The following is a 144179-nucleotide window of genomic DNA, read 5'->3' as shown; positions in this document are numbered from 1 at the left end:
GAGAGAAAATGTGCGAGGGGATGATAAGAGTATTTATTAAGTAACAGTGATTAATTTATTGACTTTGTAGAGTCATATATTCGGACAACTTATTTAAAAATTGGGGTGTCACGTAATAACCACGCGCAAGAGCGAAAGAAAGAGGCACACCTGCCTAATATCGTGTAGGGCCATCGCGAACACGCAGAAGTGCCGCAACACGATTTGTAACGGACTCGAATAATGTCTGAAGTAGTGCTGGAGGGAACTGACACATGAATCCTTCAGGGCTGTCCGTAAATCCATAAGAGCACGAGGAGTGGAGATCTCTTCTGAACAGCGCATTGCAATGTATCCCAGATATGCTCCACAATGTTCATGTCTGGGGAGTTTGGTGACCAGCAGAAGTGTTTAAACTCAGAAGAGTGTTCCTGGAGGCACTCTGCATCAGTTCTATACGTTTGGGGTGTCGCATTGTCCTGCTGGAATTTTTCCAAGTTCGTCGGAATGAGCAATGAACATGAATAGATGCATGTGATCAGAATGGATGCTTACGTTCGTGTCACCTGTCAGAGTGGTATCTACACGTATCAGGGGTCCAGTATCACTACATCTTCATATGCCCCACACCATTACAGAGCCTCCACCGGCTTGAACACTCCCCTGCATACAGCGTCCATGGACTCATGAGGTTGTCTTCCTACCCGTATACGACCATCCGCTCGATACAATTTAAAACGAGACTCGTGCGACAGGGCAACATGTTTCCAGTCATCAACAGTCAAATTTCGGTGTTTACGGGTACAGGCGACGCTTAAAGCTTTGTGTCGTGCAGTCATCAAGGGCACACGAGTGGGCCTTCGGCTTCGAAAGCTCACACTGACAATTGTTGAAGACCCAGCACTGCAATTTGTAACAATTTGTGCAAGGGAGGCACTTTTGTAATGTTAAAGGTTTCTCTTCATTCGTCGTTGGTTCCATTCTTTCACCAGCCTCAGCGATGTCGGAGATTTGATGTTTTACTGTATTCCTGGTATTCACTGTACATTCGAGAAATACTCATACGGGAAAATCCCTAGTCCATCGCTACCTCGAACACGCTATGTCCCATCGCTCGTGTGCTGACTATAACACCGGGTTGAAACTCACTTAACCTTTGGTAGCCCGCCTTTGTAACAGCAGTGGCTGATCCTCAGTCTTAGTATAAACACAGCAGGAAATATATACACAACACTCTTACAAGGAAAACGTATTGAGCACAATGCTGTAGACTAGGATATGTCGTGGAAACTTACTAAACTGTTATCACGTCGCACTGACAACGTCGCCGGCAGCGTGAACGCGTTACAGTCTTCTTTGAACGCAGAGCAACCGGAGATATTTCCTCCTCCTCTATCATCAATCAGTTAATAACATCTCTTATTGATGCAGTTCATCAGTGTCTATTATAAATGAGAAAAAATACGCTTACATGGATTCTCCATCTCTTCGGCCGACATCGGAAACATTACAGTGCTAGAGCAAGCACTGGAGGTATGAAGTATTTTTAATATTTTCTGTTGAAAACCAGTGTAATACCGATTTTTAAGTGATTATCTGTATTGTTTCCTTTCTGGAAAGGAAATAATGGACGCTCTTACTTCTAGCCATATGCGCCCTTTAAAGAGGAAAGGATGAAAAAGAGTCATCAGCAGACTGTCACCTGAGCATGACCGCTGTCGTCAAGCTGGAGATAAAACCCGGCCAGGCCACGAGGCCGTTCCAAACGCTTCGAATTAAGCTCCACTTATACCGTACTTTCATGGATTGTCGTTATATGGATTATTGACGCATTTGCCCGATCCTGGGCTATCTGGATCACTCTCTGCAGTACCGGCAGCTATTCGGTCGGCCACACTTTCAAATGTGCCTCCTTTTCACAACGAGTGAATAGTTTCCGATTGCTTAAATAGCCGTGCGACCGGCAACTTCCTTGAAAAATTGATCGACGTGCGAGTAAATCTACAACACATGGAAGGAACTTACGGCCCTTATCCGACCACGTTGACCGAGGCTCCGTTCTGAAGGCCATCCATGAACTGGTCATGGTAAAACGCGCCGACATTGTGTGTCTTGAGCTGAAATCTTATGCCGACGCCGAGTATTCGGTCTGACAATATCTAACCGCGTGTCATAACTATTGCTTCCACCATGGCAAGAGGAGCGTTCCATCTTCGTAGTATTTATATCCAGCTCAGCTGCTCATGGGCGTAATTATTAAACAACAACAACGAACCCATTCGGATGACATTGCCATTGCTGCTGATGTAACACAGCCCGACGTTATAAGAAAAATATGTCCGACAGCTGGATGCAGTTACATAAACTTCCCTTCGTGGTGGTAGAGGGCGGAAACGCCGCTATGAGATGAGTGGAAATTATAAAAAAAATTGCATCTAGCTGTAAACACTGTATATAGTTTCTCAATTACATTATCGCAATCAGCGCCATCTTAAAGAATATATGAGTTAATCGGCTGATACGTTTTCTACTGCTGATATATATATATATATATATATATATATATATATATATATATATATATATATATATATATATGGTGGTCCAATGATAGTGACCGGGCCAAATAAGTCACGAAATAAGCATAAAACGAAAAAACTGCAAAGAAACGGATATTTTTATTGCATATTCGTGTAGTACGTAAAGAAATATGAATGTTTTAGTTCGGACACTTTTTTCGCTTTGTGGTAGATGACGCTGTAATAGTCACAAATGTGTAAGTACGTGGTATCACGTAACATTCGCCATTGCGGATGGTATTTGCTTCGTGATACATTACCCGTGTTAAAATGGACCGTTTACCAATTGCGGAAAAGATCGGTATCGTGTTCATGTATGCCTATTGTGATCAAAATGCCCAACGGATGTGTGGTATGTATGCTGCTCGGTATCCTGGACGAGATCATCCAAGTGCCCGGGCCGTTCGCTGGATAGTTACGTTAATTAAGGAAACAGGAAGAATTTAGCCACATGTGAAACGTCGACCACGACCTGCAACAAATGATGATGCCCAAGTAGGTGTTTTAGCTGCTGTCGCGGCTAATCCGTACATCAGTAGCAGACAAATTGCGAGAGAACCGGGAATCTCAATAACGTTGGTGTTGAGATTGCTACATCAACATCGATTGCACCCGTACCATATTTCTATGCACCAGGAATTGCATGGCGACGACTTTGAACGTCAAGTACAGTTCTGCTATTTTGCACAAGAGAATGACGGGACGATGACAGATTTTTTGCACGCGTTCTATTTAGCGACGAAGCGCCATTCATCAACATCAACATAGGTAAATCGGCATAATATGCACTATTGGGCAACGGAAAATCCACGATGTCTGAGACAAGCGGAGCATCAGCGACTTTGCCGGTTAATGTATGTTGCGGCATTATGCGAGGAAGGATACTTGGACCCCATTTTATCGATGACAATCTAAATAGTACAATGTATGCTGATTTCCTACGTAATGTTCTACCGATGTTTCTACAAGAAGTTTCACTGCATGACAGAATGGCTTTGTACTTCCAACATGATGGATGTCCGGCACATAGCTCGCGTGCGCGTTGAAGAGGTATTGAATAGCATATTTCAAGATAGGTTGATCGGTCGTCGAAGCACCATACCATGGACCGCACGTTCACCGGATCTGACGTCCTCGAATTTCTTTCTGTGGGGATAGTTGAAGGATATTTGCTGTCGTGATCCTGACAACATACGGAAGGAGAACTATTCACTGTTGAGAGGAATGTCGTTACTCATATTGCCGAATGCATTGAGGTTGACGAACAACATTTTGAGCATTTATTGCATTAATGTGTTATTTACAGGTAATCACGCTGTAACAGCATGCGTTCTCAGAAATGATAAGTTCACAAAGGTACATGTATCACACTGGAACAACCGAAATAAAATGATCAAACGTACCTACATTCTGTATTTTAATTTAAAATACCTACCTGTTACCAACTGTTCGTCTAAAATTGTGAGCCATGTGTTTGTGACTATTACAGCGCCATCTATCACAAAGCCAAAAAAGTCGTCCAACTAAAACATTCATATTTCTTTACGTATTATACGAATATGTAATAAAAATGGGGGGTTCCTATGTAAAAAAAACGCAGTTGATAACACAAGTTTCGTTCTTTGTAGTTTTTCGTGTTGACGCTTATTTCGTGAGATATTTGGCCCGGTCACGATCAATGGACCACCCTGTATATATATCTGTGACGCAAAATTAACGCCTCAGCTCTCAGCAGTATACAACGTATCAGTCGATTAACTGATTAAAAGTGTCTAATTCTGTGATGAGGTAATACACACAGTCAAACAATAAATATTTATTTTGTTTTATGTGCAGTTCTGTCCTTCGGAGGCTGCTCACATGACATAATTTTGTATTTATTTACTCTGCTTTAACTGAGCGTCGTATTTTAGTGAATAATTTACTGTTTCCAAAGTGTAACTATGTTGCGGTAATGTGGCACGAGCAGATACGTTAGCTACAGCGATGAGTGAGGCCCACCTGCGGTTGCTACGTTTGAAGCGACACCGTTAATTAGGCAGGGAGGAGGGGAGTGGGGTGGGGGGTGGGGGGAGATTGACGAGCACAAGCGCGAGGAACACGCGCGAAATATACTGTGGCAGTGTTAATGATTTAAAATGTAACTGACTTTGTCACAGGTGGAAGGGGTACGTACCTTGATGTACTAATTTACGTATTTTACAGTTCATCTGAAGTTACTTTAAGTAAATAAAAGAGCATCTCAGCGCTTATGAACTGCTATTATGTGCAAGGCAGCCCAGTGGTTAATACTGCTGCACGACAGTAATGTCAGTTAGAGGGAATTTCAAGATGGGTCATAGGAGGGTTTAGACGTCTAACAGCATATAATGTATTTTTCATAGTCAGAATGGTTGATTATTCCAGCAGAGTGCTCGCATTATATTTGCTATATTGAAAATTGGGAGCAGTTCCCATAACCCAAGCTGTCTGTTAAAAGTGCCACACTAAAAAGCGTGGTGACTAACAAAATTTCACTTCATGTGCCCATACATTGCAGTAATTTCTAGGTTAGTAGCAATTACATAGGGTACGAAATTTACTACACAAAGCCGTTGCCTCGGACTGTAATACACCACTGAATCAAACTGAACTCAGAGGATAGAGACAAGTGAGTCATTTCAATCTGTTTCTACTCTTGCTAGGCTTCTTCAGTCGTAGTGACTGCCGAGTAGTGGCGTGCTAAGGTCTCGGGTACTCAAAGCGATGTTTTCAATGGGCGAGATATCTTGTGAACTTACTGGGCTAGGCAATAGCCAGTAGGACAGGGCAACACAAGCGGTCTTGCGTTATTTTACTGAAAGCGCATGTCACAGAGACAGGGCACAGCCACGTCAGAAATGCAACGGCTGTTGTCCGCAACAGCCGGCTATGCGAAGCAGAGATGACACTGGTATGGACCAAAAGGCACCCCATGAACATCAAGCCTGGTCCTTATTAAGACGGCGAATGAAATCTGTGCATGTTCTTTGTCCTCCGAGCACAACCAGGTACGTTGAGATGCCGGCCCTCATTTGTTAATGGGCACCTCATTGTCAGCGCGTCTTGTGACTTTCCGCAGAGGTTGGTGGTCGCCTTTGTGCCTCTCTGGTGGAATAGCTGTTTGTGTAAAAATTTTTTGACAGGGAGCCTGTTGGTGCGAGTGTGGTCCACGTGGCTCGGGCAGCGATGGAGTCTTCAGTTATCATCGGTACGAGGAAGGTGACGAGCCGTGGCCTGTACTGGGAGCAGTCCACGTATGTGCCATAAAACGGCCGCACCTGGAGTGATATCGCGGAATAGTAGTAGCTCAGAGCCGTTGCTTGGGAAATTGTAATTTGGAAAGGAGCTCCCTTTTTCAATGCAAGAGCGCTTCATTTGTATAATACTCTTGTTGCCTGAAGCAGATAGGCAGTTAAAACAAAGTTTGGGGGTCTGTACAGCCCTCACTATACTATCGCTGCGCCTTGGTTGCATTTATATGTGAGAACTGGAGTAACTGAGTAACTTTGCTATCGAGTACTTGACCGTCTGTGTGTTTCAGTTGTTCGTCTTGCAAAATTGTAACTGAGTCTGCCCTTGGGGCGGGGGGGGGGGGGGGGGGGGGGGCGCAATTAGTTCCACTGTTTCGAGACCGGTCAAGAGTTTTATTTATTTATTTATTTTTTGCGAAGTTGTCGTTGACTTTGCCCTGGTGGTACACATTATTTCCATACATGTGTGGTACCAGTGGCAATTGATTTATCACGCTAATTTAGTGACGTGTGTAATGCATTGCCGTGTGCAAGACTGACGCGTAAAATGAAATGCCAAGATTACGTCTCTGTCAACCCACTGAGGTAGCAGCGGATGAATTCTAATGCTGCAGATTCGATCTTTAGTTAAGTAATCATTGTCTGGAATAGAAAAATTGACGCCTTTTCATTTAGTGTTCATCTGAAGAAATCTGCACCTAAAATTGTTACAAATTGTTCGGTACGGCCGTACAGTGACTCAGCAAATTTTAAACTGTAGTACAAAAAAAGGCGTGAACAAAACTTGTGATAAGGGAGTGCCGGTGTAATTTGTTGCGTATTTCAAGTACTTTTGATAAATTGGATTTATGTGAATAATGTTTCTAGATTTTATTTGCTGTCAGTTTATTATTATAAGCTTGTTTAAAGGTTAGTACATGCGTTTTGAAATAGCTCTGGGATTTTACGCTATTTATCATAAATAGTTTTCGAGCTTGAGTTGAAACTTTTAATTGATGTTATAATTGCTTTGGGCTCAAAGGCAATGTTCTCTAATAACTGTTGAGGAGGAAATGTTAATAAATTTGTTTGAAAGATGTCTGAATTTAAGATGTCTGACTTCGTGTTGCCACTACTTAATACCTCCTATCACAACGGTCAGCACTCCTCACTCTGCTGCCACGTGATAGGAAGCCGCAACTGTGTTCGCTGTGCTGACAGTCCATGCTGCTCAAAAGTTGTGGCATTGTCCGTGTGGACGTCTTGCTGCAAAATAATTCACTTCTAGACTCAATGTAATTGTAACATCGGACGCGTCGGTAAGCGAGTCGCATTGAATCGTCATCTAATTCGGTGTACTGAAAAGCAATATGTCTGATTTTTTATGTGAAAACTGCTAAAGCTTCTGGAATAAAACAAATTGCATTGACATTCAACATTTTTATTTAATAAATAAAGGGTTAAAAACAATGTCAACCGCAATAAAATATTTATTTGCAACGTTTATCGGTTTCAGTCAGAAAGCGACCATCTTCAGGTTCAAAAATGGTTTAAATGGCTCTGAGAACTATGGGACTTAAACTACTGAGGTCATCAGTACCTTAGAACGTAGAGCTACTTAAACCTAACTAACCTAAGGAAATAACAAACATCCATGCCCGAGGCAGGATTCGAACCTGCGACAGTAGCAGTCGTGCGGTTTCGGACTGCGCCCCTAGAACCGCTAGACCTCCGCGGCCGGCTCATCTTCAGGCCACCTAAACTATGATGCTAGGCTGTGGCGGTGAACGGTGCAGATGTTATGACTCCACGAACGTTCTGCCGATACTGTGAGAAGTTGTTCAATGCCACCGCTTAATATCGTAGTATAGATGGTCTGAAGAAGGACACATTCTCACCGAAACTGGTAACCACCGTAAATGAACGTTATATTGCAGTCGCGGTTGTTTGTAATCGACTTTTAAAATACTTTGAGCCCGAGCGCTGTTTCTCCATGAAAGACGTTCTAAGAAATTAGTCTTTTTTCTCACGTCTATATTTATTTCTCAACGGAGGCAGCCCGGCGACTAACACATTTCTCCCAACGAGAGTTTATTGATACCGTCACTGTAGAATGTTAGACTTCGTTGACGGTGCCAGAGCGTCACCAATGTTTGCACCACCTCATCATTAACAAAGTAAAGTCCTAGGAGGTATTTATTAAGTTTAGGAAACAGATGAAAACCGGATGGGGACAAGCCAGTAGTGCATGGACGATGAATCCAAGGTCACGGATTGTTGCAGATGTCGCAGTGATTGTGCGTGCACTCTTACTGCCATTGTTAAGGAGAGGGCGATCTGTGTGTGGACAGCTATAGACTCGATCACAGCACTGTTTCTTACTCACCGGCGTAGTTCCATTACGCACCGTCATGTTGCATCCTACAATTTGGAGTCCTCTAGTGGCAGAGGGCTTGAGCGAAGTGGAAATATCGATCGCATGCTATGTATGAGATGCAGTACTTCAACCGACGTTGAGAACAGAAAAAAATCGCAGGAATTACTTTTCAGTACGCCCTCGTACTTGCAGCGACCTTGACACGCATCTCGAATGCCTCGAGATTCACCAGACATGCGGGTTCTGTCTGTCGCAGTCGACGTTCACATAGCATTTAGTTCCACATTTGTTATTTTGCGCTTTTCGTTGATTACCGAGAACTGCATAAAATACTTAAGTAACTGGAGCAGATTATTATGCGCTTTTCATTGATTACCGAATATTCTACGAAATACTTAAGTAATCGATGCTGAGGAATACTGTAATTTATTTATGAGATCCTGTAAATCCAATCCACTTTGCCTTTAAGTGTATGTGGGAGGTACAATTGGGAGGAACAAGCGAGTTACCGAAGATGCGTCCAAATGAAGGTCTTGTTCTAGGCCCATGAGTATTATGGCCTTGTAAGAATCAGAGGAAGTCGGATGTTACGAGGAGTAACTTTTGTTGCCTAAAGAAATGTTTCAGCGAATTTCTAAACCGAGAACCGTTTTTCTGAATAGCTGGCATTGTATCGTCCCAGAAGGAAAATTTATGAAGTCCCGTCATGAGAGGATCGCTACTTTGCCATTTCAATCTCAATGTGAATCAAATCCAGATGACAAAAAGTGGTTGTATTACAAAGCGGTTAAGACAGTACTGTATTGCGTTTTGTTGATTTATGAAACTTGGAAAGTGGTGCAGAGGGTAGATTACGCAACTATGTTTTCAGATAGACAAATCTTCAGTAGCATAATGTAATGGGAAATGCTGTATTAACTAAATTTGAGGAGATTGACGAAAATGAGTCATTATATACAAGAAATTTAAATCCTCATCAGAGTCATGTAATTATTTAGGTTCCCAGTTTGTCACTACATTTTAATTGCTTTAGTATGTAATTGCCGGAAAATGAGCGTATCTGGCTCTAATGTGTATATTTTTGGAATGTGTATATTTTTGGAATAATATGTACTGTTACCTTTCCTAACTTATGACGTTTTCTCTGGATGTACGATGTATATTACTACTTATCCACAACTTGCATTTTAGATTAATTGTTGTGGCCTACTGTGGATATATGGGTATTTTCCAAATCAGCTTTTATGTTATAAGGGGTCCCAGTGGTGCTATAAGACATGTAATAAAATTATCTCCTTCATATTAGTATCCAAAACAGTTTGCTTCACAGTTTTTATTTCTGTTGTATCAACTGTAAATGTATGTATCATGGGTTCTGACCCAGTGCCTGTGCGAATGTACATAGCCAGAGTGCTATGCATTTTTTTGGGACAGATCTTTTTTTGTACTTTAAAGAGAACATTGTTTCCTTATACCTAAGTTTTGTTTGTAACATGTGGGAAAATTTTTCTGTAAATAATAGGTGTGATATTGGAGGTTTCTACTAGGCGAGCGTATTTCGTACACATGTGTCTCTGGCCAACAAATCATTAATTCTTTGCAATTTTTAACAGCATTTTCTACTCACGACTGCGCTAATCGATCTCTACATCCACAATGTGCTTTTAAATCATTCTTGTTTCATAATTACGATGATGTTTTGTAATTAAGCTTCAGAAATAGTTATAATGAGTTAACATGTCCCAACGGGACGAATGAGATGTGTGTATCATCACATTGTTAAATACGATAAAAAATTGTTCGTCTGCACCCTAAAATTTTTTTTATAACACGTTGTGTTTCATGACATTTTGACCTGTTTAATCGTGACATATATTGTACAATTACCACTATTTATGTACTTGACTTCTTGGTTTCAACGTAATATTTTACGTAAATTGGTGATACAAAGATAGGAACAGTCTTTGGGATAGCCTTTGGGCTAGGAAACATTTGTACATCCAACAGAAGGATCATCCTACTGTAATTATCCTACAGTACGGGTTCAAAGCTGGAATATGTCATACTTTCTCTAACTTTGGCAAATGGAGGAAATCGGCTGATTCTTTTTGCGTTATAATGAGTCGCGTGAGATTCAGATTCAAAAAACGTGATTTTCGGTTTTTGTAATGTATGTCCTCATGTTAATCAGCTCCATGTTGTGTCAAAACGGCATATCTCTATCCTTCTTCTTGCGAGAACAAGGCGCTGCGTATTACCAAGTTGCGAGCTTATTTTATTGACTGATAGACGTATTGGCACTTACGTTCTTCTGTCTCGAGTAAGCGCATCTCAATTTTGGGATTAGCAAAACATATGTGCACTTACGTTTTTATGACTACTTACGTCATAAAAATTCGTTTCAACCCAGCAGAAACTATTATTTGCTTATTTTGCATAATATAATTTTTCTGAATTTGCACGCTGGTTACCTGTGTGCTGAAAGAGAACTGTATGTTGTATGGCAGCTAATAACCATGCTTCCAAAGCCAAATAGAAACGTCGCATCACGTCTCTCTGCTGTTGCGAAGAGCAACAGGTTAGTGCTGAAAAATATTGGCTGTACAGAGAAATATTCAATACACCGTTTAACTTAGGCTTTAATGTACCAAGAAAAGATATATGCGACAACTGTTATCACTTTCGAAATCTCTCCGCAGAAAATCAAGAGACAGAGAAAGACCAGCATTCAGAAGACCTAAAGAGAAAAGAGGCAGGTAGAAAACTAAAAAACGAAGCGAAGGAGCGCGTCCAAGCAGAAGGATGTCATTTACTGTAATTTGACCTAGAAGCTATAACAGACTGTCCACACATAGCAGCTAAAGCCATTTTTTACTAAAGAAAACTGGTTGTATACAATCTCACAGTATTCAATACCGTTACGAGGAACGATAGAAATTACGTGTGGCATGAAGGTGTGGTTAAACTCGGATCAAATGAAGTAGCCTCATGTATATTTCAAGAACTCCAGGAGACTACAAATGACTGTCCAGCAGTTTTGTCCTCCGACACCTGCGGAAGACAGTATCGAAACGCCACCATGAGCACCATGTTTCTTCATGCTGTACAAACACTGAAAATTCCTATGACACAACATTACTTTTTTGAGAATGGCCACTCTTTAATGGAGTGTGATTTAGTCCATACCAGTGTGCGTTATACTGTTGTTCAGACTACTACAGAACAAGGAATGTACGAAGTCGTTGAAGTGGACCAGAAAGACTTTCTGGATTTTGGTGCTGTGCAGAAGGAAAAGTTGAAAAATACTAAAACTGACAGCGAAGGAAATCAAGTACAATGGTTTAAAGTGATACAACTTCAGTGCCACAAAAATATGTTAATCACATCTTTCTCAAACATCCCCAGCATCAACAGTTCAATAGTTTGTCAGTTTCCAGATCATACCGAAATTCCGATACGATCTTCCAGTTGGGACTGAAATACCATGGAGCAATAATACTCCAGGAAGACAAGGTAAAAGACCTCCTAGATCTGTGCCGCACGGCCATTAACAAGGAACACTATCACACATTGCACAACAGTGAACAAGAAGAGAGAGCTAGAGATTCAGGCTGTGGTGGCAACGGTTGTGATGAAGTTATCTAGGTAGCGAAAATTTATTGGTGAGGTTGGTACAAAACTCCAATAATCTGTTTTTATTTGAACAGGAAATGATTTGTTTTTAATGAGCAAATGAACTTTTTATATTACATTTTGGCAAACCAAATGCGTATCTCCAAAGTGTAAAACCTCTATGTAGATGCATTCACTTAAAATCATCGTGACCTATCTCCTTAACACTACGTGATCATAAGTTTCCCGACTTCTGGATGAAAATGACAAGTTCGTGGGGCCCTCCATCGGTAGTGTTGGAAATCAGTATGGTGATGGCTCATCCTTAGCCATGATGACAGCTTCCATTCCCACAGGCATACGTTCAGTCAGGTGCTGGAAGCTTTCTTCGGGAATGGCAGCCCATTCTTCACGTAGTACTGCACTGAGGAGAGGTATTGATGTCGGTCAGTGAACCCTGGCTCGAAGTTGAACATCTAAAAGGTGTTCTAAAGGGTTCAGGTCAGGACTCTGTGCAGGCCAGTCCATTACAGGGTTGGTATTGTCGTGTAACCACTTAGCCAGAGGCCGTGCATTATGAACAGGTGCTTGATAGTGTTGAAAGATGCAATCCACGTCTCCGAATTGATCTCAGACAGTGGAAAGCAAGAAGGTGTGAAAAATATCACTGTTGGCCTGTGGTGTGATAGTGCCACGCGAAACGACAACGAGTGCAGGCCCCTTCCATGAAAAACACGGCCACACCATAACACCAGCGCCTCGTGTTGGCACTACACACCCTGGCAGATGCCGTTCACCTGGTATTCGCCACACCTACAGCTTGCTATCGAGTCGCCACATTGTGTACATTGATTCGTCATTACTCATGACGTTTTTACACTTCTCAATCGTCCAATGTTGACGCTACTTACACAAAGCAAGGTGCCGTTTGACATTTACCGGCGTGATGTGTGGCTTATGAACAGCCGCTAGACCATGAAATCCAAGTTTTCTCATCTCCCGCCTGTCGTAGTTTTTGTAGTGGATCGTAATGCAGTTTGGAATTCCTATGTGATGGTCTGGATAGATGCCTGCCTATTACGCTTTATGACCCTCTTAAACTGTCGGCGGTCTCTGTCAGTCAACAGAAGAGGTCGACCTGTACGCTTTTGTGCTGTACGTGTGCCTTCACGCTTCCACTTCACTATCACATCGGAAACAAGGCACCTAGGGATGTTTAGGAGTTTGGAAATCTCGAATACAGACGTATGACATTAGTGACACCCAATCACCTGATCACGTTCGAAGTTCGTGATCTGCGGAGCGACCGATTCTACTCTCTCACGATATCTAATGACTACTGAGGTCGCTGATATGGAGTATCTGGCAGTAGGTGGCAGCACAATGCAGCTAATATGAAAAACGTATGTTTTTGGGGGTGTCCGGATACTTTTGATCACATAGTGTATAATGGGAAGCCAGTAAGGACTATTTTTAAAGGTATGTTACCATCTGACAGCTCTTTAAGGGTATTCTTGGGTGGTGTACTAATTTTTCAGTACAGTTTGTACTACGTCACTGAAACATGAAATGTACATCTTCAAATACTTTTTCTCATCTCTCCTGTAAAGTAGGTAAAATGGAGATACATTCTTCTGCTCCTCACACAACGAGATGTGGTCTGCAGTTCGCCATAAGGAGCTTATAGAGAAACCATTTATTTAACGGGCGGTTCCTGAGAAATTCCAAAAAACATATTTTCCCGATATCTTAATCCGTTTTCGAGATACAGAGGTCCCCAGTAACCCACATGTTTGCATACAATACGCATGTAACATCCAGTGTGAAGCAAAATCATAATTTATAAAGTGTCGTAGCACGGAGAAATTACTGTGATGTGTATCTGTTATCATCAAATGAAGACTGAAGCACATGAACACTGTCTGCACGTATAATCCCCCTGAGATGTAAAATTAGTATTGCATTAATTCAGTTTTACGTAAGTTAACTATCAATATTTAACTGACCCATGAAGCTCTTTTCATATGAGAGACAAGCCTTGCCGCAGCAGTTATATATATATATATATATATATATATATATATATATATATATATATATATATATATATATATATATATATATATATATATATATATAGTGCTCCTGTCAAGGCACAAAATAGGTTAATATGTCTTCAGCACCATTAAAAAATTATTAGGTAAATCTGGCACGCGAAATATTCGAGCTTTTATGTTGGCAGAGAAGCGGACAGTACCGGTGGGAGAGAAAAAAAAGAGAAGTCGAAAGTGGAAGTGGGTGAAGGCCAGTAGTAATTACAGGCAGTTTATGACAGAGACAATGGAGAAGGAAGAGACAGTGACAGTGAAAAGAGACACTAGCAGTGGCCAAATGATAGGAAAGTAGTAAATGCTGGAAGAACAGGAACAGTGGTATAGGAAGAGAGAAGGAGATGATGATCGGGTGAATGAAATAGAGGGACATAGTGGCAGTGGAACATAGTTTACAGTGACACAACAGTGCTAGGAAAAGAGTGAAGGAGACAGTACCGGTGTGAGGAAAATAAAGAGAAGGAGAAAGTGGAAGTGGGTGAAGGCCACTGGTAATTACAGGCAGTCTAATGACAGTGACAGTGAGGAAGGAAGATATAGTGACAGTGTTAGGAGACACTAGCAGTGGGATGGTTGAATGAGATGTGAGATGGTAGCAGTAATAGGGAGGAGGAGGGAGACAGTGGCAATGCCAGGAGATGGTGGTAAGTCAGAACAACAGGAGACTGTAGCTGTGAGAGAGGGGGTAGTGACAGTGCCAATCGGAGTGCTACTAAGGGTTAATGACATTGAGTTAGGCGGAATGAGTTAGTGAGAATGGATAAGTGGGGTGGGTGGGTCTGAGCGAGTTACAGCTATGGACTAGTGATTGTGAGGGGATTACAGGAAAGTCCACTGGACCTGACGGGATACCAATTCGGTGCTACATCGATTACGCGAAAGTCCCCCTTCTAACAGCTGTGTACCGCAAGTCTCTAGAGGAACGGAAGGTTCCAAATGATTGGAAAAGAGAACAGGTAGTCCCAGTCTTCAAGAAAGGACGTCGAGCAGATGCGCAAAACTGTAGACTATATCTCCGACGTCGATGTGTTGTAGAATTTTAGAACGTGTTTTTTGCTCGCGTATCATGTCGCTTCTGGAAACCCAGATTCTACTCTGTAGGAATCAACATGGATTTCGGAAACAGCGATCGTATGAGACCCAACTCGCTTTATTTGTTCATGAGACCCAGGAAATATTAGATACAGGCTCCCAGGTAGATGTCATTTTCCTTGACTTCTGGAAGGCGTTCGATACACTTCCGCACTGTCGCCTGATAAACAAAGTAAAATCCAACGGAATACCAGACCAGCTGTGTGGCAGGATTGAAGAGTTTTTAGCAAACAGAACACGGCATGTTGTTCTCAGTGGAGAGACGTCTGCAGACGTTAAAGTAACTTCTGGCGTGCACAGGGGAGTGTTACGGGACCATTGCTTTTCACAATCTATATAAATGACCTAGTGGATAGTGTCGGAAGTTCCATGCGACCTTTCGCGGATGATGCTTTAGTATACAGAGAAGTTGTAGCATTAGAAAATTGCAGCGAAGTGCAGGAAGACCTGGAGCGGATAGGCACTTGGTGCAGGGAGTGGCAACTGACCCGTAACATAGACAAATGTAATGTATTGCGAATAAATTGAAAGAAGGAAACTTTATTGTATCATTATATGATAGCGGAACAAACACTGGTAGCAGTTACTTCTGTAAAATATCTGGGAGTATGCGTAAGGAACGATTTGAAGTGGAATGATCATATAAAATTAATTGTTGGTAAGGCGGATGCCAGGTTGAGATTCATTGGGCGAGTCCTTAGGAAATGTAGTCCACCAACAATGGAGGTGGCTTACAAAACGCCCGTTCGACCTATACATGAGTATTGCTCATCAGTGTGGGATTCGTACCAGGTCGGTTTGACAGAGGAGATAGAGATGATCCAAAGAATAGCGGCGCGTTTCGTCACAGGGTTATTTGGTAAGCGTGACAGCTTTATGGAAATGTTTAGCAAACTCAAGTGGCAGACTCTGCAAAAGAGGCGCTCTGCATCACGGTGTAGCTTGCTGTCCAGGTTTTGAGAGATTGTGTTTCTGGATGAGGTATCGAAGATATTGCTTCCCCCTACTTATACCTCCCGAGGAGATCACGAATGTAAAATTAGAGAGATTCGAGCGCGCACGGAGGCTTTCCGGCAGTCGTTCTTCCCGCGAACCATACGCGACTGGAACAGGAGAGGGAGGTAATGACAGTGGCACGTTAAGTGCCCTCCGCCACGCTCTGTTGGGTGGCTTGCGCATTATAGATGTAGATGTTGGCGAGTATGTTCGCGCGCCAAAGTATCTGGGAAAAGGGTTAAATGTGCTGAGGAAGGTAGAGTCAGAGCCTTTTAACACTGGATAAAATTATCTTTTTTTATGCTCCAATAGACCAACTTTTGCACTGCGATCTAGAACACTCGATTTAGAATGTTGCTTCATTGCAATGTGTGACACATATGTGACACTCTGTGGGCGAGTGTCATTACTTAACGCTGCGTGGTCACAATTGGCTGCTCGAATGCACGTCCGTGTTTACAGTTGTTAGTTCATGCCTCGCTGAATTCGCTTATGCGCCAGGAATAAAATCAGTCTCGCAACATTTTGGACGGACCGCGTATGTACAGACGGATTTTCGTAACTTACGGCAGCGTGCAGAGTTTACCTTGCCTGTTGCGCATATGACTGATGTGAAAACAACAGAGAACGGAACGCACTGCTAACGGGTGAACGACGCTCGCGCGCAGCCTTCTGGCTTGCTTATGCTGAGGTTTGTACATTCTGCGGCCGCCGGGGACGGATTTAGCCCCTGGGGTTGTGCTGGCCAGCGACGGCCGTCGCCTCGCACAACTCTGCCAACTGTGGCCCGCCAGTGACAGCCGGCGACAGCGGGCCCTGCTGGCGCGTGCTGCCAAGGCAGCCGCCCGGCGACGCCGGTTGTTGTGGTTTGCAAGCCGATCCGCGCCGCGCCACTCTGCGCGGCAGAGTTCGTTCATTGGGATCTGCTCTGGAGAGCAAACGGTCGTACTCGTACTGATATTGTGTCCACAGGCACTTTTACATGCGGTATAGCAATTGGAGACTGGCGAAAATACCACTCTGCAATGTTGCCCAGCAACACAAAATACAGCCAAGCTCAGCCTCCTGGCAATGCTTGCAGCAAGGCATTGCCCTGGCAGAAGTGTTTACACAGGCCCTAGTGTTAGCGCGAAACGCACAAAACAGAGACTCTGGAAGTGAGTGCGTCACTACTGCTTTAGCATTTCACAAGGAAAAAGTCAACAGGAATAAGACAAATCGGGCATTGCGACTATGTTCTTCTGTAAATAAGTGAACTACTTCAGAAACTTAGTGACGATGCTAGATACATGCATTTTCCGTAATATTGAAATAGCTGTAACATTGATATTGACTTTAGATGCCATCTGTCATAGTATTTTTTCAGTGTAGCTAGGTCCTCATTTAGTGTGACAGAAACAGTAAGCACAATCATGCATCTAAACAACAAGGAAGCGAGAAGGGAACTGCGCCTGGTTATGAATGGTAAAGCTGTCAGCCACGACAATTTTTCAAAATATCTTGGTATTGAGCTAGATCGCAGTATGACTTTCAGACAACACCTAACTGATACTGCCCAAAAGCTAAAGACGAGAAATAACCTGCTCAGCAGACTGACAGGCACCAATTGGGGCTGTGATGCTGCCACTCTACGAACTGCTGGACTGGTACTGATGCATAGCGCTGCAGAATACTGTGCCCCAGTCTGAAGCATAAGCCCGCACGACAAAAAAAAGTGGATGTACAACTAAATGCCACTCTGAGAACCGCCACCGGCACTCTCAGGCCAACCCCCGTTGAGTGGCTTCCGGTGCTGGCAAACATCGCTCCTGCTTCCATACGTAGAGAGAAAGCAACCCAGGACATAGTAGAAAAAATTGAAGCAAACCCAAGGCTACCCGTACATGCCGACATGGGAGGACCCACTAGACTCAAGTTCAGGAAACCTATCGTCTGGAGCAGAACATTAGGCGCAGAGGGTCTCGATGCTGAATGGAAGAATGCATGGCAGGGTCTGAGAAGAGGCGTCGTGGAAAACCATCACCTAATCCACGATCCAACCAAAAGGGTTGAAGGCATCAATCTCAACAGGAATCACTGGTCGGCTTTAAACAGGTTTCGAACGGGAGTTGGACGATGCAGACAGCAAACAACCAAATAGGGCTACACAGACGATTCGTGTTGTGACTGTGGCGAAATATAAACAATGGAAAATCTTCTGGTTTATAACATTTATGGTTTCAGTGACGGCTCTCTGATGTCGCTGCACAAGTTAACGGACAATGCCAGGAAATGGCTCCATAACCTCCATGTTACTGTGTAATTAAATGTCTTCAATTTATGTGATTTTTGTTCCTTTTAATGTAATAATGTAGTTTACCTGACATAATTGTAATGTAATAACTGATACAATTTATTTCCACATTGTAAGTTCCATTCATTTATTGTGATCTGTATTAATCTTATCTGTTCATTGTCAAATGTGTCTGGCAGATAGAACGAGAAGTTATAAATAACTGTAACAGTCCCCTTATGTTAAAGCCAGTTTTTATTACCTTATTTTTCTGTTTTACAGTTATGTGCCGCGTCTGCAGCCATCACGTAGCACTCAGTGAGTAAAGCGGTACTGCAGACCGCACACAGCAGGGAGTAGATAACAGTTACTACGCTGGCTTAAGGAGCTTCTTGACCATATGGCGTTGCCGGTGAACGTTGGTGTCAGGAGCTGTTGCTAAACATGAGAACGGCTGTTAAATCGGCAACGAGGTACGTAGGGGAAGATCAGATGTTCAAGCGCGAATAAAATAATCTTCCTCAAAAAATACACTCCTGGAAATGGAAAACAGAACACATTGACACCGGTGTGCCAGACCCACCATACTTGCTCCGGACACTGCGAGAGGGCTGTACAAGCAATGATCACACGCACGGCACAGCGGACAAACCAGGAATCGTGGTGTTGGCCGTCGAATGGCGCTAGCTGCGCAGCATTTGTGCACCGCCGCCGTCAGTGTCAGCCAGTTTGCCGTGGCATACGGAGCTCCATCGCAGTCTTTAACACTGGTAGCATGCCGCGACAGCGTGGACGTGAACCGTATGTGCAGTTGACGGACTTTGAGCGAGGGCGTATAGTGGGCATGCGGGAGGCCGGGTGGACGTACCGCCGAATTTCTCAACACGTGGGGCGTGAGGTCTCCACAGTACATCGATGTTGTCGCCAGTGGTCGGCGGAAGGTGCACGTGCCCTTCGACCTGGGACCGGACCGCAGCGACCCACGGATGGACGCCAAGACCGTAGGATCCTACGCAGTGCAGTAGGGGATTTCTAGCAGCCCTCGTCTTTGTGCCTACTTTATCCTCTGCTGCCTTCACTACTACATCCCTCAGAGCTACCCATTCTTCTTCTACTGTATTTCTTTCCCCTATTCCTGTCAATTGTTCCCTTATGCTCTGAAACTCTGTACAACCTCTGGTTCTTTCAGTTTATCCAGGTCCCATCTCCTTAATTTCCCACATTTTTGCACCGCCACTTCCCAGCAAATTAGGGACACTGTTGCTCCTGGGGTATCGGCGAGGACCATTCGCAACCGTCTCCATGAAGCTGGGCTACGGTCCCGCACACCGTTAGGCCGTCTTCCGCTCACGCCCCAACATTGTGCAGTCCGCCTCCTGTGGTGTCGCGACAGACGTGAATGGTGGGACGAATGGAGACGTGCCGTCTCCAGCGATGAGAGTCGCTTCTGCCTTGGTGCTAATGATGGTCGTATGCGTGTTTGGCGCCGTGCAGGTGAGCGCCACAATCAGGACTGCATAAGACCGAGGCACACAGGGCAAACACCCGGCATCATGGTGTGGGGAGCGATCTCCTACACTGGCCGTACACCTCTGGTGATCGTCGAGGGGACACTGAATAGTGCACGGTACATCCAAACCGTCATCGAACCCATCGTTCTACCATTCCTAGACCGGCAAGGGAACTTGCTGTTCCAACAGGACAATGCACGTCCGCATGTATCCCGTGCCACCCAACGTGCTCTAGAAGGTGTAAGTCAACTACCCTGGCCAACAAGATCTCCGGATCTGTCCCCCATTGAGCATGTTTGGGACTGGATGAAGCGTCGTCTCACGCGGTCTGCACGTCCAGCACGAACGCTGGTCCAACTGAGGCGCCAGGTGGAAATGGCATGGCAAGGCGTTCCACAGGACTACATCCAGCATCTCTACGATCGTCTCCATGGGAGAATAGCAGCCTGCATTGCTGCGAAAGGTGGATTTACACTGTACTAGTGCCGACATTGTGCATGCTCTGTTGCCTGTGTCTATGTGCCTGTGGTTCAGTCAGTGTGATCATGTGATGTATCTGACCCCGGGAATGTGTCAATAAAGTTTCCCATTCCTGGAACAATGAATTCACGGTGTTCTTATTTCAATTTCCAGGAGTGTATTTGCTAATAAAAGTAGCTTTCTCCAATACAGGCCGTAAGTGCTTTTTAACAACATCACAACGCCAAAATCGATAATATCAATAAATAATTGAATAATGTTTAAGCTAAAGGAGATGTACGAACGGCTACGGAATACAGCGAGCGAAAGTATGAGGTACAGATTGCACGCCTTATTCGTCAGTCGCCGATAGAATACCTTTTGATCTTGATCTGCCGCGTAAGGTGGTCCTCTCGGGATACGGTCAGTTTTCAGTTAATTCATTATTTACTGTCTCGATACTATCGGTTTATGGTGTCTGGTAAATCAAAACGTCATAATGCCAATAGTTTTCAACGTTATTCCGGATAATATAGCTTCATCTCTTATAATCACACGAAGTAGAATTGCACTTTGCAGAGAAGCCTACGACGCCAATAGGTATAAACTTCGAAAGCTTCTCGGCAAAACAGGTAGAATCCTGTACGACGACTCACTAACGTAGTGCAAGGACGGATTGTCTTAATATACCCAACACTGGGATGAAAAGCACAGCCAGTCAAACTGTACGCCTCTTACACTCTCCTCTACCAACTCACTGGCGAAAACGTGACATTTCTGAAGGTTTGGGGTTACTTACAGACTTACATCAGCATACGTATGGTCAAACGAAAAACAATCGAAAGCAAAACTGGGAAAGTTGGAAACATTTACAAAACCGAATGAAACTCTAGACACAGAAAGCGGAGTGAAAGTGCGGCAGTTTAAAAGAAAAGCAGGTTCTGCATGCTGCACACTTTTTCTTTTTGGCACTCAGACGCATGTCGCTCTAGTTACAATGCATTTTCAGTGGGTGTCTTGAAATATTATATGATTTTCTCGTTTCCATATATAGGTTGCAAGGTTAAAACAGTTCATACAAATTTCTATAATGAAATGGAAAGGCAAGCACAGATCAGCGTCTAATTCACTATCTGTAAGACAAACAGTTTTCTCTCGTGTGGAAAACCTTGAATGCTCACAGTTTTTCTTGTGATCACTCTGTTTTTCAAAGATAGCATAGTAAGTACCAGTTCTTGTGTCTAGTTGCATTCGTTTTTGGAAGTAGTACCACCTTTCCCAGTTTTGCTTTCGATTGTTTTCCGCTTGACGAAACGTATGCTGATGTAATTTTGTGTGTGCGTGTGTGTGTGTGTGTGTGTATGTGTGTGTGTGTGTGTGTGTGTGTGTGTGAGTGTGCGCGCGCGTGTGTGTGTCTACTGTTTCTACCTTTTACTTATTTCATTTTTGTTATCAGTATTTTTTATTTTTATTCCATTTCTTTATTTTATTTACAATTAGGAGAGGAATGGGATTTGTGATCATCTATTGGTGTTCATATCATCAACCAGCATAAACAGTGTGTGATTAGTTATATTATTTGGTCGTTGAATATTGAGTCCGTTTCAGCCTTTCTTTTATACGTGCGACAATTGTGACAATTTCTAATAAGGTTAGCAGGTGTGTTTCATTATTTATTCTGTTTTTACGTCTTTCTCGTTCTGCAAAAGTTGAGTGGCCTGTCCCATATTTTCATGCTCCGATATAATCCTTGAAAAAAAAATGAATCCAAAATTAGTTAAAAATAGTAAATCTACACACATACACACACACACACACACATATATATATATATATATATATATATATATATATATATATATATATATATATATATATACGCTCACAAATTGTACATCAACGCTCAAACAAACAAAAAATAAACATAGGCTAATCTGTGAAAGTGGGCAACACTTACAACAAAGTTCTATACACAGAAAACCGCAGTTACTTTTCTTTGTTTCGGAAACAACCAGCTTTCTATATGAGAGAAACCTGCTTCGATTACAGATAACTAATTATACACTGTCCTGGAAGTACCTTTCCACTTTGTCACAAAAATCTCCATTAAATATTTTAAATCTTTTTCTTATATGTGCAAACGAAAAATCATGTAATATATCAGGACAACCACTGAAGATGACTTTTAACTAACGAGAAACACCTTTGTGAGCACAAGCAAAATAAAAATAAAAAATAAAAAAAAATTATCTTCAACACACAAAGGACGTTTCTCTTGTGACCTACCACAATTTATATACAGCTGCTGTGAAAATGGCCTCTACAACAAACAATTTGAGAAATACTAGAAAAACAAAGTAATAATCAGAATTGCGATCACCACCTATTTTGTCACTTTTTGATTCACTTATATATACATATCTCTTTAAACTGCACTTCGCAGTGACACGCCTCTTGGTGCCAGACATTTACAACGCTTTGGTTGAAGGGTTCCAGAAATCATCGAAATAACAATCAAATGTTTACGTTAATGTCTCCCTGTCGTACACCAGTTAGAGACGCTGAACTACGTAAATGCTATGTATCCGAAGTTATGGGACGAGAAGAGTCATGTGTACAAATACCGTAACACAGAAAGACAGTTCGAAGCTTACTATCCATGAACACTGTGTCGTTGAACAAAGTAGCTTAGACATGCTGTACACATCCAGTGAATTGTATGACGAGACTCGATTATTGCTTCATTATGACGGAAGAGGACTTGTAGATGCTTCTAGTGCTGCTTATGCATTTTAAATGTTCGTCGAAGTTATATCTGTCGAAGGATAAGGACACAGGACGTATGGAAGCATCTTCCGTGCAACGTGGTCATATATTCGTCGGTGAAAGCTAACATGAGAGGAATGAACTCGGCTGACCTTTCCATAAGTCATATTCATTATATCAAGGCCACGGACGACCACTGTCCCGGCTCATATAGCATACCTATATATACTGTGTATACGTGTTTTTTTTTAATCTACTTATTTTCATTTTATTTTGATGATAAATCTATTACTGTAATCTGATTCCATGATGAAGACATAAATTAATGAATGAATATCGACATGTTCGCAGACTCTGGTTAATATTCGCCATTCACTGTTGCTCATTATTGATGTAACATATTTTTGGTTTAAATGATTTCATCTGTTATAATTTTTCATGATGCTGCCAACATTACAGTCAATAACGAGATGTGAGTTCGTGTAGATAAGAATTATATTCCGTGTAAGGGCTGTTATGGCCTTTATACATCTTTTCCTCTTTTACCTCCTAGGAATACTGAATGCTGACTGTTGGAAAGATAAACTTCTAAGTTTGCAGCACTCAGTCAGACGGTATGACCAGAGACAAACAACAATAGTTAAAATAGAATGACTTTGCTGCTCTTCGGCGGAGTGTATGCCATTCTGAAAGTCAACGATAGATTAAAACTTTGTGGCGTACAGGGAGTCGAATCCGTAATGTCAGCTTTCGTGGGCAAATATCTTACTAGCTGAGCTAACGTCGCGGCCCGCCATCTCAATTTCACTTCTGATGGTGTATCTCTCCTGTAGGCCGGTCGGTGTTGCCGTGCGGTTCTGGGTGCTTCAGTCTGCAACCGCGTGACCGCTACGGTCGCAGTTTCGAATCCTGCCTCGGGCATGGATGTGTGTGATGTCCTTAGGTTAGTTAGGTTTAAGTAGTTCTAAGTTCTAGGGGACTGACGACTTCAGATGTTAAGTCCCATAGTGCTCAGAGCCATTTGAACCATGTCTCCTGTATTTCACACTAAACAAACTTGTTCCTGCACATTTTTCGGGACCTGCACTGCTGGCAGTAACAGATGGTTCCTGGTTCGAGTCTCAGTCTGGTATATCGTATAAGATCGACTGAAATGAAGCCTTTCAATCTTCACTTAAAAGCCCACATCTCGTGGTCTTGCGGTAGCGTTCTCGCTTCCCACGCCCGGGTTCCAGGATTCGATTCCCGGCGGGATCAGGGATTTTCTCTGACTCGTGATGGCTGGGTGTTGTGTGATGTCCTCAGGTTAGTTAGATTTAAGTAGTTCTAAGTTCTAAGGGACTGATGACCATAGATGTTAAGTCCCATAGTGCTCAGAGCCATTTTTTCACTTAATATCCACATTTCCCACCATTTTTCTGTAAGTTGGTAGTAATGTTACGAATGAGGCACTACTGGCGTCAGTATACTACAGACCACATGCGAGATCCACCAAGGAAGAACAGCAAACTGGCATATGTTTTCTGAATAGTGGCCGAGCGGTTCTAGGCGCTTTAGCCTGGAACCGCGCGAGTGCTACGGTCGCAGGTTCAAATCCTGCCTCGGACACTGGTGTGTGTGATGACCTTAGGTTAGTTAGGTTTAAGTGGTTCTATGTTCTAGGGGATTGATGACCTCAGACGTTAAGTCCATAGTGCTCAAAGCCATTGTAACCATTTTTTTCTGAACAGTGAAGGGACGAAACCTATTGGAATCCGACGGCAAATGAAGGTCTAATGTGATGTGCATGTCCATCACTGCAGAAAGTGTATGAGTGGAGTGGAACGGACAGAGCGTTTCTACGGTAGACCCTCAGCGCTCGAGCCAGGCACACAGACATGTGGCACGGGTGTCTACTGCAGCAGTTGAAGCTATCATAACGGAAAAGCGCCGTGTGACAACAGTCGTGGCTCAGCACATCATATCACTCAAGAAGTCCTTAAGTGTCTGCAACACGGGTAACACACCAGCTCATCCCGGAACAGAAAGAGCTACGCGTTGACATCTGTGGCACTTTGTAGCAGAAGGCGACGGCTTCTACTCGTTCCAGGAGACGAAATATCGGTACACTACCATCAGTCTCAAACAAAGAGCGCCAACGTTCAATAGCGCCACTCAGAATCAGCAAACCTCAGTTCCAGACGCAGATCTGAAGCGAACAACTGTGATGAATGAGGTCTTATCTTAGAACACTACATAACTATGCGAAACACAATCACCAGTACGTCAAATTCCAATATGTTAAAAAAGTAGCTTCGACCTCCAAGGTCAAACGACATGGACTTCTGACTACAAGTGTGATTTTGCAATATGTCATTGTTCGTCCTCATACTGCCGTGCAGCATAGCGACATGGACATATACAAACGGGTAATATGGCGTACACAAGATACATTACGGCTCTGCATTGACAGAGCTGTTGTTTGTACTAATCTTATTCATGTGAAAAGGTTTTTGACGTGTTTATGGCCGCACGACGTGAATTAATAGGCTTTGAATGCGCATGGTAGTAGTGGGCAGATACATTGGACATTCCATTCCACAATTCGTTAGGAAATTCATTATTCTGAAACCTACAATGTCAAGGATGTGTCTAGAATACGAAATTCCAGGCATTATCTCTCACCGTGGAAAAGGTAGTGGCCGACGGCCTTCACTTACCGACCTGAAGCAGCAGCGTTTGCGTGCTGTTGTCAGGGCTAACAGACAAGCGACACTGCGGGATATAACCGCAGAAATCAATGAGGGACGTACGAAAAACGTATCCTTTAGGACTGTAAGACGAAATCTGGATTGGTGACGTTTTCTGTTTGACCCTATACGACTCTGGAAACCGTGTTTTGGTCACTTGAGTCCCGAATTCAGTTGGTAAGAAATGATGGTAGGCTTGGACTGTGGTGCACGCTCACGAAGTCGTGGGCCCAGGTAGTCAACAAGGCAATGTGCAAGCTGGCGGTATCTCTGTAATTGTGTTGGCTGTTTTTACGCGGAATGGACTAGATCCTCTGCTTCAAATGAACTGATAATTGTCCGGAAATGGTTCGGCTACTTCTAGACCATTTGCTGCCATTCATGGACATCACGTTCCCAAACAACGGTGTCTTGCCACCGGATCACAATATTTCGCGACTGGCTTGAAGAACGTTATGGACAATACGAGCGAATGATTTGACCATCCACATCGCCCGACATGAATCCTGTCGATCATTTGTGGGACGTAATACACAGATCACTGCGGGCAAAAAATCCTGCACCGTCAACACTTTCGAAATTATGGACGTCTATAGAGCCACCATGGCTCAGTATTTCTGCAGAGAACTTCCAGTGACCTTTTGAGTCCATGTCACGCCGGGCATAAGGCCTGACTAAAAAATTAGGAGGTATCCCATGACATTACATATTTTGTAACCGCCACATGGGATTAGCCGAGCGGTCTAAGGCAGTGCAGTCACGGTCTGTGCGGCTGGTCCCGGCGGAGGTTCGAGTCCTCCCTGGGGCATGGATGTGTGTGTTTGTCCTTAGGATGATTGTTAATTAGTGTGTAAGCTCAGGGACTGATGACCTTAGCAGTTAAGTCATTTTTTTTTTTATTTTGTTACTTCAGTATATGTTATGATGAGTGACTCTGTGAGTGCCAAAAATGTGTGTAGCACTTATTACTTCGTGCGAATAAAGAGCCAACTGTGCTTCGCAAGAACGATGCGAACCTCTATGTCGGAGACTGTTGGGTATTTCATTCCGTGGAGGCCGGCTGTGCTGCGGGCAGGCACACGGTGTTTGTCTGTGGGGAGGTCGTTGCCTGGTGACCTGTCGCAGGTCACGCTCGCTGCCCGAGAGCGACAATGGGGCGTCCGCACCCGCTAATTACCCGGCCTCATTACCTTCCAGCGCCGGAGCGACGCGCCCTCCCGACCGTCTCCGCAGACGGCCCGTTTCTCTGCTCTTCTATTTGGATAGTGGCGAGATACGATGGCGATGGTGTACGTCACGAGCGCCTTTCTTGTCTCAGTCGACTATCGGTGGCAAGTGAGTCAGCCGCTTTGCCGTTTTATTCTTGTCCTAAGTTTCGCCTGTCAGCAGTCATTGTTTTAGTTTACACGCAGTCCCACACCTGTAATGTTGTGAGAGCTGTCTACTGCGCAGTTTGGCAACTGAACGATAGTAGTGATGTTGGAGGAACCAACATTTTTACAAAAAGATTTAAATGTTGTAACAGGATGTATGAAAAACTATCGATAACGGAGCTTTTTGTTGACCACAGTTAAATACATAATGGATGTTCTCTACACTCGTCTGAAATTAAAGAACACATATCAGCTACAGAAAACGCACAAGATGATTCATCTCACCTACTAATAGGTGTTATGCAGCCCGCTGCTCCTTCAGATACCAGGCACTAGTTTTCATATTCTCTCGCTCGCTACGGGTGAACTATTATCCCAATGGAAAAGTTAGAGAATTTAATGTAGTTATGTTTTGTACTAGGATACGTTTTCTGTGGGGCAATGGTTCTCTAGTTATCCAAGAAAAACGAGTTTCAAGGTAACTTTTGTACTTGTTTCTTGAATAAGTCTAAAACTATGGCCTCTAGCGGAACCGTATCCCAGCACAAAATTTACCTACAATAATTTTCTACAGAAAGAACCTGTTCATTTTATCAGTAGGGCATCAGTTTGCTCGGGTAGCATAAATCCCTTACATGGGGCAGCTGAGTGACTCTGTATACTTATAAACAGGTTAGAGAATACTTAGAAATCTGTGAACAGCTTTCATTTGTATCTTGCTTACTTTCTAAGTGCTAAAAAGTATTGAATGTTATATTTCTCCTTAGATAATTGTTTCTTTTTTCAATGTTGAAACAGTTTTCGTGAATAAAGTTTATCTGTTCACGTTCTGATTTATGCATAGCGTAGACTTTTCGTTTGAGCAGGTGCTGTAAAATGTTACTACGTTTCTGCTTTCAAATATTTCACCTCTCTTGTGTGGAGGAAATTTAGTAGGCAATATATCAGGTCCTCCTGCAACTTCTGCAATAGTCACGAAAACAATACAAACAGCAAAATAAAGATTAAGAACAGACAAAAGCACAAATGCCGTTTCTACTATAGGAAGACGTCAGTGAGAAGGTGACGCCATAGTCAGCTCCTTCTGAAAATGAAGTCGAGAGACACAGAACTAAATGACGTAATATACTGAAAAGTATGGATTATTCTGAATTCTGAGGAACTTTTTTTAGCTAAAAGAAGGAAAACGTACTAACACTGACAAACTGAATGGTAGATTAAGGGTTCACGTACACGTTTGGAAGCGAAAATAATATTGCAAGACGGTAACTTGTAGTTAATACTATTGAAGATTGTAAGCTAATATTAACAACAAAAGCAGAGATAAATGATGATGGCACATGCACATCACAGTACCGTATAATTGACTTGTCTTCTTTGAATTGTTATTGGTATTTAAAACAAATAGTTCTAATACATTGCAAATAGTTTCATTTAGTTGATGAGTGTGAGATCTGACTTTTGTTTATGTTCATCTGAGTAACTGATATCCATTAATGTTATAATTATATGTTTAACAAAGTGCCTGTAAACGAAATGTAGGGGCATCCAAGCACTTCGTTGTAACTAAAAACTGTACCGTAGATATACATTCCAAGTAGTAGGTCTATTAATTAAACAGCAGTGTAAGAATCATGACTGTTATTGTTGCAGAGTTAAGAGATAAAAAGCAATAGTGTTATGTTTCACAGAACAGATTACAGAACTGTGAAGCATTTAAATCATAAACAAAAAGTAATACATGGTGTTGTGTCGCACTGACTGTCGTGGTCGTGTTACACAACTCCTTTCACACTTGTGATGAACTGCTGGATAACGCCACAGACCTCTCAGTTGCAAAAGGCACACGTCAAATCAGTTATCAAAGCAGATTTCAGGAATGTTGTGCTAGTACAGTCTCAACGTTCGACACGTAGGCTACTTAGAAACGATTGCTTCGACGTGCTGAGGTCGTACACAAACTACACGTGCTCTTCAAACAACCTCGCAAGACAATCTGAAAGGAGGTTCGTCTTAACATAAAATAAGATCGAATAGATTGATTTTCCAGGCATAGATGGCAACACAGATACAGGAACCGAAAGCAAGTCTTCCAGTTAAAAGAATGTATGGGGCATCAATGTTTAGCGATCATTTTTGCCTTCGTTAACAAATAAGCACTAAAACAGCCCGCTGTATTGTTACAGGTGGTTTCGGAGTAATTCTCAAAGAGAAGGGAATGTGAAAAATTTCTTAAAATCTCGATTAAAAAGGCTAGTAGTAATACACTATCCGATGGAAAAATATCCTGACATCCCCATGTATGGTGGAATTGGCCACTAGATCGTTAATACAGGGTGGGACAAATAAAAGGGCCCGGAGAAGAGAGTTCAACAGGATACAAAGAAACACCGTAAAGGAAAGGAAATGCAGTACTAGAATGAGATTTTCACTCTGCACCGGAGTGTGCGGTGATATGAAACTTCGTGGCAGATTAAAATTCGTTTGTGTCTCAGTCCGGCAAACACTCCGCTGGAGAGTGAAAATCTCATTCTGGAAACATCCCCCAGGCTGCGACTAAGCAACGTCTTCGCAATACTCTTTCTTCCAGGAGTGTTATTTCTACAAGGTTCGCAGAAAAGCTTCTGTGAAGTCTGGAAGGTGCGAGACGAGGTACTGGCAGTGGCTGTGAGGACGGATCGTGAGTAGCTTAGTTGGTAGAGCACTTGCCTGCTAAAGACAAAGGCAATCGTAGGAAATCAGCGGAATGAATTACACATAAGTTCGAAAATACTACAGCAGTCCATTTAGCACAGTGAGATTAAGAGAGTTGGAAATATGGGGTACAATTAACGAGAAGCTCCTCATAAGCCACACATTTCTGTAGGCAGTGTTAAGCGACGCCTAAGATTGTGTAAAGAGTTATTCCACTGGACAGCGAACTGACCCTGTAGCGTGTGGTGTCTTGGTGTTTGCCTGGAGAACGTTACCTCACATAATGTACATAGCATCAACACCTACCAATGGAGGAGGTGGTGTTATGTTATGGGATAGTTTTTCGTGTTTAGGGAGTTGTCTCCCCATTGCACTTAAGAAAAAGCTAAATGCGGAAGGAGACGAACATTTTTTTTTTTTGTTGAAATTTGTGGTATGTTCCTGTAGGACCAAACTGCTGAGGTCATCGGCCCCTAGGGTTAAACATTACTTAACCTAACTTAAAGTAACTTATACTAAGGACGACACACACAACAATGCCCGAGGGAGGACTCGAACCTCCGACGGGGGCAGCCGCGCGAACCGTTGCAAGAAGCCGAAGACCGCGCGGCGATACCGCTGAACATATGTGAAAGCACTGTGTGTTCCGTACATTAGAGGAACAGTTCGGAGACGAAGATTTTACCCATATGACAATGCATCCTGTCATAAAGCAGCATATGTGAATCAATGGTTTGTTAACAACAACATTCCTCAAATGGGCTGGCCTGCACAAAGTCCCAACTTGAAGGCAACGGTTCAGGAATTAGTTACAACGCCGACACTTTTTTGCTCTTATTATTCCCACTCTGAGGGGGTGGGCGGACTGTTTGAGAGCGTGTATTTTGCTCTATTCAGCCATAGTGTTTAGGGTTATGCTGTTTTGATTCTGTTTATTTATTTTGTTCGCCGGGGGTGGATGGGGGAGGGGGTGGTATTCTACAATGGGGAATTTATATGCATGTGTTTGTTGGGGACAATTCCGGTATTCACCGTAGCGACCAAGGAAAACCTGCAAAATCCGGCCAGAACTGTTTATGATTTGTCTCTTTTATTTTCCGTCCTGCCAGTGTTGGCGCTGGTGTTAAAGCGGGCAAGAGCGGCTTTGCGCCTCCTCGTACGTTCCTCTTCTTGCCTTCTTTCTCCCTCTTCACTTTCTCTTCTAAGTTGTTGTTCGCTAGCTTCTGCCTTTCACCTTATGAGCTGCCGACTCTATAGGGAGCTCATTTGGTGTTCATCTCGCTCGGCCACGTTCGGGATCGTACGATCCAAGATCTCGCTGTTTACCATGTAGTCGCTGTAGTTGACGAACTCCTTAGTTCTGGACCTCTACGTCCTTAGGCGTTGTGGGCGTTGCACTGGCTGCCAACGCGCCCTCCGTGGCTCGGCTTGTTATCATCTTCTTCGGCATGCCGTTCGGGTGGCTTAGTCTTGGCTTGGGTGGGCTTCCTTCGTGGCGGGCCCGTCGTCCTTCCGCTGCTCGCAGGCCTGTACTGTCCGCGTCTCCGTGTCTGGAGAAGACTGAGGCAGGCGGCCTGCATCTCCGCATGGAGTACCATGCGGAATATGGTTTACGCCTCCCTGAGGGCTGTGTCGACGTCGGGACCAGCTGTCGCCGTCTGCCCCACGTGAGCGGGAGCATTGCCGCGGTTCGCGCGGCTCCCCCCGTCTGAGCTTCGAGTTCTCCGTCAGCCATTAAAATTGCTACATCAATAGGAAATGCAGATGATAACGGGTATTCATTGGACAAATCTATTATACTAGAACTGACATGTGATTACATTTTCACGCAATTTGGGTGCATAGATCCTGAGAAATCAGTACCCAGAATAACCATCTCTCGCCGTAATAACGGCCTTTATACGCCTGAGAATTGAGTTAAACAGAGCTTGGATGCCGTGCACAGGTACGGCTGTCCACGTAGATTCAACACGATATCACAGTTCATCAAGTGTAGTGACAGGCGCATTGTGACGAACCAGTTGCTCGGTCACCACTGAACAAACGTTTTCAGTTGGTGAGAGATCTGGAGAATGTGCTGCCCAGGACAGCAGTCGAACATTTTCTGTATCCAGAAAGGCCCGTTCAGAACCTGCAACATGCGGTCGTGCATTATCCTGCTAAAATGTAGGGCTTCTCAGGGATCGAATGTAGGGTAGAGCCACGGGTCGTAACACATCTGAAATGTAACGTGCACTGTTCAAAGTGCCGTCAATGCGAACAAGAGGTGACAGAGACGTGTAGACAGTGGCATCCCATACCATCACGCCGGGTCATACGGTAGTACGGCGATGACGAATACACGCTTCCAATGTGCGTTCCCCACGATGTCGCCAAACACGAATGCCACTATCGTGATGCTGTAAACAGAACCTGGATTCATCCGAAAAATGACGTTTTGCCATTCGTGCACCCTGGTTCGTCGTTGAGTACTCCATCGCAGGCGCTCCTGTCTGTGATGCAACGTCAAGGATAACCGCAGCCATGGTCTCCGGGCTGATAGTCCATGCTGCTGCAAACGTCGTCGAATTGTTCGTGCAGATGGTTGTCTTTCAAACGTCCCCATCTGTTGACTGAAGGATCGATACGTGGCTGCAGGATCCGTTACAGCCATGTGGATAAGATGCCTGTCATCTCGACTGCTAGTGATACGAGGCAGTTGGGATCCAGCACGGCGTTCCGTATTACCCTCCTGAACCCAGCGATTCCATCTTCTGCCAACAGTCATTGGATCTCGACCAACTCGAGCAGCAATGTCGTGATACGATAAACTGCAATCGCGATAGGCTACAACCCGACCTTTATCAAAGTCGGAAACGTGATGGTACGCATTTCTCCTCCTTACAGGAGGCAACGCAACAAGGTTTCACCAGGCAACGGCGAACAGCTGCTGTTTGTGTATGAGAAATCGGTTGGAGATCCCTCATGTCAGCAAGTTGTAGGTGTCGCCACCAGCTCCAACCTTGTGTGAATGCTATGAAAAGCTAATAATTTGCATATCACAGCATCTTCTTCCTTTCGGTTAAATTTCGCGTCAGTAGCACGTCATCGTCATGGTATAGCAATTTTAATGGCCAGTAGTATTTAAGTAGTGTGTAAGTCGATGAGCTCATCGGTCTGGTGCCGGCCGCGGTGGTCTAGCGGTTCTATTCGCGCAGTCCGGAACCGCGCGACTGCTACGGACGCAGGTTCGAATCCTGCCTCGGGCACGGATGTGGGTGATGTCCTTAGGTTAGTTCAGTTTAAGTAGTTCTAAGTTCTAGGGGAGTGATGACCACAGATGTTAAACTCCATAGCGCTCAGAGCCATTTGAACCATCATCAGTCTGGTCCCACAAGAACATACTACAAATTTCCAAATAGAACGTCGACTTCGCTCAGATTCCAGCGTCCGTTCAATATCACTACCTCTTCTGGTTTCGGATTATGAGGAAGACTGGGCTGCCGTTGCCGCAAAAACATTGACTTCTCAATGAAAGTTTCCCCATTATAGTTCAAGCTGTGATAAAAGCGAAGGGTTGAGAGCATAGTATAGTAAACAGTTCATCTGAAGACATCTCTACAAACGGCAATCACATAGGTGCCACGAAGCTAACTCCGAAGAAAACTTGGATGAGAAATACTTTAATAGGTAGATGAAAAGTGGGAGTGGAAAATTGTTCAGGGAAAGACAGGAATACATGTACATGAATCACTTAGTAATGAAGTAAATAGGAAATAGAGGACAGTCAAGGCGGAATAACGGCAGGAAAAATCTGAAGAACCCGAAAAAGAAATGTTCGTCAGAAGGACTAACTCAGCATATAGAAAAATGAAAACAACCTTCGGTGAAATTAATATCACGGGTGTTAACAGTAAGAGTGCAACGGGAATTCCGCTGTGAAATGCAGAGTAGAGAGCGTTGGGTGGAAACATTGCCCTGGAGGCCCCTATATGGGGGAGGACTTGTCTGACGATATAAGTCGATAAGGAAGACATAGGGGTCAGTATTTAAAAGGGTTTCGGGAGAAATGAGATGAACGCAGAAGGATTAGATAAAAACCCGTCGGAATTTGTAAAATAGTTGGGGAAAGTAGCCAGAAAACAACTGTTCAAGATGGTGTCCGAACGTCTCATTAGACTTTCGGAAAAATATCATCCAAATACTTCCGAAGATACCAAGGGCCGAAAGATGAGAGACAATCTGCTTAGCGAATCAAGCGTCCAAGCTGCTGGTAAGAGTAATTTACAGGCTAATGGAAAAGAAAATTGAGGATGTGTTACATGACGATCAGTTTTGCTTTAGGAAAGGTAACGGCACCAGAGAGGCAATCCTGACTTTGCGGTTGACAATAGAAGCAAGAATAAAGAAGAAGCAAGACAAGTTCGTTGTATTTGTAGACCTGCAAAAAAGTGTTCGACGTTATCTAATGGTCCAAGATTATGACAAAAATAGATGTAAGCTATAGGGAAAGATAATTTACAATACGTACAAGAACCAAGAAGGAACAGTAAGAATGGAAGATCAAGAACGATGTGCTCCGATTAAAAAGGGAGTAAAAGTAGAAAGGAGCCTTTTGCCCCTGCTGATCAGTCTACACATCGAAAAAGCAGTGAAGGAATTGAAAGAAAGAATAAAAATTCTGGGCGAAAGAATATCAATGGTAAAATTATGACATTATTATTGTATGTGAATGTGCAGAAGAATAACAGGATCTATTTATAGAATCAACAGTTCAGTGAGTACAGAATGAGGACTGAGAGTAAACTGGAAAATGACCTACGTCATGAGAAACAGCATAAATTAGAGTAGCGAGAAGCTTAACATCAAAACTGATGATCACGAAGTAGACGAAGGTAAGGGATTCTTATACCTTGAAAGCGGAATAAACCCCTGGCGGACGAAACCAGAAAGACATAAAAGGCGGACTAGCACAGGCAAAGAAGATAATCCTGGACAAGAGAGGTCTACTGCTATTAAACGCTGCGCAGGATTAGCCGAGCGGTCAAAGCGCTGCAGTCATGGACTGTGCGGCTGTTCCCGGCAGAGGTTCGAGTCCTCCCTCGGGCATGGCTGTATGTCTTTGTCCTTAAAATAGTTTAGGTTAAGTAGTGTGTAAGCTTAGGACTGATGACCTTAGCGGTTAAGTCCCATAAGATTTCACACACTTTTGAACATTTTTTTGGCTATTAAACATAGACCTCAATTTGAAGAAGAAATTTCAGAAAATGTACATTTGGAACACAGAATTGTGTAGTGGAGAATCATGGACAGTGGGAAAACCAGAGGAGAAGAGAAACGAAGTGTTTGAGACGTGGTGCTATATATGAATGTTGAAAACAAGAGGTACTGATAAGGTAAGGAATGGGGTGATTCTCCCCAGAATTGGTAAACAAAAGAATATACGGGAAACACTAACAACAAGAACGGATAGCGCATGGATTAAGACATCAGGGAATACCCCCCATAATGCTAGAGGGAATAGTAGAGGGCAAAACTGTAGGTGGAGACAGAGATTGTAATACATCCCACAAATGACTGAGGATGAAGGTGCAAAAGCTACTCTCAAATGAAGTGGTTGGTATTGGCGAGGAATTCATGACAGGTCCCATCATACCAAGATTGATGACCCAAAAAGAAACAGAAAGTTCTGTCCACATGCAAGCATCATGGACTCGCTCTGTGAACTCAAATGGGAGCCCCTGGGGGGAAAATGATGTTCTGTTCGGGGAATACTGTGAAGAACCAACATTTGCGACCGACTGCACATTGCTGCTACTACTATCAATAAACACCCCGATTAATGACCGCGAAGATAAGAGAAATCAGGGTTCGTGCGAATGCATGCAGACAGTCGCTTTTCCCGCAGTCAGTTTGCGAGTGAAACAGGAAACGGAATGACTAGCAGTATACGGTCTCCTCCTCCATCCACCGAATGGTGGCTTGAGAATATATAAACGTAGATGTACCAACCACTCGGTGCTTGCTTAATTTGTTCAGCTTTAGTAATATCTTACAAAGGATGTGACATTAAATGTCAAGAGACATCATAGTGTAAGGTGATCGTGAACGTTGACTGGAATTAAGGAAACCCAATAGAAATATTTTACACAGGAAAATAATCTCTCAAACAATGTAAATTCATAGCTGTTTGATGGATTCCTTTCTTCTAGAAAGAGAAGAATATATCTTTCGACCCAACCAAGGCTTCTTCCACGTGGAATTGTATGAGAATCAGCAGAAATGCCAAGGAACTGCGTCACTCTAGCAGCCTCTGCTTCCTCGGGTTCCTTAAACAATTGCCATTTATTAGAAACATCTACAGTTTTACAGACATTATGGTCGCCTCTGTCAAACAGTGATCAGCGTCCAGAGACTTCCCTGTTATCAAGTCTGCTAAGGGTCAACTGAGTCTTTTGAGACCAAATTACCAGCAATTTGAATTAATAAATAGCTAAAGTTATACATAAGTAGCCGAAGTGTAGCGTAATCTGAAAGCTTCATGTCGCTAAGAATTAGTGAAATTAGTGTAGACTAAACTACAGGTCGGAGAAACCCTGACATTTGTAATGTAATAAGTCTATTTACACTTTTGGTTTGTATAGGTGACAGAAAGATGAAGTTCCATATCAGGGATTTACACATAGTTCAAGCGACGGTTACAGGAGTATAGAAACATAAGTAACTTCGAAATTTGAGAATTTTAAATTGGATGAATATATGGGCCAAGAGATGTATATCACAATGAAATGAATGTCCATTTCACACGGAAATGAAAACCATTTCTTATAGCTGGAAATGGAGAACAGAGAATACAAGTAATTTACTTGCAACTAAAATGTATTGCTAAATACAATCAGAACATGCGCATTTTCCAGCATTTTCCAATCAGTGTAATTGTCACATATTCTATTTTTGCTTTTCAATAGACCGCAGTTCTTTCTACTTGTTAATGGGAAGCCGTTCAGTCTTGGACGAAACATAATGAACAAAAAACCTACGTACTTAATTTAATACTGAGAAGTAGTGAATATCGATTAGAATTTCACTTTTATTTGTAAACAGTTGAAGTAAAAAAAAAAGAATATAGACGATCAACATGCAAAACATGTTTAATGGGTTGACATAAGACATGTATTCATACGTCTTGGTTTTACATCCTAAGCTCAGAAATTACTGTCTCTGTCAATGACCAACAGAGGGCTGACCACATCTTTCATCGTGATGTGTTGATCCCCTATCCACTATCCTGCTGCACTTTCTCGTGTAGATGATGTCTCGGATCAATGCGTCGAAGTTGACTATACAAGCTTTTTTTGTCTCTCTCTCATAGAATAAACAATGCTCCCATCCTAAAAAAAACCAGTTATCTCCAATAAATAACTGTCGAAAATCGATGACAGCGTCGCTGATAAGCATGTAGCAGTTACGTGTGGCACTACTGTATCATTGCACAATGTCTCTTGAGTTATTGTTATTTATCGCCTATTTAAGAAAATGACTAAACTATTAAAAGTTTTATTTGTATCTCGTATGTGAGACCGAAGTTACATCATGAAATGTAAAATCTACGTCGTGATTATTGTGGCTATAAATTGTATCTGTGGCTTTCACTACTTATCAGTAAGTAGGCTGTGTAAATGCTAAAACAAACCAGCTCAGCAATACGCCGCATCCTTCAGTCTGAAATTTACTTCGCCGTAAACACGTGAGTGTGATTTACGCCTGTCATTCCAGTGAAGGTTAATTACTAGGAGTCGTTTTTATTCTCTTGTTGTGCTGTCTGATGCAGTAAATGGTACTAAGAGTAATTTTATGTGGAAATCAACTGGCTTAAACATACGCTGGGCACATCATTCCTTTTCCTGAAAAAAATATGAAAAATGGTTAACCCAAGAAGTAAACTTTGTTAACGCAGCAGTGGGATATAAGTAATGACTAATTTTCAGGTAGAGTGCTTTTGTAGCAATACTCGGGGAAGATAAACCAAAATCATGTGGATAGAAGGAAGACACTGTGATTTTTATTAATATCGTAGGTAGTTATTAAAGCAAATGAATAACAGTTCAATGAACGACGAAAAGTAGGCGAAAAATGTAGTCTTTGTGGTTCACTATTGGGGACGTCCGGCCCTGGTAGCTAAGTAGGGTTCCGGGTTCGATTCCCGGCTGGGTCGGAGATTTTCTCCGCTCAGGGACTGGGTGTTGTGTTGTCCTAATCATCATCATTTCATCCCCATCGACACGCAGGTCGCCGAAGTGGCGTCAAATCGAAAGACTTGCAGCAGGCGAACGGTCTACCCGACGGGAGGCCCTAGCCACACGATATTTCATTTTTTCATTATTGGAGACCACTTGAACGGTAATGAGATAAGTACTGAGCATCAATATGGTTAAGGAGGAGAACAGAGAGACTATACAACGTAGCCCTTATTGATAAAAAGATGATAATCGTGTAATACATAAAACACCGAAGTGACTCATGGAGAAATGGAAATAAATTGAGGACGTGTTAAAAATATCCGAAAGTTTGGTGGCATACTAGAGAAAGGTCACCGTGCGTTTGTAGTGGAGAGCTGAATACTCATTTCTGCTTACCTCGATATTTAGCCTACATTCGCTCCTAATGCAAACTTCTGAAACTATATGGACTCTATTAAACAATATCAGTGTGTGTTCCTGTTAGCTATTCGTCTAGAAGTGAGCATAAAGCATCTAAAATCTAATGAAATGCACGTAGGGTCTTAGGTCACCAATTGCTGATTTACTTCCGAGCTATTTGATGTGAAACTGACGGCCGATGTGGCCGAGCGGTTCAAGGCACTTCAGTCCGGAACTGCGCTGATGCTATGGTCGCAGATTCGAATCCTGCCTCGGGAATGGATGTGTGTGATGTCCTTAGGTTAGTCAGGTTTAACTAGTTGTAAGTTCTAGGGGACTGATGTCCTCCGATGTTAAGTCCCATAGTGCTCAGAGCCATTTGAACCATTTTTCAAAGTGAAAAACGTTTCAGGAAAATTATTGTTTGTCACGGACATTGGAGAGAGTGCAAAAGACAATGTCTGACGGTTAGTGCGGTAAAAATTTCTTTTCAATTATTACTGAATAAAGGATAGTGGTCGCCGTGCATAGCTGACTAGGGCAAGGCGCGTATGTCAGGATCTCGCCACACCAGTACAAGCCCCCATTGGCTGTGTAACTGACGTTTAAATGTGTAATCTGCTGTTTGAGTTGAGAGGGAAAAAGGAAATAACGGTGCGGAAACGCGTAAATGTTTGCCATAGTGTTCGAAAGAGGAAACGAATTAAACGGCTGAAACAATGGCCGCCCACGCCTGCAAACACCGCACACGCCACGCTCGTGTCACCGCCATCTGTCATTTCCGCAGGGCTCGGCTTTATGTCGATTCTGCCGGGATTCACGGCCCATCCGGCAGCTGCAAGGGGTGGCGCCAAATCCCCTGCCTGCGACGTAACTGACCCGCATTTCCGAAAACGTGCGTACTGCCCATTCCAACGGGATTCTGGCTGGTGTTCGGCGGACATCGCCTGTGTGCGTTAATGAGATAACTGCCGTAATTTCAACTTTTACCGTATGCTATCAAATAAATCATGTGACAGGCAACCAATGCGACACACTGAACTGACTCTCAGACACTTACAAATCAGAACCCTTTATGAAGCTATAGATTTGCCCGAACGCCTGCCTATGCGCACGTTTAGAGGAAACTTCTTTATTGTCAAGACAGCTGTCCGTGATTCACATGATTTTCGTACACCGTATTAAGGATGTTAATGTTGCATCTTTGGTGTTTCCACACATTTTCCCACCACTAGTACATGATAAACGTGAAAACAAAATATAAAAAACACACAAGCAAGAAGATGAACTTCCATTGGAAATAAAACTTCGGACTTTATGTCACGTGGAAGCAGTAACGGTATAGACGGCTGTACGTTCAAAATACAAACGCTCAGGTAATAAAACAGTGAACACTGCTCAATTTACAGTGTCTTGCTGTAGATCATTCTAGTCTCATCTCTAAATGCTAGAACATTTTGTGTAGTACTCTAAATCAGTGCTTTTTCTCTTTATGTTGAAGGATTGTGTAACAACTGAGAGCCTAAGGAAATAAAATAAAAAATCTGCAAATAAGTACCATAAGTTTACTGCAACAAAGAGTACACCATACATTTTTACTGAATATTCTGCTAAATTAATAGTGGGCAGGGCACACCGTAGTCGAATATACCCAACACAGTAGAATGCCTACTTCAACATTTACTTAGTTATAACAGATATATGCCTAACAAGCCCTCAACATATCTCCTGATTACATAAATGAGTACGAAATTGAAGCTATGTAAACTTGTCAGAAAAGGATTCGTGACACAATTTGAAATACTTAATCTAACATACCTTTTCATCTACTCAATCAAAGATCTCCACAATGCTTTAAGACGTGCCCGGAAATAATATTTTTGTGTTGCAATGAACGAGCAAAAATAGGGCGAATGGTTTAGGCATAAAGCCTGCAGTTTGTATGTATCATGTATGTATCATCAGATTTGACGGTGAGACATGGGCTTTGAATGCAAAAGCCTCTGAAAGTTGGAGGAGTGATCAGTGAGCTAGAGAGAGAGAGAGAGACGGATGCGAAAATAACTAGCGGGGACAGGAAACGGAGCAAATCGTCCGGGGCCCAGACTCGAATGGATGACGTAATTATGACCGCAATAAAAATGAAATGTGATGCTTGACATGTACATACATGTGATTCATTTATTGTAAATTATGAATCTCTTAATCCGTGTTTGCAATAATCAAATTTTTGGACGTATTAGGGCATCATATTTCTACGAAGGAGGTATTGATATCTACTCAAACAATTGTAAGCTTCTGAAGATGACTGATTTATGTATCAAAACCTGGGAGACCGGTGTGGCCAAGCGGTTCTAGGCGCTTCAGTGTGGAACCTCGCGACCGCTAAAGGCGCAGGATCGAATCCTGCCTCGGGCATGAATGTGTGCGATGTCTTTAGGTTAGTTAGCTTTAAGTAGTTCTAAGTTCTAGGGGACTGATGACCTCAGATGTCAAGTCCCATAGTGCTCAGAGCCATTTGCACCATTATCAAAACCAGTAAAGCGAAATAAAAGTGTCTATGAAACTGGCGATTGACTGTCATTCTAAAATATATGCTAAAGTTCCTGAAAAAAGCTATGAATAAAATGATTATTCTAATTCATTCAATTTGTTATATTAGTTTCCTTTGTATCCGTGCGGATACTGTCGCATCAATGAAAAACACTGTAATGCGCTATCACCAAAACGTACAACGTTTCAGGTATTTCGTAGAAAGCTCTGTACTGATGCAAAAGGAGTGTGATGTGGTTGTCGTCACTGCGGGAACAGCTCAATACAGATATCGTTGTGTTGTTCCTCCACTGCATTTAATGAAGCCATACACGATGAGATCGGTCAACTCTTCATCAGTAAATCTATCCATACTGCTCTACACCACAATTTACGGTTAACACTGTCGGAGCCGTGCGGGATTAGCCGAGCAGTCTAGGGCATTGCAGTCATGGACTGTACGGCTGATCCCGGCGGAGGTTCAAGTCCTCCCTCGGGCATGGGTGTGTGTGTTTCTCCTTAGGATAATTAAGGTTAACTAGTGTATAAGCTTAGGCACAGATGACCTTAGCAATTAAATCCCATAAGATTTCACACACATTAGAACATTTTTGAACACTGTCGTAAAAACTAAACAGAGACAGAACTGTGCAGCACTGAATGCAAGCTTCAGGATGCACATTAAAGTGGCATTCTTGATGTCAGATACAAATACAGAGAGTGAATGGAACAATATTTGTTTCCAAACAAGACTCACAGAACATACCGGTAACATCTGCCCTGTTGCGCTCTGTTGTCAGTGCAATATAGGTACAAATTTAAATGGTACAGGAAAGGAAACACAATACGATGACTTTGTAACGCGCCGCCGGTGACCGTGGATCCCTTATACCAAGTACCCAAAGGTATCTCTGTACAACCTCTGAAAGTTTGTTGGTGGAGTTCTGGTTTATCCTGTATATTTTACGAACTGCCGTAAAGTGCTGCGCACTGGACCCTCTAAATTATTTCATCACCTTACGTACCAGCCTCAGCTTACACATGACCGCACGTTTCGTAAGCCCACTCATTGCCTGAAGAGTTGCGGGACGCGTTCTTCTCACCGTGTAACGAAAGCGCAAGCTGTTGAACTTGATGGCGAGGCCGTCAGTGCTGGCGTGTTGAAAGCGCGCACGTCGGACGTCGGCTCGGGTCGGATGGCAGCGCACGTAGCATGCAGAACCAGTTTTACACGGCCGGGCGGCGCGGCTAATTGCTCGATCGATATGCGAGTTCCCATTGAGGGGAAACTCCAGGTGCGTGGCTGCACCAGACGCGGATTTGCGCCTCTATTGGGAGAGCCGTTCGTAAATTGCGTTCTGTTGTGACTATTTCTGTACCGGAGGCGTGCCTCTGGAACCGGTATCGCGGCAATTTACTCGTGCACTTGTTCTACAAGGCCAGCAGGTCCCGTCGCGTTGGAATACAGCTTTGTGAGTGTACCGCGCCGCTTATGGAACGACAGAAAGTGTCCCTTTCGTAACATCTGTATCTCCATCGGCAGAGGTTAATAAACTTTAACTGCTTCGTGTGCCCGAACTGGATGTACCTGTTACTAGATAATTTACGATAGACTTCTCAACAGAACTTAGATGCTACATTTATTGGAGGGCAAATACACGACGCAGAGAGGGATAATTAAAATTCTCACTTTCTTTACCGACAGCCGTTAGTAATGATGCATCAAAACTGCCAAGTTACTGTTCAACCTTGACAGGCGCAAGAGTTGATGTATCCCAGATAAAATATGGAATTATTCTAGTTTTTCTCGAAGGAACCATTTTAGATGTTCTGTTTAGTAAGGAAACAGCTCAAATCTGAAATCTGGATCGAGGAAGGGGAATTGAACCTAGTTCTCCTGGACGTGAGACCACGCGTTTACGTGTCTGAATATTGTAGGCCTGGTTAGCCGACATAATACTGTGTAAACATTGTAATGTTATCCAATTATCAGTGTCCTAAACCAGATGTTTTACAGAGTTTCAGGGAATGCATAAGGGAACAATTGAGAAGAATGGGGGAAAGAAATACAGTAGAAGAAGTATAGGTAGCTTTGAGGAATGAAATAGTAAGGCAGCAGAGGATCAAGTAGGTAAAAAGACGAGGGCTAGTAGAAATCCTTGGGTAACAGAAGAGATACTGAATTTTATTGAGGAAAAGAGAAAATACAAAAATACAGCAAGTGAAGCAGGCAAAAAGGAATACAGACGTCTCAAAAATGAGATCGACAGGAAGTGCAAAATGGCTAAGCAGGGATGGCTAGAGGACAAATGTAAGGATGTAGAGGCTTATCTCACTAGGGGTAAGATAGATACTGCCTACAGGAAAATTAAAGAGAACTTTGGAGATAAGAGAACCACTTGCATGAATATCAAGAGCTCAGATGGAAACCCAGTTCTAAGCAATGAAAGGAAACCAGAAAGGTGGAAGGAATATATAGAGGGTCTATACAGGGGCGAAGTCCTTGAGGAGAATATTATGGAAATGGAAGAGGAAGTAGATGAAGATGAATTGGAAGATAAGGTACTTCGTGAAGAGTTTGACAGAGCACTGAAAGACCTGAGTTGAAACAAGGCCGCGGGAGTAGACAACATTCCATTAGAACTACTGACAGCCTTGGGAGAGCCAGTCATGACAATACCATCTGGTGAGCAAGAGGTATGAGACAGGTGAAATTCCCTCAGACTTCAAGAAGAATATAATAATTCCAATCCCAAAGAAAGCAGGTGTTGACAGATGTGAAAATTACCGAACTAGCAGTTTAATAAGTCACAGCTGCTAAATATTAACGCGAATTCTTTACAGACGAATGGAAAAACTGGTAGAAGCCAACCTCGGGGAAGATTAGTTTGCATTCTGTAGAAATGTTGACCTTACGCCTTATCTTAGAAGAAAGATTAAGGACAGGCAAACCTACGTTTCTAGCATTTGTAGACATAGAGAAAGCTTTTGGCAATGCTGACTGGAATACTCTCCTTAAAATTCTAAGGAGGCAGGGGTAAAATACAGGGAGCGAAAGGCTATTTACAATTTCTACAGAAAGCAGATGCCAGTTTTAAGAGTCGAGAAACATGAAAGGGAAGCAGTGGTTCGGAAGAGAATGAGACAGGGTTGTAGGCTCTCCCCGTTGCTATTCAATCTGTATATAGAGCAAGCAGTAAAGGAAACGAGAGAAAAGTTCGGAATAGGTATTAAAATCCATGGAGAACAAGAAAAAACTTTGAGGTTCGCCGATGACATTGTAATTCTGTCAGAGGCAGCAAAGGACTTGGAAGAGCAGTTGAAGGGAATGGACAGTGTCTTGAAAGGAGGATACAAGATGAACATAAACAAAAGCAAGACGAGGATAATGGAATGTAGTCGAATTAAGTCGGGTGATGCTGCGGGAATTAGATTAGGAAATCAGACCCTTAAAGTCGTAAAGGAATTTTGCTATTTGGGAAGCAAAATAACTGATGATGGTCGAAGTAGAGAGGATATAAAATGTATACTGACAATGGCAAGGAAAGAGTTTCTGAAAAAGAGGAATTTGTTAACATCGAGTATAGATTTAAATGTCAGGAAGTCGTTCCTGAAAGTATTTGTATGGAGTGTAGCCATGTATGGAAAAGAAACATGGACGATAAATAGTTTAGACAAGAAGAGAGAAGAGAACAGAAGCTTTCGAAATGTGGTGCTACAGAAGAATGCTGAAGATTAGATGGGTAGATCACATAACTAATGAGGAGCTATTGTATGGATTTTGGGAGAAGAGAAGTATGTGGCACAACTTGACTGGAAGAAGGGATCGATTGGTAGGACATGTTCTGAGGCATCAAAGGATCACCAATTTAGTACTGGAGGGCAGCGTGGAGGGTAAAAATCGTAGAGGGAGACCAAGAGAAGAATACACTAAGCACATTCAGAAGACTATAGGGTGCAGTAGGTACTGGGAGATGAAGAGGCTTGCACCGGATAGAGTAGCATGGAGAGCTGCGTCAAACCAGTCTCAGGACTGAAGACCACAACAACAACAACAATTACTTTGCTAAAAAATCAAGAAAGTATGTGTGTACTGGCCCTCACCTGATGGCGCTGAAACAGACTACGTCACCGGAGTCACTCTTCTAGACGAAGTCTTCCATATAATTCCGACCTCATGAAACGTGTCGTTCGTTACCTTCAGAGTGAATAGTGAGCACATGAAAGAAGCATTCCGATGTATTAATGTTAATTTGAGATGTCTGTGCAATCATTATCATTATCGCTGATGCCATTATTTTATGTGCTAAATGTATTTCGAATGTCTGTACATCCAGCCTAATACAAACTGTGCGTGTTCCTACGGCATTTGGTAAGGTACGCCACCACAGATATGCAATAAAAAGTTCAAATGGCTCTGAGCACTATAGGACTTAACATCTATGGACATCGGTCCCCTGGAACTTAGAGCTACTTAAACCTAATTAACCTAAAGACAGCACACAACACCCAGTCATCAGCAATAAACAGTACCTGAAGATGTGAGGGATAGATCTGGGCAAGTACAGAGACGTTACAACACTTTTTTGAGCTCGATGACGGAGGATAATGTTTGATAAAATCAATGAAAGGGGCTTTACTTGCTAATGATATGTCAGTAACGTCTTTTAATGTTAAATGCTGAACTGAATCAAATTATACCAGAAACCACCTGCTCAGTTGCTGTTTGACTTTGGGATGCCTGGTTACCTAACGGAGATTGCTATAATTTGAGGTAATTAAGATTTGAGATTCGAATAATCTATGCTGAACTCTGGAATTGCTGTTTTCGGGAAAACATGAGGTGAAAATTATATGCAAGTCGTTATCTAGAGTGGTGGCCCCGTTGTCGCAGTCTCGCTGTTATTCCGTCTCCTGGTGAGGGTCATTACAAGGGTGACTTCTTAGTTCTTTCACAATGTTAATGTTGTTGACTCATTTGTGGCTACATGTTTATAGTACCTTTTTCTTTAGATGATGCGAGAGTACTTTATTCTAGACTCTGAGTACTTAACGAAGGAGAATTGGCAATGCCTGAGGAAGTATGTAATTAGAAAGATCAGTTAAGACTGATGTTCGTGTAACTTCAATGATCCAGTGGATAACAATTAAACCTCAAACTGTTGGATATGCCATTGATATTGGACCGAATTTAATTTAGAATTACGATATAGTGTCGTCTCAACAAACAAATGGTGAGTGCATTTCACATTTGCACCCGGGAATCACTGAGAGAAAGGAGAAAGGAGTGTCGACTGCGATAGGGTGTGCCTTATCAGCGTGATATGCCACGCAATTGTATTGGTCGGCAAGTCTGTGTTTTGGGGCAGCTCGGAGATCCAAGTTTCGTTATTTATATCAAGGGAAAGGTCCCTGAAGTAAAGTGGTTAAACTGCTTGAGCCGCTGAGTTTTGAAGTGTGCAAACATCAAATAAGTGGGCCGTGAGTGTATGTTGCTGAGGGATGTGTTAAGAGGCGTTTCACTCTCTACATGATTGTGGAACTTAAACAGCCGTTAATCGAAAAGTATGTGGATGAGCTCCGTGTGAGCTGGCGAAATGTTGGCTTCGCAGTGAATTCTTAGTTATAACTGTACTGGGTGTTCTCTAATTGATTATTAAGGGTATTAAGTGATTGAAAACTTCACCTACGTGATATTACTATTAGCGGTGAACCATCCTCAAATGGTTTCAGTTTAAAGGTCAGTGAGTACTGTGGACGGAATATTTTGTAGACTGATGCACGTATGTCTGATGCAAGGTTTCTGCCCATTATCTCTGTGTGTATTTCAGAGACTTGCAATTGTTCTGTGTTTGTCAAATGCTGCTGTAAGTGCCAACGCCTTGGCTGGGAGTGAGGTGCCACCTGCAGCCTTGGTCCTGCTGTGTTTACGTAACTCTGCCACGGCTCGATTGCTTTGGGCGAAGACCCCATACCAAAAGTTTAGTACATCTTTCCTTTCCGTCAAGGCAGGTAAAACGCGTTTTGTAATTTGATTATGATTTTCTGATGTTAAAACAAATGTTTTTTTGGGGTTACATAAATAAAGACCTGCAACTAAGTAAACGTTAGCAAACATAGCAGATGTAATGTAATTAAATTCCCTGTATCGCTTTTATGTAATTTTGGGCTAATTGCAGTGATCTGTTTCTGTAGTAATCGACAGTACATAGCGCTTGTTGAGTCGATGTCACGTCTCTATTTAAGTTACTGTGTGTAATCACGTAAAGTTTAATCTGGGTTTGTTTCATGGCAATCTTGTTACATATCCACGTTCTATTGTTTGGGCCGTGTTGGGCCATGTAGTAATCAAAAGCAATTTTATATGGGTGGCCCACTCTTATAGGAACTGTACTGTTGTAAGCTTTTGTTAAGTGTGGCGAAGCTACGGCAATACAGAGTTTGATAGTTGTTTCTTAACTGATTTCATATACATTTTTATGGTTATACTTCTGATAACTGTCTTGTTTCAATAAGAACTTACACTAATAACTGCTGAAGATTGTGGGGAATTATCCAAACCAACCTTATGTTAATAAATTAAGTATCTGTAAATCAAAGTATGACTATCAGCCATGATTCGCCGTCCCGTTTCCCGTCTTGATAATAGTGGTGGTATGGATTGTGCAAGGCCGTATTAAAGGGCCACGTACCAGCACCCTGCGCTGATAGCGCTACAACTTCCGTCTCTAAGTGGTTATTGCACGTTGACATCAAACATGGGTGGTGGTCACATTAATGTGACAGGTTTAACAAGTTTACTGAATTTTGATGAAACACGACGAGATCGTGTGATACCTGAATATTTCAAAGCAGTCGAGTATCTGAGAAACGGTATTTTTATAGCTTCTTGTGATTCAAGTGCCCTTATATGTGGATGGACCACTGATACACGTGCAGTTATTGTCACTATAGATTGTGTATGCTGTAGTGATCCGCCGGAAGTGTGATAACAGGAACATAAGCGGAGACAAATGTCAAAAGCCAATTTTAGCGGAACTGGAAACGGAAGCGGATGCGGAAGTGTTTATGTTAAGCTAAAAGTAATTTCTTTTTATCAAACGCTATCTTATCATATTAATACCGAAAATTTACCAATAGCAGATTATAAATACCGAAAAATAATTTTACCGCGTTTTTCGCCCTGAAATCTGTGTCGACGTTCTTCGTATATGAGGCCAGCTCCACTAAATAATTGTTCACTGGCTACGCTACCAGGAGGAGCTGACACTCGAAAGCTAGTGGCAGTAGATAGTGGTACTTGCGACCATTTGATTTCCACCTCATTAGTGGATCATCTTTTGTACTGCAGTAGGTTTGATTGTAACATCAAAATCAGACTGTCGTTTTCGTTACACGTAGTCGGTCGGGTCTGGCTGATCTTCGTTCATATTTAATATGAATTCTAACGTTTGCGACGATGTTGAGATTCTGTGATTAAACCACAATTTGTTGAAGGCTCATTTTCAATTTCAAATCGGCATCTTTTAGAGCTAGTAGGTATGCAGTCATCTTCAGATGAGTTTGGATCTTTGGCTTTCATCGTCATCAGATTAAGTATCTATGACTCAACTTGCTGCATGACGATGACACCGAACGATTTTGACATCTCGGGGTTTTAATTGCGTCGCAATTATGTACTGATCGTTTTTGGTCAGTTCTCCTAATCACGTGCATGAATACAGTTCATCACGTTATTTTCTTGTAAAATTTTGGAATTGTTTTGAATTATCAATTTTTGTTTACTCTTGCTTAAAGTGGACACAAGAACTTGAACAAATGGTATGACTGGTACAATGCTCGTTTGAGAACAGCTTAAGTTGATAGTAGTTTCTTTGAATGGTTTCATTACTTCTATAAGCGTTTATCCAGTCTTCAGTGGACATGGCGATTGGAATCAGCGGATCTTTGAGCTTTGAAAGTGTTTCCATCGTAGAGAAAGTGCTATTATAGCTGGAAATAGAAGAAATTAAATTAACATATAGGAGTTTCATAAAATCAAAACACATTGCGGTGTCACAGACTGTTACATGCTGATATCGTAAAGTGCTGACAATAACTAAAAGCATTATCTATCGACTTGTAGCAACACGACGAGAGTAGAACTACGGGGTGCGGGGGGAGGGGGAGGGGAGACGTTCAAAATGTTATCATGATGTAGTGAATCATTCAGATAAACAACCTTCGCACAAGCAGTGCACAGACTCACTCTATAATAACGGAACTATGTTATTGGTACTAACTACATTATTATATGAATATTGACAAACCTTTTGTTTTTTCGCTTCCACTGAAAGTGTTGTAGTTTCATCTAATTTCTCAGACATGTAATGATTTAAGATGACTCTTCAGTGCGGTGATGGTGCACTCTTTTCGCGAATGTACTTTGTCATGGATTTTTCATTTCGCACTTAGATCATTAATCTCAGGGAAACAGTTCCAATTTAAAACTTGTTTTTGGCTTTCTTATTGTACTCTTAACTGATGTTACACTGCATAAACTATTGACTAAAAAACACTGTGCCATATAGCGATGTTATATAGTAACACAAAGTAGAATCACTATAAGAGAACGCTATACTTTCGCGGCGATGGACAGAGATCACTGCTTAATATTCCAATAATCGCAACAGTCGCTACTGTCACGTTTCGGATTACTACGAGTCCCACCCAACGAACCGGATTTGGAAGCGGATGTGAAAAAAGGGGGGAATTTCCGCAGATCGGAAGCGGAAGCCAACCTTTATCGCATCACCAGTATGTTTTCTATGTTCTCTGTCCTTCTTCGATTCCAGCATTAGTCGTAGTGGCGTCTGAGTGTCCTTTCCTTTTGTATAACCTCAATGGGGGGAAGTATTTATGTTGGACGGTAGACATTTATTCGAGTAAGACGTCCTGAGTGCTTACCGTTTGCGCCTCCTCAAGAGATCTTTTACTACTGCGGGGCGTGGGCTTATTTTTCTGAACTTTTGTGTTATTATTCCAGGTATTAATGCACGTGAACGCCTGGTTTATTTTGTCTTATGCATGCATGTCCATTGGTAAATTTATAGTTCAACCGTTAATAAAATTAATTTGCAGGTGGTTAAGTATCCACGCTACCACGAATCATAGACAAACTCCGCTCCCATAGAAATGAAGCACCTCGAGACTACACACATCCATTACAGTAGTCTGCCGGCGACACAACTGACACACGCCGCGAGGAAAGCGGCCGTTGCGCGCTTAGGAAGAAGACACTGCAGGATTTGGCGTCTGGACATTTGGGTCTCAAACACAACGTTGCCATATAACGTTTTATTAGGAATAACACGTTTTCAGATGACTGTCAGTTTCAGCATCTATGTTTAAAGGTGTATGCTTACCTACTACATGTAATAGGTGTATGCATGAACAAAGTGTACTTTTCTTTGCTAACATATGACACACAGTTCTGGGATATAGTCATCTAAAATATGTTTAACGGTAGCGAGGAGATGTTGTTACCGGTTTTCGGGCTAGACTGAAGACTTGCGGCTCTTAATCGACCAGTCATATAAAGATGACATGGTGTAAACAAGGTGAACGGCACTGCAATCACACGAGAACTTCATTAAGACGATAAACTTTGAATGGAATATGTTAAGTGTCCCCAACTTCCTGTCACACAAATATAAAATAATATTTGGTATTAAGTTGTCGTGTAGGAGCTTGCAATCTCCAAAATTCAATGCTGCTACAAAAGTTGTGTATTAAATCTAATGTACGCTTGTGTAATATAAAACACGTGAAAATTTTTAGCATTATTCAGTTGTGTAACACAATGCTACTATCGAGATTTATGACACATCAGGCAAACGTTTAGTAGTTGCAGTTTCCCCTAGTGGCCTAATTACAGCGAAACACTTACACTCCTGGAAATGGAAAAAAGAACACATTGACACCGGTGTGTCAGACCCACCATACTTGCTCCGGACACTGCGAGAGGGCTGTACAAGCAATGATCACACGCACGGCACAGCGGACACACAAGGAACCGCGATGTTGGCCGTCGAATGGCGCTAGCTGCGCAGCATTTGTGCACCGCCGCCGTCAGTGTCAGCCAGTTTGCCGTGGCATACGGAGCTCCATCGCAATCCTTAACACTGGTAGCATGCCGCGACAGAGTGGACGTGAACCATATGTGCAGTTGACGGACTTTGAGCGATGGCTTATAGTGGGCATGCGGGAGGCCGGGTGGACGTACCGCCGAATTGCTCAACACGTGGGGCGTGAGGTCTCCACAGTACATCGATGTTGTCGCCAGTGGTCGGCGGAAGGTGCACGTGCCCGTCGACCTGGGACCGGACCGCAGCGACGCACGGATGCACACCAACACCGTAGGATCCTACTCAGTGCCGAAAGGGACCGCACCGCCACTTCCCAGCAAATTAGGGACACTGTTGCTCCTGGGGTATCGGCGAGGACCATTCGCAACCGTCTCCATGAAGCTGGGCTACGGTCCCGCACACCGTTAGGCCGTCTTCCGCTCACGCCCCAACATCGTGCAGCCCGCCTCCAGTGGTGTCGCGACAGGCGTGAATGGAGGGACGAATGGAGACGTGTCGTCTTCAGCGATGAGAGTCGCTTCTGCCTTGGTGCCAATGATGGTCGTATGCGTGTTTGGCGCCGTGCAGGTGAGCGCCACAATCAGGACTGCATACGACCGAGGCACACAGGGCCAACACGCGGCATCATGGTGTGGGGAGCGATTTCCTACACTGGCCGTACACCTCTGGTGATCGTCGAGGGGACACTGAATAGTGCACGGTACATCCAAACCGTCATCGAACCCATCGTTCTACCATTCCTAGACCGGCAAGGGAACTTGCTGTTCCAATAGGACAATGCACGTCCGCATGTATCCCGTGCCACCCAACGTGCTCTAGAAGGTGTAAGTCAACTACCCTGGCCAGCAAGATCTCCGGATCTGTCCCCCATTGAGCATGTTTGGGACTGGATGAAGCGTCGTCTCACGCGGTCTGCACGTCCAGCATGAACGATGGTCCAACTGAGGCGCCAGGTGGAAATGGCATGGCAAGCCGTTCCACAGGACTACATCCAGCATCTCTACGATCGTTTGCATGGGAGAATAGCAGCCTGCATTGCTGCGAAAGGTGGATATACACTGTACTAGTGCCGACATTGTGCATGCTCTGTTGCCTGTGTCTATGTGCCTGTGGTTCTGTCAGTGTGATCATGTGATGTATCTGACCCCAGGAATGTGTCAATAATGTTTCCCCTTCCTGGGACAATGAATTCACGGTGTTCTTATTTCAATTTCCAGGAGTGTATTACGAAATACGACACGTGCACTGTTTCAAATTATAAAAGTTTCAGAGGTATCAGAAACGAGGAAGCAGCATACCACAGATTATTAAACAGTATAAAAACACCCAGTAATGTAGTCTTCAACGGCCACCTGTCAAATCGATGATATACTTTTCGCAGATTATCGTTTTATCTATAATAGAGCAGTGCCAGAAAAAAGTTGCATAAATTTTCAACGAGATCATCATAAGATTTCAATCTGGTGAAAAGATTGGTAACTTACCTGAAATCCCTAAAAGTGAACCACTGTGCACTTTATAATACAAAAGAACATAATATCCTACGACTATAGTAACAATGAATCACACTCTATCAACTGATACAAATGCCTAGCTGTAATACTTTGTAGCGATATGACATGTAACGATTACAAAGACTCAGTCGTGGATAAAGCAGATGGGAGACATCGGTTTGTTAGTAGGATAATACGTGCCATCAGTCTACAAAATTACTTAAAAATCACTCTAGCGATCCATCCCAAAATACTGTCAAGTGTGTGGGACCCGTACCAAATACGACGAACAATAGACAATGAACGTATTGGGAGGAAGAGAAAACGAATGGTCACAGGTTTATCTTCACTATGGAGAAGTGTCACAGAGATGCTAAAGAAACTGAAATGGCAGGCTCTTGAAGATAGACGCAGACTGTTCTTAGGGGCAATACCAAGTGGGCTGAGCCATGAATGGGAGTTAAGTTGTGGAGAGAGGCGTGCTAGGGTAGTCTACGCAGTTGTGCAAAGCGTTTATGCCAGGGTGCTGTAATGTTAAGCGCATCGGCCTAGTGCGCGGGAAACCCGAGTTCAAATCCTGACCTTGGTACTAATTTTCATTCTTCGCCTCAGTCTTATGTATAAACACATATATAAGACTGAAGCGTCTCGGGTCTCCTGCTCACTAGGCAAACTCGCTAAGCATTACAGCAACCTGGCACTAAGCCTTTGCACAGCTGCGGAGATTACCCCAGCACGCCTTCATTCACAACTAAATTCAGTAGTACAATCTGGCTTCAGAAAGGGTCGTTCATGAAATGATAATACATTTATAACATCACAGTTTATTGTAAGACGTCGGGAATTCGATTTGGAATGTAATGACAACTTAGTTATGACGTGAAAAGAGAAATATACTTAGGAATTAAAATAGGCTTTAGGGTACCACTAAATAGTGTGTTACATGCTGATGACAAGATAACTATGCAGGAAACAGAAAATAATTTAGAAGGCAGCACACAGATCAAGCCGAAACCCAATGGATAGGGTCCCAAAAAAATGTATCCACTGTTTAAAAGTCCATAACTTACAAACTAACTGACGGAGTTGTCTCATTTTTGGTGAAAGTGTAGCTCAACGTCTAACTTAAAGATACACCTTAGGTGTTCGAAATTGTCACCATTAACATCCACACACAAACGATGCCGGCGAACTACAGCACGAACTAGTGACTGCAACGTGTTCAGACGAATATTTTCACATGAATGTACGATGGATTATCGAAGTTCACCCAATGTGCGTGGCTTTTGTCGATAAACAACATGCTTTAGGGTTCCCAACAGGTAAAAGTCCAGAGGAGTTAGGTCTGGGGAACGTGGTGGATACTCCACAGCACCTCTACGGCCTATCCATCTCCCTGGTAGATATTTGTCGAGATATGCCCTAACAAGATATTGGTAGTGGGCTGAGGCAGCATATTGTTGAACGTAAATTCTTCCGTCTCTATACAAGTCTCGGATGGCAGGTAAACTGGATGTCTGAAGCTTCTGAAGGTACACCTCACCGGTAACTGTGCCGTCAAAGAAGAATGGACCAATCAAGCACCGGTAAGACAACCCACACCACACATTTACTCCTGGCAAATTCATTGCTTTTTCTGCATGGACGTTCGGATTTTCGGCGGCCCAGTAGGTGCAAATGGGGCGATTTACTGTACCATTAAGTTTGAACTGTGCGTCATCTCTGCAAATTCTTCATCGTTGCGCATCATGTTAGTAAACCACTCGCAGTAGTCCATTCTACGATCTGGATTGTCCTCGTTCATTGAGCGTAGCATCCGTGGGATGTAGCACTTCAATACTTTTCTGTCTTCAAAATTCGCCGAACGCTTGAGCGACTCATTCCAGTTTCACGGGCACACTGTCTCACAGACGTCTGTGGTGCTCGAGTGAATTGTTGTAAGACACGACGGGAGTTAGCTGGACTTGTTACTGTTACAGGTCGTCCAGATCGTTATTTGTGTACATCTTTAACACAGACTTCGGCTTCAAATTTGTGTCGAAAGTGACGAATCGTTAAACGTGTCGGTGGCTCTGTTTGATGCTCATTTCGCCATTGTAGTTGAACCTCATTAATGTTTTCGTACTTAAAATACCATTTCAAAACTGACTTCCTTTCATCGAATGTAAGTCTTGCGCCAGCCATCTTTACTCGAGTAACTAGGTGCAACTAATAACAAAACACTGACTTTCTGGCGACTCTCATCTGATAAAACAAAACAACGCAATGCAACGCTTGTGTGGTGATTGCCGGAGCTACAAACTATCACGCTACCAAAGATGAGACAACTCCGTCAGTTAGTTTGCCAGTTATCAACTTTTAAACTGTGGATACATTTTTTGGACCCTTCTGTATATTGCACCTTGATTATATTTGCAAATAAAACAAAGAACTTTCAAATAAAAGAATCCAGTCAGATCGAAAATAATAATTAATCACAATATCTTGGAAGAAATGTTCCACATCGATTATCTAGGATGTAATATCAGTTTAGTTTGTGATAAGGACGTTGAGAAGAAGGTTAATAAATATCAAACTCTTTGTGGAACAATTGGAAGAACTTCAAGAAGAAATATAAGATAAATAATAAAAATGATATTCTCTAAAGTTGTGGTAGCACTTACTCTTGCGTATGGTTTCGAGTCATGGGCAGTAAATAAAATAGAAAAACCACGTACACAGGCAGCAGTTCATGAAATATGTAAGAGGCTGTAAGAAAATGGATGAAATAAGGAATGAAAAATAACGTCAGATTTAAAAAAAAAATTCTGTTAATGACAGAATGGAAGAGAATACAATGAAATGGAAGGTTCCTGTTGATAGAATGATAGACCGCCAGAAATGATAATGAATTATCATGCGACTGCAAAGCGAGGACAACGTAGAGTTCGTAAGAGATGGATGAATGGATGACAGAGTCTGGAGCAGCTGATTACAGCACCTGAGTCTTGGAAGAAGGTGGTGGTGATGATGGTAATGAGCATGATGATTACTTACAGAGTTTCAAGAACTCTCTAATGATGACTATGAATATACTGCAACTACCTCTATATCACGCCTTTGGAGATCGTGATGACATCGTTATATTAATTACAAGGCGAACACAGGCATTTAAAAAATTATTCTCTCCGTGCTCAGCGGAAAGAAGTCATAATATCTGGTATAATGGAAAGTACCCTGTATCATGCACTTCACAATGGCTTGCAGAGCATGGATTTAGGTGAAGATAGGTATTGTGGTCAAAGAATGCCACGTCACAGCCTGGGATGCTGAATCATCACTCATGTCTCCAGCTTGTGTCATGTAATTTACACGTCCGTAGGCGAGGAAATGTGGCCAGCCAAATCTGCATCATATCTGGGTCACAGTCGACCAAATCGATGACAGGGGAGCGCAGCCTCTCGCTGACACTTTCAGCGAACACACACATCACAGCCCACTTACAAACGTCAACTCTCCGCGTCACTCGTTTGTACGCAATCAGACTACAGCACACCTCTCGTCCGATAATTGAGAGCCATTCAGCCGCGAGGAACTGAGAGCGCGGTGCGGTCGAATAGGAGAGAAAAAAATGGAAATAAAAAAGCACGAGCCCTGTTTACTCATTCGGGACGTGGAGAGCCATCACGGTGATCTATTGTTGTGTTTATGAGGGCCGTAAACTGCAGGCGCAGGCCGCTGCAGCCCGTATGGGCCACGTGGACCGCACGGCCGCTATATGGACCGAAGGTGAGTGACTGGCCGCGCCGGGGGAGCTCTTGTCACAGATGCTATACAGCGAGCGCACACGCGCCGTCGAGCGTGGATGCGGTGCGGAACGCAGCCGGGGGATCGACTTAGATCATCTAATGGCCGAGCTATTGTTGGCTCCGTGTCGGAACATCCTGCGCCGTGACGGGCGGGAGCTGCATACTGATTGTACGCCGTGAGGTTGGTCAGCATACGCAATCCGTGGCACACCTGCTCCTCCGTGTGCTTGACGGAAGTGTGTTAAGTCTCATCCCTACAAGTCGCTCGGCCAATCAACACTACCTTCTTTTCAGTTCGTGGGATGCCAGTTCCTTTAAACGTTTATTTTTTATTTTGTTTTGATGCTTATCTCAAGTATGAACAATTGTCTCATCTTTAGTTAAGAGGCGCGCTTCATAAATCGAATGCCTTAAGTATATAACTGTCGACGAAAAGACTTTTTAACGCCAAAGCTGCTGTTTATTTACTGCCTGACTAGTTTTCACAAGCCACACAAAGCTTTCAGTTTTTTTATGTCGTCACACGAAAGTGTATCTCACATCTTTGATAAAATATGACACAGATGTATTTACACATTTTTATGGTAGCTGAAACGTCCCCTTAGAAAAATTATTGAATTACTGTGCTGGTAAACCCCTTACGTTATTTGATTTTCAAACAGCTGAGCAGAGCTGAACGTACTCAGATATTTCGCTCTTTACTTATTCTGATCAACACTAAACTGACACACAATATTTTTAGCACAACGCAATCTGACTTTCAAAAATCGCTACAAAAGAATGGCCCTGAGTAACAATAACCTATACCTTTCATGAATCACTTACCTCAAAAAATTTTCGTTGCTCGAACTACTGCAATACAGCGAGCGCCAATACTGCCAGCTGAATAAAGGATTCTCACTACTTAAGTCACTAACTGCTGATAGCTGTAGATAGCAAATGCTAGATTTTGATAGAGAACAAACAATGCATTTACCTTAATAGCGTTCAAAAGTCAAAATATATATATCAGTTCATGACTTCCAGTCTTACAAATTTACTGTGTCTGATGGACACACGTCCAGATGATCCGCCATCTCTCTCCCCACATCCACCACTGATGGCGGCTCACCTCCAACTGCGCAACGCTACGCGCTGTTAAGATCCAACTGCCCAACACTACAATGGTGAATATTCCAACAATGCCAACCAGCCACAGACGGCACACAGCACATCCACTGATTTTCATACAAAGCGCTAGGTGACGTTACCAACATAAAAACCTTAACAGCCTACTTACACAGCATAACAGTATTATCATAAGTGGATTTCACTGAAATACACATGAAACAATATGCTTCCTTATAAGTGGTGCTGAAAAGGACATGAAAATAAAATGTCCATCTATGATGTTATGCAACACTATGTCTCACACTGAACATATATCAGAAATTATATAGGACCTCACAATAAAATTATTTGCATCAACACCTGTGAAACTTACGATAATGATTATAATAAATAAGCCAGCGTGACACACAGAGTAATCATACAGCAACAAATTTCAAACTGTGTATACAATACCATTGTCAGATGGATCATGTCATGCTGCACAGTAGAGGTACCACAGTTATGAAATGTATATGCAGTACACACTATTAACTCAGCCGGCCGCGGTGGTCTCGCGGTTCTAGGCGCGCAGTCGGGAACCGTGCGACTGCTACGGTCGCAGGTTCGAATCCTGCCTCGGGCATGGATGTGTGTGAAGTCCTTACGTTAGTTAGGTTTAAGTAGTTCTAAGTTCTAGGGGACTAATGACTACAGCAGTTGAGTCCCATAGTGCTCAGAGCCATTTGAACCATTTGATCCTATTAACTCAGCACTACCAGGCGTAACTACACCTGTGACATCATTAACACAGATACGAGACACACGTAAGTGTAATGACATAAATAGAACTGTCCACACCAAACATTTTAAATGCAACATTCTGTTATCACCCACCTACAAAGGGAAAAATGATCATAACGAGAAAATAAGACAAATCAGGGCCCGCACAGAAAAATTTTGTGCTCGTTTTTCCCGCGCGCCGTTCAGGAGTGGAACGGTAAAGAGACAGCTTGAAGATGGTTTATTGTACCTTTCTGCCAGGCACTTTACAGTGCATAGCAGAGTAATCACGTGAATATAGATGTAGAGATGCAAATACGTAACTAGTTACAATATGATTCATTTTATCACTAATACATTCATTATCCATATTCTACACATCCAGTCATAACAAATGTTGTTCTTTGTAATGGGTGGATTGTGAAAAAGGAGAAAATCCGAAACTAGTCAACCAGTAAATAGACAGCATCTTTAATGTTAAAATGACTTCTCTTCAATATTTGAGAGCTATAAGGTACGACGTCCTGAAAATATTTGTATTTCTGTTAAAGTCGTTCCACCAAGAGAGTCGCCTGTACTACATCTGCCGGAAATTTTGGTAATTCGCGTTCGTCGAAGGGTAAGAATGTTGGGATCCGGGAGTGACAAACGACTGAGCCCACCATCAGCAGAAATTTTTTAAAATTTATTTAGCTCCACCATTTACATAAGGCACACGCTGGTAACCTGAGGACACTCGGTTATTCAGTTAACCGCTCGTAAGCTAATCACGGAACTGTTTAAAAGAGGCAATAAATAAATCAGATTATATGAAGATCAAAATACAATAACGAAAAAAAATCGCAGCACCAAAAAATTCAGGGAATACGTTTGTATAGGTAACGTATTTAAGTGATTAACATTGCAAGATCACAGATTAATGTATGCACGAGACAAGACATTGCAAATGTGAAAAGCTGGTACATTAATAACGTGTGTAACCGCCGGAGTGTTGAATGCAAGCATGCAAACTTGCATGCATTGTGTTGTACAGGTGCCAGATGTCAGTTTGTGGAATGGAGTCCCATGATTGTTGTCCTTGGTCGGTCAGTATGGGAAGGGTTAATGCCGTTTGTGGATGACGCAGGAGCTGTAGTCCGATGTGCTCGGTTGGAGACAGATCAGGTGATCGAGCAGGCCAAGAAAACATGTCGACACTATGTAGAGCATGTCTGCTTACATCAGCAGTATATGGGCGAGCGTTATCGTGTTGCTGGAATGCTTTTCACAGTGCTGGAATGCGGCACAACAGGTTGGATACCAGTCTGACGTATAGATTTGCAGTCAGGGAGCGTGTGTGGGTAACAACGAGAGTACTCCTGCTGTCATAAGAAACCACGCCCCAGACCGTAACTCCGCTTGTAGGTGCAGTCTGACTAGAATGCAGACAGGTTGGTTTGCAGGCCGTCAACTGGCCCCATTCAACCACCACACGCCGTCACCGTCACCGAGACAGAACCAGCTTTCGTAAGGAATCACATCTGACATCCACCCTGCACTCCATTGAGCTAATGCGTGAGAGTACAGAAGTCACAAAGGCTTGGAATACACACTACTTGGCGTCTGGCTCGGAGCTGTCCTAGATGTAACCGATTGTCAACAGTTCGTTGGGTCACTGTCATGCCAACTGCTGTTCAAAACGCTGCTGCAGAGGCACTACAATGGTCTTTCCAATCGCTAGTGCCACGTAGCCCTCCAGGTCCGGTACTCTTGCAACGGTAAGTAGTAGTGACCATCGCTGTCAGCACTCATGTACAGTGGCTACAATCCTGCCAAATCTTTCTGCAGTATCGCAGGACGAACATCCAGTTTCTTGTAGCTATATTACACGATCTCATCGAAACTCACTGAGGTGAAGATAGTAGTCGCTTTAAAGCAATTCTGAGCTAACATCAGCACACCATGTCCAATCTCAAAGGTAAATAACTCTTATGACCTTTATAGCGTGCACTGAAAGCATACTTGATTCGCATTTTTATAGTGGCGCTACTCGTGCCACTCTTACGCAACTGGCGTGGAATCCGGAAAGACATCATCTTTCAGATGTAGAAGGCCGCCTACCAATTTTAGTTTCTGTCACCATTCCTTCTTAGTGTTGATATATTTTTATCGTCAGCGTAACTTAAAGGTGCCAGAAGTAAAACACACAGTGTAGACATCCAAAAATATAAATAATCAGACACTGTAAACATCAATATATTTTTAAAGGCGCCAATAAGTAAAAGAGACAATATAAACATCCAAAAAATAGTAACCGACAGAGTATCAGTAACAAGAGTAGGATTACAATCAACAAATAATATACAGTTACAATCAGCAGGCCAATACCGATTAGTGATATCAGGGACTCATCCTGAAAAACTTCGTTCAGGAAGTGGTATAAGTATATATACATTCGACCACGTCCCACCTGGCTCTCCTACCAGATATAAAGAATTATAATTTTAGAGGTCTTCGCCGACACTAAGTTATGGTACCTCCGACCACGCGCGAGCATAGTCAAATTTTTTTACCCGCACAAGTATTCCGTTCATTCGCGTAAGTACAACTAACCACCATTACAAAGTAACTCGACTAACAAAAGGTCAACATGAACTTATTTCATATACAAGTAATGCCAGTTGTAACGACGTTACAGCAGGTACGCTTCGGTGAACTACCTTCGTGACCGGACTAGAACCTGAATGCACCACACGCAAATCTTGCGGAGCAGCAATAGAAGGCGACGAAGGAAACGAATACAGCCAACACCAAACTGAAAAACCCGCAGCTTACCCACGTTTGCGACCGTTGTCAAGCGTGGGCAGTGTTGACACTTAAGCTGGTGACAGGAGCATCTGTGGCCAACGTCCCACCAAATATCCATCCTCTGTTCGACGCCTACACGCCATGCTAAAAGCCGTATTGCGAAGGAAACTCTCAACAACATAGGTCGATCCACCGACGTCAGATTAAAGCATATCGGTACGTGTGTACGCTTTACACTGAGAGAAAAAGGTGTTTGACATGTATCATCAAACTTCGTGACAGAAGCACTGTAGGTGGCCTTGATAGAACGACAGATACAGTATCTTCTGCACTGTGTCATGAAGCTCGCACACTAGGAACCTGAGGGTGTTACGTCTTCGACTGTTCTTACATGAGATAAATATAGCAATAAAAAAACACGTACATCTATAAGGAAATTATCTTTGACTGTCATGAGTAAATAACAGTTTTAATAACTATGGAAATTCGTTACATAGTTCACCACAATAATAACTCACAATAACCTCGGTCCTCTTCAATTTAGCGTTATCAGATTTTTGACTGGTTTGAAGCGGCCCTCCACGACTTTTACATCTGTGCCAACCGCTTCGCCTTTGCTAATATCGTTTTTATATTTATATTTGCACTACGGACTTCCGTTATTGCCGTTCTGAGGGCTGTCCATTCCCCTTCAACTGAAGTGCCTGCCGTGGAGTTAATTACCACAGTATTATATAGGCTAACGTCAAACGCCCTCATTCCACATACATCTGGTGTACCACTTCTTCCTGACTATTCTCTTAAGTTCCGTAACTAATAACTACCAATTTGTGATCTGAATCTATGTCTGTCCCGCGGTACGCCTTACAATCTAGTATAGGATGTCCGAGGAAGAGTGGTCAATATTCAGGGATATGGCAGGAATAATCATTCCAAGCAAAAGAGTGAGTTCACATGGGCTCTAAAATGCATACCTTCAGACCTATTGATGCTCTTCCAAAATCGACACCGTGAAACACATCTCTTCTACTGCAACCTCACTGCTTTTCATATTTTAGAAAACCGTCCGGTCAAAATAGGCTCTTAAGAGCTATGAGTACTTGTTAACCTTCGCTAATACTAAACACATCTCCTGAACAATTGCTCGTAGCTCCTAACCTAAGCGCTTTTGAGGGGATGTTTACTGGACTTTTTTGCTTGGAATGATCGCTCCTGTCATATCCTTCAATACTGATGATTCCTTCTCGGACTCTCGTGTAGACAATTTCGTAGTGAATGTCCCACTATAACATAATCCAGCTGAAATCTTCGCGTAGCTCCTGGCTTTTTCCAAGTATGTCTCCTCGTTATTCTTGAGCAGTATATTGGCTGGCACTTGCTAAATTTTACTGCAGGCCACAAGGAGTCTTACTCCTCTTTCAGCCCCACTACGCATATTCTATCCTCACTCTGTCTTCTATTCAGATCTCTTGTCTAATTAATTTGTGCCAATACATGGCAAGTATTGCTTTCATGGTGAATGGAAGACTTGCTGAGAAACTTTCAGGTATTGGTAATGGTGTTCGATGAGTGTTTGCGATATCAATAACTTTTATGCATGGTGACTCGTTACATAGAATAAGTATTACTTATAGTTATCAATTATTCTGAACAATTTCTGTAAAGAAAAATTTGAAATACGAATTTTTTAACATATGCCGTGTTGCACATAATTTCCGAGTTGTTCCCAACATTTCACGTACGTGAAACAATGGGTTAGTTCCTAAAAGTTTTGACTCTTACAATGGACTTGAAGACGCTGTATGGGACGACGCAAATCAGAGGTGATTGAGTTTTATGCAGCGGGAATTTGTGAACTCGTTAACAAATACGACAAATGTTTAGATCAGAATGATGACCATACAGGTTTCGTCTCTTACTGTTACGAGCGTGCAAAGATGCGTAAGGGGGGGGGGGATGTTGCCGTACAGTAGGCGGGGGGGGGGGGGGGGGGGAAGGAGGGTGTATACTGTCATGAGCCAGTGGTTAATGGGAACGTTTGCTCTGTAGATGCGATATATACTCAATATTTCGTTCGCTCTAGCGTGCGAAAAGTCTGAATGCAGCAGAGCCACATGCATATTTGGGTTGATAAAGCAAGAGACAGCTTTATAACCAACATCCAGGAAGCAAGAGTCAACAGCATAAGAACATTTCCTCAGAACACTGATCATCCAATGTGGTTCAAATGGCTCTGAGCACTATGCGATTCAACTTCCGAGGTCATCAGTCACCTAGGACTTAGAACTAATTAAACATAACTAACCTAAGGACATCACACACATCCATGCCCGAGGCAGGACTCGAACCTGCGACCGTAGCGGTCGCTCGGTTCCAGACTGTAGCTCCTAGAACCGTACGGCCACTCCAGCCGGCCACTGATCATCCTTCGAAAGTTTTTCTGTTAGTTATGGGACTCACCCTGTACAGTGATTGTAATCATTCGTTGAATGAAAATGAAGCGAGGTATGGAGGCATATAATAGTTACGTTTGATAAAATAGGAAAATGAGAGTGATTTGATCAATTTTTGTACTTATTAATCAACCCATGTACATTATTCAGCGCATTATTAGCAGTTCGAAAAGGTTTAGACGGAAACACTCTTCTTCAAAAAAATTAAAATGTATTAAATTTTAATTCACCTTACATAGAACACCACATTCACTCCTTCGGCTTACATCAGCGGGTAGTTAAACGTATGAAATCCATTTGAATAACTTTCTGTATGAGTACGCTGATGTTTTCCTAGAATGTTGTGATATTCATTATCGCCGGCCAGAGTGGCCGAGCGGTTGTAGGAGCTACAGTCTGGTGCCGCGCGACCGCTACGGTGGCAGGTTCGAATCCTGCCTCGGGCATGGATATGTATGATGTCCTTAGGTTAGTTAATTTTAAATAGTTCTAAGTTGTAGGGGACTGATGACCCCAGAAGTTACGTCCGATAGTGCTCAGAGCCATTTGAACCAGGCATTCATTATCAGTATTGCTACTTTCTGGGCAGAATTTTGAATCCTTTTCATCTCTCTAAAGTGATAAAATCCTTTTCGACAGATGATTTGGTACGTGTTGATGCTGCAGATAACAGTTGCCGTCAGATCATCGAAGTTCAGTGCTGGTGGCTGGGCTAGCACTTGGATGGGTGACCATCCTGTGTGCCGAGCGCTGTTGGTAAGCGAGGGGCACCCAACCGTTGTGAGACAAACTGAGGAGCTACTTGATTGAGAAGTTACGGCTCCGGCCTCGTAAACTGACATATGGCCGGGAGAGCGGAGTGTTGACAACATGCTCCTCCATAACCACATCCAGTGACGCCTGTGAGCTGAGGATGGCACAGTACCGTTTGGCTTTCATGGCCTTTCCGGGTGTAGTTGAGATGCTACAGTTATTACGGTGAATTTACAGCTCCTCAGCTGCAAAATGCGATGGAGACGTTTGTAAATCGATTGTTCATCACAGAGTAGCACTTGTATCCAACGTCATCAATTATTTGTTGGCTGGACTCCAACCTCTACGTTTCCCCCTACTGTTTCATGTTTGTGGGCCCACATAGTCCCATAAAAGTAATTCCTTGATGTCTTAACGCCCTTTCCCGCTTTCCCTTCTTCATAGATATTTTCCACATGTCTCTCTCCTCGTCGACTCTATGATGAACTTTCTCGTTTCTTATCAATGGTAACTCTCGCAAATCTAAAGTCAGATTTGACACATCCTAATCAGTGCTGTCACTAAAGCCAAACAACCAGTCAAGTTACGTTCTAACACAGAATTTTCAAAATAGCGCTACCGGCTTGTAAGTATTTATGCAGACGAGTTTCTCAGACGTGATCGTATGTTTCATTAAAATACCGGTACTGCAGGCTGATCACAAGACAGCGGCCTCACCGGACACTGACGCGATCGGCTGAGTAAACATTTTCCGAGTCGTAATTGAGAAAAGCCCACTTGACAATAACAGAAGTAAAGGAAGAGACAAATTTAGCATAGATCAACGGTTGATGTACATGTAAGTAGCCAAGATGAATATATTTTTAAAAGGAATATGCAGTACGTCGTCAAATTTATCAATGAATTGACTGCGTGTGTACGACAAGGGAAAAATTACAAAACTTCGTTAAGTCGCTAACACGTATGTTGAATGTAATAAATTGTTTATGCTACAACACGGTGTGCAGAGGACCAGACAATGTTCCTCAGTACAGATACGGTCCTGACATCACCTAAACTGTTCATCGACACTAATTTATGGTCACGAATGTACCTACAGAGTGCAACGGTATCGCTCGCTGATACATCTGCAGTTGGTGAGCACGGCTAACGCAGTGCGAAAATGAGCTGGCCTAATGTGTAGCAGCGCGTGGCTTCCGTTACACAGGGGAGCAAACGATATTACGCCACTGCTTCTATCGAGCGTAATCAAAGTCCGGCCGATATCAAAGCACTCGGCGACGCAGAGAATATTTAGCTCATTTGCCAAACGTTTGTGAGCTGAGACGCAAAGAACGATACACATGTTCATTCAGGGACGTACGACTACATGTAATATTGCGCACGTGTGAATCATTCACAGTTCGGGCAAATGTAATGCATCACTAGTTTACGTGTGAATTCTGTTTGAACTAGATCTTCGAGGAGACGGCTGTTTTCTGATACTTTTTCGCAGTCAACTCGGACGCAAGTAACGATATCCTACCGCCCTATAATTAAAAAACTATTGTTTGAAAAGTCATGTAGAGACCTGAGATTTTCATTTCATTTTTAAAAGAAGTGTCATCTGTCGATTGTGCTTCTAAGGGAGTAGCTGCCAGGGAATAGTTACGGTTCAGGATCGAGTCCCGGTTCGTCCTCACATTTTCGTTTATCAGAAGTTTCAAAACAACGCGCAATCTGACGCAGAGTTACAGATTCATTTTAGAAAATAATAATTGCAAGCGTGTCGATCTGTCCTTGAAGAAACCGCTGATTGTTTCGTTCAGAAATTTGTAACTCTCTGCAAGAAGTGGGTATTAATAAAAACTGAAATGTTATGTACGGTTGTACCTTTTTTCTGTTTACATCACACGGCACATGGAGCGCTGATAATTTATTTTACGTTATTCTCATTAAATTCTAATCTACCTCTGTCATGTTATTTTGACGTTCGTACGACCTAAATACTCCGCTAATATTACGGAAAAGTGGACAAGTTACGGTGACTGGAGCTCTGCAGTTATGTATACAATATTATGGAGCTTACTGATATCTGTCAGGAGTAAAACTGGTATAAATCGACACAATATATTTTCCGAACAGATCTTAAGTTTTGAAACAGTATAATCCGCCATTTATATTGACATCAATATAAAAAGGCTCAATTCATATCGTTTACACTGCTGTTACTTTTACAATACCACTTTCTCACTTTAATCGTTTCTTTCAAACAAGGGAATCAAGTATTGAACACACGACATATTTCATAAGTACTTGTTAAAAGGCTTCAGTTTTTAACAAACCAGAAATAAGCGAGTAGGTAAGCAATGGCTAGCGTAGGCAAGCTTCGTAGATAACTCGACACAGAAGCTGCAACGAAAGCAAATTTGGAGACAAGAAAGTTTACGGCTAACACTCTATCAACCTGAAAATGTAACGTCCTTATCTGTCAGAAAACACAGGGTCATCAATTTGCGAACAGTTTTGGAAAGGGTCAATGACTGCTGTACACTACAAATCTTTTTTTTATCCAAACGAGTGTGAAGACTTATTTTATCAACAACAAACTGCCTGTAAGGAGTAAGAGGAGTAAGAAATAAATTATTATATTGTTTTGAACGGATGACAAAGTTAGAAGACTCTAAGGGCATGGTTTTATTTACTTCCCGAAATGGGTTAGAGGGTAGGGTGCCTTTGCGATCTAAGAAACAAGGAACGAGTGTAAGACATTAAACGAGGTAGTGATCGACACACGATGTTAAAGTTTTCTTTTTCTTTTTTTTTATTCCAAGTGAGTCACCCTCGTGCATTATCTGAAAGCTGGTGTGAAATCTAGATACTAGCAACTAGTTTGACACAAATCACTAGCAAGATAAATTGGAGATCAAAAGGAGCCTCACCCGACAAGCCGAATAGGATCACTTGTCTATGTCATGAGTTAAGCGTAACGCTTTTGAACAACAAAAAGAGGGAATAGGCGCGAACTAGTTGATGTAACAGTACTCACTGTGTTTTGGGATGTTAAATAAGGGCAAGCGTGAACGAGTACGTTTTACATTATGTCTAATGTAATATGTATGTATGCGAGAGCAAGGACACCAGCGTCAGCGAGTATCAGGTAACTTACCGGTCTCACTTAGCCAAGGTGTTTCGCTAAGTCCAGAATTACTTTTGAACAGTTCATTGAAACGAGCTAATTATCAAGACACTGTATCACGACACTTTACTAAAAAGTACTGATACGTTCTAGATGAAGTGAAGATTAATTCTCTAGAAATACTTAACGTTTTAGAATAAGAACATAGGAACAGGTCTGATGTTACTATGTCAGGATGAGATTCCTAATTTCGCTGGAGCAATAAACTTAATTCTATCCTTGGCTCGGGGACATCTACATCTACATGACTACTCTGCAATTGACATTTAAGTGCTTGGCAGAGGACATGATGATTGAATGTCCATAATCGGTCCACAGAGATACGTCTCTCCACTTCAATATGGACACGAACAGCTCTAGTAGGTACCCGTTCGGTGTCGTCCAACAAACTCTGGCCTTAGCTTTGACGTTACTATATAACTGTATATAACTGTAGCATACGAGTTTACACTGTTTATTGTACATTCGCTGTTAATTGCTTTTATTTGAATATCTTTAGAGGTCCTACGGATTCATTGAGAGGCTTTATATTATATTGTTCTATTTTTAATACCTGCTCACGATGTATTTTGAAACCTTACCCAGCCGAGGCGTAGAAAGAAATTGTAAGTAGATTATGTCTTCCGTCTTGAATCAATCTTCCCGTTTTGAAAAGAATGTGCGCTGTTAGGAAACGTTCTCAGAAATTACAAATCTATTTCAGGGCATGTCCAGGACCCGAAAACTCATCTTCCATCATCTTCATGTGTTCATCGGAAAACCACTTTGAGGTGCGTGGCAAGGGGTACTTCCTATTGCATCACTTACTAGAGCTTCTTCCAGTTCCATTCAGGTGCAGAGCGAGGCAAGAATGTCTCTGTACGCATTGTAATGAATTTAATCCTGTTTCCGCTATTCTCACGTTGATCTTTACTTAAGGCGTTTCAGTATACTCATAGATTACGTACTTGAAACTGATTTTTGAAACTCCATAGCTATGCTTTCACGAAATAGTTTACGGTAATCTTCAAGCGGCTGCTGGGTCAGGTTTTTCATAACTTCCGTGGCGCTCTCGTATGGATGGAACAAATCTATAACCATCCGTGCTACCCTTCTCTGTATATGTTAAATATCCATTGTTAAGCCTATCTGGCACGTATACGAAGCACTTAACCAGTATTGTAGGATGGGCCATGAGAGTGTTTGGAAGCAATGTCCTTCGTTGCATCATTTCGACTTCCTAGTGTGCTACAAATCAACTGATCTGTCACACACTTATCCTGTGATTGAGCCTATGTTATCATTCCCTAAAAATTATTACATTCAGGTACTGTTAAAAGTTGCCTGGCGCGTTGATATTGTTGTCATAAGATATTACTCGTTTTCGTCGCAGGGTACTGAGTTTTTTCGTCTTAGGGAACTACATTTCACCCTTTCAACTGGTGCGAAGTTTTTAAAATATGAGAGAGACACATACGAATTGAAGATGCGAAGGGTTCTTTTGAGTCGTATCAGAACAGTAAGAGCAATGTCCAAAAACTACGAGGTTCTGCATTCCAATGATATTCTGACACACATTTGCAGTCCGGCTGCTAGTTTCAAAACATCGCACACATCGCTGCAAAGTGAAACTTTCGTTACTTTTACGGCGTAATTCAAAAGTCATGTCCCATAGCACAAATACGGTGAACCAGAATAAATCGACAAACTTTCAGTGGTGGTAACATGGACCAAAATATGAAAAAAATTCTGGTAAACAAGGGTCTAAAAATAAATTAAGAGCTACGAGCATTTCTTCACCTTTGATACTGTGATACAAATATCTTCTATTCCAAGCCGTTTGCTTTCCATATACTGAGAGGTGTACTATGAACCAAAGCGAGGAAAAAATCCAATAAAAAGTGACTCTAAGGTAGATACCTTAACAACTGCAAAAACTTGTTCAGCAGGTGACCTGTGTATTACAGTAATTAAGATGAACCAGTGCTCATATCTCTAGAGTTATACGCTTTCGAACCCATATTTACTGGACATATTCCGTATTTTTTTCCATACTACTACTTCTCAAATCATAGAAAGCAAAGAGCTTGCATAAGAAGACATCTGTTTCGCAGTACGGAGGATGAAGAAAGGCTCATAGCTTTCACGGTATGCGTTTTAGACAAAATGTTTATTAGGCTTTTACTCTTGTTTTGGCCCATCTACAACTTCAGAAACTTTGTGTGTTCTTGGTCACCCTATTTGTCCTATGGGACATGACTTTCGAATCACCCTTTATTACGCTCTAGACTACGACTAAGTCCGTAGTCCGCGACGTCTTAACTTCCAGGCGTGTAAGAACCGCGAGGTATGCGGGATACTTAATTTGAAAGCAGGAGAGAGTGGCACTGGCTGAGATGAAACTCTGAAGGTGAATCGTGAGTCGTGCCTGAATTGCTCAACAGTGGGGGTATTGCACGCGAAAGGGACTTTTCGCTGTCACAGTCTTTAAGTGATAATTAGTTTCACTTGCTCTTGTCTTCGTTTGTAGGTGTGGATGGATACGTGCATGCACACGAGCAAGCGCACCTAGCTTCCCCCTCCTCCTAACTCCTTCATCGCTCTTTCTTTCCCTCCCTCCCTCTCTCTCCCTCTCCCTCCCTCCACTGACCCTCTCTCTCTTTCTCTTTCTCTCTCTGTATGTGTCTGTGTTTCGTCTTCTCGCACCTCCAGGCCCACCTCACGATCAGATTGTACATGGTAATGAAGCGTATTGCTACTCGTTACGTAATTCGCACACGTCCGCACGCGATCTTTAGAGTAAGTGAAGATTTACTCCTTTTATGTGTCTTAGGTGACTCTAGTGACTACAGACATAAAATCTTAGATTCATGCATAGTTTTGGGCTTGGTGAGTAACACGATATCAAATCTTTATCCGTAGCAGATTCACGACAGAGATCAGTAATAGATTAATGATAGAGAATAGGGAAATATGGGTTGTTGGAAGATGTGGGATATCGGTTATGGTAGCACTTTTAGAAGCGTATAATCTTCTTCAACTACAGAATGTACAGTTACCAGAAAGAAGTTTCTGATGATACGTCTCAATTTTTTGGCTGTTGGCACTTTCACTGCTGTACTTGTGTCGAGTACAAGAGATTACTTAAACAGATTGTACTGTAACATTTCTGTGTACATAACAGTTGCCGTTTAGTTTGCTGTCGATACTGAGAAATAGTTTATACTGGACAAGAACGTCAAAGGAAATTGAACATAGCGTTTTTGGGGGCTATCCTAGTATCTGCCAAAATTATACGGGGAAACCCCAGGTGTCTCATTCATAATGGTGAGGCGGAAAATCATATTTCTTGAGTTCTTCATCTTCGCAAATGAATCTCCTCATAGAGTGAAAACTATCAGTATTGCATTGAGGTTGCACGTGGATGTGGAGATAAGAGAAAGAAAAAGCGTTCACCATTTCTGTGTATAATTTCTGCAGAATAACTTCTTCTCTTTTTAATCTAGGCACCAGAGAGGGTAAGGTGAGGTTAGTTAATTTTATTTTATAAATAAGGAAAGCATTCACAAAGTGGACAATTAATTATTGGCTTACAAGGTCTGACTGTACTGACCAACGTGCATTCCTACTGAAAATATCTGAGACATTCATTGTATTGTTGTTACTGCTACTGCTACTGTTATCTTCGTAAGAATTGTCACGAACCACACCACCTCCAGAAATAATACTAGCAGACAATAAAACTCAATCCACATAATTACGGTTATTCCACAGACACTAACTTTTTATCCAACCAGAAGCTAAATTTAGTTTAATTTCACCATTTAGGCTTTTCACAAGCCATTTGTTAATCTAGTAGGCAATGAAAATATCTGAGTTATTCTGAAATAACTTACGTTTGTCTCGAACCAGTGGTAGAACATCACAAACTAAATAAGCACAGTTTTTAATTACGGCCTTTTTAACACTTTTCAACATGTTTTCTGTAGTGTACTATTGTTCTTTGCCACTCGATATAACCATTTCTTCGGACACTATGATTTTAACAACGTAAATATAGCAACTTCATTAGTGTTTCCTCCTCTTTGTTGTGTTTACCTACTTGTTACCAACCTAACGAAATAGATGTAGAAAACCAACTTCAGTTCATGATGTTTATATCATGTGTGTTTATGAGAGAGAGATTGAGCTGAAAAGTGTGTATATACTTTGTGTGTGTTTGTGTGTGTGTGTGTGTGTGTGTGTGTGTGTGTGTGTGTGTGTGTGTGTGTGTGTGTGTAGGGGAGGGGGGGGGGGGGAGGTTGGTGGTTTCAATTATATGATGTTGAATATGAATGTACTAGCTGTTGGAGAGCGCATGAAAGCTTTGGTTACAGGTGATTTGACTTTTCGTTTCAGTGTTCCGTGGAGGTGCTCATGGATAAGTGAGTGTAGAGATATTGGATGGTATAATTATTATACGGGACGGAATTATTATATTTATCCTCTTTGTGAGCGTTATTCTATTATATCTATTGGTGTAATCAATGAATTGCTTGGCGTGTGTACTTGATCATCCAACGGGGATTTCCTTCCCGCTTTGGTTTTTTATATGTGGTAGTTTCTTGAAGCGTTTGGAGGTGTTTCTTATTGTTGATTATAATAACTTTAATGTGTTATTCTGTAGCGGTTGGTTTGTGGTCATGTTCTCTTAGGTGTTCTGCAAATGTGGAGTGGTTTGTCCTATATTTCCAGGCACTCATCTGTTCTTTGTATCTGACATCAAATCATATTAATACCACTAAATATCTTTAAAATAACTTATCCATGAACCGCTCCACAAAACATTGAAACGAACATTCATATCAGCCGTCACCAAAGATTTCAGCCACTAGCCAAGATCTAGTACATTCATATTCAACATCATACAATTCAATTCAAACCACCAACCCCTACACCCCCCTTTCCCCCAACACACACACACACACACAAACGCAAATACACACTCTTCAGCTTAATGTCTCCCTCATAAGCACACGCCATATAAACATCATGAATTGAAGTTGGTTTTCAACAAAGACTTCGTTAGGATGGCAACAAGTAGTTAAACACAACAAAAAGCAGGAGACACGTAATAAAGTTGCTATATTTACCTTGTTAAAAGCATAGTGTCCGAAGAAATGGTTATATGGAGTGGCAAAATAACAATAGTACACCACAGAAAAGAAATGTCGTAATTAAAAACTGTGTTTATATGCCGGTAGTAAAGTGGTAGTCCCACCTCCAAACGAGATGAGAAGAAACACAGATCACAGCAAATCGTATCTAATTACTTTTCTACATAAAATATCGCTACGTGAACTGTTTGATAATCTAACTATAACAAACCTGTATAATTATAGATCCCACGGATGATGCCTTAGAACCAGAAAAAGGCGAAACGCGTCTGGGAAAATAAAGTGGCAGCAGTAAAAGGTGGATTTATTTACAGAACCCATAATGCTTTAGATGTATGAATGTTTTCTCACAACAGGCTTCAGCATCCGCGGTGCTCTTTGGAAGCCACATAAATGAAGTTCAAGATCCTGGAGTGAAACCATTGACAATTAATATGAAATGTCGTTAGTCTTGAATCATAATTCATACATTAACAAAAAGACGGAATAACGTTTCTTGGGACTGTACCTTTCGCCTCGTCTATTTCCGTCCGTGACGGAGTGCCTCTATCTCTTTGCTATTCCGTATTGGAGTCATTTAAAAGGCTGCAGTGCCGTAAAAAAGTTTATGACTCAGACCCAAGCTAAGAGGTGTGCATTGCCAGCTGCAGCAGACAATGGAGATGTTGTTGCAGCTTCTTGAAAACTCCACACCAGTTCCACGGATTCTCTCTGCGTGAAGTGAAGATGAGTGAAGTTTGAGTACGAAAGTCACGTCGATTTATACCACGCAGACTTAAATAAAAGATAGAGACTACTTTGTGTGCATTGAAGAGATTATTAATCAGGTGATACTGTCCATTGGTGACGTACGTATTAAGAAAAGCGCGTTACTTAGGACATAATAGGCAGATGAATGGGCATATGAGAAAAGGCGACCCATCGGAATAGAATCTCACACACCCCTGGATAAAACGTAGCTTGGAGTACTTCAATTACACACCTCATGCAGCATCACCGTAAGAAAGAAATGGGAAGTATTACAAAATAAAATTCTTCGTCGGATGTTATGATCAACAAAATAAACGTGAATACAAGATATGCACGAAGATATAAACATACGAATGACAGAATAACCGATCAAGTTAGAAACCGCCAAATCTTAAGGAACAAAAGAAACTTCCCGTCAGACGGAGTCTTACTCACTCCTCGTAACCGCTCCACAAGTGAACTTAAAACCTTTAATCTGTCAACAAGAAAGGGGGTCATCAAAATGGCACTTATAATAGACGGTACATGAGGTAATTCAGAGAGAGAGCCATGTAGAGCACTTATTAAGCGGCTATAAAGATAGTTTCAGAAATGGGATAAAAACGCACGGTGAAAGAATTTCTATTCTCAGTGAATGTAAGGATGAATTACAAGTCATACTTAAAAGAAAGAAGAGTCTACAAAACACAGAAAACGGGCTGAGAGTTGACAGAAGAAAGACGAAAGTAATGTGGAGTAGCAGAAATTTGTTCAGTGATAAGCTGAGTATAAAAGTTAGGGACCACGAAGTAACACAAGTGAAGGGAAGGCAGTTAAAAAAAGAAGAATCAAAAACAAAAGTTCGACTTGAGTGTAACACTGATCTTACCTTGAGGAAGAATTTTCTGAGAACGTACACTGAAGTGACGAAAGTCAGGACATAACAATACGCAGATGTACAGATGGCGGCAGTATCGTGTACACAACTACAGAAGGCAGTACACTGGTGGAGCTGTCATTTGTATTCAGGTGCTTCATGTGAATAGGTTAGCGAATTGATTATGGCCGCACGGCGGGAATTATGAAACTTTGAACGCAGAGCGTTAGTTGGAGCATGGGACATTCCGTTTCGGAAATTGTTTCAAAATTCAGTGTTTCGATATCCATAGAGTCAAGAATGTACGGAGAATACCACATTTCAGGCATTACCTCTTATCACGGACAACGCAGTAGCCGACTGCATAACGACCGAGATCAGCGGCGGTTTGCGTGGAGTTGGCAGTGGTAACAGACAAGCAAATCCGGATGAAATAACTGCAGGAACAAAGTGGAACATACGACGAACGTATCCGTTAGCACAGTGTGGCGAAATACGTCATTAAAAGACTATGGCAGCAGACGAGCGACGAGTTCCTTTGCTAACAGCGCGACATCGACAGCGGCGGCTCTGCTGGGCTCGTGAACAAATCAGTTGGAACCTAGACGATTGGAAAACCGTAGTATGGTCAGATGGGTCCAGTTTACAGTTGGTAGTAGTGTACGAGTGTGACGTAGACGTTACGAAGCCATTAACTCAAGTTGTCAGCAAGAGAATGTGGAAGCTGGTGGTGGCTACATAATGGTATGGGCTATGTTTACATGGAATGAACTGTCGTTGACTGGAAACGGTAATATTCGGCTACTTGGAGACCATTTGCACTCATGTTTGTAAATAACGATTTTACCGGCTCACAATTGTTCGCAATTAGTTTGAAGAACATTCTGGACAATTCGAGCGAGTGATTTGGCCACGAAGGAGGCCAACATGAATCCCATAGAACATGATCGAGATATCAGTGCATGTACAAAATCCTGCACTGACTATACTTTCGCAATTATGAACACCTATAAAGGCAGCGTGGTTCAGCGTTTTTGCAGGAGACTTGCAACAACTTGCTGAGTGTACGTCACCTCGAGCAACTGCACAATGCCGGTCAAATGGAGGTCCTATATGACAGTAGGAGATGTCTGACGACTTTTGTCATCTCAGTGTACATCTGGGAAAGAGCGTTGTGTGGAAGTGAGGCATGGAGAAGTGTTTGAGATGGGGTCCTGCAGAAGGAAGATAAGGTAAGGTAAGGTGAGAAATGAGATTCTCTGCAGAATTGACTAGCAGAGCGGTAAATGGGAGACATTGAGAGGAAAATGGAAGAGGATGATAGGCTAGTTTTACGACAGGGAATAACTTGCGTGGTACTACAAGGAGCTGCAGAACGAAGGAGGGGCGATGCTATTAGAGACGGTACATAGGCTCGGATTGTTTCAAGGATAGGGGACAGAACCGGCAATGCTCTTTTAGAGTAACCAACCTGGCAATTGCCTGGAGCGATTTAGCGAAACCATGGAAAACCTAAATGAGGACGGTCGGACACGGGTTTGAACCGTTGTACTCCTTAATGCGCGTCCAGCGTGCTAGCCAATGCGCCATCTCCCTCGGTAGGAGTTGTAGATGGTAAAATTGTCGGATAAAACACATATAGAACAAATAATTGAGAAAGATGGTTGTAAGAGATGCTCTGAAATGAAGAGATCGCCATACGGGAGGAATTCTTGACATTGGAAACCAGTGAAAAGAGTTACTAGAGCCCCTCCACAAAATACGTCGAGTGTTGACGTGATTCCAATGACTGTTAGATGTAATTGCAATAACGATCGCTGTAATAGACTTTAGAAAATATAATTAAAAACCATTGAAATGTAGCACTGCGTTGAAGTGAATACACTACGGGAACTATTGCTCCACCGTTCGTATTGTCCTTTACGTGTACTGTTGTGAGGTAAAAAGTGATGGTTAGTATCCGGATGTGCAACTTACACACTCACGTGACAAAAATTATGCGATAGCGATATGCGTGTATACAGATGGCGGTAGTATCGCGTACACAAGGTATGAAACGGCAGTGCATTGGCAGAGCTGTCAGTTGCAGTAAAGTGCTTCATGTGAAAAGGTTTCCGACGTGATTATGACCGCACGACGGGAATTACCGGTCACTGAACGCGGAATGGTAGTTATAGGTGGACGTATGGGACATTCCATTTCGTAAATAGTTATGGAATTGAATATTCTGCGGTTCACTGTGTCAATACCAGATTTCAAGCATTACCTCTCATAACGGACAACGCAGTGGCCAACGGCCTTCTCTTGACGACCTAGAGCAGCGGCGTTTTCGTACAATTGTGTGCTAACAGAGAAGCTACACAAATAAATGTGGGACTCAGGACAAACGTATCCATTACGACAGTGCGAAATCTCGCATTAGTGGTCTACGAAAGCAGACGACCCACGCGAGTGTCTTTGGTTACACAACGACATCGCATACAGTCCCTCTGCTGAGTTCGTGAGCGTACAGGTTGGACCCTTGGCAGTTGGAAAACCGTGGACTGGTCCGAGAGTCGCGTTTTCAGTTGGTAAGAGCTGACGATAGGGTTCGCGTGTGGTGCAGATCCCATGACGCCACGGAACCAAAGTGTCAATAATTCACTCTGCAAGCTCGCCGTGTCTCAATAATGAAGTGAGCTATGTTTACAAGAATCAACTGGGTCTCCTGGTGCAACAGAACCGATCATTGACTGGACATGGTTGTATTCGGCTACTTATAAACCATTTTTAGCAATTCATGGACTTAATGTTTCCAAACAACGAAGGAATATTTATGGATGCTACTGAGCCTTATCACTGGGCCACAACTGTTCGCAATCTGTCTGAAGAATATTGTGGGAATTCGAGCGAATGATTTCATCGTCCTAATCACCCGACGTCAATCCCGTCAAACATTTATTGGACATAAGCGACAGGTAGTAGGTGAACAAAATCCTGCACAGGCAACACTTTCGCAATTATGAGGCCGCGTGGCTCAATATTTCTACAGGGGACTTCCAACGACTTGTAGGGTGCATTGCACGTCGAGTAGCTGCATTATGCTGGGAAAAGAAAGTCTGAAACGATATTGGGAGGTGTCCCATGACTTTTGTCACCCCAGTGTAGATTCTCAAGTACCCTTATATTAAGAGCGGAGGTCCTAGACGACAAAACAACCAGCGTATACACGTCTTTATAGCTGCAATGATTTCGATGTCTAGAGGCACAGCACTTCTCTACCACTCGGTCATTAGCAGCAGTTGTGGGTGTGGGTGTCTCTCTGTGGCAACAAGTTGAGGGAAACTGAGCGACTTCCTCTCGCCCAAGTAGCCCAATCTCCTAGCGAGGAGAAAATTTTAGCTGGACGTTTGGATTCTGTCGTAAGTACCGGTATCGCGATTTATCTGTTAAACCGCAACCCGCACCATGTTGCTCTCGCTATGACAAACGATTGACGATGTGCCACTTTCTAAACAACTGCTGTTTTTTAATCCGTTACGCCCTACTAAGTGTTTGTTGCTATGCAAGGCTTCAAAGCATACATGACATGTTGTAGAACGCATTCTATTCGTTTTTTGCCGTAGTAACATGGGAAGGAGGGTTAATTCGACCATTTATACGAGCTGTCCTAAAACATTTTTAGTGAACGGCCTGCTATAAGAGGAAGGTCGCTGTAATTGTTTGTTTTACCTTTCCAAATGGCTCTTAGCACTATGGGACTTAACATCTCAGGTCATCAGTCCCCTAGAACTTAGAACTACTTAAACCTAACTAACCTAAGGACATCACACACATCCATGCTTGAGGCATGATTCGAACCTGCGACCGTAGCGGTCGCGAGGTTCCAAACTGCAGCGCCTAGAACCGCTCGACCACTCTGGCCGGCCATTAGCTAGCGTTCCGAGTTCTACCTCTCCAAACATTCATTCCCGCATTGCCTTAAAGTGGTTTAGGAAAACCACAGATAAACCTAATGTGGGCGGTGACTTGAACTGCCTTCCTTGTGAGGGTTTGCGACTGTGGTCAGGTCGGCAATTTGGTGATTGGAGAAGGAGCGGAAGCTTACAGTTGGTTTTGTACTGAATGGACGAACCGCCACATTCTCACATCTGATGTTATTTGTGTACCTTTACGTCGCTTCATAGAATCAGACGTGATGTCAAATTTCTTCATCTGTAATGTGGCAACATCTTACCCACAGTGTCACTTCCGATCGAAGGGCAGCGTCTATAACATGACATGTTCTTATGGTCAAACTCGCGCCTGTCGAGGAAGGACTCGATTACTGTTAAGTATTAGTAATTAGAATGGAGTGGAGGAAGGAGGAGCCGGCCGAGGTGGCCGAGCGGTCCTAGGCGCTGCAGTTTGGAACAGCGCGATCGCTACGGTCGCAGGTTCGAATCCTACCACAGACATGGATGTGTGTGATGTCCTTAGGTTAGTTAGGTTTAAGTAGTTCTAAGTTCAAGTCCCATAGTGCTCAGAGCCATTGTAACCATTTGAGGAAGAAGGATTTCAAATGAGATACAGAATTATGTCAAATATCAAATGAACACTAACAAAAAATGATGATAGTATACCAGAAGAAACATTAAATTCCTTGAACTAACCACAGGTGAAGCAGTAGGTCAGTGGGAACCTGGAAGCATGAGTGGATTCTAGCCGGCCGCAGTGGCCAGGCGGTTCTAGGCGATTCTGTCTGGAACACCGCAACCGCTATGGTCGCAGGTCCGAATACTGCCTCGGGCGTGGATGTGTGTGATGACCTTAGGTTAGTTAGGTTTAAGTAGTTCTAAGTTCTCGGGGGAGAAGTTGCACCCGTGGTCGCGGGGTAGCGTCTTTGATTCATACTCAAAAACGTCTTCGGTCCCGGGTTCGATCCCCGCCACTGCCTAAATTTTGATAAATAGTCAGCATTGGCGGCCGAAGACTTCCGGCATAAGAAGTAAGCCTCATTCTGCCAACGGCCTTGTCAAAGGAGGAAAGGATAGAGATTCTGGGCACTCTCTTATCCTAGGGGTCGGAAATTGCCCCTAAAGGCGGAAGAATCAGCAATGATCAACGACATGAGGATGCAGAAGGCAATGGAAACCACTGCATTAAAGACAAGTAATTTGTATCCACAGGACATGTGGCCTGTAGTTGAAGAAGTGTCATGATGATCTCTCCATTGGCAAAAGATTCCAGAATAGTCCCCCATTCGGATCTCCGGGAGGGGACTGCCAAGGGGGAGGTTTCCATGAGAAAAAGATTGAATAATCAACGAAAGGATAACGTTCTAAGAGTCGGGGCGTGGAATGCCAGAAGCTTGAACGTGGTAGGGAAACTACAAAATCTGAAAAGGGAAATGCAAAGGCTCAATCTAGATATAGTAGGTGTCAGAGAAGTGACGTGGAAGGAAGACAAGGATTTCTGGTCAGATGAGTATCGGGTTATATCAACAGCAGCAGAAAATGGTATAACAGGTGGAGGATTCGTTATGAATAGGAAGGTAGGGCAGAGGGTCTGTTACTGTGAATAGTTCAGTGACCAGGTTGTTCTAATCAGAATCGACAACAGATCATCACCGACAACGATAGTTCAGGTACACATGCCGACGTCGCAAGCTGAACAGAAGAAATACTTCAGTTGATTGGTGAGAGGAGGAAGTATAAATATGTTCCGGGATAATCAGGAATACAGAAATACCAGTCGCTGAATCGAAACATTTGAGATGTGGTGCTATAGACGAATGTTGAAAATTAGGTGGACTGATCAGGTAAGGAATGAGGAGGTTCTACGCAGAATCGGAGAGGAAAGGAATATGTGGAAAACACTGATAAGGAGAAGGGACAGGATGATAGGACATCTGCTAAGACAAGAGGGAATGACTTCCATGGTACTAGAGGGAGCTGTAGAGGGCAAAAACTGAAGAGGAAAACTGAGATTGGAATACGTCAAGCAAATAATTGAGGACGTAGGTTGGAAGTGATACTCTGAGATGAAGAGGTTAGCACAGGAAAGGAATTCGTTACGGGCTGCATCAAACCAGTCAGTAGACTGATAAAAAAGAAGGTTCTAGGGGACTGATGCCCTCACATGTTAAGTCCCTTGGTGCTCAGAGCCATTTAGTGGATCCTATGTGTCACAGCAGCATAAGGGAACAGTTTCAGGAGAACACAACTGTTAAAGCAATACATGAAAAATATTCGCTTTTGCGAGTGTGGGCAACCATCATCTCTATAATGGAATGACGACAATGAAAATTTTGCCAGACCGGCACTCGAACCCGGATTTCCCACTCATCGCGAGCCGTCGCCTAACCATTTGTCAATCTGAACACGACTAGCAGCCAAACTTCAATATGTCGACAACCATGCCTACTAAATTCGCCCGTACATTCATCATGTATAATCCCATACAGGGTAGATGTTGATGTCAGCCATGTGTCCACAACCTGCAACCATACAGTCATAATGTGTGTTGCCATAGAGGGTGTACTGTCCAGAGTTCAATCGGAGACGCATGCACTCCCGAAAGAACTTTGCAACGCACTTGTGCACAACACGGGTACTACAGTATCGTATTGTAACAGTAGTCCTATGACCATTAACTGTCACGTACAACTGATGTTAAACGTCAAATACAACCCAAACTATGCGATAATTAAAAAAAATGGTTCAAATGGCTCTGAGTACTGTGGGACTAAACTTCTGAGGTCATCAGTCACCTAGACCTTAGAACTACTTAAACCTAACAAACCTAATGACATCACACACATCCGTGCTCGAGGCAGGATTCGATCCTGCGACCGTGGCGGTCGCGTGGATCCAGACTGTAGCGCCTAGAACCGCTCGGCCACTCCGGCCGGCTGCGATAATTATACATACATCTAATAATAATTGATACCTGGTACCAAGGATTGGGTTGCGATTGTGGACGGAGCTGTAATCAATTCCTGTTGGTTAGTTTATTTTTCAGTCAGGTACACTTTATTTGGAAACAACAACAAATAAAAGGTGACAGTAAATTAATAAATATTCCACGGCTGAAGGCCTCAATGACAACAAATTCAAACTACTTCTTGGCTGAAGACGCCATTAGTTATAATTTAAAACTGTTTCACATCTGAAGGCCTGAATAGCAATATTAAGAACCAGTTGAACTACTTCAACGAGCAATTACATTTATTACAATATTTTTAACGGAACAATCATCAAAATCGTGATGACTGGGAGTTGTGTCATGTCCTTAGGTTAATGAGGTTTAAGTAGTTCTAAGTTCTAGGGGGCTGATGACCATATATGATAAGTCCCATAGTGCTCTGAGCCAATAATCATTTGCCGAATGCACCTAACGTTCGATGATCACTGCAACAATGGAATAACACACCCAAGCCGGAACCGGCGGTCAGCACTTCGTCTTCAGACACGGATGTTTAGAGCATCTGGAAGCAGAAGAAACAACTGCTACCAGACTAGGAAAAAATAAAAAATAAAAAAAAGCACCACCCAGCCCACAAATCAAGGAAGCTGTCGAACTACCCGCCTTACCGGACATCAGCGGCGAGGCGAGCAAATGTACACTGCCGTAACATACACTGAGCTCCGGGCCGGTAACTGGGGCGTTAGCGGCCACTAAGCAGGAGAAATACCATTGGTCGAACTTCACAAATGGAGTACAACAATTAATTATAAGAAGTGGAGGAAGGCTAATTAGCTCGCTGCTCTTCGTCTCGGTGTCACTGCGAACAGCAACACGCAAGCAAATGGCGAGATCTCACAATGGTGGAGGTTTCACTACTTCAATTAAGATCCATTCAACTTAAACTTCCTGAGTCTGGTTGACAACGAGGTTGTAGCCCTCGCGACTACAGCCCGTCCATCCGGCAGTGTATGCGTGCCACTGGTCCCGGCGTGTTCTCGAGCTGCACGGACCTGGCTGCTCGTCCGTCCCCAACCGAACTGCCGACTCACTCGGCACGGAAACACCACAACGTTGCCCCAAAGATAGTACCACCGTTAGTAGATATCGATAACCCCCGCTGCTGCCACTAGCGGACAGACAACGCTTGCAAACGGAGTGGCGCCAATGAATACAAGAAGAAGACGACAACCGTAACATCACGAACTAAACGATGCCAACCTAGCAACGGCACCAACGAGAGCCGCAGCACGGCTCAATAATGTTTTTATTAGAAGGATAATTACGCCTCTTGCCAGTGTTTATGTAACAGGAGTAGTTTTACTCTAGTCCCAAGCCATTTTTATTTTCACGCTGGTAGAAGGCAAAATATGGCGCTTGAATTGCTCTAATAGGATTCATGAAGTAAAATCAAAAATCATTTCCTGAAGCGTGATTTTTTGACTCGATAACCGACTGACTGATGGAATAAAAGTGTGCCATGCTGAATATTGTTATGTGCTTCGAAAAACTAAGTTTTATACTGAAGACCACTCACGAAGCTAAATGTTGCAGGTTTGGATGACAGTAACTTCAACAGAAGAAAGCTGGAGAAGATTTATACACTCGAAGAAACAATGACTCAAATAATGGAATGAACAGTGAGGTCAAAATATACAATATCTGTAAGCGTGATTCGTCCGTGCGTACCATTATAACTGCGCAACCCACCAGCGACCCACGTAAGCACTAAATGGTATGGTAGGTCTCCGACTCCCATCCATGAAGAAGGTTTCGGTTTGGAGCTGCAGTGGTTATATTCGTAGACGTAGCTGTCAAAAGTAGGCATCGTGCAATGGCTTCTTATGGGAAGACGGCAAAGCAGATGCGAATCGAGCGCCGACGTAGCCAGCAATAGTCAGTATGGTCCTGAGAATTCTAGAAAGTCCCAGACAGAATATTCTAGAATGTTTCAGAATGTTACGAAATGTTCGAAAATTCTCCCTAATGTTCGTGAATGTTCCATTACGCGTTTCTGGTGAGAATACGTTCCAGCTCAGACAAATATACACTCCTGGAAATGGAAAAAAGAACACATTGACACCGGTGTGTCAGACCCACCATACTTGCTCCGGACACTGCGAGAGGGCTGTACAAGTAATGATCACACGCACGGCACAGCGGACACACCAGGAACCGCGGTGTTGGCCGTCGAATGGCGCTAGCTGCGCAGCATTTGTGCACCGCCGCCGTCAGTGTCAGCCAGTTTGCCGTGGCATACGGAGCTCCATCGCAGTCTTTCACACTGGTAGCATGCCGCGACAGCGTGGACGTGAACCGTATGTGCAGTTGACGGACTTTGAGCGAGGGTGTATAGTGGGCATGCGGGAGGCCGGGTGGACGTACCGCCGAATTGCTCAACACGTGGGGCGTGAGGTCTCCACAGTACATCAATGTTGTCGCCAGTGGTCGGCGGAAGGTGCACGCGCCCGTTGACCTGGGACCGGACCGCAGTGACGCACGGATGCACGCCAAGACAGTAGGATCCTACGCAGTGCCGTATCGGACCGCACCGCCACTTCCCAGCAAATTAGGGACACTGTTGCTCCTGGGGTATCGGCGAGGACCATTCGCAACCGTCTCCATGAAGCAGGGCTAGGGTCCCGCACACCGTTAGGCCGTCTTCCGCTCACGCCCCAACATCGTGCAGCCCGCCTCCAGTGGTGTCGCGACAGGCGTAAATGGAGGGACGAATGGAGACGTGTCGTCTTCAGCGATGAGAGTCGCTTCTGCCTTGGTGCCAAAGATGGTCGTATGCGTGTTTGGCGCCGTGCAGGTGAGTGCCACAATCAGGACTGCATACGACCGAGGCACACAGGGCCAACACCCGGCATCATGGTGTGGGGAGCGATCTCCTACACTGGCCGTACACCTCTGGTGATCGTCGAGGGGACACTGAATAGTGCACGGTACATCCAAACCGTCATCGAACCCATCGTTCTACCATTCCTAGACCGGCAAGGGAACTTGCTGTTCCAACAGGACAATGCACGTCCGCATGTGTCCCGTGCCACCCAAAGTGCTCTAGAAGGTGTAAGTCCACTTCCCTGGCCAGCAAGATCTCCGGATCTGTCTCTCATTGAGCATGTTTGGGACTGGATGAAGCGTCGTCTCACGCGGTCTGCACGTCCAGCACTAACGCTGGTCCAACTGAGGCGCCAGGTGGAAATGTCATGGCAAGCCGTTCCACAGGACTACATCCAGCATCTCTACGATCGTCTCCATGGGAGAATAGCAGCCTGAATTGCTGCGAAATGTGGATATACACTGTACTAGTGCCGACATTGTGCATGCTCTGTTGCCTGTGTCTATGTGCCTGTGGTTCTGTCAGTGTGATCATGTGATGTATCTGACCCCAGGAATGTGTCAATAAAGTTTCCCCTTCCTGGGACAATGAATTCACGGTGTTCTTATTTCAATTTCCAGGAGTGTATATAGGATATCTCGAGAATTATGCATCAGCATAGTTAAATGTAAAACTTCCTGACAGATTAAAACAGTGTGCCGGACCGAGACTCGAAATCGGGACCTTTGCCTTTCACGGGCAAGTGCTCTACCTATATGGAAACATCCCCTATGCTGTGGCTAAGCCATGTCTCCGCTTTATCCTTTCTTCCTGGAGCGGCAGTTCTGTAAGGTTCGCAGAAGAGCTTGTATGGAGTTTGGAAGGTAGGAGACCAGGTAGTGGCAGAAAGGAAGTTGTGAGGAGGGGTCGTGAGTCGTGCTTGGGTAGCTCGGTTGGTAGAGCATTTCCCCATGAAAGGCAAGGGTCGCGAATTCGAGTCTCGGTCCGGCTCACAGTTTTAATCTGTCAGGAACTTTCATATCAGCCCACATTCCGCTGCAGAGCGAAAATCTCATTGTAGTTAAATGTAGTTTCTTGCAGTGTGGGAAACCCAAACAGTATGTATGCTTGTATGGACACATCACGTACTACAAGAAATGTACTGCATGAGCAAGTATTGTAACGGAATCAGTTAAGTGTGAAACAAAGCAGAGTTTTCTTTCACCAAAATAAATAAAGCTCTATTGATAATAGTTTCTGTATTTAGAAGTTTATTTATCTATTTCACACTAGACAGAAGCTGTCAGGCTTCGCCTGACTGAAGAAAGGGTAGCTCCGGGTTGTATCTATCAAAATTAAAATGATGTTTACGATTATTCCAAATCCAACCCTACGAATCAATGGTTTTGTTGTCTGGTGCTACGCTTGGCTCTCTTTCGCTTAAAGGTAAAGAGTTCAAATGGTTCAAATGGCTCTGAGCACTATGGGACCTAACATCTTAGGTCATCGGTCACCTAGAACTTAGAGCTACTTAAACCTAACTAACCTAAGGAAATCACACGCATCCATTCCCGAGGCAGGATTCTAACCTGCGACCGTAGCGAGGGAAGGAGTACGAGATGTAGCGTTATGTTGCTTGAATGTTAGAAAATGTTTTTTAATGCTCTAAAACGTTTTTGAGTGTTCTCGAACATACTAATGTTCCAGATTACATCAGAGTTTTCTCTTACGTTTTTTAATGTTATTGAATATTTTAGAAAATTCCTGAAATTTCTTTAACATTCGAAAGTTTTGGAATGTTCACTATGTACTGAAAAGAAATAAATTATCGACAAAATACCTTATTTCGCATCGATGTACCGTGAAATACTTATATTTTTGCGACTTTTTGAATGTTTGGTTCTGCGATTTTCTCGAGTAATCTAAAATGTTCTCGGAAAACAAATGAAAGACAAAACGAAGCGAGTCTTTATGACCCTTCTGCTGAGATCGTCAGGAATAGACATGTTCCAGTGGATGGCTGAACACACATCCGTTGAAGGACGTCTGTAGGATCCTGAAGAAGCTTCCCGTATAAGAATCGAATTGTCGGTCCTTGTACACTAACGACTCAAATTTCCCATTCGGCACATTTAATATTCTCAGCACATTTCGGAGCCGTGGAGACATCTTCAATGACACAACTTACCATAAACAGTTCTGAAATAGTTCAGCTCAGCTCTGAAGTAGTTTAGCTGTGCGTTTTCCAAGTTTGAACACACGGCTAAGACCTGACAAACCAGCCAAAATTTCTTTCATTTTCAACTATGCTTGTAAAGGCGTAATGATGAATTAATATTTTATTCTAAACTGTTTTTGTTGCTTAAACAATAGTAGCACTGATTAAAGAACAAACCTAGAAAACCTATAATAATGAAAATCTTAACGAGTATTTTAAAGGACGGCATTACGACTGTACTTGTGCTACAGGCCCCACTGTTAGAGAGCTGTGTCACTGTTTGTTCGTTCCCGGTAAAACTCTATCGCAGTAGGTACTTCACTAACGAGATAATTGGGGTCGTCTGTGCCTTACGCCAGAACATAAATGAATTGTTCATTAGTAAACCAATAACCCGTGGAAAACTTGATTAATTTCGCAATTCTTTTAAATAAATAAATTTTTCATATTAGGTTCAGTGTGCTGCCACCTACTACCAGGTACCCATATGAGCGACCTCAGTAGACATTACACATAGTGAGAGAGCAAAATGGGGCGCTGCACGGAACTCACGAACTTCGAACGTTGTCAGATGATTGGGTGTCACTTGTGTCATACGTCTGTACGCGAGATTTCCACACTTCTGAGCACCCCTATATCCATTGTTTGCGATGTTATAGTGAAGTGGAAATGTGAATGTGCGTCCACCTCGTCTCTTGAGTGACAGAAACCACCTACAGTTGTTGAATAGGGTCGTAATGTCAGCCTCCAATGCAACTACTATTACTGTTAGGTGGGAGGTAAGAAAACTTGTATTTCGTGGACGAACGGCTACTCGTGAGCCACGCATCACGCCGGTAAATACAAACGACTCCCAGCTTGGTGTGAGGAGCGTAAACAGTGGACCATTGAACACAGGAAAAACGTTGTGTTGAGTGACGAATCACGGTACATAATGTGGTAATCCGAAGGCAGGGTATGGTAAGGCGAATGCCCGGTGAACGTCATCTGCCAGCGTGTGTAGAGCCAACATTAAAATTCGGAGGCGGTGGTGTTATGGTGTGGTCGTGTTTTTCATGGAGGGGGCTTGCACCCCTTGTTGTTTTAGGTGGCACTATCACAGCACATGCATACATTGATATTTTAAGCACCTTCTGGCTTCCCACTGTTGAAGAGCGATTCGGGGATGGCGTTTGCATCTTTCAACACGACGAGCACCTGTTCATAATGCACGACCTATGGTGAAGTGGTTACATGACAAAAATATCCCTCTGATGGACTGGCCTGCACAGAGTCTTTACCTGAATCCTATAGAACACTTTTGCGATGTTTTGGAACGCCGACTTGGAGCCAAGCCTCACCGACCGACACCGATACCTCTTCTCAATGCAGCACTCCTTGAAGAATGGGCTGCCATTCACCAAGAAAGCTTCCAGCACCTGATTGAACCTATGCCTGCGAGAGAGGAAGCTGTCATCATCGCTAAGGGTTGTCCAACATCACATTAAATTCAAGCATTGCCGATGTAGGGCGCCAAGAACTTGTAAGTCATTTTCAGCCATGCGTTCGGATACTTTTAATCACATAGTGTAAGGTTTATTTCACTATCCTTCTTGAGAGTTATAAAACATCTTAAACATCTTCTATGTAAACGTACTCTCCGTACCTGTTACACAGTTTATTTTATTAATATGTAAGACGGTGAGACAAACCACAATCGGAATAACGATTGTCAGTATCAATGAAGTATTTACGTCGTTTTCTACCATTAAGAGTAATTGTCAGGACAGCTTCCCACAGTGCGTCATAAACTTAATAAGATGAAAGTGCAAAATAAAAAGGCAGACGGTACAAAAGATATTCCTCCCTTGGCATGAATTATGATTCTGGTTACAGAAACTACACGCAGCACATATTAAAAAAAGTAAAGATAAGAATAATAATTTTCAAATCATGGATGGATTAATATCCTATATCAGCGGACCCTATCAAGAAGAGGCAAAACCCTTAGAAGGAAAAAAAAGAAGTCTCAGATCCATGACGAACTCCCGTGTGTAAGCACAATCCCAAACATCCCTTAGGAGGCGAAATGAATTCCAGAGATTTATTGTCATCACAGCCTAGACATGAGCAGGTCACACGACTTTTAATATTTTTACAGGAATAAATCTGAAAAGGGTATAATGCAGTTACACGAAATTACATTATCGCATAACATCAAATGCGCTCTCATCCCTAACATGATCATTCTACATATTTGGCTACTAAGTCTGTGCCGGACCCTGTGGCCGAGCGGTTCTAGGCGCTTCAGTCTGCCGCAATGGTCGCAGGTTCGAGTCCTGCCTCGGGCATGGATGCGTGTAATGTCCTTAGTTTAGTTACGTTTAAGTAGTTCTAAGTCTAGGGGACTGATGACCTCCTATGTTAAGTCCCATAGTGCTCAGAGCCAATTGAACCAACTAAGTCTCTCAAAATGTCACAGCCAGTGCAACTTCAACAGAGTTTTGTGTTTTCTCGAACACCATCAGATATCTTGCGAAATGGGTTTAGAGATCTTATGTCCGAGCGAGGCAAGTCTTTATACTTTTCAGATGATAAATTTTGGTGGCCTGGAACTTACTTCCTCCAGCTGAGTCATCGTTGTTGTGAAACTTCTACACAGATTATAATCTTAAGAAGTTATTCGCTGACTTCGAATGCTTCAACATTACGTATATTACCTATTAGTGATACATGAACAGTTGTACCGAACCGGGCCTCGAAACCGGGTATCCCACTTGTCGCGAGTGTTCGCCTTAACGACTTCGGCTACCCGTACACGTTCCCCAGACCGATCCGTACCTCCATATGCCACATTATCTACATCCCCTATGCTCGCTACATTATTTGGTTTCCCGCAACATGAAGAATGAAACGGCGATATATATTGTCATTTTCTACGATTAGTCTTGTAAAGTTTATCCTACAATGTCTGTTTCTTCAGACATGCATGCTGGAACATGCATTGAAAAATAAAGACTATAATCAGTTTTAATGAAACTGGATTCAAATCTGGAAACTTTGTTTTCACGTAACTCGCTTACCACCGTAGTATTATTACTTGTAGTACTCTCACTCCAGAATGAAAAACAAGGGGTGTCAGTGTTGGGTGGAAAGTGGATGGCATGTGTTGATAAAAATGAAACTGGGAATTCGTGTTGTGTGTCGAATAAAAATAGTTCAGATAGAAGAAACATTGCTTGTGGCAGGTTCGTGTCCTGATCTGACTGTCACTAGCAAAATGTCCCTGATTTTAGAGATACACAAGTGAAAAAGATTTGCCACATTTACACTCGCTCATGCCTGAATTTTCTGTAGTCTTGATTGAACCAATTGAAGAGGTCTGCACAAGAAACTACTAACTAACGAGATCGTCAGTTTTGAGTTTATGAATGTTATATGTTGATTAAATACAAAGATAAAATAATTGCAATAAAACGAAACAACTTACTTAGCAGACAGCTGTTTGTAGAGGTACGTAATGGAAACTCTTGTTACCAACTTGTGGTGTATCCGAAAAACACAAGAGTTAATGTGATCAGACCAATCTTTGTAAAACTAAGGATTACATTGCCGAATAGTTGTATAGATGTAGACAACATTTGAAAATAAATGCAGTATTCTTTTCACATTCATAGATGATCACGACAACGCAAGCATGGCTAAGCATTTCATTTAACTGAAACGTACTGGGAGACTAAAACTGTATGTCGGACTGTATGTGTGACTTCTATACACCGCGATTCTACTGAATCGCGGTGTATAGAAGTTTGTAAACTTAATCTTTGACCTACTTTCTAGGGATCGGCACTTACTGGCCTTCGTTTACCTCTCTAATAGTTGAATCGCCACATTAAGTTTGGCACTGGTTATATGCGAACAGACGACGGCACTGTCAAATATGCCTGCATAATATGAGTTTTGTATTGTATTCAGTCTGCGTGCTCACTTTCGTGAGTTTTGTACTAAGGTTTGATTTTTAGTGAAGTACGATAGTATTTGAAGGTTCTCTATATTGGAATACTTAGCTGCACACTTATGTACATTTTCTATCATCAATTTCTTTATGTCAGCACCTTGCGAACAAATTTGACAAAAATATTTATGCTACTTTTGTGGAAGAGAAACTCACACTATGTAAGTACGATACAACTTGAAATTTCTGTGTATTTAAACACTTGTGCACACTTACGTATATTTTCTACCATTAATTTCTTGCATACTTTATTCCACAACCTCAATCTGATGATGAAATTTTGAAACGAGTAACGCTTAATAAAGAATCAAGACCTTTCTATCTTTCAATGTTGTGCCGAAAGTTACATAATTACCAAAATATAACTGAATTTGCAGCTAATTAACATTTGATTTAAAAATTATAGGCTTCTCATGAAAATGTCATAATTTCTGTACTTTACGCTGTATATTATGTAGCCTGTAACCAAACGTAATAATGATAAAGAAGGAAATAAGTCGTACCGTTCCACATTTCTGTTTCGTTTCTTCACCAGCAAACGAAGTGCAGTGATGGTCACAATTGACGTGTATTCGTTCTGTTACGTACGAGGTCGGTTTCGTGTGTGCCAATGTCTTTCGGCCAGTTAAAACTAATGTCCTTCTAATTTTATTACTTTAGGTCGTACTTCTCATTCTGCCATCTTACTTTCACAAGAACAAAACCAGCTGATCGTCTCCGGGCTATTTTTTTAACACTGTTATCCTATACGTGTAAAACATGATACTTATGCAACATTCCGTACAGTTTTCTAAACGTTTCTCCTTCCTATAAACTTCGATTTATTGTGAACAACTGTCTCGAATGTTGACGGATAGTACTTCGTTTTTTGTTACAGAGCTCTACGTTTTTGACACACAAAAAAGTATTTTTGTTCTTAGTACACGCTGCTATAACCTACGGCTACTCATGATGCCGTCACATTGTTAATTTACTTAATGCACGTTTTACAATCTTCTTCATGGGATATGGATAACTTTCAGCCGTGAATGTAAATTTTGATCCGAAAAGCATAACACAGTAGCAGTCTTGGAGCCAAGAGTCATGGCTACAATCTCTGGCCTCCTCAGCCTTGCTACTAATTTGGTCAGCGGAATCGTTTTTCGCTAAATCAAGCGAATATCTCGCAATACACAAAGAAGGATGAGTACAGTATAACAAACAAAGATTTACGTCAATTATAAGGAAAATGTTCTTCATACTGAAAAGCAAATGTACAGCAGCTTGCACGCCAAGGTCACTTGATTATCATTCACTTCCGACGGAGTGACTGATTCTTACCTGTGTACTGACCTGAATGTTTTCACTTTGCTTTCTTCCGTTTCACTTAGGAAACTACGCATATTTCAAGTTATGAATTTCTGAAAACTGCCGCCTCTACTATAATCCCCCACCCACATCAAAACTACTTGTCTATAGCCGAACGGAAATATACGAGGGCTGTTCGAAAAGTAAGGTCGAATTGGGCGTGAAATGAAAACCACAGTGAAAATCCGATGAAGCTTTGCACAGATGTGTTGGGTAGTGTGTTTAGTATGTCCAATGATCGCATCACGACCTCTTTTTCCATTTGAGTGCACAGTAAGCACATAAATACGTTTAGAAAATTCAGTCTCCCGCCACGTACGAGGGCCTGATGAGAAACTTCGCTGAATGTCAGGCAAGCCACGTAACATATCTGTCATGCGTTTCCTTCTTCATGACAATTCTTGGCTGCATTCTGCAGTGCAATGAGGATGCTCCTGCAGCGTTTTCCATGGGAGTGCTTGATCACCCACAAAACAGCCCGTACAGAGTTTCATCTCTGCTCACATGACTACTATGAAGGCATTATTTTGGCACAGACAACGCGCTGCAGAATAGCATAGAGAATTGGTGGAAAGCACCTGCAGCTACCTGCTATTGCTAGATTATTGGAAAGCTGGTACAACGCTACGACAAATGTCGAACAAAGAACTCCTTGAGTGCGCTGTCACAGTTTCAGTATATAGTAAGCGAATCTGAAAGTGTTTTGTTAACAATCATGACAGGAAGGATATAATCTACTAATGAACATCAGGAGGGTGACAGAAAATGAGTGTGTAGGAGGTCCGGATGTCCGTAATACACTTCACAAAATGGACATTGCCGACTTTCACGAAACGTTCATAACAAACCATTGGCTTACAGCATGAACATCAAATGAAAAAAAGGCGAGCCACGGTGATCACAAAGGTTCGCACAACCAAGATCGAAGACGACCTCCTTGAGAGTTACAAAGCGTGCAGAATTTCAGGTAGTAATCCTTTCTTAAGGAATGCATACAGAATCATACGGATGTAACGGGGTGATGAGGACTGATGGAATATTATGGTATGCAATCGAATGCTTTCCGTGAAACTGGTTATCCTTTAATAATATGTTTTACAAGCACGGAGAGAACAAACGTCCATAGGCTGAAATGAGATTTTCTCTCTGCAGCGGAATGTGCGCTGATACGAAACTTCCTGTCAGATTAAAACTGTGTCCTGAGTTCTAGACTTGGTCCCGCACACATTTTAATCTGCCAGGATGTTTTCATCCATAGGCTGATTAGTCCATTGGTTCCAGGTGGTATGAACTGCAATGTCACATACTTTTCAGGACGGATAGTTTGTTCTAAGGCTGTATGACTATTATACGCAGAACAGGAATAAAGAAAAAGCAAGTTTTTTTGACCTTATAATGCCCAAAAGCAGTGCTCATACTACAGCTATAGTTATTTTACGCCCATTTTCCCATTCTTGCTTGCTGTGACGCAAATATTTCCTACTGTCCTTGCAAGATAAGCACAGAGAAAGAATCGTAGCGGCAGAACATCTCCAACTTCTCGCATCACAATAAATAACTATCCAACCAGTTTAGCATCCTGATTAACAGTCAGCACAATTGTACATGGATGCGTTAAGGTATTGATGTTAGTTGTTCTTGATACAACTGTCTTCGTACCTCTAATTTCCTGGGTTCCTTTCATATGTATTTTCTCTGCGAAACCCAATTGGACGGAGATGAAAACTAATTTCTTACTGAACGATGGGTAAGTTTGTTTATCCCATCTACAAATTTTCTGGCCTATTCCGCATTTTTCTATGCACTGTCAAGTTGACGCTTAAATTGAAATTTCCTTATCTCACGTCTTCCAAATCTGTAACACTGTTTGAAGTTAGGCCATCATTCACAGATTTCCTTGCAATCACTGTAATCTACGTCGCCCGCAGTTTGATGCGCTTAACGTAGTAGGTCACTATTATGCAAATCCTGTAAATTGTGTTGAGCAACCTTGAAACGCGCAAGCACCAGTTTCTGTAACTAGTGCGTCTTGTCGTCTCCTGATAATCCGAAGCTATTCTTATGCACTACACGCTCATAACGCTGTAGACTTACTAGAAATATTTTTATAACTGATTGTTTATTAAGCGGCAAATGATCTTCCATGTATGCAATTATGTTGGTACCCGCTACTTCGACAACGATTGTCCCGTACTACGTTTCACTGGAGACGGGAGTTTTGGCTCCCTGTCCCATAAGGATAATGAATTACAAGGATCGACACGTGTTTCAATGATGCTTCCACTTGTTAGGCACACCATCGTCATCATTTTAATCCTCATGCACATTGTCCGCACAGTCGACAGTATAGGACACAACGCATTCCACTAACTCATCTGGCAGAAACGCTAATATTTAATCTACCACTTCCTTCTCTCTCAGTGGAATTTTTTTGATTCCTTTCAGACGAAATGTCAATTTTGGCAACTGCTGATGTAGACGTCATCCAATGCTTGCTTTGTTTATCACTGCCATCGATCTGCTTTGTTTCAACACCACTAGCATTGCAGGAGTGTTGTGAGTTAATCGTCGACTAAGTCTTTAAACTGCAGTCCGTAGCCTCATAATTTGCTCACGCTGGTTACCTTCAGTCGCGTTCCCTGTTTCCTTTACCTGCTAATATTGTAGTTGTGTGGTATACAATATGAGAGGCGTCGAATGCCGTAAATATCGTTGTCCTTTTGCAACCTCGCAATCAAAGGGGTGTCCAGCCCCGGTAGCTGAGTGGTCAACGCCACAGAATGGCGATCGTAAGGGCCCGGGTTCGATTCCAGGCTGGGTCGGAGTTTTTCGGCTCTCATGGACTGGGGTGTTGTCGTAACCATTATCTATTCATCCCCATCAAGGCGCAAGTCGCCGAAGTGTCGTCTAATCGAAAGACTTGCCTCCGGCGAACAGTCTAACCGACGGTGGGCCCTAGTGGCACGACATTGGCGTTTTACTCAAAGGTTTTTTTTTTAAGTCGGAGCTTCAATTACGCAGAGAAAAATTTTGGAAATTTGTGGCAATGTCTTATGGGACCGAACTGTTGATGTCATCGGTCTCTAAGCCTACACACTACTTAAGGGGGGGGGGGGGGGGGGGGTAGGACGTCATACGGGACGACTTGGAGATCAGGAGAGACATAACAGGACATTTTAATTTCCACTGTCTATACTTTTAAAATAAATTCATAAAACTTTTTCAGAATGAGCAGAAATGATTCAGGATTTACACTTATTGTGGTGGAAGTTCAAAAATATCAGAAAATTATTTATTTTTTTATATTTATATCTCACCTTTTCTTCACTTACCATTGGCTGCATTTGTTGCTATAGGTACACTTTTCTTCATAAGTAAGGGAGATTCTTCGATGAATTTTGCACAGCATACAAACCATACTTACAGGTGTATGAAACTCTAGAATTTTCCAACTCTATTTAAAACTGTAGTAAAAATTGAGGTAATTAACTACAAAATTTGAAGTTTTTCTAAGCATTAAGATTAAAATATAACATTACATTAAATTTTTCATAAAGTAAGTAATTTCTATAGTTTCATACACCTGTAAGTACGGTTTGTATGCTGTGCAAAATTCATCGAAGAATCCCTCTTACTTATGATGAAATGTGCACCTATGGCAACAAACGCAGCCAATAGAAGTGAAAAAATGGTGAACTTTTACACGTAAAAAAAGAATTATTCTGTTATGTTTTTGAACTTCCACTGCTATGATTGTGAAACTTGAATCCTTCCTGGTCATTCTGACAAAGTTTTATTGGTTTATTAGTAAAAGTATAGACAGTGGAAATTAAAATGTCCTGTGCTGTCTCTCCTGCTCCAAGACGTTTGACGTCCTACCCCCCTTAATGTAACTTAAACTAACTTACGCTATGGACAACACACACAACCATGCCCGAGGGAGGACTCGAACCTCCGACGTGGGGAGCCGCACGGACCGTGACAAGGCGCCTTAGACCGTGCGGCTATGCAGAGAAGTAACTGGAAGGTGTAGCTGACAGTTGCAAATGAAGCATTTTTTTTTGTTTTTTTTTTTGTTTTCGCGACCGATCGGACCTTACTTTCCAGGGTCGATGACTAAGTAGTTTCGTCCCTCCCCCTCCCCTCCCCCACTAACCAACTTAACCAACTTAACTTTCCGAATAGACTCGTAACTCATTCTTCTTCTCATTATTATTATTTGCCTTTTCCCATTTCTCCAAGCTATCGGAATTAGTCACACGTGTTCCGGCAACATTAGAAACAACCAGCACTCTCCCGAGACTGTGTTTGAGCCCCATTTGTCTGCGTACTGAGAAAAGCCCGTGTTCAAGAGTGAGAACTTTTTCTACACGTTTCCGTAGCGTGTCTCTGAGGCGAGACGTGGGTGCCAGGCCGGTACGTACCTAAGTGGATGTGGGAAACCGCCTGAAAACCACATCCACGCTGAGCAGCACACCACCTATCGAGGCGGATTCGATCCTATGCTGGTTCACATACCAGAGTTGCGAAAGCGGAACACTGACGTGCTCAGCGATTCGGTCAGGTCAGACGTAGGTAATCTGACCTCTGCTAATAAATAAATACTGTCGTCCCGATCAAACTGCATATTGGTAAACATCTCGAAGAAGGACGTTCATCATTTATTGACCATGTAAAATGAAAACTTAACAAGTACATGACGTATTTTGTTTCTCGGCATAATGTGGACTTCAAATTTTTCCGTAAGACAACCTTATTTTACAACTAACTGTCGCTGTTTTGTTTGTTTTTTATCTGCTGATGATAACCTTTTTCCTTTTGACGGCTGTGGGGCCTGGAGTCGAAGCTGTGCTGCGTACTCTTCTTTGTATTTCGTCTTTTAGAAGCTCGCGTGAATTTCCACTGTTTCTTCGCAAATTTTCCTTATTCAGCTTGAAAAGTTTCTGTCGTTATTTTGCAGTTCAAAGAGTGAGGCGAGTAAATAAATCCGTACATATCCCAGAAACTGTATTTCGAAAAGCAGAGGAGAATTGAAACCAATGAATCTGTGTAATAGAAATTCAAATTCAAATGGCTCTAAGCACTATGGAACTTAACATCAGAGGCCATCAGTCCCCTAATCTACTTAAACCTAACCAACCTAAGGCCATCACAAACATCCATACCCGTGGCAGGATTCGAACCTGCGACCGTAGCAGTCGCGCGGTGCAGGACTGAAGCGCCTAGAACCGCTCGGTCACAGTGGCCGGCATTACAAGTTCAACTCACCTATTAACCATGAAAAAGAACTATTGCAACTGTAACAAAGCAAAATTTACATTAAACGTGTCTTCTGGATAGCGGTTATACTCGTAATGGAAACGTTATTCCCCTTAAATCATTTACAATGTAGAAAGAGTAAGTTTGCCTATTATTAATGTATCTTTCACTAATAATAAGCGCAGCACCATGAAATAATGTATTCATTGTTATCAAATTAAATCCTTCACAGTACTTAGCAATTTGAAATTGGTTGCTTTCGTCTCACACACGCACAAAAGCAAACATATCATTTACTGGTTGATTGCAATCTTACTCTTCTCGCATCATTTCGATAAAAATCCAGTAACTTATCCACAGCACACAGAATAAAGGAACTACCTAATCACGTACCTAAAGGGAAAAACTTATCTCAACATGTAAAATAAAACAAAAAGTTTTTAAAAATCTGTGTAACATACCATTCACTAGCAAAAGTGTTTTGTGTCTACAACAATATAAAGAACATAACGTGTCAGTCACATAATAGCGAAATTTCGTGTGATGTATGAGTTTGACAACTTGCAATACATATATAAGAAAAACAAAAATTGTAATAGCTGCGGCAAAAGAAAAGAAGGCAACCCCATAAACGTTTCATTTACAGTTATTTTCTGGCAGTATTTTGTAACGACAATTCTCTTCTTATATTTTGATCTGGTATAGTTTCCATGAAACCAAAGAATTTTTAGTTCAGTAAAAAAAAAGAAATATTAATGAAATTTTTACAGTACACCACATGGCTGAACTTGAGGCACTCTTTTCCTCACCTGATATATTGGCGTAAGTCAAGTACAATTCAAAAACATGATGTGGTTTACCGCACATTCTTTTTGGTCATACTGTAAGAAAATGCGCGACTGGGACGAAAAAGAAACGATATAATCTTTTTAAATATCGAAATATCGACCCTTTTGCTGCATTCTCTCGCGACGAGTAAGTCGCCTATAGCGCAAAACGATTCCGTTTAATCGTCCTAGCAATCTTCATGTATTTTCGATAATTCCCTAAAGCAAACTGCAGGTTTTCTTAGATTTTTTTGTGTAAGGGACTATGTTTCGATTGAGGTTAAGGGATCATGTCGCAGAGTAGCCTCAGTCAGTCGTTCGTCGAAAGGGTGTATTGCATTGTTGCGATGGATCCGAGTCATTTTCTTTGACCCATTTCTATAATTTGTTTCTAGTAATTGTATCTTCGAAAATCCAGCAACAGTATACAAATGTCATAGGCCTCAGTCCAGCCGTAATAAGTTAGCGGTTACTCTAACTGTGAGCTCTGCTGGCCACGCTAAGATGCGGTCAAGCAAACAACGCATTGTAGTGGCCCGCCATGAATGAATCTAATTCAGGCAGTTGCTTATATTGCACAAGAGGCGCCGACCCCTGCCACTCTGCCGAATGTCGCAAACTGACAACTCGGCCGCGAATATCTGGACTCTGGCTGCTCGCCTCAAACACTAGGCGCAAAAGACTGGGATGACTGATTTTAAAATTTTACTGTTGGTAAATAAATTACGTGGTAAACATCTGGATATGTAACGTTGCTCATGTTACTCTTGCTATACTTGTGTGTGTCATCTAGGACGTAACGCATGGACGTATATGTCGCGTGAACTAGAAGTTTGGTTGATGTTCCCTGCAAGGTAATATTTTGACCTTCACAACGAAATTACAGCGTATTAAATTCTCTAATCACCTTATACGTCACTGAAGTGTGATTACGGAGCTCGCCTTTCCGACGCTGCGTAACTCAACGTGACATCGACTATCATGTGGTTCACAGTTATTAGAGAACAATTTTGTGCTATTACTACTGTACGAAATTAAGAGTGTTCCATTAAATTTTTTTCGTTAAGTACCTTTCCGTCTATTAGGCAAAATTCAGAAAATTGCTGATAGTTGTTATGAACAAAAAACAGATTTCGTATCTAGCTCGCACAACCATACTGGCGCAACTGAGATCGGCTTGGGCATAGCAACGTTGAATACTAGTAATGGAAAAAAATTACTGATCACATAGTGGGGAATATGAGGTTAACAATGCAGAGTGCTTGTTATCAAATAGAATGCCAAATTAACGAGCTGAATTCCCGTAATTTTCCAAAATATCGCTTTCAGCGAAAGCGCACGATGCTATCGAACTTCTCCAGTCAGACGGAAATCGCTTTTAGGAACTGACTGTTCTTCAGGGAGAGGAAGGAGGACATCTCGTTGTCGACGGTGATGATAATGACGAAGGCGACGTTATAGATGGTTCACAAGGAGGGATGGAAGAAAATTGAGGGTGGAAATTTGGTGTAGTATTTTCGAAGCAACTTAATCATCCGGCTTTCGCCTATATTATTCAGGATAACCCCGCCGCTTCTGAGTCCGAGTCCCGTGTCCTCACCACTCCGCCAATTCCCGCTTTCGTCTGGCCACACAGCAAAACCAGAGGGAAAAAAAACTCTATTCGAAGGCCACGATGGGATATAATTAAATGGACATCCAGACTGTAGCGCCTAGAACCGTTCGGCCACCTCGGCCGGCTAAATTGAAGTATTCCAGAATGACAGCCGGCTAAAATGAAGTATTCCAGAATTACACTGTAAGTATAAGTATAATTGAAACTGAGTGTGTCATGGCTACATCTAAACAAAACAATTAAAATTGTCTATACAGTATATCAGTAAATAAACACACAACTTAATACAATACGTGATCTGTCCGTAGGATGGGGACGTTACACTGTATAGTCAACCAGGCTCACATCAGAAGCAGTAAGCTAAGTAATGGAGAAGTGTTCCATTCTCTCTTTTATATCTCTTCTCGTCATCATCATCTAAAAGAGGACGCTACATTGTGCACACAGGTATGTTCTGTGTGGACGGTATTCCACACTTTCCAAGTACTTCAAAAAGGAAGATATGAATGATATGAATCTTAAGTATTTATATATAGCTACTTCTGACAATATTGTCATCAATTGGAGTACTTATTAACACAACATCTCGATCGAAGATAGTATTACAGAAAGCAGAGCAAATGAATACGTTAATACTGCAGGTTCTAGATCTTGTCTTCTTATTTAAAGGGCAAACAAAGGCGTTACAGTCACCTAGGTGAGACAGTTACACGCATGAAACTTGACTCACAAGCCAACCAAGTGGCGTAGGTCAGAAAGGGTCACATCGTGATTTCGTACACGTCAGTAAAGAACGAAAATATGAGGACCGACGTTTAAATAACAAAAAAAATTTGAAGGCGGTACTCAGATGCGGCATTAACATTGTTTTAACATTTGTTATGTGTTTTTCTTTAAAAGTGGCAGTTAACTAGAAGCAGCAATGTTGTAAAAACGATTCGAAAATTCACGGGAAGGTTTTCGTCGAATGACAACTGAAGCGGTTCCTTCGAGCAAGCACTTCCCAGGAGTGTTCCCTTGTTACTTAGGTCACACTGGATGTTTCGTTACATTTTCTTTAGAAGGCCGAAGATTACTTAATATTGAATTTTACGAAACAATTTAACAAACACAGCACACCGATGAAATATTCATAAATGTGCCAGATATCACACAGCACTCAAGAAAACTGATAAGTATGTGACAGAGAAGACAACAGTCTTAATGGAGCATTACCCTGTTTGAATGATCATTCTGATTCCTTATGTCTAATAAAAACATTGTGCCAGCAAATTCCAGCACCTTATTTGTTTCCATAACTGCTTCGATCACAATACATGTGAATATTTTGAGTAACATAAAATGATTTGTACGAAATAAATGGGTTTCATTGTTCTGATAAAGACTTCAAATGCGTAACACGGATTATAACAAATTTGTGACGAAGTTAGAGAATTTCTGTCTCCGTATTTGCGTTGTGGGTGTCCTTGTAAGAGAACGGGATATACGATGTTAGTCACCGGAAGTATACTAGGCGACTTATCCCGATGATTTTATTTATTTCATCTTCTACCACTCTCATTATTTCACTGTGATCGTAGGGGTTTTTCCCCAGGAATGGTCAGTTTTGCACTCAGAGCAGCTCTGTGTTGAACTCACAGTGAATGTGGGGAAAATTTAAGGAAATATTTCCACTAACAGTAATAGTCTTGAGTTAGAAATGTAGTGAAAGAGTAAATAGCTTGTAAGATGGCTACTGGAACGATTACGAAATGTTAGAAAGATCAGTATAAAATGTGGCTGGTAGCGATAAAGTAAGCAGCAACAATGTAAATCAAAGCATGGTACAGAGATTTGCAATTTTCAGGAAGTTTATTATTTACGTTAAAAATATCTGCGACAGTGGCAAAAATGAGCTTTCGTTTAGTGAAAGCGTCCAACATAATAAATTAAAGTATGAAGTATATTACACAAATAGTGAACTCATCGTTGAGACATATCTTGGTCCTACAAAATTAGAGACAAAGCCGATCGACTTCTGAAACATATCTTTGATTGCGGAGTTCACTGGCAAGTCACTTAGTACTCTCTTTTCTGCACGAGTCATACGTGATTACGTTACTTCAACGACGCAGTCTTGAGTGGGATCTCACTAGGTAACCTGGCAGATTTGTAAGCCGTACGCTTCGTGTGTGTTGTAGGAATCTAGGAAATAACCATGTAGGTATCGAAGAATCTCTTCAAAATGAAACCCATAAAGACACAAATAGAAACCGACTACTTCACAGTAGTTCTGTATTGCATTTTTTCTGCACTGTGTGGCATCAGCTGACTGTAAATGGGAGAAGTGGATTTTCGGTGTCGAACGGTACACAGTCAGCAGAGTGATGTCAACCTGTAATCTAGAATATGTGTTGCTCAGGATATAAATCAGTTGATTTCAGACGTTTGTGTAGTGTGCTCTTGAACAACTTCCGTTTACCAGGAATATCAAGCGCCAAAACGTTCTGTAGAAATCGGGTTATTGAAGAGAGTTTTACTACAATGTTGCCGAAATAAGGTGAGTGGAACGTTTCTGTGATTGGTGAAAGGTTAGTGTTGATGAAAGCTACAAGCACTGTGTCAGATATTTGCTACGCTGTTTCCTTCTGGTAAAACGTCTGCTTCAGTACAAAATGCGCAACGAATTGTAGCATTGCATGAAGCATGGGAAAATCAGGTGGACCTGTTGCTACTGCACGAATACGGTTTGCTACACGAGTACAGGAAAATTATTATCTACGATTACTTCAAGCAAGCACCACAATAACTGCCAAATAGAAGCTGCTGACAGTTTTCTCTTCAGCTGAATAACTGATGAAGCATCATATTACCAAATTTTAAGGACATTAAGGTACTTCACCAAACCTTGATCAGCCACTTGTTACCTGTTATTCGTGACTTTAGAGGCTTAAATGTGCTATATTCGTTACTGAAATAACAGATTTCATTCAGTCTTCGAAACAGCAGTTACAGGTTTCCTGCTGCAGTTAAGTTGCATCTGCACACATACTCAGCGATGAATCGATGACTACCAAAAGTCACGGTATCGGCATATTAATACCATCAAACTTGTAAGTCTTCGTTGTCTGTTCCGGTGTATTTAATCCGTTGTTCAGGATCAGGAACGAAGCGTCAAGAACCCACGAACCGTGTTGGTATCAACAAGCAACCTGTGTCAGTGGAAACGTACACTTCGCCAACCCGCAAATCATTACGTGTTTGACAGACCTACATTTTCTGTTGAGTACAATCGGCAAGGTTATTACGTCTAGAAACGGAACTAATAAATTGTTAATGAGAAACTGAAGAACAAAACTTTGAAGTTTCCAAAGGTTCGATGAACAATGTTGGGCACACATTTGTGCGCACATTCAGATTCTTCTCGTGCAGGATGGCGAAAGCACGTCTCGAAAATTTTTTCAGTATTTCACCACTACGTTAAGCTAAAGAGCCACCCGTTCTGTGAAGAGCACTCCTGTCTATTAACTACAGTAGCCTAATGAATGTCTGTCTTATTTCCACCTTTCACACAAGGCTAATTTTGCCTATTGCCAATTTCCAGGTGCCCACGGATCTGAATGTAACACTAGCAAATATTTCCTCTATTAATCATGATAAATAGGGCTCAGGAAATACCACGATCTGGAGGTTTCAGACACTGATATTTCCCAACAATCATGTTCCGGCAGAATGACTTTTTCCGCGGGTATTTCGTGAGCACCAGTGGTAAGATACTAAACGAGCCAAACATTGTATAGGGAACCTACCTCTGCTTGTAGGCTCTCAAAGCTGCAACAGCGACACCATCTGAAGACGCTGACAACTGATGGGTAGGGGCCCCAGTAGGTTGTCGTCAAGTGTTGACATTCACGCCACTCTCCCGGTGGAGCACAGGAAATATTCTGGATCTTTACTTATCTCCAAATCGTTAACAACAGATTACTTTTTTCTGTATGCCACTACTTCGCTTGCGTGAACTCCTCAGAGCCCATTTGACAAACTGCTAAAGAATGACGAGAACTCGTTCGCAGCACACGGAAGGTGAGAAACTTGGCAGGTGTTCGTCGGGAAAAATGACGCCATCGTCCACAGATGAGGGACGAACTGGTATCGTATTCGGTCACTTTGTCTGTTCAGGGAGACTTTTGACACTTGGGGCAATGCGCGCGTATTCCTAGCACGGCCGCAGACCAGGTGTCGTCCGCGGGAATCGCTTTGTTTACGCGTCGCTGTGAGCGCGCCGGCCGCGCAGCGCAGCGCAGAGGGACCGTCGGTGTCGCCGCGGCGGCGGCCAGTGCCGAGTGCGGCGTCGGCGGGCAGAGAGCGTTGCTGGCGCGTCGGTGGCCGCTCGGCGCGGCAGCCTGGCAGCTACTGGCGCCGCCGCCGCCGCCGCCGCCGCCGCAGGCCCGGGCGGCCCGCCGTCCCCGGCCAGCAGCGGTCGCAGCCAGCGCGCCCGCCGCCCGCCTCCTCTGCGCGCACGTACGGCGCGCATCGCCCCGCCTCCCGCCGCCGATGGCAACACGCGGACCGGCGAGCCACCGCGGCGCCTCGCAGGTGCACCGCCGCGGCTGCTGCCATCCGGGGCGAACGTGAGCCGGTAGAGGCAGCCAAAAGCTCAGTGCCTACCCCCCCCCCCCCCCCCCACGCTTTTCACCTGTTAAGGATTGCTAACTCAGAAAATTTGTGTCATTATATCAAAGTTGTTTTCTTAAAAAAAAAAAATCTATTAAAAGAACAAGTAAGTTATGGATGACTAAGGAAACTGAAATCTCATGTAATACGGAAATTTATATGAAGGTCAAAGTGAGTCAAGATCTAGCGTTACTTTGACACTACAAAAGATACAGCGGTATTTAAAAGGAAGTCATTAACCCTCACAATACCAATTGGAGGAGGGGTAGATCACTTTAAGCTCACTGTTTGAAAATGTTATTTAGTCAGTTACTTTATATTTTAAAATCTACATCAAGAATTAGGACTTTTGGTTCGTTCTGCCTCCTTCAATACTGATTACGCACTCTCTTTATTCGTCTTCCTAAAATCTTTTGTCTCTTGGCTTAAATTATTTTATGGCTTTAGTGATTCTCGTATATGGTCTATATGTTGTTTCTATCTTCACTAATATTGTTTTGTTATGTCAGTTACGTTTTGCATGTTCAGTTCAGCTCGGATGTCATCTTTTCTATTTTTATCCATCAAAGTATATCCAGCCTCGTAAAGTAAATTCATTTCACATGCTTCTCTCTTCATCCCTTTTCTTTCTTAAGAATCTGGTTTTCGCATCCATAAAGCTGTGCTGTTGTAGCCATAACCATATAGAACTTCAGTAGAGTATCTCTGTAGACTTTGTTTTTCAGTTTTCTGTGTAAAATTCCTAAGAAAAAGTTAAATACGTCTAACTTATTTTGTATTTGATTGTTTCCTCTTTTTGTATTTTAAAATAGCGAAATAAATATTTATTGCTTTTGATTAATTCTTCCAAATAGATTCCATAATCATTTTTAAAAGAATCTTCCGTTAAAGTTAATTATTCTGCTAGATTTCATAATCATTTTTTAAAAAACATTCCTTTAAAGTTAATTCAAAAATTTAAGTCTTAGGAGCAGATGTCACTGACGCACTGAATGTAATATACAATGTTTTCAGGTTCAGGAGATCACTTAAACTTAAGTACCTCTCTCAATATCATGTTGTGAGAAAACGCCAACAATAATTAACGAGATTTGCATTTTTATTTACTTATTTTTTACGGTAAGAATAAAACATCCTAGAATTGGTAGTACATGTTACTGAAAGCGTGCTGATATTGTTAAGAGTGTGGTAAAATATATTTTCAGTTTCTGGATCCTACATACAAATCAACACCACTTTAAAAACTATAACGCTTTCTTCAGTTTTTTATCTGGCGAAAATAAAGGAAATTAGGGCTTGCACAGATAAATTTAAGTGCTCGTTTCCCCGAGTGCGGTTCGCGAGTGGAACGGTACAGTGAAAGCTTGAAGGTGGTACATTGAACCCTCTGCAAGGCACTTTATTGTGAATAGCAGAGTAATCACATAGAAAGTGACACTATTAACGAGAGCATCATTTGTAGGAAGGCGAGAACGATTTTCACTGACCTCGTTAAGAAGATGACAGGACCATCAGCGGCTAAAGAAGTATTCAAGCGAAACCGTTGGTGGTTCGAGAAGTTTAAGAGAAGAACCGGCATCCACATCGTTGTGTGGTACATCGAAGCAGCCAGCTACAACACAAAGGAAGCAGAAAACTTCATCAACAACTCAAAGATGCTCTTAGATTCTGAGGCTTATATGCCATACAGGTTTCTAATTGTGACGATATAGGTCTGTTGTGGAAAAATATGGTGAAGAGTACCTTTATAACAGCTGAAGATAATGTGCTACCTTGTCACAAGCCAGTGAAAGAACGTCTCACACTGTTATTTTGTGCCAATGCTGGCGGCGATTTGAAAATTAAACCACTGCTTGCTTACCATTCAGAAAATCCACGAGCCTTCAGGAGCAGGTTAAATGTGATGCGGAGGTCCAACAACAAAGCTTGGGTAACATGTGAAGGTTTTTGTATTTGGATCAATGAAGTGTTTGGTCCTTCAATGAAAAAAACTTGCTCGGAATGAATCTGCCCTCCATGTCCTGTTTCTTATGGACAAAGCTCCTGCCCATTCTCCAGGCGTACAAGACCTCCTTCTTCAACAATTCCAATTCATAAATACCGAATTTCGACGCCCCCCTCCCCCACCCCACCCCCCACCCCCCCGCAAGCAACAACATTCTATTACCCCGGCCTACAGAGTAGCAAATTATTTCTAACTTTAAGAACCTCTGCACTAAAGCAGTTTTAGAACATCGCTTTGAGTTGACTGAAGCTACCAGTCTCTCAGAAAGTTTTGGAGGTATCACTTTGTAAGGTACATTACCCTTACATAGTATCGATTGTGCCCTATGCAGAGATCATACATGGATTAAGCAAAGACTGCAGTGCAGTCAACAATGTGCGAGTGGGTAAGCAGTAGTCGAGTGTTGGAGTCCGTGGGTGGAAGTCGGGAGTGTGAGGGTAGAGAGAGAGGTTGCTCGATAGCGAGGCCGGAGATGAGTGGCAGAATGGCACACAGTGTTTGATGTTCATAAATGTTTATAAATTGAGTGATTTATTTAATAAATTCCTGCATTTAAGAAAGGAGATGTTATCATTTAGTAGTTTTCACAATAACGGAAGTGGACAACAATGAGTCTCATGGCAAGGAGGAAAGATATCTACACTCCTGGAAATTGAAATAAGAACACCGTGAATTCATTGTCCCAGGAAGGGGAAACTTTATTGACACATTCCTGGGGTCAGATACATCACATGATCACACTGACAGAACCACAGGCACATAGACACAGGCAACAGAGCATGCACAATGTCGGCACTAGTACAGTGTATATCTACCTTTCGCAGCAATGCAAGCTGCTATTCTCCCATGGAGACGATCGTAGAGATGCTGGATGTAGTCCTGTGGAACGGCTCGCCATGCCATTTCCACCTGGCGCCTCAGTTGGACCAGCGTTCGTGCTGGACGTGCAGACCGCGTGAGACGACGCTTCATCCAGTCCCAAACATGCTCAATGGAGGACAGATCCGGAGATCTTGCTGCTGGCCAGGGTAGTTGACTTACACCTTCTAGAGCACGTTGGGTGGCACGGGATACATGCGGACGTGCATTGTCCTGTTGGAACAGCAAGTTCCCTTGCCGGTGTAGGAATGGTAGAACGATGGGTTCGATGACGGTTTGGATGTACCGTGCACTATTCAGTGTCCCCTCGACGATCACCTGAGGTGTATGGCCAGTGTAGGAGATCGCTCCCCACACCATGATGCCGGGTGTTGGCCCTGTGTGCCTCGGTCGTATGCAGTCCTGATCGATGTGTCAGACCCACCATACTTGCTCCGGACACTGCGAGAGGGCTGTACAAGCAATGATCACACGCACGGCACAGCGGACACACCAGGAACCGCGGTGTTGGCCGTCGAATGGCGCTAGCTGCGCAGCATTTGTGCACCGCCGCCGTCAGTGTCAGCCAGTTTGCCGTGGCATTCGGAGCTCCAGCGCAGTCTTCAACACTGGTAGCATGCCGCGACAGCGTGCACGTCAACCGTATGTGCAGTTGACGGACTTTGAGCGAGAGCGTATAGTGGGCATGCGGGGGGCCGGGTGGACGTACCGCATAATTGCTCAACACGTGGGGCGTGAGGTCTCCACAGTACATCGATGTTGTCGCCAGTGGTCGGCGGAAGGTGCACGTGCCCGTCGACCTGGGACCGAACCGCAGCGACGCACGGATGCACGCCAAGACCGTAGGATCCTACGCAGTGCCGTAGGGGACCGCACCGCCACTTCCCAGAAAATTAGGGACACTGTTGCTCCTGGGGTATCGGCGAGGACCATTCGCAACCGTCTCCATGAAGCAGGGCTAGGGTCCCGCACACCGTTATGCCGTCTTCCGCTCACGCCCCAACATCGTGCAGCCCACGTCTAGTGGTGTCGCGACAGGCGTGAATGGAGGGACGAATGGAGACGTGTCTTCTTCAGCGATGAGAGTCGCTTCTGCCTTGGTGCCAATGATGGTCGTGTGCGTGTTTGGCGCCGTGCAGGTGAGCGTCACAATCAGGACTGCATACGACCGAGGCACACAGGGCAAACACCCGGCATCATGGTGTGGGGAGCGATCTCCTACACTGGCCGTACACCTCTGGTGATGGTCGAGGGGACACTGAATATTGCACGGTACATCCAAACCGTCATCGAACCCATCGTTCTACCATTCGTAGACCGGCAAGAGAACTTGCTGTTCCAACAGGACAATGCACGTCCGCGTGCCACCCAACGTGCTCTAGAAGGTGTAAGTCAACTACCCTGGCCAGCAAGATCTCCGGATCTGTCCCCCATTGAGCATGTTTGGGACTGGATGAAGCGTCTTCTCACGCGGTCTGCACGTCCAGCACGAACGCTGGTCCAACTGAGGCGCCAGGTGGAAAAGGCATGGCAAACCGTTCCACAGGACTACATCCAGCATCTCTACGATCGTCTCCATGGGAGAATAGCAGCCTGCATTGCTGCGAAAGGTGGATATATACTGTACTAGTGCCGACATTGTGCTTGCTCTGTTGCCTGTGTCTATGTGCCTGTGGTTCTGTCAGTGTGATCATGTGCTGTATCTGACCCCAGGAATGTGTTAATAAAGTTTCCCCTTCCTGGGACAATGAATTCACGGTGTTCTTATTTCAATTTCCAGGAGTGTATATCTACATATACATGACTACTCCGGAATTCACTCTTAAGTGACAACCTCGAACAGAGAGCGAAAAACAAACACTTAAGTCTTTCCGTGCAAGCTGCGATGATCATTTCTCCCTTTGTACGTATGCGTTAACAAGATATTCTCGCAATCGTGGAGAAAGTCGGTGACGGAAACTTGGTGAAAAGATATCGACGCAACGAAAAACGCTTTTGTTACAGTGACTTCCACTCCAACTCTCCTATCACATCTGTGACACTCTTCACCCTGTTTTGTAACAATACAGGACTTGCTGGCCTTCTTTGAGCTTTTCCGATATCATCCGTCAACCCTAGCTGGTAAGGATCTCATATTGTGCAGAAGTACTGTAGCACAGAGTGGACAAGCGTGGTGTAGGCACTCTCTTTAGCAGATTTATTGCATTTTCTAAGCGTTAGATCAATAACACAAGGTCTAAAACATTTCGTTGGGGAACGCCAGACACCACATCTGTTTTAATCGATCACTCTCCTTCAATTTCTGCCAGGAAATCACGAATCCACTCACACAACTGAGACGATACTCTACAGGCACCCAGTCTGATAGATATCGTTTGCGAGGAACAGTGTCAAAACCCTTCTGGATATCTAGACACGGGGTATCAATTAGATATCCCCTGTCGATAGTATTCATTACATAGTGCGAATAAAGAGTTAGCTGTGTTTCACAAGAACGATTATACTGAACCCATGCTATGTGTCAACAGATCGTTTTTTTGGAAGTACTTCATAACATTCCAGTTACGACTGTTGATGTGTTTAAATATATAGGGATTCCGGTATATCGGTGTTTAAAAAATATCACTGTCTACTCCCGATATATCAAGAAAAGTAACATGGAAAAAAATGGAAACTCGTTGTGTAGGCTGTTCAGGTTCTTACGTTGGTAGCGCCACCGCCACGTAGCGCTCTGTATGAAAATCACTGGCTGTGCTCTGTGCAGTCTGTGGCTGGTTAGCATTGTTGATATTCGCCATTGTTGTGTTGGGCAGTTGGCTGTTAACAGCGCGTAGCGTTGCGCTGTTGGAGGCGAGCCGCCAGCAGTGGTGGATGTGGGGATAGAGATGGCGGAATTTTGAGAGCGGACGATCTGGACATGTGTCCATCAGAAAGAGTAAATTTGTAATATTGGATATCATGGACTGATATATATTCCGACTTTTGAACACTATTCAGGTAAATACATTGTTTGTTCTCTATCAAAATCTTTCTTTTGCTAACTATGCCTATCAGTAGTTAGTGCCTTCAGTAGTTTGAATCTTTTATTTAGCTGGCAGTAGTGGCGCTCGCTGTACTGCAGTACGAGTAACGAAGATTTTTGTGAAGTAAGTTATTTGCGAAATGTATAGGTTGTTGTTAGTCAGGGCCATTGTAGGGATTTTTGAAAGTCAGATTGCGTGGCGCTAAAAGTATTGTGTGTCAGTTTAAACACAGTCATGTATAATTTTTCTAAGGGGACGTTTCAGTTGTTAAGGTCATTGGTCCCTAGGCTGAGGTCTTTGGTCCCTAGGCTTACACACTACTTAATCTAACTTAAACTAACTTAAGCTGAGGACGACACACACAACCATGACCGAGGGAGGATTCGAACCTCCGACAGGGAAGGCCGCGCAGATCGTGACAAGACGCTCCAGACTACCCGGTTATCCCGCGCAGCAAAAATAACATGTATCGTAGGAAGTATCCATATACTTGCGAAAAAACTTTCGACTTACCTGCCTAAAACAATATCCCCTGCACATTTTAAATATACTGTTATATATTTAACTACTGATTTGTTATTAGATATTCTGTCCATCAACAAGCTAGCAGCCTGCCTTCCCAACCACTGCTTCCCTTTCATGCCCCTCGACTCTTATAACTGCCATCTGGTTTCTGTACAAATTGTAAATAGCCTTTCGCTTCCTGTGTTTTACCCCTGCCACCTTCAGAATTAGAGTATTCCACTCAACATTGTCAAAAGTTTTTTCTAAGTCTAGAAATGCTAGAAACGTAGGTTTGCCTTTCCTTAATCTTTCTTCTAAGATAAGTCGTAAGGTCACGTGTTCCAATATTTCTATGGAAGCCAAACTGATCTTCTCCGAGGTCGGCTTCTACCAGTTTTTCCATTCGTCTGTAAAGAATTCGTGTCAGTATTTTGCAGCTGTGACATATTAAACTGATAGTTCGGTAATTTTCATATCTGTCAATACCTGCTTTCTTTGGGATTGGAATTATAATATTCTTCTTGAAGTCTGAAGTCGCCTATCTCATACATCTTGCTCACCAGATGGTATAGTGTTCTCAGGACTTGCTCTTCCAAGACCATCAGTAGTTGTAATGGAATGTTTTCTACTCCCGGGGCCTTGTTTCGACTCAGGTTTTTCAGTTCTCTGTGAAACTCTTCACGCAGTATCGTATCTTCCATTTAATCTTCATCTACATCCTCTTCCATTTCCATAATATTGTCCTCAAGTACATCGCCCTTGTATAGACCATCTATATACGGCTTCCACCTTTCTGCTTTCCCTTCTTTGCTCAGAACTGGGTTTCCATCTGAGCTCTTGATATCCATACAAGTAGTCCTCTTTTCTCCAAAGGTCTCTTTAATTTTCCTGTACGCAATATCTATCTTACCCCTAGTGAGATATGCCTCTACATCGTTTCATTTGTCCTGTAGCCATCCCTGCTTAGCCATTTCGCACTTCCTGTCGATCTCATTTTTTAGACGTTTGTATTCCTTTTTGCTTGATTCAGTTACTGCTTTTTTATATTTTCTAATTTCTTCAATTAAATTCAATATTTCTTCTTCACCTAAGAATTTCTACTAGTCCTCGTCTTTTACCTACTTGATCCTATGCTGCCTTCACTACTTCATCCCTCAGACTACCCATTCATCTACTACTGTACTTCTTTCCTTCGTTCCTGTTAAGTAGTTATCGTCCAATATTCAAAAAATCAAACACGAATCAAAACACGGTGTGACACCAGTGATCTAGGTGCATGTTATTGTTGTCGTCGACCCTAAGATTGGTTCGACATACATCTCCAGGCTACTCCATCCTGTGCAAACCTCTTCACCTTCACTGCAAACAACTGCGTTCTGAGTATGTTTACTGTCTTAATGTCTTCGTCTCCTTCTACAATTTCTATAACTCTCTTCCACCCACATGCACAAACACACTTCTGTCATTACCAAATTGCCAATAACTTCATGCCTTGGGATGTGTCTTATTACGCGATACGTTCTTATAGTCAAATTGTGACGTAAAGTCCCTCCCCCCCCCCCCCAAATTCGATTCAATACATCCGTAATAGTTACACGATCTAGTCATCTGATTTTCAGCAGTCGTTCAAAAACTTCTCCTCGCTTTCAAAATGATGCAGTACAGTAATCAGTTGTCCTTCCCTTTCGCGCTTTATAAAGCAAATCTAGATTTCGGCTAGTAATTAGCCTTTATCAGTGCTAAAAAAGTACAAGTAGTACATAGGCGATACTGTAAATGTTACAACTCCTGCCATAACCTGTATCTCACATTAGATAACATACCAATACTTCAGAGTTTTAATACATGTTCTGGTGCAAAAGTCCCCTGTTGTTCGGGCTTCTGTCACAGTTCCTTCACGACTACTGTCTAATGAAGGTAGGGTTTGCGCAGAACACAGCGGTTGGCTCTATAGTGCCCTCTATGTGAACTACATAATGTGAAACATGCATAGGAAAGCATTCATGTTCCCTACTAAACTACTTAAAATTTGCATAGGAATAACACAAAATAAAATGTAAGTAAAACTATTAAAGTTGCTTTCTGTATTACTGCCTCGTTTAACAGCAAACATTAGAAGATGTAAAAAACAAAAACAAGAAGCAAAAAACCTGCTGCACTCCTCGTGAGCCAATTGTTCTCTTATTCTTCAAAAAATATGGGTAATGACAGATTGGTAAAAATTTTTAAAAATATTTACAAAACACTAGGAGGTACATTTGATTGAAATATTTTATATTCTGTAATATTTTACTCCTTATTTACCAACGTGACGAGGTATGTGTTTCTCTTACCTATCGAATAGTCATAGGTGGCGCCAAATGTCAGGAAGATAGATAGTTGGTGTGAATTGCCATTCCGTAACGAATGTAGACTGACTGATCTACGTGCCACTTTAGATTTTTAATTGTAAGTATAATAAAACCAATATACTGCATTGCTGTTATTAACGATGTACATGCGTTTAACACAATGTAACATGGAAAAAAATTCTGCAGGTTCAGTATTATAACCATCGTACTCGTACAGCATTATTCCGTTACGGAATGACGGATCATACTATCTATCTATCTTGCAAACATTTGGCGTCATCTATGAACTGTTCAGTAAGAGGGACCACATACCTCGTCGCGTTGATTAAATAAAGAGAAATTAGTACAAAAGATAAGATATTTAAATCAAATCAATCCCAATAGTTGCAGCACACATTATGTGCCTCCTAGTATTTTGTAAATACTTTTAAAATTTTTAGCAATCTGTTGTTATCTATGTGTGTCGAAGAATAATCAAACAATTGGCTCTCGAGAATTGAAGCTAGCGTCTTTTATTTCTTCTAATGTTTGCTATTAAATGTGGTAGAGTACATTATTTAATTTTATTTTAGCATGGTGATTTTGAGTATCTTAGTAGGTACCGTAGCTGCTTTACTATGCATGTTACGTATTGCGTAATTTTATAGAAGGCGTCTTACATCCATCCCATGTGTTCTCCGCAAAGCTTACCTTCCTTATACAGTAATCTTGAATTAACTGTGGCTGGAGCCTAAAAACAGGGGACTGACGTAGTGGAACTTGTATTAAAACTCTGAATAACTGGTATGTAATCTGATATATAAACGATATAGGCTATGCCACGAATGGAAACTTTTTATAGTGTACTTCATGTATTTTTTAGCACTGATAACGGCTAGTTACTAGATGAAATCTAGATTTGTTTTAATAAAGCCTGAAAGGAAAGAACGACTGATTGCTGTGCTCCATCATTTTGAAAGTCATATCACAGTCGTTAAGTGCATCCACATTCGTAATGAAAGGTAACTTGATTCTTCACTGTTCTTATCTGAAGCGCTTATCGCCCATGTTTCACTTCCTCAGGCCATTATACTACAACTGACATGTAATTACATTTTCACGCAATTTGAGTGCATAGATCCTGTGAAATCAGTACCCATAACACCTCAGACCGTAATAACGGCCTTGATACGCTTGGGCATTGAGTTAAACAGAGCTTGGGTGGCGTGTACAGGCACAGCTGCCCATGCGACCTCAACACGATACCATAGTTCATCACGAGTAGTGACTGGCGTATTGTGACGAGCCACTTACTCGGCCACCATTGACCAGACGTTTTCAATCGGTTAGAGATCTGGAGAATGTGCTGGCCAGGGCAGCACTCGAACATTTTCTGTATCCAGAAAGGCCCGTACACGATCTGCAACATACAGTCATGCATTACCCTGCTGAATTGCAGGGTTTCGCAGGGACCGAGCAAAGGGCAGAGCTACGGGTCGTAACACATCTGAAATGTAGCATCCACTGTTCAAAGTGCCGTCAATGCGAACAAGAGGTGACCGAGACGTGTAACCAATGCACCCGATACCATCACGCCGGGTGATACGCCAGTATGGAGATATCGAATACACGCTTCCAATTTGCATTCACCGCGTTGTCGCCAAACACGGATGCGACCATCATGATGCTGTAAACAGAACGTGGATTCATCCGAAAATATTACGTTTTGCCATGTGTACACCTAGGTTCGTCGTTGAGTACACCATCGGAGGCGCTCCAGTCTGTGAGGCAGCGTCAACTGTAACAACAGCCATGATGTCCGAGCTGATAGTCCATGCTGCTGCAAACGTCGTCGAACTGTTCGTGCAGATGGTTGTTGTCTTGCAAACGTTCCCATCTGTTGACTCAGGGATCGAGACATGGCTGCACGATCCATTACAGCCATGCGGATAAGATGCCTGTCATCTCGAGTGCTACTGATACGAGGCCGTTGGGATTTAGCACGGCATTCCGTATTACCCTCCTGAACCCACCGATTCCATATTCTGCAATCAGTCATTGGACCATCGCGAGCAGCAATGTCGCGATACGATAAACCACAATCGCGATAGGCTACAATCCGACCTTTATCAATGTCGGAAACGTGATGGTACGCATTTCTCCTCCTTACACGAGGCATCACAATAACGTATCACGAGGCAACGCCGGTCAACTGCTGTTTGTAAATGAGAAATCGGTTGGAAACATTCCTCATGTCGGCACTTTGTAGGTGTCGCCAGCGGCGCCAACCTTGTGTGAATGCTCTGAAAGCTAATCACTTGCATATCACAGCATCGTCTTCTTGTCGGTTAAATTTCGTGTCTGTAGCACTTCATCTTCGTGGTGTAGCAATTTTAATGGCCAGTAGTGTACTTCAGATTTAAAAAAGCCTGTGTTGCAAAGGTTTTTATTTTAATAACGCGTTCCACCATTGAGAAAGCATTTTCAAATTATGTTAAGGTAATTAGATATAAAACCCTACCATAACAGAGTCATACATAATGAGAGGTGGACATCAACCTCACCAGCAAACTTAAACTTCGCCATTGCACCACAGCATGTGACGACCCCGGCAGGAGTATATACGAGGTACCAGCCGTGCTCGGCGCAAAATATCCATTTAGCGTTCACACAGATATCTGTGTTTTTAAATCTCAATTCAAGCTGTGTCATACATTAATAAACTTGTTTTGATATTAACAGACTGCATTTTGTACCCACTACACTTTGGCTACGTTCAGTTGTTTTTAGTGTCACATTTCTTAATCTCATTCCCTCAGCATAACACAATTTAATTCGACTACATTCCAATACCGCTGTTTTATTTTTGTTGATGTCCATCTCAAAATCGTTGTTTAAGACTCTATCCATCACAATCACCAGACATCCAAGTCAATTGCCGTCTGTGACACAATAATTTCAGTGTCATCAGCAAACAGCAAAGTTTTCATTCTTCGATCCAAACTCTAATTCTCCTCAAATTCTTTTACGACTTTCTCGATGTAACGACTGAATAAGTATGATGATAGCTGTCAACCCCGTCTCCCTTCTTAATCACTGCTTTGCTTTCATGTCCTTCGAGACGAAGGCTATACTGCTTAAAACTGGATGCTTAGGTACAATGCAGTTCAAACATGGCACATACACACACTTCCCTAATTGATGTAGAACGTACTAGTGGTAACTAATATCTTCAGTAATTATTACGATGTAAGTGATACACTAGAGGATACGTAACAGCTAACTGGGGCAGTAAACGGCTAAACCCAAACTTCTAAAATGCGGTGACATATACGGGGTGAAACGAAATTCGCGCGCTCGGGCTTAGGAGCGCGACTTCACACATGCCAGCGACAAAAAAAAGTCTGTCACAAAATTTCGTCCGGCGAGTACATTCGGCAGAAAAAGGACGTTAAAGAGTCTGTAACCACGTGTACAGCAACTAGCTGTGTCAACAAAATCAGAGCCGTGCTGTACAGTTGGTGCAGAGGGTAGAGTTTGGGGTTAGCGTGCATGAGGTCGAGTGTTCTATCCTGAGTTCAAGAATATGCTTCTTACTTGGTAAATGTAGTGCAAGAGGTGCGGTACCTATCAGCTTAATCGTTAACAGCGATTGCAGCGGGTCCTCTGGAATACATCTGCACTTACATACGACAATCGAGGAAGTCGAACATTGGTCAGCCTTGAAAGATGCCCTTTCCACGCCTTGAGCTCGAATTTATTGGCACCATTTCCTCTACTAGAAGCGAAAGCTATTTCCTTTGTAGCATCCCCTAATGATCACATAGATAAGTACCAACTATTATTCTTGCTTCGTTCAGATCCATTACATTTCGTTAGCGCCTTAAGTTACCAGTAGGACTAGCAGCGTGCCTTGCAAATAATGTCCAACCTCGGTTACTATTTGTATGTGCTACCATCATGGTCCCATTAATTGTTTCAACTGTCTCTTTCTTATTTGTGTAACTACGTGTTTGTTGTGTTTGGCGTTATAAAATGTAAATTTAGGGAACATGTGACATAAGAAACGGTGTATATTACATTATGAAACGTCAGACTGAAATTAGCAAATAAAAAATCCCACCGCACCCCAGTATTAAACCCTCGACCTCCTGCACGCTCACCCAAAACTCCATCCATTGCGCAAACTGTGCGGCAGAATTGAAACGAGCAGGCAAAGTTAGTTACTATACGTGTTGTTACAGTGTTGCCAGATTTCCACTCTTAAACGTCCTTTTTCTGCCAGATATACTCGCCAGACATTTTTTTATTGCTGGCATATGAGGAGTCGTGCAACGAAGCCCGAATGCGCGAATTTCGCTTCACCCTGTGTATTCAATGCATTCAATGTTTATAGTTCTGAAGTGGTTTAAAAAAATGAATAACACAGTTACCAGCAGTGATATTTTATTTTCTAAGTGCTGCAACGGTGATCGTATTCAGTGCTTTCCGCCTGTGTAAAGCAGCACATGGAAGCTAGTTAGTAAAATGTGTTTTACAACAGGTGTCCTATAACTCATTATATGCGTCGTGCAAGGTGAACGGCAGCTGTGATTTAAATGGTTCAAATTGCTCGATGCACTATGGGACTTAAGTTCTGAGGTCATCAGTCACCTAGAACATAGAACTACTTAAACCTAACTAACCTAAGGACATTACACACATCCATGCCCGAGGCAGGTTTCGAAGCTGCGACCGTAGCGGTCGCGCGGTTCTAGGCTGTAGCGCCTAGAACCGCTCGGCCACTCAGGCCGGCAGCTGAGATTTATTTTGAGTTATTATATGGGTATTCTATGTAACGAGTCGGATTTTGAATTTGATACAATTTATTGTACCATTATTTAGTTTTCGAGCCACTGCAGAGCCATTATCATACGGAATTTCTGTCTGGACATTCAGCTCTAGTCCGCAGCTCGTGGTCGTGCGGTAGCGTTCTCGCTTCCCGCGCCCTGGTTCCTGGGTTCGATTCCCGGCGGTGTCAGGGATTTTCTCTGCATCGTGATGACTGGGTGTTGTGTGCTGTCCTTATGTTAGTTATGTTTAAGTTCTAGGGGACTAATGACCGTAGATGTTAAGTCCCATAGTGCTCAGAGCCATTTGAACCTTTTTTTTTGTGAGTTCTAGGGTCGTGGTGATTTTATTGTGCCTTCGTAAACAAGAAAAATCCATTTTAAAATTGTACGTTTTAGCCATATTACACTTACTAATGTGAACTGGTGAATGGTATAACAAGTTTTCGGATGTGAAGAAACAGCACAACAGTTGCGTTTAAAGCAATTGGTGAAAGCTAAGACATGTGAAGGAAAATGCTCGGTGCTCAGCGGTACCAGCAATAACTGCAACGGTTAGCTAAAGCACGCAATTTTGGAAGGTTAGCTAAACCACGCAATTTTGGAACTACAGCTACTAGGTCACTAACGTTGGCATAAATAAAAAAATAGGGACGTCGACTGAACTGTCCTAGACAAATCAATATGTCACTAAGCGGAACGACGGACTCATCACAAATCTTTTACTGTCCCACTTACGTGCAGTTATAATTGTTAACAAAGTGGTTATCGCCAAGTGTGAACGTGGTTGTTTTCCTTCCAATTCTTTGTCGAAGGGAGTGTGACGGGTTTGTATCCTCTCCCCGATGGTATTCAATCTGTATATTGAGCAAGCAGTAAAGGAAACAAAAGAAAAATTCGGAGTAGGTATTAAAGTCCATGGAGAAGAAATAAAAACTTTGAGGTTCGCCGATGACACTGTATTTCTGTCAGAGACAGCAACGGACTTGGAAGAGCAATTGAACGGAATGAACAGTGTCTTGAACGGAGGGTATAAGATGAACATCAACAAAAGCAAAAGGAGGATAATGGAATGTAGTCGAATTAAGTCGGGTGATGCTGAGGGAATTAGATTAGGAAATGAAACACTTAAAGTAGTAAAGGAGTTTTGCTATTTGGGGTGCAAAATAACTGATGATAGTCAAAGATGAGAGGATATAAAATGTAGACTGGCAATGGAAAGGAAAGCGTTTCTGAAGAAGAGGAATTTGTTAACATCGAGTATAGATTTAAGTGTCAGGAAGTCGTTCCTGAAAGTATTTCTATAGAGTGTAGCCATGTATGGAAGTAAAACGTGGACGACAAATAGTTTGGACAAGAAGTGAATAGAAGCTTTCGAAATGTGGTGCTACAGAAGAATGCTGAAGACGAGATGGGTAGATCACATAACTAATGAGAAGCTGTTGAATAGAATTGGCGAGAAGAGGAGTTTGTGGCACAACTTGACAAGAAGAAGGGACCGGTTGGTAGGACATATTCTGAGGCATCAAGGAATCACCAATTTAGTACTGGAGGTAAGCGTGGAGGGTAAACATCTTAGAGGGAGACCAAGAGATGAATACACTAAACAGATTCAGAAGGATGTAGGCTGCAGTAGGTACTGGGAGATGAAGAAGCTTGCACAGGATAGAGTAGCTTGGAGAGCTGCATCAAACCAGTCTCAGGACTGAAGACCACAACAACAAGATTGTTGGCAGCGGCAGACGGAGCAAGATCCTTTGAAGTAAGGATGTCACGAATAAAAATCTGAAAACGCGATCGTGACCGTTTTTATTAGATTTTTAGCATTAAGTGGATTATTTCGGAAGCTATTCGCATGTGAAATTTCTGGTCGGTTAATAACTCTGCGTTTCGTGAACTTTACGGAATATTACGTGAGCATTTGTTTTAAAGAACTGAACGTCCTGATGTGGTAAATTCTGCCTGCTTTACGTATGAAAATTATTAGAAAGCGGTATAAAAGTGAACTTGTAACGATGATACGTTTCCGGCAATAATTGCGGATTTGATAGCCATTTGAGTGTGTTTCAGAGGCAATAAAGCAGAATTACGCGAACCTTAAATCTTTTATGAGAGTATATGGAATCCCGAACGCCCGATATTTTCTGATGAGCTTACAGATACTGTCTCCAAGCTTGAGTTATGCGGCGTATGTTCGGTGGGTATTAATGGGTGTTTCTTCAACGCTGCTTTTCATCGAGTGAACAAATATCTTTTCCCACAGAGTGAAAGGGATGGACGTCAAGAAGCCTACCGACGTAGGTAGACTGAATTTTCTGCATCGAAACCAAATCACGAAATTTTTTACCGTTCTCTGATCTGAAGTAAGTGTAGGAAGATCAGAAAAGAAACCATCCCATCGTAATCTCCGTCGAAATGAAGTTAGCAAGTGACATTTAAACACACAGCTAAACATCGGGTAACTCTTTAATTCCATTTAATACCAAGTATGCAAACGACAAACATTTTTAAGATTTTATTTTAGAATATCTGAAATTTGTGGGTGCGTTGGATTTTAAATCGGACGAAAGAGAATGTTACACGATCTTCAGTTCGATAAAGAATTGTAGAGTGGCACTGTAAATAATCTTTGAAACGGTGAGTGATTTGCTGTAGCAATTACATGTGAGCAAATGTCAGGGACTTTCAACTTGCAACTCAAGTTTAGGCTGAGGCAACTTCTTTGTATGCCGTGTTTGACCCAGTTTGTGTAGGCAAGGCTTTCATCCTCAAGATGTTACCTTGAAATCGAAGTTACCGTTAAGGTGTAATCTAAAGCAATTACTTGGTCACCTCTGAAATAAAAAGGAACGGAAAAATACTTAGTGTTAAACGCTACGTGTTCCCATATCTTCGTATTACGCTTTTGCATTCCTCGCCAAAAATGATATTTTGTTCCCTTCAGGTGTTTGAGAAAAATACTGTGAATCAATACCGAACCTATATTCAAGAATTGAAAAAAAGCACAACGTTTCATTTCAACCCAAAGAGACCTTGTACATTTCATCACGGAGACCATCCATATCACGTGGCCTTAAGCATTATGTAACCATAAATTACAACTACGGAAATATACGTGCGGACTGATGCAACATCACTACAGGCAAACTTAGGGTGAATCACTCTGCCCGTGACGCTTCACACAGTTCAGCCTAATGAGATCAGGATATGTCAGGGAATTCCCAAAGTCAGTTCGATCTGCTAAACCTACGAAAGTAGCTCCTAGTGACTCCTAGGAAGCGAAGTGTACTCTACTAATTGTCAGACATAAGCATTTTACAAACGACTTTAAGGGTGAAATTCTTATTCATTTATGCCTAAACAACAGCAAAAGGGATCAGGTACTCTTAAATAAAAACTTTTATGGCTAAGGAAATTAAAGGATATAACCATCAAATTTTCTCTTTCAAGAGGCCCAGTACAACCGGAACTGAAGGACGTTCGAAAGTTATAGAATCATAAGCCGACATGGTTATTTGACGTCAAGAATTTGAATCGACAGCTATGTCACCAGTGAAAAAATCACCATTCGGAACGGCAAATCCGCAGAATTGCCTCCCCAGTATAATAGAAAAGACTTAGGTTAGCATAGTTCTCAAGGCAAAAATAAAACCTTCTTCAAAAAACAATTTTTGTAATTCACTGATTCGGTAGTCAGATAGTAATAAATATAATGATGAGAAGGTAACAAATTGGTCACATTTTGTTAGATAGTGAAAATATTACAATAAATCTCCAATTATACAACTAAAAAAGGGAAACGATTTAACAGACCATAAAAACAAATACGAATCAGTAGCTTTTAAAACTAAATGCCCTCAGGGTACACTGAAGAAATAAGGGGCAAGGTAATGGAAAAATCTAGAGAAACAAATATTTGCTAGAATCTAACGACAGTTCATTTTCTGTTATCAGTCTACTAACTAGAGTGGTAGGGCCCGCCACGAATTTCTGTTTCGTGTCAACATTTTCATCTCAGAGCGTTAAATGTTAACACATATTTGTTGCATGTGTATTACAATATACGGATAGTCTTCTGACTGGTTTTAAGGGGCCCGAAATGAATTCCTCTCTTGTGCCAACCTCTTCACCTCAGAGCAGCACTTGCAAACCACGTCCTCAATTATTTGCTGCATGTATCCAGGTCTCTATGTTCTTACCCAGTTTGCACCCTCTACAGCGCTTTCTAGTACCATGGAAGTTATTCTCTGGCGTCGTAACAGATATCGTATCACCCTTTCCCATTTCTTTTCAACTGTTTCCACAAATACCTTTCCCTGCCGTTTCTGTAGAGAACCTTTTCGTTCCTTTCGTTATCAGTCCACCTAATTTTCAACATTCTTCTCAAATGCTTCTGTTCTGTTCCGGTTTTATCACAGTCCATGTCAATACTGTGCTCTAAAGGTTCACTCTCAGAAATTTCTTCCTCAAATTAAGACCATTGTTTGATACTTGCAGACGTTTCTTGGCCAAGAATGCCCTTTTTACCAGTGCAAATCTGCTTTTTGTGTCCTCTTTGCTCCTTGTGTCATGTGTCATTTTCTCCCTCGGTAGCAGAACCTCATAATTTCATCTGCTTCATCTCTCATCAGTCTCGATAGTTTTCAACATAATTTATAGCACCACATCTCGAATTCTCAGAATGTTTTGTTTTCTGGTTTTCTCAAATAATTCAAATAATTCAATTTCATAGAAGTCTGTGCTCCAGATGTAATTCCTCAGAAGCTTGTTTCTGAAATTAAAATCGTTGTTTGAAACTAGTAGAACTACTTTGGAGAGGAATGCCACCTTTGTCTGTGCTAGTGTGCTTCTGATATGCTCCTTACCTTGCATGTGAGGTAGCAGAACTCCTTCGCTTAGTGTACTTCATTTCCTCTAATGATGGCATTAATTTTATCGCCTACACCTTTGTGTTACTTCTCATTACGATCGCAATTTTTCGGGTTGCTCTAAGTCTGCATTCTGCGCTCAACAGGCATTTCTTTCCATTCTATATGTGTCGTTATTCTTCCTCCCGTTCACTGGAGATAATAATGATACTGGCGAAACTTGCCTTTCACCTTGAATTTCAATACCTGTCCCCAACTTTTGTTTTTTCCATCATTTCTTCTTCTACGTATAAACGAAACAGCAGGAATGAAAGGTCTCATCCCTGTTTTCTGTACTTTCTAATCCGGCCACATCCTTCTTGGCCTCCCGTTCTCATATTTCTTCCCTCCTTCTTGTACATCTTGTATATTACATTTATTTCCCTCTCGCTTACACCTATTTTCCTGAGGATTTCCAAACACTTCAGCCTTGTTTCATAGTTAAATGCTTTTCGAATATCGACAAGTAGCTGATTTCTTGATTTCTCTTAATATTTTTCTTCCATTATCGAGCACGACACGACATCAGATCGGCCACTTTAAACTTTGCTTGTGCCAAACTCATAGTGTCCTCCTAACAGGAGCTCTACTTTCTTCTCCATTCTTCTGAAGAGCAACTTGAATTCGCGAGCCGTTGTTTTTGCGATACTTGTCGCAAGTAGTGCCCTTGCCATTTTTAGGATTGTGTGGACGAAATTTCTCCGGATGTACCACGGTAAGCCTCCTGACGCATCGTCTCTACTCATCAACTTGAATAGTCTCCTGGTCACACCTTTACCCTTTAGAAATCCTGAAGCAAGGGTACATATTCTTTCCGCATTAAATAATAGCTAGCTTATTTCTGATACTCGATTGGTCACTTTTGACTCACGTATCGATTCTTATTTCTTCTTCTGTTACAGTATTAGGCAATTGGTCCCACTCGCAGAGGCTTTCAATCTATTCTTTGCACCTAACCATACCTCTTCTGCGTTTAACAGAGGAACTAATCGTCTACTCCTACTATTGGTGCCTTTACTTCTAATTTAATCAAAGATTGTCTTGACTTTACACTGAGGATCACTAACTACTTCAGCCCAATAGGGCGCATGACGCTCCCTTTAGTTGACGACAGGAAAGAATCATCTGATCGTTTGTAAGACCAAAGCGAAACCTACCTCTTCTGGCATCAGTTAAAGCAAAAAAGCTGTTCTCTTCCATACAATTCCAACCTGTACACTACTTTAGCTAAAAAATATAAAAAATTAAATATCTAAGTGTAATGTCGTGTGGATGTACTAATTCAACGAACGAATACACAATCCTGGAAATTGAAATAAGAACACCTTGAAATCATTGTCCCAGGAAGGGGAAACTTTATTGACACATTCCTGGGGTCAGATACATCACATGATCACACTGACAGAACCACAGGCACATAGACACAGGCAACAGAGCATGCACAATGTCGGCACTAGTACAGTGTATATCCACCTTTCGCAGCAATGCAGGCTGCTATTCTCCCATGGAGACGATCGTAGAGATGCTGGATGTAGTCCTGTGGAACGGCTTGCCATGCCATTTCCACCTGGCGCCTCAGTTGGACCAACGTTCGTGCTGGACGTGCAGACCGCGTGAGACGACGCTTCATCCAGTCCCAAACATTCTCAATGGGGGACAGATCCGGAGATCTTGCTGGCCAGAGTAGTTAACTTACACCTTTTAGAGCACGTTGGGTGGCACGGGATACATGCGGACGTGCATTGTCCTGTTGGAACAGCAAGTTCCCTTGCCGGTCTAGGAATGGTAGAACGATGGGTTCGATGACGGTTTGGATGTACCGTGCACTATTCAGTGTCCCCTCGACGATCACCAGAGGTGTACGGCCAGTGTAGGAGATCGCTCCCCGCACCATGATGCCGGGTGTTCGCCCTGTGTGCCTCGGTCGTATGCAGTCCTGATTGTGGCGCTCACCTGCACGGCGCCAAACACGCATACGACCATCATTGGCACCAAGGCAGAAGCGACTCTCATCGCTGAAGACGACACGTCTCCATTCGTCCCCCCATTCACGCCTGTCGCGACACCACTGGAGGCGGGCGTGAGCGGAAGACGGCCTAACGGTGTGCGGGACCTTAGCCCAGCTTCATGGAGACGGTTGCGAATGGTCCTCGCCGATACCCCAGGAGCAACAGTGTCCCTAATTTGCTGGGAAGTGGCGGTGCGGTCCCCTACGGCACTGCGTAGTATCCTACGGTCTTGGCGTGCATCCGTGCCTCGCTGCGGTCCGTTCCCAGGTCGACGGGCACGTGCACCTTCCGCCGACCACTGGCGACACAATCGATGTACTGTGGAGACCTCACACCCCACGTGTTGAACAATCCCGGCGGTACGTCCACCCGGCCTCCCGCATGCCACTATACGCCCTCGCTCAAAGTCCGTCAACTGCACATTCGGTTCACGTCCACGCTGTCGAGGCATGCTACCAGTGTTAAAGACTGCGATGGAGCTCCGTATGCCACGGCAAACTGGCTGACACTGACGGCGGCGGTGCACAAATGCTGCGCAGCTAGCGCCATTCGACGGCCAACACCGAGGTTCCTGGTGTGTCTGCTGTGGCGTGCGTGTGATCATTGCTTGTACAGACCTCTCGCAGTGTCCGGAGCAAGTATTGTTGGTCTGACACACTGGTGTCAAGGTGTTCTTTTTTTCATTTCCAGGAGTGTATTTTCAGGAAGAAAATTAATATAAATAATGAAAATCACTGCAGTGAAATTCCAGAAAATTCATTCACCAAAACCGAAACCGATTTGTAATGAATATTTACGTGGCGCATTTGTCAGCGGTTTGTTTATGAAGGTAAAACAATGCCGTGTCGGTAAAATTGTCGAACGTCACTAAAAAGACGTTGCTTGCACTTTCTACCACACGTCTTCAAATCATACATTTTATAGCATACCTCAGTTTATAAGATAAGTAATTTTCAGAGTTAAGGAATTCTTTTGGTTTCTGACTACCAAAAGCTCCTAAAATTATTTTAAACATTCGGGCCTCGCAGACAGACAGCACAGGAGCAGAACTAAATCTGTCACATTAGTCATTTTCTTCACTAACTAACGAGACTCCTTTCAAAGGTTCGTGTTTCTCCCAAGACTTTTCGTAAGTTTATTTCCATCAGGTGATGAAAACACCTGCTTTGATGCGGAAGTCACTGAACCCTAACTTAGCCTAGGAGGCTCTCAACGCAACTCACTTAAGGGGATTTAGGAAAAGATCAATAAATCAGCTCCAGCCACGTCGAAGCACAAATCCACTGATGATATTTCATGCGTCATTAACAAAGAACATCTCATGGCATGGTGGAAAACTTTATTTTACAAAACGTATCTGACACCAAAGGCAGCAATGGTGAAGAAAATTGTCAAACGTACTTCGTTTTCGGAATAGCAGATGCACACTCTCTACGTGAGTGAGAGTGAGGATTGTATTGTTATTGACGCTCTAGTGCCAGCGGTCCTCTGACGGAGGTACATGTCCGGAAAAGAAGATTTAGAGCTATCATCATATCGACGTCATGACTCTCGAATAGGGGAAGGGTGAGATTTAAAAGGAATGGCTGTATGTAGAATAAAATCTAATCTCTCCCGGATGCTAGTGCAGCTGTATCAACTCGCTAGGACATAGATTCACGATATCGTTTGGATGACTATAGTAATCAAAGAGCCGCGTACATTTAATCTTAGAAGAAAGGTAAAAGTGAGAAATAGTGACGTTTCTTTATCTCTGAAGATAGCATTTATTATTAACACGGATAAACCAAATGGCTCTGAGCACTATGGGACTTAACATCTGAGTTCAACAGTCCTCTAGAACTTAGAACTAATTAACCCTAACTAACCTAGGGACACCACACACATCCATGCCCGAGGCAGGATTCGAACCTGCGACCGTAGCGGTCGCGCAGTTCCGGACTGAAGCGCCTAGAACCGCTTGGCTACCAGGACCGGCTATAAACACGGATAATGATATCTTGTAATTTATATGATTTCCAACCTTTCTTCGAAGAAATACAGGGAAAATAACGCCAAACTTGTGGTAGGAAATGCACGCACTTTAAATCAACATCGGTTTTGTGAAGTTTCACAGACACCATATCCATTTAAGTTTATAGTTCTCGCAATACCAGCCTTGACCTTCTTCCACTAGTAATGAGTGTGTTGGGATGTGACACTACGACTGTAGTGTGTGGACATACAAAGTGAGAATGTGGGCGCGAGATAGTCCCTGCAGTCGCACTATCCGCTGTGCTCTCGGTGGCTCAGCTGGATGGCGGCACGGTAGCTCAGCGTGTCCGGTCAGAGGGTTAGTTGCCTTTTGTAAAAAAAAAAAAAAAAAAAAAAAAAAAAACAACAAGTGAAAGGATCAACAGTGAACTTGAAAGGGTGTCATAGGTAATTCGCCTGGATTCCAGTCCCGATCGGGGCACACATTTTTACCTGTCCCCTTTGATATATATCAACGCCCGTCGGCAGTTGAAGGTGTTGATATAACTCTAACTTGGTTCCGTTAATTACACCCGCGCTTACACACACCCATCCACCCACCCGCAGACACACACGCACACACACACACACACACACACATATGCACGCACGTGTGAGCGCACGCTCACGCACACGTGTGTAAATGTCGTATAATTCACAGACGTTGTTTTCTGAGGGGCTACTTTCGTGGCACCTGCAGTTAGTAGATATGAACGAATCCTATGTTGTACGTATTATAAGCCTATATTCTCCGAAGCCTAGGTCTCTTGATGGCGTTTCAGCATTTTTTACAATGTGAAATAATTCAAGGTTTCTGACAAGGTCCACAGCAGTAAGTAATAATATAGGTAGTTACACAATGCGTAAGGAGCAGATTGTGTGTTTTATACAACTGCTTGTGGTGTACTTCACCAATGAAAATTCAACGAACAGTCTCAATCGATCTGAAGAGGTGCACAAACAGCTGACCTAAGGACACAACAATCGATATCATTTTAACTTTGAAAGAATCCAGTACAATGTTTAAAAAGTGTCGTTATCAAAAGGAATGAATGTGAGCTCATTATAAGATAGTATTTTGAAGAAAACGAAAATCTGAAGTATGAGGTGGTTAAAAAGAATTTAATGGAAATTAATGATGTGAGCAGGAAACAAGAAAAAGAGTTATGGTTTATTTTTGAGTTATGATTATTCTGACTGCACCGATGCGGCCAGCTACGAAGTCCTCTCCTATACTAACCACTCAATCTCAGAGTTGCACTTGTATCTTACATAACCAGTTCTTTGTTGTATGTAATCCAGGCTCTGTCTTACCCTACAGTTTGCACCCTCCGTAGCTTCCTCTAGATTATGGAGGCTATTCTCTGATGTCTTAACACACATCCTTCCATCCTGTCCCTTCTTTTTCTGTGTGTTTTCGACGTGCTCCTTTCATCGCCGTATCTACGAAGAACTCGTTTCTTATCCATCCACCTACTTTTCAACACCCTTGTATAGCACCACATCTCAGAAGTTTCAGTGTTTTTATTTTCTGCTTCCCTCACGGTTGTGATTCACTTCCAGATATCACTGCTCTCCAGACTTTCGTTTTCAAAATACCTCCCTCAAATTATGGTCGTTGCTTGAGAGTAGTAGATTTCTTTTTTGGCCTGGAATGCTCTCTTCGTCTGTGGTAGTCTCGTATTTATGTCGTCGCTGTTTCGATTGCGATGTGTTACTTTAATTTCAAGTTAGTAGAATTCCTTCACGTCCTCTACTGTGTCTCTCGGTCACCAACTTCTATGAGAAGTTTATCGTTCATCTCATTTCTACTATTTCTCATTACTTCCACCTACCTTAGGTTTGCTCTCAAACCATATGCTGTGTTTGTAGACTGCGGACTCCATTCAAAACCATTCTTCATCTTCACTGAGGATAGCAATGTAATCACCGAATATTTCTTACTTTTTGTCTTTTCAACCTGAATTTTAATCTCACCCCTGAACTTATGTCCGCTGTTGGTTCTGCAAGACACAGGCAGAATAGTAGAGGCGAAAGACTGCATCTCTACCTTAATTCCTTTTCAATCGGAGCAGTTCCTTCTTGGTCTTCCAGTTTCATTGTTCCCTCTTGTTTCTTGCACATATATTTTTCTGAAAGTTTCGAATAATATTGCCACACTTTAAACTGCCTAAAGCTTAATCTAGATCGGCCAATCCTATGAATCTTGAGTTTTCCTACATCTTTCTTCCATTATCAACTGCAACACCAGAACTTCCTCTCTGGGGCCTATACTTTTCCGAAGCGAAAGTGATCGTCAGCTGACAGATACTCAATTTAATTTTCCGTTCATCTGTGTACCATTCACGTCAGTAAATTTGCTGCGTGAGCTGTTAAGTTGAATGTATGATAGTTTTCGCACTTATCTGCTCTTGCTATCTTCTGGAATGTACTAAAGAAATTTTCTCAAAAGTTCGATGGGGTATTTCGACTTTCATAGATTCTACAAACCAGTTTCAATAATTCTTTGGTGTCGACTTCCCACATTCCGAAAGAATTTTAACTATGCCTTCCAACTTTTTTGATCTCAAGTTCTCCAAACTACTTTAGTCTCTGATTCTAATACAGGACTCGCTTTATCATCCCTATCGACTTCCATTTCTTCTTCACGTTAAATCGTATAACTGCTTTGGCAATGCTATTGATGTCGGCTTTGTTTTTAGTTTTGCGTAAGGAAACTTCAGGATGATAAAAGTAACATTGCCACACGACGTAACATATGTGTGCATTTGTGAGGAAATGAAAATAGTAGGACCACCTCAATAGCGGGATCACTCATCTCAGAGGACATGAAACAGTATCAGCAACAAGTCTCTCATGGCAAAGCTATGGACTGATGATAAGACAAAATCTTGAATGTGTATAGAATAATTAAATTGTGAGAAAGATAACGGTTTCTTGTGAATGTACGCAGACATGGGCATATAAAGATGTCTAAAAGAAACAATTAGTGATATACTAGAGATGGTCTGGATAACATTTGCGGATGCTGAAATTCCGGAACAGATATCAGAAAACTAACTCAGTCTGTAGATAAGAGCATACCGGCAGGTAACACACAACCGCGAAAGGTAACTCCATGGGCCTGCCCTACTTACTCCTTCCCTCCCTTCCTACTCCACCTCCATATTCCCTGCATACACTTTATATTGTCACGTAGGAGAAGGTGTAAGTAGATGAATCACGAACACTAAATTCACTTAGCGAAGATTTATTCAGCACCTGAACATATCGCAGAGCGGACTGCCCCGGGCCAAAACACATACGGTATGTATACAGTTACAGAAAATGCCAGTACAATGATTCTTGACATTTGTGGATACTTCTAGAATGTACTAGAACAGAACATAGAAATTAAAATCTTCCAGTTTAGGTGAGTTTTGAACTCACGACCCTCCATGCAACAGCCTAGCATCACAACTACTACAACACGGTTACTGTGTTATGCACCTTCTTCTGAGACAATGTACATAGACTCCGCGAAACAAACTTAATGGGCAACTCTTTTGAAACTCCACAATATTATCTACCAGTGCGACGCAGAAGTGGCCCACAGTTGCCAACAAATTTCCTCTGTAACGGTGCAAAAGCGTGGCAGCCAGCAATGTCAACCTCGGGCTCGGTGTCGCTTCAAGCAGCAAGGTGTCGTCACATGGCACAACTCAGAAGTTAACGTGAGGTGCAAGGTGGGTTGATGATAACACAACGGCACAAAATTTCACCACAGTCTTGTCACACGATGGAAGGATCGTCTCAACTGCCACCTCCACCCCTACCAATTTCACCCTTCTCTTGACTTCCCTGGAATGGACGTCAAAACTGCGATGCCCATTGTTGAAATCATGCTGTTTTCTTATGGGCGCCCGAGAAAAATATTTCAGAAACACCGGCGTTCAGGAGATACACCAAACGGCATCTGGGGAAGGCGTAATGGTCTTCAATGAAATCGCCCGTTGACTTGGAGCGTTGATTCCCACACATTTCGCAGTCTAAAATGACAGTTCGCAATGTGAGCAGCAAAAAGACGGCGTTCTTCACAACCTTTAACACTGCTGATGCCTACCGGAAGATTCAACCCTTCCCTAAGGACAGCATGTGGGTACATCCTCACTGAAAGTGATATAAACATTCATTTTTTGCTCTGGTATACATGACTGAACGACTAAGGACTTCTCAAAACCATTCGACGAAACTTGAACACGATTTTAATTATCACACGGTTTTTGTGCTTCAACAACCCTTTCGCTCCGAACCCTCCCTTGGCATGAACACCTGGTGAGATTGGAGGAAGGGGGGCTGGTACTTCATTGCCGCGTGTATGAATAAAACAGCAAAAGAGCACCTGCAAGAAGTCCAGCTCAGCAACACTGACGGTGCCGCCCGCGCACCGTTATTGGGCACTTTAAAAGATGCGACGGACGTACTTAGTCTGAGGAGGCTATAAAGCCGGAGTCCCACAATCAGTTAACGGTTGTCTCTGTTCACAGACATATTTAGAGCACCTATCAAAAAGGCACCAAGAATGTAGCCGGACTGGAGGTCTCAGATAGACCCTTTCCCGTTTTAATTCATGAAGGTGTCAATGGCGCACCCCGCCGTCATCATTTCACAGGAGGGCGCAAAACAGCGGACTTTAAAAACAAAAACCACACTTAGCTGCTTCGAATCACAAATTTCGTCGAATGATTTTTGATGCTCCATAGTGGTTCCACCCTGTATACCTGAGCAAAAACTGCACCTGCACTACACTCCGAAGGGGTCAACTCTCATATACAACCGGGTTGCAGCCCCACGATGTCCTTAGAGAAGGGTTGAATCGTCAGAAGGGTCCAAGCAGTGTCAAAGTTTTTCCAGCCCCAGGGGAGGGAGTTGTTTCATTCACTACCTTTCCTCAACCCCTGGGACCATTTCGTGTCGCTTCTGAGCGCCAGTGTGTCTGAAACGTTTTCCTCGACCACCTATAATAGAAAAGAGAGATCTCAGCGCTGGGCGTTGCGGTTCTGATCTCCACCGCAAAGGATCAAGGGAAGAGATTAGATGTTGGTAAAAGGGGGGTGACGAAATTCCCATTATGACAGACGTCGACGTAGGTGCTGAACAGAACTGTAGTGAAATTTGTTGCCAATATGACATAATAACCCTCGTTACACATCTCATGAATCTCTGAGCTATTAAGGTCCGTGTTGGCGCCTTACTGTCTGAAGCGTCACTGAGCTTGAGAGTGACGTCGCAGAGCGTCATGCTTTTGCACCATTACGGAAGGTTGCTGTAGGCATCTTTGAGCCACTTCTTGTCACAATGGGGTTAACGGAGTTTCGAAAATGTGAACCTTAAATTATGTTCCACAGGGAACGTATACCTTCCCGTATGTCACACCTCCCCAGTATTTTGTTCTTGAGAGAATTATATAAACAACAAGTTGATTTGTTACATTGTAGTGAACAAGGTGACGTCACTAAGTTTGCATCATGTAACTGGTTTGCAGGTGTCAAAGCCGACAGCTGTTAGTGCCTTATAGTTATCTGAACAGTAAAATCGAGGTTTCACCTCTTTACCATAACTTGTTGTTAAAATAAGACAGCTGAAATTAGGTGTAAAGTCGACAAAAATGTACACTTACTTGCTGGAGATTGTTGACAGCCTCCAAGAAGCGAACGTCGGTCCACGAATCAATTACTGAGTATTTATCGATCACTGTACCTCCAGGTTTTATGTTTTCACCGTATCTCTTCAAATTGCCATTTCATTTTAAACTTGGTAATCATTTTATGTGTAGAGTTTGTAGATTTCACGTGCAGTGTCCTTTCGCCTAGCTCACTACCTTTATTTTTGTCTCCAACGGAATGTATCCGGCTTTTGCCTTCTTTTGGGTTGGCTCATAATCCTCATCGTCGGAAAAATCTTCAACTTTATGTATCAGTCCTTCATTTATGTCGTTCGAATAAAAGAGATACTCGTCAGTAATATATTTTCTCCTAACCTTTCGACGGTAGACATAAAATTCTTCTGCAGTCGTCATTGCATCTGCAGAAATCGGTGTTGATGATACTATATCAATACCGTCCGCTCCTTGAAGAAGATTATTACGGTACCCAAACGCATCTTCTAAATGACGTTTTGCTAATGCTTTATGGAGTGAATCAGCATGACATTTACCATCAGCAATATCCGAAGAATTAGGAGTCACCTTAATTTCTTGTAGTAAAAACTTAGCGATTTTTGGAACATTCGCACATACAAAAGAAACAACAAGGTTTGGTCTATCAATTCACGTATTACGGAGCTTGAACGCTAACCAAAATACCGTTGCGAAATTGAACATAAGTTTGCAACGAATAGGTATAGTATGGACGCGTAAAACTTCTCTTGCGATTTTGTGATTTTCTTGAAATTGCCTAAGTAGTGCTCCTTGCTAATTGCACGTTATATTGTAACAATCGACTGCTACACGTATACAAAGTCTGAAGTAAATCCCTTATCCTAATGTCGACAACTCCCATTGTAAGCTCAAAAGCTGTATGTTTATGTATTAAATATACACTGCCGGAAGAGAATTGCAACAACCTCAAAGACAAGATGTTTTTATTGACGCCGAGGTGACAGGCAGTTTATTCAGACAAAATGAAACACAAATACCTCAGTAAAGGTTGGTCAAACAATTGCATCAATAGACAATGTACCTCCCTATGGTGGTAAGGCAGGCGTATATTCTCACATGTAAATGATCATAAAGGTGCCGAATGGTATTCTGCGAAAGATTTCTTGTGCCTTTTGTTCCAGTTCGTCAACAGTTCTTGCAGGCCTTGTAGAAGTAATAGGTTTCCACTTGATCATGTCCCTTACGTGTTCAATTGGTGAGAGGCCTGGTGATTTTGGTGACCAGATCATTTGTTGCACACGACAAAGAGCACGGTGCGTTGCAGCAGCTGTATAAGGACGTGAACTCTAGTCCTGAAAAAAAACAAAAAACAAAAAAAAGCATATCACGTTCCTAGTGAAGATATGGTAGCTGCACGTTCATAGTAGCCTGTGCAATGTAGCAGGCACTGGTTACATTACCCTGCAGAAACATCAAATCTTACCGCTAGTTGTAACTGATTGCCTCCCGTTGCATGAAACCTGGCATGTTGCGTGTGTTGTGGACGAATGGTCTCTGTAATGGGCAGTCTACCAGGTCTAGGACGTACACATGTGTGTCCATCACTGGCATCCAGACAGATTCTTCTCTTATCACAAAAGACAAGTGGGGCCATTCTACTCTCCAATCAACTGTTTCACTGTACTAGAACTGCTATGCCTGGCGGTGTTGTGTTACCAATGGTAGCTGGTGGGAGGCACGAGTGATCTTAATCCTGATGCAAGCGGACGGTTCCCAATTGTCCCCGATGACACAGCACATTCAACATGTGCCCCTATTTCGTCCCTCGATTAAGTTCGGTCGGCCACATCTGCTTGCAAATGCATCGATCTGGAAGTGCGTCTGCACTATGCGGACGTCCAGAACCTGGTCTACAGGTGTGGGAATGTTACAGATCGCTGTTGAAAGTAGCGACACACCACCGATACATTGTGGCCAACATGTGCAGTGAACCTACTACGTGTGGCCACGTATCAGGTGATAATTTATATATTTTTATTTTTATAATTATATTTTTTGATTTTCGTTCGGGTGTCTTTAAATATTGTGGGCCAGCATGAGACTTATAATTAACTTATACCGCGATAACACTCGTACGGACATCGGATGCTCCAAAGTACGTACGATTTAATATTTTTTTAACACAACGCGCGACTCACCGCCTTCTAATAAATAGTTTGCGTGAGAAAATAAGGGTATTTTTAGGCAAACTGTAACTATTAATATGGATCTCAGGGACTACTGGTTATTTATGTACCAAACTACATAAAGATTATCTGAGAAATTACGGAGCTTATTGCATGAAAATATTTTCAATATTTCTTGTTCATTATTTGCGAGGCAAAACTGGAGAGAATCTCATCTGCCGTTAGGCGGCCAAAATGAAACATACTGAACTCATTCAGTGCTGTGAATTTTGGAAAATGAAATATATCACTACTCTTTTTATCTTTAAAATTAATGAAAGATCAAAACTGAGAGGTCTCTCGCGTTTACATTTAATATTATGACATGAAATTTTAATTAAATAATACAGTCAGCGTAATGACGGAATAACTACTGCTAGGGGAGATGAGCTCCCTGCACCACAAAGTACTGTAAAAACTTTGTTAATCATAATTAATGGTTGCGCTCAAAAGAGGTGACAACTAAGTCAATAATACACACTTTGTAATGACAATGCCAGCCGCGGTGGTCGTGCGGTTCTAGCGCTGCAGTCCGGAACCGCGGGACTGCTACGGTCGCATGTTCGAATCCTGCCTCGGGCATGGATGTGTGTGATGTCCTTAGGTTAGACAGGTTTAAGTAGTTCTAAGTCCTAGGGGACTGATGACCTAAGATGTTAAGTCCCATAGTGCTCAGAGCCATTTGAACCATTTTTTTGTAATGACAATTTCTATTATATTTTTCAAAAATACAGGTAAAACTTACGTTAGTTATCAGACAGCACTACAATGGTTGCGTACTGCTAGACGAAACAATACAGGAGAGCTGATTCAATCAAAACATAGTCTCTGAACTTCATGGCCTAAGTTACAGAGAGATTATACCAAAAAACTGTTTGTTAATTACATCGATATTTGTGTTTTGATAATAACTTACGTTATACAGCGCGCAGACGTACTTAGTCTTTGGGTAATTCATGTTTCACACGTTGCACAACAAAATTTCTTTTCCCTTTCTCCAAATGTCCATTTATGCGATGTACCGTCACACGACGATACGTCCATCCAGCTACCAATATGACCCCATTCAAATGGCCGAAGCTGTTCAGCAGGAGTGCGTACTCAGAGGGGCTTGCTTGTACCCAAAAATGAATATCGCAAGCACTGTTCAGCTGTAAACTCAGTAGAGTTACTGCGTGAAGAGGGTGGACAGGCAGGCCTATTCATCACCATCTCACCACTGATGACCGTGACAAATGAATCACCAACGCTGAAACCACTCAGTATGCACGTACTGAACCCTGTAGCCACGGAACACTGTCCTTGATGGTGTTGCATTTTCTTTTTCGGCAGTTTACACCAAACTATTGTAACTATACGTTGAAGCATACTGCATGATCGAATGGATACATCTGAATATTTATCGTTTTTGTTCCATGTTTTGTAGAAAATAAGACGGCTAATAAGGCAGAAACCGCTAATCGACTTGATTAAATCGCATCTATGACTGTAATAAATACCAATTTATAGAGGTAGACTTATAACACTGTTGTTGGGGATGAACTGGGGCATCTCAATTCTAAACTCCAAACTGTAGACTGTCTTGCAAACTACCTATTGCAATAACAGGCCTCTTGGTGTACTACTGTGCATGATGTACTAAATGTCAACGTTTTGGATGCTCTTGCGAACTGCAGCCATAAGGCTACGGTGGATTTCGCGGCGACATTTCTGTGTGATAGACTCAGTTTTGTACACGAGTGACTGCAACGCACGCTGATTAAATTTGTGATGCCCACCCAGTTAGCCGGCCGGAGTGACCGAGCGGTTCTAAGCGCTACAGTCTGCAACCGCGCGACCGCTACGGTCTCAGGTTCGAATCCTGCCACGGGCATGGATGTGTGCGATCTCCTTAGGTTCGTTAGGTTTAAGTAGCTCTACGTTCTAGGGGACTGATGACCTCAGAAGTCAAGTCCCATTGTGCTGAGAGCCAATTGAACCATTTTTGAAACCACCCAGTTGGCGAATAGGACTGCTGAAAAGTATCGGACCACCTTACATAGTGTTTACGAGTTTCTAGGCAGGAAGAAGTGAAAGATTTCCGGTACCTTTGAAACAAAATATTGTACGACAAAGCAACGATTATATAAGAAGCAGATTAGTAAGACAGCAAGAGAGAATTCCTCGCCGAAGTGTGATAGTATCAATCCTAGTCATTGATTTAAGTACATTTCTAAAAAGTTCCTTTTGTATTATAGCATTGGTTAAAATGAATATAGAGTATGCGAAAACTAAAAAGGAATAGAATCGACGCTTCTAAGATATAGTGTTACAGTAGGGTGCTGCAAGAGAAGAAAACTGAGAAAACAAGAAATGAGGAGATTCTTCTAATCCTCAATGAGAAAAGGAAGTTCTAAAGAAAACTGTCTATAAGAAGGGCGGCAAGGAAGGACGTGTTCTTTCTTCTTCTTTCGTTTCACCCTCTCTGGGGTATGCTTGATCAATAATTTCTTTGTGCGCTTTTCTTTCCTTAGCGCCCAGTATTTCTTCATTCCTTCTGATCTTCTTTTCCTCTCTTCTTTCAAGATGAAGGGTTTTGTCTTGGAACCTTATGTTTTAATCTTTAGTAATTAATTTATCTGTTCGATCAATAAGTGAATTTTTGGAAATCTTTAATCTTACTAGGTCTTTCTCAGTTTCTTTAAACACTTTGGGTTTCGTTTTGCTGCTGCGGAAAAAGTAAAAGTTCTCCTTAATTAACCTGTTGGAATTCAGTCTGAGAAGACTGCCATAAGAATTTATTCCCTTTTTGTCATAGCATCTAAAAGTTTTTGAATTATATTGTAGAGAATTTCATTTTTGATGTAAATAATCTTATTGTCTTGAAATTTTTGCCCTATGATTTTTCATAATTTTTTTTCCTTTAGCTCAAGTGTCTCTATTTGGCTTTTGAAATTCATGTTTAGTGTTTCTGCTGCATACTGTGCTTCTGGCTTAATCACTGTCATGTAATGTGTAATTTTGGACCCCAATGAAAGGGATTTTTTGCTGTACGTATTTTTGTTAGTTGGAAGGCCATTTCAAGTTTATTTTTTCTGGATTCCATTGCTTTGCTTTTCTCAGCTTTCCAGCTTATCCATTCTCCGAGATATTTGAAATATTTTACTATTTCCATCTTCTGTTCTGGATCTTTGAGGTATCTACATGAGTGCTTGATGTTTGTCAATATCTTAGTTTTTTCAAAGGAGATGTGAAGACCTATTTTAGCTACTTGTTTCTTGAGTTCAGAGATTTGCTCTCGTGCTTCTTCCATTGTTCCAGCAAACAGGGCCATATCATCTGCAAAAGCAATGCAATTTACTTTGAGGTTCTTTTTTGGCAACCCAGTCTTATACCACTCTTAATATTTGTGTTACATCCTCTGACTACTTTCTCAAGCGCACAGTTGAACAGCCCAACCCCCTTTCATACTCCCATTTTTTTAAAAGGGTTCCGATAACTTGCCCATAAATTTAACTTTAGAAAGTGTATATGTAAGGGTTGCTTTCATAATACTGGTTGGTTTCTTATCCAAACCCATTTCTTCCAGGATTGATAATAGAGATTCTTAATCAAGGATGGATGTGTGTTATGACCTAAGACACTTTTTCTCATTTGCTGTAGAGCCTAAGTCTTCGAATGCTTGTCACACAATAATATTTAGGACAAATAATTGAGAACCTTGGATGTAAGTGTCACTCTGGGATGAAGAGATTTACAAGGAAGAGAAAACAATGGCAAACGGCACGGAGTCATGCAGAAGACCCTTTTTCCCAGCTTTTATCCCTCCGCAATATGCGCACTGTTTTGATTAGGCAGATTTATTTAACATTGTGGCTGGAAGCCTTTAATGTTGTCAGTGTCATTAGTTTACCTACAGGAAAAAAATCGTATGTGCTATCTGTCAGTCAATCATGTTGGGTAAGATTGCTTAAGTCATACCCCTAAAGGAAGAACTAGTGTCTGACAAGGTAATTTAAGTAACACACTTTGTTTCGCGTACACCGAATCTTCATTTTTTTAATCTATCAACCAGCTTCCACAAAAATATAAAAATCCTTTCTCAAAACGAGCTTTCAAACATTTTCAAATTTGTATCTTTGGTATGATTAAGGCATGTGGTTCCCCAATGCGTACTCATCACAGTATAAGTAGCACTTGTGGGAAGAAGTCAGCGACGATGTAGTTACTCCGTGAATTAACCTAACAAAACGGCACAATAACAAGTTACAGTATATAAACGTAACTTTACTTCCACAGTAATATGTAATGAAATTATACATAGCAAAGAAAATAAAAATTCTTAAAAATTTAAATTGTTGTAATTGGCATATCGAACATCAGTTGATTTGAGCCCAGATATCGCAGAAACATTTCTTAATCTTACGTTCCACACAAACGTGTAGGTAATGTACCCAAACTTTACAACTGACATACTGAATCATGTCTTCCTGTCGATCTTCCTTAAACAGGTGGCATAAGCCATTCACTGTGTCCTTTATTGTTTATTCTTTCAAAAGTTTGCATTTATATGTCTCTTTTTGATTGGTTTGTACACACATTTCTTCTTCTTCTTTGCCTTTCTTTGGCTTCTGTGATGTTAACTGCATTGCTGGTTTAGGCCGTTTCATATTTTTCTTGATGAAAGTTGTTATACACGAGACACGAGATAAAGACATCAAGTGAGACTATCCTTCTTGAATGTTAATTTCCGAAACTATTGCATGTTGTTTTCGTGTCCACATGCTGGAGACATAGTCGAAGGTCCAGACTGACTACTGAGTGGTGTTGCGTCAGATGGTCTTCCAGGTATTCGCGTTGTTACTTGAATCACATCAGCCGATTCTTGTTCCGATGGATCAACAACATGTACAGCAGTACTTACACAATACTCTTCTTTGACGACATTTCTATCACAGGGCCACAACAAGCTTATTGTTTTAAGACAGTTTAGTGTCATGTCTATAGAAACAACTCTGGGGGTATGCATTACTGAGGAGTTCAGCTACACTAAGTGATCAAAAGTATCCGGACACCCACACAAACATATTTTTTCCTATTGGGTGCATTATATTGCCCCCTACTGCCAGGTAATCCATATCAGCGACCTCAGTAGTCATTAGGCATCGTGAGAGAGCAGAATGGGGCGCTCCGTTGGAACTAACGGACTTCCGGACGTGGTCAGGTGATTGGGTGTAACTTGTGTCATAGGTCTGTACGCGACATTTCCACACTCCTAAACATCCCTATACTGCAGTGGAAACGTGAAGGAACAAGTATAGCACAAAAGCGCTCTGCCGCACGGGATTAGCCGAGCGGTCTTAGGTGCTGCAGTCATGGGCTGTGCGGCTGGTCCCGGTGGAGGTTCGAGTCATCCCTCGGGCATGGGTGTGTGTGTTTGTCCTTAGGATAATTTTGATTAAGTAGTGTGTAAGCTTAGGGACTGATGACCTTATCAGATAAGTCCCAAAAGATTTCACACGCATTTGAATTTAAAAAGCGTACAGGCCGACCTCGTCTGTTGAGTGACAGAGATTGCCGACAGTTGAAGAGGGTCGTAATGTGTAATAGGGGGACATCTAACCAAACCATCACACATGAATTCCAAGCTGCATCAGGATCCACTACAAGTACTATGACAGTTACGCTGGATGTTAGAAAACTTGGATTTCATGGTAGAGCGGCTGCTCATAACCCACACATCACGTCGGTAAATGATAAACAACGCCTCGCTTGGTGTAAGGAGCGTAAACAGAGGACGACTGAACAGTGGAAAAACGATGTGTGGGATGACGAATCACAGTATACAATGTGGCAGGGTACGGGTATGGCGAATACCCGGTGAACCTCATCTGCCAGCTTGTGTAGAGCCAACAATAAAATTCGGAGGCGGTGGTGTTACGGTGTGGTCGTGTTATTCATGTACGACGCTGGCACCCCTTGTTGTTTTGCGTGGCAGTATCACAGCTCAGGCCTACATTGATGTTTTATGCACCTTGTTGTTTCCCACTGTTAAAGAGCAATTCGGGGATGGCGATTGCGTCATTTAACACGATCGAGCAGCAGTACGTAATGCACTGCCTGTGGCGAAGAGGTTACACGACAATACCATCCCTACAATGGACGGACCTGCCCGGAGTCCTGACCAGAGCATTACAGAACACCTTTGGGATGTTTTGGAACGCCGAATTCGTGCCAGGTCTCACCGCACTGACATCGATACCTCTCCTCAGTGCAGCACTCCGTAAGGAATGCGCAGGTTCGAATCCTGCCTCGGGCATGGATGTGTGTGATGTCCTTAGGTTAGTTAGGTTTAAGTAGTTCTACGTTGTAGGGGACTGACGACCGCAGATGTTAAGTCCTATAGTGCTCAGAGCCATTTGAACCATTTGAATGGTCGCTCTTTCGTAAGGCTGTAAGGCCCTTTCCTACCTACTATCTTTTTTAATGTATTTAAGCGATTCGGTAGGTAATATATCTCAGTAAGTTGGTCGAAAAGATTCTTTAATTCAGCAGTAGTTAGTCGTATTTCCGTCTCTGCTGGCATATGATTAATTCTGCTAAATTTTGATGTTTATTTAAACCCTTCAAATGAAGACGTAGTGTAGGCTTTTGTATATCTACTTCATATTTCATTAAACCAATTTTCACCATTTTGATGTTTCGGTAAGGTTTCGTCCATGCCTCCCTTCTTCCACTTACTGTACGCTCTCTTTGTCAAGCTGATCAGCTGAAGCAAACAGTTTTTATAAATAAACTGAAACTGTCTTGATCCCATATTTTTTTAATACGGTGACCGGTTTGGATCTTATTGTAAGATCATCTCCTGACGGTACACCACCAGCCACAAGCAAGAGGGTTGCCATGCGCCATCGCCTCCGGCCGAAATATATAGTCTGAAGATGATCTTGTAATAAGATCGAAACCTGTCAGCCCATTTAAAAAAGATTTATGTGATCAAGACTGTTTCCAGTTCAATTATAATAATTATAGGTCGCTAATAAGAATTATGTTCTTTAAAATGTCAAACCATTTTTATTGGTATGTAATTTCTATTAGTGTGTAAATAAAGTCGTACCGTTACGATTAACGAATTCTTCACAGGTTCGACCTAGGCAGTGGGACGTCTACCGTTTCAAACTAGAGCTGCAGGCATAACCTCAAACTTCTCTACCGTTTCATTATGCTTAAATGAATGACAAAGTGGCACAAAAATATACATGATACCAAGTAATTACTTTATCGTCATATTCTTCTCTGAAATAGCTTAAAAATGAGCATGCGATTGTAATTAAAGCGATCAAACAACGGTCCGCTTACTTGTTTTTCTTACTAGCACTACTATTTAGTTCAGTTATACACTACTCTATGTCGCATTTTATAAATAATGGATCAAGTACTACTCCAGTACTAACATATCTTTATCCTCAACTTTGTTCTATCGTTACTTAGAAAGTCTTCTAAAGTAAAAACAGGTGGATAAGCAGAAATGTGAATCCAAATAATATGACATGAAAGAAAGGGAATACCTGTGAGGCTTTGTTACCAACTTATAGACACATTGGAAACCACCATTTTGGATACAACTCAGAATTAGCAAAGGCAATCATGTGACATTTCAAACGGATAGGGAATTTCACTAGGAAACAATGGCGTCTTTAATTTGAGCCAAGCTTTATTCATTGTTGAGATATATAGCATTTTGTGCAGAACACGACAAGTGTTGGTGATGAATAAAGGCTGTGATTGTGTGGTACTGTTGTTCAACACGTTGTTGTTATCTAGCTCACAAACTTGTCATAGACTTTAATCAACACTTCTACAGGGACTGAATCACAACAGTCAATAATCTGCACCCTGATGTGTGCATCATTCTGATTTTAATTGCATGCACATTTTATTCACATGTTCCTACATGCAGAAATCTAATGAACACATAGATGAACTCTATAATTTAGTCACCTAAGAGGAGATATCTAAATATTCCCGAATAGCTAGAACGTAATGAAGCTGGTCACCATTGGCAATGATCGGTCTTTAGGCAGTTGTAGCAACACCACACCTTCTCAGAATTACAGATAGCGGACTGCTAATAGCGTATCCAGAATGAAGAGGAGTTCAACGGTACGGAAACCCCACGCTCAACATCAATCACCTCGCTGCACCAATTGTTCTCGATGAAATTCATCCTGTGACAATTGACAGATATCAATGATTCTGTTTATCTACTCTCCTTTTACAGAGAAAACAGCTTCGCCCATAAACAGTATGTCATAGGAGAAACGATGGTCACCGTCCAGTTTATGGGTCACTCTTGCAAAATGATCACAACAAAATGGACGATCGTCGGTGAACTCATTTGCATTTAGTAAGGGTGCCATTTACAACAGGTGAACAGAAGTTTAGAAACATCAAAACCATAATACAATACCGCACCTAATGCGATATAGGTGAACGGTTCGTGTTGACAACACCTTCCAGTCATCTCCAATGATCAAATAATGATCCTGTGTTGTTTTAAAGTGGGTCTTATACCATTGTTCCTGCAAAATAGATGAAAGTTCAGTTGCCGGTGATGGAGTTGGATAGCGATCACGCACCCTAATCTCCAAAGTATGGCTCAATGGGGCAATAATATTGAGATCTGGTGACTGAGGTGGATAGGAGGGATGCGAAACGTCATACTGATCTCATGCTCACAAAATGAGTCCTGGACGATGCTAACTGCGAGAATAGGTGCCCTATCGTCTTTGGAAACCTCAACATTGGGGAACAACACTGTTCATGTGGTCGACCTGATCAGTGAAAATGATCCTATAATCCTCGGCAGTAGTGCGACGTTGTTTAGTAACTATGGGGCCTATAGAATATCTTGATATGGCTTCCCGAAACATCAGGAACTCCCGCTACGTGAAACAAAACTCCCCTGACCAAAGTTTCTTCCTTTGGTCCATAGGTCAGATTTTATGGCTTCAATACCACGTTTTCCTTTTACGGGCAATTGCATAACTCAATATTCTTGGAATTCCAGCGCACGCGGCAGCTGGCTGCTTATGGTGCTCCCTTCGTGTTGTTGTGCTGCTGACAGGGTTCACAAGTGCGGCATTCAGTTCCACAGTGTCTTCTGCAGCTGTGAGCCCCTTATTTTTCGTCACAATCCTCTTCGTGGACGGTCCGTCACGATAACTCAAGACACACGCTCGCCAGCGGTAGTGACTTAGCGCTATTTTCCTGATTTCCTTTTATGTGGTATAAATATTAGATACGATACGTCTTGAAATGATAAATACTTCGACTACGTGGTTTACGTAAGCATCCACCGTCAAGTACCACAAATTTGCCCACGTTCAATTCTCAGCTACTCGGAGTACTGTTCTGAACACGACAGAGACTTGCAATGTGTTAAGAACACTGAACGGATGCCGTTCATGGTCAAATACAAGAGCGCAAGCTGATCACTTGGCTGTCATCTGCAACCATATTCAACCACGCTTTCCTCGCGGTGTTTCTATATTTTTCAACAACCTCTGTATGCGTGGCCAAAATTCTCACTTTGTACGGCTGAGAGAAATTTCCTGCGAAATGCGTCGAGTGCCTATCTCTAGACTTCAGCGGAATGACCACAAAACACCTGTTGACGATGCTTCTTTATCTGTAGCACCTTTCGATCATCAGCCCTTCGATTTCAATGAATTTTCTGAGGAGGTTCACCATCGTACTGTGGGTAATGGTTGGTCTACTTGGGTGGAGCTGAAGGAAATCGTCTACCCCCCGCCCTCCCCCCTCTGCTGATAGGACGAGTCTATGCGTTGCGCCTGTGTTTATACCAGCTACTTTCTCACCTGAAACTTACTGTCAGATGAAAACTGTGTGCCGGACCGAGACTCGAACTTGGGACTTTTGCCTTTCGCATTCCAGTGCTCTACCAACTGAGCTTCGCAAGTACGACTCACGCCCCGTCCTCACAGCTTTACTTCTGCCAGGAGTGCTAGATCTGC

General features: G+C 42.5%; 1 protein-coding gene across 1 annotated transcript; it reads left to right on the top strand.

The window, feature by feature from the left end:
• The first annotated feature begins 31397 nt into the window (after positions 1-31397).
• On the top strand, positions 31398-103770 carry LOC126355440 (translation initiation factor IF-2-like). Its single transcript, XM_050005749.1, has 2 exons — positions 31398-31468; positions 103422-103770. The coding sequence occupies exons 1-2, from the start codon at positions 31398-31400 to the stop codon at positions 103768-103770; spliced, it is 420 nt and encodes a 139-aa protein (XP_049861706.1).
• Positions 103771-144179: the final 40409 nt, after the last annotated feature.

Source organism: Schistocerca gregaria, chromosome 3, assembly GCF_023897955.1.
Source record: "Schistocerca gregaria isolate iqSchGreg1 chromosome 3, iqSchGreg1.2, whole genome shotgun sequence".
NCBI classification, from domain to species: domain Eukaryota; kingdom Metazoa; phylum Arthropoda; class Insecta; order Orthoptera; family Acrididae; genus Schistocerca; species Schistocerca gregaria.
This window is presented reverse-complemented; position numbering and strand designations above follow the sequence as displayed.

Coding starts and splice junctions, on each gene's coding strand:
- LOC126355440 (XM_050005749.1), top strand. CDS start 31,398: ATGCGGAATATGGTTTACGCCTCCCTGAGGGCTGTGTCGACGTCGGGA. Junction 31,469..103,421: donor GCTGTCGCCGTCTGCCCCAC/GTGAGCGGGAGC, acceptor CCGGCCGCGCAG/CGCAGCGCAGAGGGACCGTC.